General features: G+C 37.1%; 1 protein-coding gene, 2 long non-coding RNA genes and 2 pseudogenes across 4 annotated transcripts; all 5 read left to right on the forward strand.

Annotated features, from left to right (window-relative positions):
• The first annotated feature begins 23,948 nt into the window (after nt 1-23,948).
• Nucleotides 23,949-85,598, forward strand: Fs(2)Ket (Importin subunit beta Fs(2)Ket). 2 transcript variants are annotated; one of them, XM_070106640.1, is made up of 7 exons: nt 23,958-24,098; nt 36,008-36,128; nt 71,411-71,504; nt 81,933-82,174; nt 82,245-83,273; nt 84,062-84,988; nt 85,075-85,598. In XM_070106640.1, exons 2-7 carry the CDS (start codon nt 36,102-36,104, stop codon nt 85,474-85,476), a joined length of 2,721 nt encoding a protein of 906 aa, XP_069962741.1. In that variant the 5' UTR covers nt 23,958-24,098; nt 36,008-36,101; the 3' UTR covers nt 85,477-85,598. The 2 variants fall into 2 exon arrangements, with proteins under 2 accessions (XP_069962742.1, XP_069962741.1); XM_070106641.1 differs by lacking the exon at nt 36,008-36,128 and having other exon boundaries at nt 23,949-24,098.
• Nucleotides 60,770-67,174, forward strand: LOC138856427 (uncharacterized; annotated as a pseudogene).
• A 16,106-nt stretch (nt 85,599-101,704) lies between the features above and the next one.
• Nucleotides 101,705-102,910, forward strand: LOC138856079 (myosin heavy chain, striated muscle-like; annotated as a pseudogene).
• Nucleotides 102,911-121,874: 18,964 nt separating this feature from the next.
• On the forward strand, nt 121,875-123,486 carry LOC138856199 (uncharacterized). Its single transcript, XR_011395292.1, has 2 exons — nt 121,875-122,599; nt 122,681-123,486. It is a non-coding gene; the product is annotated as an uncharacterized lncRNA (long non-coding RNA).
• A 14,359-nt stretch (nt 123,487-137,845) lies between these two features.
• On the forward strand, nt 137,846-139,457 carry LOC118681890 (uncharacterized). Its single transcript, XR_011395293.1, has 2 exons — nt 137,846-138,570; nt 138,652-139,457. It is a non-coding gene; the product is annotated as an uncharacterized lncRNA (long non-coding RNA).
• The last annotated feature ends 4,722 nt before the right edge of the window (nt 139,458-144,179 follow it).

The following is a 144,179-nucleotide window of genomic DNA, read 5'->3' on the forward strand; positions in this document are numbered from 1 at the left end:
CTTCTTCCGACTGCGAGGACACTTGTGCTGATATACGTGCATATTTCACTGCGAACCACTGCTTTGATAACATCTGTCATATACGTTCGTTTTGCGCTGCGAACTGTTATTTCAACAGTGAGGACACCTGTGCTGATATACGCGCACTTTACGTTGCGAACTGCTCTTCCAACTGCGTTAACAACCGTGTTTCTAACTGCGACATTTGCGTTGACTTCGGCCTCTCTCAATCGTGATTGTTATTCAGTTTTTAATCCATTTTTCGCCAAACCACGTTGCTTCAGCTCCTTTTTCAGTTGTGGAACCTTGAAATCGTTAAACTTAGCCATTTTCAAAAAATTATCTCCGTGGGAATTTATTTGACAATCCCACTTCTGACACCAATTGTAACGGATTTCTTGATAAATCGTCTACCTTGTAAGTCACTCTTGATTGTTCAATAAAAAACCCAATAAGCTATACACTTATCTTTATTTCTAATTCCAACAACTTAACACTTAGTGCTCGTAATTCGAGCTTACAATATCTTGACTTATATAGTAAATCTTTAACAAAACATTGCTTCTAGAACATTCTGGCAACTATGAATTCGCTAAATAGTTGCTTCTGGCAATTTATCGTCGTTTCGATTCTGTTCTATCATCTGTGTTTGTCACAATATTGTAACGGATTCCTCGATAACTCGTCTACCTGTAACTCACTCTTAAGTTCGATCTCTGGATTGTTAAATAAAAGTCCCAATATAATGGCTACACACATATCTTTATTTCTAATTCCAACAACTTAACACTTATTGCTCGCTATTCGAACTTACAACTTATTGCTTATAGCTTAATTGCTCTTTACACGGTAACACTCTAATTAGAACTGTGTTTGCTGCACAATCCGGCAGCCCTTATATAGTAAATCTGTAACAAAACATTGCTTCTAGAACATTCTGGCAACTACAAATTCGCTAACTACTTTACTACTAGAACATTCTGGCAACTACGAATTCGCTGTCTAGTTGCTTCTGGCAATTTATCGTCGATTCGATTTTGTTCTATCATCCGTGTTCGTCACACTGCCCTCCACCTAAGTCTGATCGTCCCGATTAGACATATTTGTGGTACCAAACGCTGCAAGCCGTTCCAGATGAACCACCTTCATTTTATTCCCTGGTCTTCCAATGGTCTGTATGCGATACACTACATCATTGAGTCGTTTAATAACCTGGCATGGTCCTTCCCAATTACACTGTAATTTGGGAGATAACCCTTTCTTTCGTTGTGGGTTATATAACAATACCCAATCGCCTTCAATAAAACCTTCAGAGTTTATTGCCTTGTCGTATTTTGCTTTCATCTTATCGCTCATAATTTTGGTGCGCTGTCTTACCATAGCATGTATATCCCTCATCTCGTCTTCTAGAATGCTATTGAATTCCTTAGTATTCCTTCCTCCGTTGGCGTTAATTCCAAATTTTAAATCAATCGGTAGTCGAAGATCATTACCAAAAATTACCCTTGCTGGAGTCTGCCCCGTTGTTTCATTTACAGCAGACCGATAAGCCATCAGGAACAAAGATATATGAGTATCCCAATCTTTTCGATACTTGTCCACAACTTTCCTCAAATGTCCTTCCAAAGCTCGATTGAATCGTTCTACCATGCCATTGGACTGCGGATGTAGTGCAGTTGTACGCGTTTTCCGGATTCCCAGTTTCTGGCATATCTCCTGAATTAGAGCTGATTCAAAATTTCTCCCTTGATCAGAATGTAATTCTATTGGAACACCATATCTCGATACCCAATTCTTGATGAATACGTCCGCCATTGTTCCTGCCTCTTGGTTAGGAATTGCGTATACCTCTGGCCATTTGCCGAAATAGTCCATGACTACCAAAACATATTTGTTTCCTAACTTACTGATAGGAAATGGACCAGCTATATCCATGGAAATTCGCTCAAACGGCGCACCCGAATTGTACTGCTTCATCTGACCATGACTCCTGGACCGGGGCCCTTTAGCAGCAATGCACTCGACACAATTGGCGATCCATTCCGTAACTGATTGACGACAACCAACCCAATAAAATCTTTGTTTTAATTTCTCCAAGGTTTTAGTGATACCCATGTGTCCTCCACTTGGACCGTTGTGCAGCTCGTTGAGAAGTTCAGGAATTTTTACTTTTGGAATAATCATCAGAGCTCGTGAACTTTGCCCATCTTCGCTTTCCCATACGCGATGCAAGCAGCCAGACACTAATTTTAAACTATTCCATTGTGCCCAATAAGCCTTAGCGACTGGGCTTTCGGCAGCTATTTCTTCTCTCGTTGGACGTTTATTCATCTCCAATCCATGTATTACACTTTTCAAATCTGGATCCTCTTTCTGACATTTCCGTAGCTCCTCCGGATCCCAGTCTGATGTTATAGTCATTAATCGGACATCTATAATGTCTTCTTTGGCCTCAGCTTTTGAGCAATGCCTACATTCCAGATTACAGGGACGGCGGGACATGGCATCAGCATTTCCATGATTACTACCTTTGCGATGTTCTATAGAGAAGTCGTAACTTTGGAGTCTTTCAATCCAACGTGCCAACTGTCCTTCTGGATTCCTGAATTGCCATTTTAATGCTGCATGATCTGTTCTCACCCGAAATCGCTGGCCATAAAGGTACTTATTAAAATGTTTGATGCACTTCACCAACGCCAGTAATTCCCTCCGAGTAACACAATAATTTCTCTCTGGCTTACTTATTGTCTGGCTGTAATATGCAACCACTTTCTCATGCCCATCAATGACTTGTGATAGAACGCCTCCTACTGCAAATCCACTAGCATCCGTATCCAAAATAAACGTTGATCCTGGGACCGGGTATGCCAACATTGGCGCAGTACTTAATCGCTTCTTCAGAGTTTGGAGAGCCACTTCCTGTTCTTGATTTCATTCAAAAACTCTGTTCTTTTTCGTGAGTTCATGGAGGCTACTAGCTACGCTGGCAAAATTTGGAACGAATCGTCGATAATAAGTACATAGTCCAAGGAAACTCCGCAATTCATGCAAATTTTTAGGATTGGGCCAATCTCTGACTGCCTCGATCTTTTCATTAGCTGTGCAAATGCTCTCCGTTGTCACTTTATGTCCTAAGTAGCTTACTTCCCTTTTGAAAAGGGAACACTTCTTTGGACTCAGCTTCAGACCAGCGCTAGCTATCCGTTGGAAAACTTCTTCCAAGTTCTTAAGGTATTCATCGAAGCTTTTACCCAACACGATGATATCGTCGAGGTATACTAAACAGGTCTTCCAGTGTAATCCTTTTAATACCTGGTCCATAAGTCTCTCAAAAGTAGCAGGAGCGTTACATAATCCAAAGGGCATTACGGTAAATTGCCATAGACCATCTCCAACGCTGAAAGCCGTCTTTTCTTTGTCTTCTTCGTTTACCTCCACTTGCCAATAACCACTTTTCAAATCAAGTGTTGAGAACCATTTTGTGCCTGATAACGAGTCAAGTGTGTCATCGATTCTAGGTAGTGGATAACTGTCTTTCTTTGTTACATCATTCAACCTTCTATAGTCCACACAAAATCTCATGTTGCCATCTTTCTTTTTTACAAGTACTACAGGTGAGCTCCACGGACTCTCTGATGGTTCGATTACGCCGCTTTCACTCATTTCACGTATGGCCTGGCTTACAACTTCACGTTTTGCTAAAGGAACGCTTCGAGGAGCCTGTCGGATTGGTCTTGCATCACCTGTGTTAATGAAATGTTTCACAACTTTGGTTCTTCCTGGTTTGGCATCGTCTTTATCAAATATGGATGAGTATTTGAGAAGAAGTTGTTTAGCCATAATTTGATGGTTTGCCTCTAGTTCCTTGGTCCATTCGTTTATTTCGCTCGATATGTCGCTTTCGTCCATGGAATCTTCCTCAAGACGTATTTCGCAATTTATCACGGCCTCAATCTCTTGACACTGCCCTAATATAGCTCCTTTGGAGAGTTTGATTGGTAACTTGCACTCATTAAGTACTCTTACTGGAACACGTTTATCTTGTCTTGTCATAGCCAGGGTTTTGCCTATAAGTATGTTTGGTGTAGATTCTTTTGTGGGCTCAACAATCCACCACTTGTTTGGCCCATAGTCTGTTCTGCCCAAATAACTGCTTCTGATGTTGGTGGAATCTGTTGGCTCTCTGTTGTTATCACTCGTCTGACGTTGTACTTATTATCGCAACCGAACATAAGTGGCACTTCCATATTTCTATAGGACATAATCCTGTTTTCCATGTCAATTTTGATTCCTTGATTCGCTAGAAAGTCTACTCAAATTATGACTTCGTCAACGATGTCTGCCACTATAAAATTGTGTAACATGGCTGCCTTTCCAATTACGATCTCGCACGTTACCTTTCCGAGAACTAGGGTATCTTCTCCAGTTGCAGTACGCAACTTTGCCCCAGCTAATGGTCTCACTTCCTTCTCAACCAGATCAGATCGAATTATGGAATGTGATGCGCCCGTATCCACAGTCAGTATGCGCTTTTTACCGTCTACACATCCACTAACGGTAACGTTACTCGTATTCCTGCTTATTTGTGAAATGGAGATTACAGAGCATTTGCTTGCGGGAGCCAGCCCGTGCCCTTTTTGGCTGGCTCGCTTTAGTTTAACGATTGGTTTGATTTGATGTTTCCTTGATCTTCCTCAACTTTGCGTTTACGTCCAACTGGATTATTGGACTGATTACAGTTGCGTGCAATATGGCCACTTTTCCCGCAGTTGAAACATTTAAACACACAATCATTTTTCCTATGCGCTTCCTTAGATTTTTCCAGTGCTTTCTGCATGTTGTCCATTTTTTCAAGTAATTGGTTCACCCAAGTGTGTTCCTCTATTTCTACTTTGTGAGCTTTAAATGTTTGATTGCAAAGAAGAGATGCAGTTTCCTGTGTCAGAGCATACGAAACGGTTTCTGCAAACGTCAATTTTGGACATGCTAATGCAGCGAAGCGTGTAGTGTTATCTCGTATTCCATTGACGAAAGTCTGATTTTCATATCCTCGATGTATTCCACGGATTTATGTGCATAAGCTAAGTGAGCTAACCTCTCAATCTCTGTAGAAAACTCCTGCAGAGACCCATTGGCTTTCTGGCGGCGATTTCGCAACTCGATTTGAAAGATCTGCTTCCTGTGCTCACTGCCATACCGTCTTTCTAATGCACCCATCAACGTTTCATAACTACTCGCCTCGCAGTTTGGAATGGTCTGTAATATCTCCGCTGCAGATCCTTTTAATGCAACGAACAATGCAGCTACTTTGTCTTCAGCGTTCCAATTATTTGAAGATGCCGTCTTTTCGAATTGAAGCTTAAAAACGTGGAACGGAACAGTGCCATCAAAGGATGGAGGTTTTACCTTGGCAGAAGCTGACGACATAATTGGCCGATTTAATTGTAGCTCACGGAGACGATCTCTCAATTCATCCATTTCAGTTTTAATTTCATCCCGTTCTTCCGAAATCTGTGAGGACACTTCTGCTATTTGTGAGGTCACCTGCGATATCCGTGCATCCTGCTCTTTCAACTGTGAGGACACCTGCGCTGATATACGTGCATCTTGCGCTATGAACTGCTCTTCCAAATGCGTTGACAATCGCGTTTCTAACTGCGTTGACATCTGAGACATACGTGTATCCTGCTCTTTAAATTGTGTCGACATTTGCGTTGACATCTGCGTCCCCATCTGCGATATTGCAGAAAAAAGTATGTTCATGTCCACCATCTTTGACGAGCATTTAGCCTCTTCCTTTTCTTCTATCTTTGTTGTCTCTTCTTCTAATTCCATGTGAAAGACATATTCCTCAACATTAATGTTTTCCGCCTCCATGGCCTCTCTCAACCGTGATTGTAATTCAGTTTTTAATCCATTTGTCGCCAAACCACGTTGTTCCTGCTCCTTTTTCAGTTGTGGAATCTTCAGATCGTTAAACTTGGCCATGTTTAAATAATTATCTCCTTGGGAATTTATTTGACAATCCCACTTCTGACACCAATTGTAACGGATTCCTCGATAAATCGTCTACCTGTAACTCACTCTTGAGTTCGATCTCTGGATTTTTAAATAAAAGTCCCAATATAATGGCTACACACATATCTTTATTTCTAATTCCAACAACTTAACACTTATTGCTCGCTATTCGAACTTACAACTTATTGCTTATAGCTTAATTGCTCTTTACACGGTAACACTCTAATTAGAACTGTGTTTGCTGCACAATCCGGCAGCCCTTATATAGTAAATCTGTAACAAAACATTGCTTCTAGAACATTCTGGCAACTACGAATTCGCTGTCTAGTTGCTTCTGGCAATTTATCGTCGATTCGATTTTATTCTATCATCCGTGTTCGTCACACTGCCCTCCACCTAAGTCTGATCGTCCCGATTAGACATATTTGCGATACCAAACACAAAGCTTTTATGTTCCCCATCTCGTCTTCTAGGCTGGTGCTGACATCGTTAGCCGTCCTTCTCTTCTTGAAGTTAATTTCATCCGTTTTTCGGATACTCAGTTTTTGGTACATCCCTTGACTTAAAGCTGACTCGATATTCCATTCTTGATCAGAACGTAACTCCATTGGAACACCGAATCTCGTTACCCACTTTTTGATGAATGCCTCCGCCACTGGTTCAGTCTCTTGGTTAGGAATTGTGTATACTTGTGGCCATTCATTGAAATTGTCCTTGACTACCAAAACATGACTATTTCCTAATTTATTGGTGGGGAATGGACCATCTTCATACACGCCTATTTTCTCAACTGGCGCACGCGAATTGTGCTGTTTCATCTGCCCATGACTCCTGGACCTTGATCCTTTAGCTACAATGTTCTCAGCATATTTCGCAATCCTTTCTATAGCTGATTGACAACCACTCCAATAAAACCTTTGCTTCAAATGCTCCAAGGATTTCATGTCTCTCAAGTGCCCTCCTCTTGGACATTTGTACTGTACGTTAAGAACATCAGGAATTCCAACCCTTGGAACAACCATAAGTACTCGGAAGGGTTGCTTATTTTCGCTTTTGGATACTCTATGCAAGCAGCCATACACTAACTTTAAACTGCTCCGTTCTGCCCAATATGATTTTGTGACTGGCCTTCCTGTAGTTATTTCTCCAATCGTTGTACATTGGTTCAACTCCTCTTTATGTAAAGCACTTTTCAATTCAGGATCTTCTTGCACAGAGTCATCCGTTTCAGGTTCAATTTTATGCTGATCTTCCACCTGTGAGGGTATACACGCTTCCTGCTCTTCCAACTGTAAGGACACTTGTGCTGGTATCCAAGCTTCTTGCTCTTTTAACTGTGAGGAACCTTTTACTAGTTCACACGCTTCCTCCTCTTCCAACTGTGGGAACACCTGCCCTGACATACGCAGTTCCAGCTCTTTCGACTGTGAGGACCCTTGTACAGGTACACACGCTTCCTCCTCTTCCGACTGTGAGGACACCTGCGCTGACATGCGCCCGTTCAGTTCTTCCGACTGCGAAGACACTTTTGCTGGTATACAAGCTTCTTGCTCTTTATACTGTGAAGATCCTGGTTCACATGCTTCCTCCTCTTCCAACTGTGAGGATACCTGCGCTGACATATGCACGTCGAGCTCTTTCGGTGCTGACAACTGTGCTGAAAAACGTGCATCTTGCGCTGCGAACAGCTCTTCCAAATGCGTTGACAATCACGTTTCTAACTGTGTTGACATCTGAGACATACGTGTATCCTGCTCTTTAAATTGTGTCGACATTTGCGTCCCCATCTGCGATATTGCAGAAAAAAGCATGTTCATGTCCACAATCTTTGACGAGCATTGAGCCTCTTCCTTTTCTTCTATCTTTGTTGTATCTTCTTCTAATTCCATGTGAAAGACATATTCCTCAACATTAATGTTTTCCGCCTCCATGGCCTCCCTCAACTGTGATTGTAATTCAGTTTTTAATCCATTTGTCGCCAAACCACGTTGTTCCTGCTCCTTTTTCAGTTGTGGAATCTTCAGATCGTTAAACTTGGCCATTTTTAAATAATTATCTCCTTGGGAATTTATTTGACAATCCCACTTCTGACACCAATTGTAACGGATTTCTCGATAAATCGTCTACCTGTAAGTCACTCTTGAGTTCGATCACTGGATTGTTAAATAAAAGTCCCAATTTAATGGCTACACACTTATCTTTATTTCTAATTCCAACAACTTAACACTTATTGCTCATTATTCGAGCTTACAACTTCTTGCTAATACTTGATTGCTCTTATCACGACAACACTCTAACTAGAACTGTGTTTGCTGCACAATCCGGCAGCCCTTATATAGTAAATCTGTAACAAAACATTGCTTCTAGAACATTCTGGCAACTACGAATTCGCTAACTACTTTACTACTAGAACATTCTGGCAACTACGAATTCGCTGTCTAGTTGCTTCTGGCAATTTATCGTCGATTCGATTTTGTTCTATCATCCGTGTTTGTCACAATATTTTTCGACCCTAACTTACTATTAATTAGTCGAGCTCAAGAATCGATTCTTTCGATTCCAATCGATCGATATAGACAAGGAAGACTTAAGTTCGGATGTAACCGAACATTTTATACTCTCACAAAGTCAAATGGTATACTCGTTTGAGATTTCTTTATATATTTTAATAATTAGAACTAGGAGCTGTTACCTCAGTTATTTACATTCACAGTGAAATTGAAAAGATGAATTTGTAAACTAAATTTACTTAAATTATGAGAAATCACTCTTTGTTTTGTTGTATACGCTTATAATTAATTTTATATGGAATGCAACTGTATTGAGGAGTATAAAAGAAATAGATTTTTAACGATTAATAGAATTGTTTATATATTATATCGATATTATTGTACATTCTTCTTAAAATTTTCTTTAAAACTACTGTCCGAATTACAATACCATTCTAATTCGATTATATATTATTTGGAAAAATAATGAAGAACTATTGCACTAAGTCTGAAAACTTAACTTGTTAAGACTTCATGAAAATCAACAATTAAATGTCTGACAGAGAAAGCTAAATTTCTGCATAGAACCAGAATATTAATACTTTTCTAAAACCTTGCGGCCTGAATAAATTTTCTTTAGAGCCTTTGGTTCTAAAGAGCTAACAATACTATGCTTTGCACATATTATAATGCCCCGCTGGTTCCTGTTGCTTGTTTCCGTACTATTTATCCTCAACTCGTTAATTGGAGTAAATCCTGGTATATCAACATTTTCGCATGGATAACTCCAAGTTTCTACGAAACATAATATATCGGAAGACAAACAGTCGCTTTTTATATCATTAAAAATATGTTTAATTTCCTTAGTTTCTTAAATACAGGATCCGATTAAAATAATTTGTCAGGACGAATAAAATTTCCTATGATGAATCTGCAGTAGTAGCTCGGCTACAAGCGACATATATTGAAGCTCTAGGCATTCTGGGTCGAGTATGAACTACAACTTTATTATATGAATACTGCTTTACCTGTAGGTGCGCAAAGAAGAACTTTTAAGGAAATTGGACTGGACCCAGGTGTTGAATTGTAATCATGGTTAAGAGCTTGATATATTTCAGATATCAAACGACTCTTTCCTGTACCTGCACCCCCGCCAATGAACGCATAAAATGGGATTTGTTTATAGCTGGTGCATAAAATGTTTAATAAGTTTAATATTGCAATCCGATTCAGTGCCATTATCTGTTGAATCTTCACCATGCAAGTCCAGCAAATTTATATTTGGGTCTATTTCTGGAAGTGCCAATGCTCTGAACTCATTTTCTACGATTTCATTTCATTTTACGCCCCTTCCTTCAGGTCTTATTTCATTATAAAGATTTTCTAAAACATTTCCAAGCTCTCTTTGCTGAAAAACATCATATATTCTTTGATTTGATGCAAGTCTGCTCATTATCGTTTTCAATGAGATCTTGAAGTTCATTCTGCCATGGATAGTAAAGCATTACCATTTCACGGAAATACTCAACTCTGGGTTAAACTTTCTCTACCGAATTATACAAGGTTTGGAACGTTTTTTAACAAACCCGCTTCCGAGGCATGACAACCCCGCTTTATGATAAATTATCGTCTTCTCCCTCTTCTTCTTCATGATCACTGTCTTGTGCTTTTCTTCTAGATTTTAAGCATTTATACTTAGATCGGATCTTTGAACATAACGGTCTAAAATACTGGCTACGAATATTTCAGTAGAACCTGAAGGAAGGTTCTGAAGTTCGGCTCTAGGTTTTACCATTCGAACACGTTCCTCAGGTCGAGAGGTATATATAAATAACCCATATGGATATCCATCTTTGCTCTATGAAGTTCCAAAACCAGAGAATTAACCGCGTTTATAAAACGATCCTGTAATTTTCTTTTTAGAAAAACTTTGGGTTTTGACAAATTTGATCTAAGGGTTAACAAATAGTCACCAAAAGACATATTTATTCTACTATCACACAGGAAATGTTCAAAAAATTTTAAATTGTCTTCTGTAGTCATATTTGAATTTAAAACTTTTTAAAATTAGAAAAAAATCTATTGTGTCTTTCTGAATTTTGACTTGTTTCTGTAAGAGGTAACAGTATTTGCGTTTTTTCCCTAGTACAAGACCGATTGTGGTTATGCTTTTGATAACCTAAATAAGTTTCTAAGTGGCTGACCAAACCATCTGTAGAAATATAATTGTCAATAAAACTAATAACATCGGGAAATGTCTGAGGATCCTGAAGGTTGATCCTGGGAGCATTATTGAGTCAATATATGCCGTGTGAAAGCGGGGAACTTCTCTGTTGAAAATTCACTCTCCAGTAGAATTTTGTGACAAAATGCTCTTCAAAAATGCCGGCATTTTAAAAGCTTAAGCATTTGTCGATAACGGTAGTCCAAATAACTAGCACAAGTAGCCGAAATATCTTTAGAATCAACCCCTGAGAATCTGCAGCCGATAAAGTGATAAAGAAGGTTGGAAGCCCAAATTGGCGAATCATAGCGATTGCCTTTTTTTCACATCTTCCCAGAATTTCAGAGTTATTTTCCTAAATGTTTCAGAGCATGTACGTTTCTGTCAAACGTATATTGGTTCAAATGATAACTCTTTTGAATTATTATCTTGAAATATGTCAATTGGTCCTTCACCTGGCGCTATAATCGCTTATAATCCAAATTTTCTACAGCAATGTTGTCCAAAATAGTTTCTTGACCGCCTGGATTTAGCTCTGAAGGTAAAATACCCGTGAGAATAACAAACGGAGCTTCTTCTTGGATATTAAATTCTGAAATCCAGTTTTCATTAATATGTATATTGTGCTCACGATACAGAGGGATATTCACTACGAATTGCAACGCTTCCATAATCTTTGCGGTGCGTATGGTATAGATCATATAATTATGATTGTACGCCTTCTTAAGTGAATTTGTATCACATGAGTTTCATCAAAGGACCTTGGTAGAGCTGTCGCAATATTGTTAACATAAATTGCTATATTAACAACAGCACCTTTGAGCAAACTCTGAGCTTGATATTATAACGGACGGATTGTCATAAAAGGTAATCTAGGCATTATGAATCTTCTTCAATTGGGGTTAAATCTTTCAAACAATCCGGTATTTCAGGAAAGTCTAGACCATTAGCTAAACATATTTCCTACTAAGCTGTCGACGTTATGTTTCTCTATCACGCTCCTCTCTTCTTATTTCAGGATTTATTCTTATATGTTATCTTTGCATTTAATCACGAATGCACCCCAAATGCCTAATCTCATAATTTCTTGTGCGAAGTTCTCTATGATCTCTAGTGTTCCTACTTTGCTCATCATAACGTACCTCAAGATTTTCTTGACGAGATCTATGACCTCGAGTATTTCTTTTTTGCTCTTCAGAGCGAATTTGTTTATCTTGTCGCCTTGTTCTATGTTGAACAGTTTCTACAACTTGCTCAACAGATCGTACCCCGAGCTCTATGAACTCGAGTATTTCATATTTGCTCTTCAGAACGAATTTCTGGATATTGCTGCCTTGCTCTATGTTGCGCAGTATTTAAATTTTGTACAAAAGACCGTACCTCGTACCTGGGTAAATTCCAAAAAGTACTTAAATGTAATTTTCTTGTGTTCATCTCATGACCTTCATATTAAAATGTGTTGCAAAACTGAAGTAATAGACAGCAGCATTTAAACCGATGGGTTCGTAGTTTATCTTTTACCACGTAAAAAGGGTATTTAGCTCTTTTGATACTACACTACTAATATTAATTTCATGCGATTTTTTCTAGAAAGATATTTTTGCTCTATACAAAGTCCAGCACTCTAAGAAACTTTTTTAGCATTGTTGTCTTGTATATTTTATAATAAGTTCAACATGATGGCTGAGAAAATATACCTAACCACTGATTATCACCAAATATTAGAAGAGATATTTGTATATAGAAATAAATATCTATCTCGATTAGTTTTAGGTGATGCAAACAACCGTTTGGTGAACAAAACTATACTCTGTTGCAACATGTTGCGAAATAATTCAACATTAATTATTCGATTATTATTTCGGATCTTATTAACTTATGTTATTCATCATGATTTATTTAGTGTCAATACAATTTTTTTCGTCGAAATGTTAACATTAATAAAAAATAAGCTATTTAACTCAAACATTATATATTATATGTGATATAAACTGAACCAAAGGAGTTAGATTTAATATGTGGGGTATATGAGGTAGCTGTTGTACCAGAGGAGCGGAAATCATATTATTAGGGTTATAGGGTTTAAACAAAGGTCTAAACCAATTTCATTCATACGCTGAGATGAACCACATTATTTGTAAGAAAAACTTCCCATTTATTAAATTAACAAAGAAAAGTATACTATAAGTAGTACATGTGAGCTGGGAAAATTCCTGGACCGATTTCACACATTTGCGGCATTAAACTATTGTTTAAATATTATCTAATTTTTTACGTTTACATAAAGCCAAATAGAAATATGATTTTTTTACACGTATGTTGGAGCTAGGGTCAGTGTATCCCCGATAATGGGTACTAGGGCGGAACCGACAATTTTATACGCTTGCAATTCGCAATATTATTAGGCGTGGTTGTAATCCGATTTCGTCCATTTTCGCACTATAACATAGAAAAGTTTGAGGAATGTTATGTAGCGAATTTTGTTGAAATCGGTATGGGTGTTCACCTAAAAGTGGTCGGTGTTACGCCCACTGTCTTATTTTTACGCGGTTTCTGTAAAGTAATTTCATACCATCCCAGAGATTATATTTATTGTCTCTGGCGTGTTTAGTGCTTGATTTATCGCTTTTAGTATTTTTTGACAGTATCGTTATATGGGGTGTGAGCGGGGAATTTTGTTATTATAGCTATAGCGGCTTAGAAGATATGCACATTAAACCTATTAGGGGGCGTGACTAACTTTTTTAAAAAGATTTAAACTGCGGATGCCCCGCCTTAATATGATCCTGTGTACCAAATAACAGTCTTGTAGCTTATTGTGGAGCTTCGTTATGGCAATTCATTTTTTTTTTTGTATTATTGGCGTTTTGTGGAAGTGGCAGTGGTCTGATTTCGCCCATTTTCAATATCAACGTCTTACGGTACCAAGAAATATGTGTACCAAGTTTCATAACGATATTTAAATTTTTAATCAAGTTACTGCTTGCACAGACGGACAGAAAGACAGTCACCCGGATTTCAACTCGTCTCTTCATCCTGATTATTTATATATATATATATAATATATCTAACTCGATTAGATTTAGGTGATACGAGCAACCGTTAGGTGAACAAACTATTATACTCTGTAGCAACATGTTGCGAGAGTATAAATATCAATAATTTTTATAGTTAAAAAATTTATTTATAAAATCGCAATGCCATGAACGAGGAATTTAAATTTAATAAATAATAAAGCACAAAAATAATCAAGAACACTGTATTTCTCTCTCGTTCCTCTAGTGCAATTATAATTAGCAGCCGTTAAATCGATTTTGTGTGTTTTATTTAGATGTTTAATCAAACTAGTCGTAAATCCACATGGCGCTAGGCGCCATTTTAATAAATATATTGAAAAAAATAATAATATTTAGTTGTAAATATATAAATAATAAGTACTGGGTATAAATCAATATTTTATATATATGTAAGATTTCTATCACACGGTTTGTTATGATGATATAAAGGTAAAACTATGTTCGCACCGACACAAAATTCGTGTTTTCATAGACAAAAGAGGTTTTCAGGCGAAAACTTGTGTTTTCATCCATACAAAATCTGTCAAACGAAAACAGTTTTCGCTGAAAACCCCTTGAAAATTTACATTCCACTCATTATAGTCGGTGCCTGCTTTAGTTTAATCGATATTATTAAAAGACATATTTTGCCAGCCCTAAATGTCAGTTAATAATATGTTTACATTCCATAATTGGCCTAAACGTACCCTACAAGAAACTGCTGATGGGTTCACCAATACACTCACATTTGATATGTCAGTACTGTTAACTTACATTTGCATTTTTAAATTCAGGAATATCCACTGATTGGAGAAAGACGTACGCAGAGCTATTGAGAGGAGGAGATGGCATCAAGTGAAAATCTATTGTTATATTTTCATATTTTATTATATTTTTTGTTGCATTCCTTTTTATATATAAGTATATAATTATAACTAATTTTGATTAAAAGTTTGATATTTAATAAAGAAATAAAAATTATATTATCTACTGCGCAAAAAAATTTCTCACTTCTGATAGCGTTTCAGTCATAACGGACAATTTATTGCTATGGCGGATTTACGGTCAGCTTTGACTGTCATATTACCCATCAGATGACCGTCACTGTTCTTGTAGGGTACATAACAAATGTAAACAAATAGATGTGTGAACTGTCAATGAAAACTCATCGAAAACACACAATGTCGGTCAGAACGACTTTGGTTCCACAATCCACAAATTGTGTTTTCAATTCGGTGCGAACATAGTGTGACGAACACGGATGATAGAACAAAATCGAATCTACGATAAACAGCCAGAGGCAACTAGTTAGCGAATTCGTAGTTGCCAGAATGTTCTAGTAGCGAACTGCCGGATTGTGCAGCAGACACAGTTCTAATTAGTGTGTTGCCTTGTAAAGAGCAACTAAGCTATAAGCAATAAGTTGTAAGTTCGAATAGCGAGCAATAAGTGTTAAGTTGTTGGAATTGGAAATAAAGATAAATGTATAGCATTAAATTGGGACTTTAATTTAACAATCCAGTGATCGAGCTCAAGAGTGGGTTATAGTTAGACGATTTATCCGGAAAACCAGTTCAACTGCACTACATCCGCAGTCCGATGGTATGGTAGAACGATTCGATCGAACTTTGGAAGAACATTTGAGGAAAGTTGTGGACAAGTATCAAAAAGATTGAGATACCCATATATCCTTGTTCCTGATGGCTTATCGGTCTGCTGTACATGAAACAACGGGGCAGACTCCAACAAGGGTAATTTTTGGTAAGGAACTTCGAGTACCGATTGAGTTAAAATTTGGAATTAACGCCAACGGAGGAAGGAATACTAAGGAATTCAATAGCATCCTAGAAGAGGGATATACATGCTATGGTGAGACAGCGCACCAAAATTATCAGCGATAAGATGAAAGCAAAATACGACAAGGCAATAAACTCTGAGGGTTTTATTGAAGGCGATTGGGTATTGTTATATAACCCACAACGAAAGAAAGGACTGTCTCCAAAATTATAGTGTAATTGGGAAGGACCATACCAGGTTATTAAACGATTCAATGATGTAGTGTATCGCATACAGACCATTGGAAGACCAAGGAATAAAATGAAGGTGGTTCATTCGGAACGGCTTGCAGCGTTTGGTACCACAAATATGTCTAATCGGGACGATCAGACTTAGGTAGAGGGCAGTGTGGCGAACACGAGTACCAGAACAAATCAGAATTGACGATAAACTGCCAGAAGCAACTAGACAGCGAATTCGTAGTTGCCAGAATGTTCTAGTAGCGAACTGCCGGATTGTGCAGCAGACACAGTTCTAATTAGCGGTTCCATCCAAACAGATATTAATATTGTAACGGATTTCTCGATAAATCGTCTACCAATAACTCACTCTTGAATTCGATCACAAGATTGTTAAATAAAAGTCTCAATTACAGGGCTTTACACTTATCTTTATTTCTAATTCCAGCAACTTAACACTTGTGCTCGATATTCAAATTTACAACTTATTGCTTAATTGCTCTTTACACGACAACATTCTTACTAGAACTCCCCCTGCTGCACAAACCGGCAGCCCTTATATAGTAGATTGCTAACAAAACTTCGCTATTCGAACTCTAGTTGATTCTAGCTATTCTAGTTGTTGTTGTTGTAATGGTTACCTAGTCCCCGCTTGGGTGATAAGTTATAGTTTGGTTGTCGTCGAGGTAATCTAACGAGAGGACCAGGAAACGAGCTGTTTCAACGGAGTCGGAGGTTCTGCCTGGAGAGGAGTTCGTTATGTTCCTTAACCGGAAGCATACGGGCCTCACTATGGAGGTTTTCTATTGGGGACATCAAGAGGCATCCCGCAATAGTCCGGAGTGCAGTTTTTGACAAGTCTGAAGCTTCTTCATTTGCGTTGCACTACATCCAGGCGACCATATTGGCATAGTTTAAGACCAGCCGGCCGATTGCCTTGTAAGTTGCCAACAACGTTTCTTTGTCTTTTCCCTAAGAGCTGCCGGCAAGCGATTTGAGGATTTTGTTACGGCTCTGTACTTTGGCAGTTATCGCAGTCGTGTGAGGATTGAAGGAGCACAGACTGTCTAATATAACGCCTAAAATTTAGGGTTGTTGACTGTCGGAATTTTGATGCCATCGACTGAAATGCCTAGATCCAGTCTGTACTCCTTCGTCCAGTTTGTAAAAATGGTCGCTGTGGATTTAGTTGAGAGTGTCAAGCTCCTTGCAAAGAAGAAGCGAGAAAGGTCGTAGAGATAGCCGTTTACTTTCGAGCTCATGCCATCGATTCCATTGCCCGACGTCAATATCGTGCAGTCATCAGCGTACGAGGTCATGGAAATTCCTTCTGGTGGTTGGGAGAGTTTCGCGATGTAGTAATTAAACAGTAGCGTGGTGAGGATTCCTCCCTGCGGAACCCTGTTTAATTCTTCTAAGTTTTGAGCTTTGACCTCGTAATAGTTCGGTTAAATGCCGACTAAAGTCAGGTAGTTCATAGTCCACTGCTTCAGCCCTGGAGATAGTATGGATTGTTCTATGTCCTCAAGTAGCGTTGTGGGGTTGACTGCGTCAAAAGCTTTTGACAAGTCCAACGCTACGAGGATCGTCCTCTCGCAGGGTGGCTTCTGGTTTAGTCAATGAACTACCTGGGGGTTTATGACGGTAAATGCAACCCAGTTAGCATTGTTAAAGTTAGCAAAGGTGCGGTTGTCCACAGAAATAAAGTCGGGAGGTTTCTCGATCTAGATAATTATGGGCAGATGGTATTTATGAGACCACCGCTAGCGATGGTAATATCTGGCGAGCTATTACAGGCGCTGGTAATTCTGGTGGGAGCTTCGTCACTCATTGTGCAGAATTTTCAAATCGTCAATCTGTGCCGCCAGCTCCATCCTGCTAAATGCTAAAGATCGTGGTGCGCGTTAAAGTCGCCAAGTACCAAGCGGTTTTCAGCACGAAGTAGGCTAAAGGCCATAGATGTCCTGTCTTCCTCGACAGGAGCAGGCGGCGCAGTGCGTGGACATGGTGCAGGTTGTTTAGACTTCTAGGCAGGTGTCGCAGCATTGCGTTGGCGGGAGGGAGATCGCTCCCAAGATGGCAGGCTGGAATAGCCCCGTCCTCTACGCAAGGAAGGGAGACGGCCCATTCATAGGATGAAGTTGTCCCTCCCCAAGTGTGCATTGAAGCCGTATGACTTTGCTCTTCAAAAATGAGAACAAGGGTCTTAGTATATCGTCCTGGCGAGTAGTCACTAGCAAGGTCGAAGATTCTGGGGGGAGGCACAATCTCTGCATAGATGACGAATCATATAAATTCGTCAGGAGGGAGAGCTTCCGCCTGAACTATAGGTTCAATTCGGTGGTTATGAGGCCATATAGGCCTAAGAAGACCACCGAAAGCGAGAAGATACTGGTAGATGAGGTTACGACTCAACCCCGCAGAAGTAAGTCGAGGCAGGCGGCAACTGCCAAAACCACGGTGAAGGTCCCTACTGAGAAGGATGGCAAACAAGGGGGTGGTGCTACCCTCCACGGAAGAGCTTCTCGAGGGACTCAAGGACCTAGCGGGTGGCAAAGCGGAGAACGGCGAAGACAAGGTAATCTGGGATCTTTCCAGTGAGAGACCTAGAACCTGTATAGTAGTTAGGAACGATGTGGATTTCTTTTGTATTTTAAAGTTGCTAACACAAGACCTGGTCGCTGTGCAGGCTAGATGCAACGAAGGAGCGAACTTCGTCCTGGCAGCGCCCTTTCCGGGGAGATACTGACAGCACCGCCAGCGGCCGTCGGTTGGAGGTATCAGCTAGACGGCAGTGCTACTGCCTGTGGACTGGAGAACAGATTTCCTGCGCTACACCAGTCCATTATAGAGGCATACTACAGCAGCTGCCCCCTAAAGATGACCACCAAAAGCCGCAGCTGCTCCTGGTGGTCAAGTAGGCTCTTAGAACTGAGAAAAACGGTACGCAAGCTATTTCACAAGGCCAAGCGTACCGGGAACTGGGAAACTACAAAAGCAGCCTAACTGCTTACAAACAGGAGATTAGGAAAGCAAAACAGAAGAGCTTCAGGAAGTTCTGTGAAAGCGTCTCCTCAACGCCAGATGGTGCAAGGCTGCATAAGACTCTGGCTAAAGGCAAGACGGACAAAGTACTAGCAATCAAAAAATCGGATGGGACCCATACGTCCTGCGCAGAGGATAGAGTCCCGGATACAATTCAAAAAGACCAGATTCGACCAATGGTCGAACGAAAGCCATCTCGCTTGGACTGGTTAGTCGCAAAACAGCTCTTCACTGCAGACTCCATCAAATGGGCTTTGTCCTCCTTCGAAAAACATAAGGCCTCCGGTGCAGTTGGCATTCTTCCAGCAACAGGGGGAGCAGGTCCTACTGCCTCACCTTGTTCGTCTGATGAGGGATAGCCTAGCGCTGCCATATATCTCAGAACCTTGGCGCACTGCAGAGGTGATCGTCATACTCAAGGTAGGAAGAAAAAACTATTCGTTGGCGAAGTTCTTCATTCCCATAAGCCCAACTTCCTTCCTACTTAAGAGTATGGAAAAGATCATTGATCACGAAATACACGAACGTGCTAAAAGCTGCAACGCTTTATCCGAAGCAGCTAACCTCAGAAATCCGAAGTTCGTTAGATGGGGGCGAGGTTTTGTTATACGCCTTCCTAGGCTTCAAAGGTGCTTTTGATAATACGTCTCACAAATGCGTATCAAGAACACTAGAAAAAATATGTGTGGCAGCACCGGTACGCAGATGGATTGAAGCCGTACGGCGCACCCGGTTAGCTGAAACCACAGTAAGCGGTACCAGAATTCGTCTTGGCCCAACAAGAGGCTGTCCACGGGGTGGAGTGATTTTCCCGCTACTTTGGAGCCTAGTTGTGGACGATCGTCTGGAGCTGCTAACCATTAATGGAATCAGGGATACACGGACGATATTGTTATCTTAGTCAGAAGTAAGTTCATAGACACTCGCTGCGATATTGTACAAAGGTTATTGGGGCTGACAAAGGGTTGGTGAAGTGGGGTTGATTTAAGCATCAACCCTATTAAACCTACAATCATACTGTTTACCAGACGAAGGATACTGACAGGCCTCAGAAATCCATCCCTATGCGTCAGAGAGTTGGAGATGGCTAACACGGTCAATTATCTAGGCTTCACGCTGGATTCCACTCTACAAAGGAGGCAGTTACCCTTGGCAGTGAGGAGAAATGGAACGATTCCACACAAGACCTACTGCTAAAGGATAGTACTATCGAGTAGTATACCGACGGCTCGAAAAAAGCGGAGGGGATTGGTGCAGAGTCGAAGGACCACGCACCAAGCTCTCCATTCCCATTGGAATTTTTCCTACATTTTCCAGGCGGAAGTATATGCTATAAGTCGATTTGTAGAGACAAACCTCCAACGCAATTATCGCAATAAAAGTATTGCCATACTCAGCGATAGTCAGGCGACACTAAAAGCGATCTCCGCTTATGAGGTCAGATCGTTACTAGTGCAGGAGTGCATAGAACGGCTGAACAGCCTATCAAACCACAACAAAGTGCACCTCATTTGGGTGCCTGGCCACAGGGGTATAGCCGGGAATGAACTGGCTGACGAATTGGCCCGCTCTGCAACCTCCCCCATAATGGTAGGACCAGAACCATGCGTAGCGGTTGGTCTACATACCATTAAAGAACTGGTCTGTAAAGAGGAAAGAGCAGGCAGGGAGAGACACTGGCAACAACTCCAAGGCATGTGCCATCTAAGGTTGCTGATGCAGGGTTACGATCTCAAACGGTTTACAACAGTAATTTATCTCCCGAGGAACAAATTCCGGCTGCTTGTAGCGTTCTACACCTATCATTGCAGGCTGAATAAGCATCTATTCAACATGAGCTTAGTTTCTTCTTGCAGAATACCTGCTAGTGCAGTCTGCAGACGCAGAATTAAGGCCCTGGCATCCATGTTTCCAACCAGAGATCGCATAGCTTCCCTAGCACCTAGCGGTATACATATACCAGTTGATCTATGTGCTGGAGCTAGATGAGTCGTTGTGCCTTAGGGGAGGGCACAATAGACCATAGGTCGCGGTGCATACCTCTATTTATATCTATCTATTGCGCTAGCAGCATGGGCCCACGTAACTCGTGGGCCACTACCTATGGGTCTTGAGGCCTGAGCAAGTCTTAAGATGGCTCCATCCATTGCATGTGTTGCACTTAACCGAGGTGGAGTTTGGATGAAGCCTTTTTGCGCAAATTTATTTATTTATTTACTTAAACGCCAATCGGCAATATACATAGATATAATAAAGAATTAAAGTATTATACAAAAGTAGCTAGGGTATATTAGTGTAATAACTGGAAAATATTTAAATAATTGTAAGTTAATATGTGATTCAGACTTGATTTAGATGTAATTCAGACGAGCAGGTGTCTCTTGGTGTTTTCGGAGAAAGCAGCGTATGTTCCTCCATAGAAATCAATTTCACCTTGAAGTGAATTTACTAAATTAGCCAGTCTATTCTGAGGACCATGGATAACATAATTTTTCTTGGATTTCGATGTTTTTAGTAATCTATTTCGCCTCAGGGTAAGACCAGCAGGGGCGAGTTCAAAACTGTTAAAGATCTCATGAACATCAGTGATGTTATTGACTACTTTGTAGAAAAAGCAGAGGTCAGCGACCTGTCGACGAGAAGACAGTTTGTTTATACAGTAGCACTGGTAGACCTCATCAGTAGAGCAGATGTGATTTGGTGAAGATAGTTTATAGGCCAGTGACTTACAGAATTTACGCTGCACCTTTTCAACTTTATCGATTGTCGTGTTAGTGTAGGGAGACCAGATTACCGAACCATATTCCAAAATTGGTAGTACAAGTGACTTGAATAGTCTAATGAGTGTCCAAGGGTTTTTGAAATCTTTATCACTCCTCAGTATAAATCCAAGGGCTTTGAACGCCTTTGATGTAATTTTGTCTGCGTGGTGTGAGAAGGTGAGCTTATTATCAACAATGATACCTAAGTCTTTTATGTTCTCGACCTCCGCTATCTCAAGCCCATCAAGTTTGGAGCTCGTGCGGATCGGTGAGTGTGAGCGAGCGAAAGATACAACCGCACATTTGTTTACGTTGAGATCCAGCTTATTCACTCGACACCAGTCACTGAGGGTATTTATGTCTTGTTGCAAGATTATGATGTCTGTCTCAGAAGTAATCAATCTAAATATTTTGAGGTCATCAGCATACAGAAGGAAATCAGAAGCAAAGTTATTACCAATGTCGTTGACGAAGATGTTAAACAGTACAGGACCAAGGTGAGATCCTTGTGGCACACCAGAGATTACTTCATATTCACTGGATAAGTGGCCATCTACTCTGACTTGCAAGCGTCTGTCTGTGAGGTATGTACGTATCCAAGCTAATGCACGTCCAGCCACACCATATTTACTTAGCTTATCTAAAAGTATTTCGTAGTCAACACAGTCGAAAGCCTTGCTGAAGTCTGTGTAAATGCTGTGTGTGCAGTTGCCGGAATCCATGGAGTTCAGCAGTTTGTCGACGTATATGAACAAATTGGTAGTGGTAAATCTGCCACCAGTAAAGCCATGTTGTTTGGTTGTTATGATGTTTTCAAATGCCTGACGTATCTGTGGAAGCACTAACCTCTCAAATAGTTTTGCAAGTGCAGACTGAAGATGGTATGTCACCGGTGCAACGGTTTTCGTCCTTGATAAAATTAAAGAATGCTCTCCGATTGCAGTTTGTCCTCTAACTTTTGTAGCATTCGATACTTAACTTTTTGCATTCCAATCTTAACCTGCTGAATCGTAAATAATTTGGCTTAGTTTTCCGATTTTTATATCTCAGGTGTGCAGATTTCTTCTGTTTAGCTTTGTGAATGAGATCATGTGAGAACCAAGATGGATAGTTACTCGGCTTGGAACAAACTGGTTTACACCTTCAAAGATTTTTGCATAGAGAAAGTCCAACTTACTGTCAATAGTCTCGAATTTGTAGAGGTCAATCCAATTCGTTCTTAGGAGAGAAGTATTAAGGGCTGCGTAGTTAGCCTTTTTAAATACGTATGATGAGGAATTATCTGGCGTCAACCCCGGCCGAAAAATAAGCAAGATGTCGATAGCAGGATGGTACTTGTCTTCCGAGACAAGACAAATGCAGCTGAAGAATTCCTCGGGGCCTAGACTCGATGCCAGTACGAGTCAGGAGGATGCGCAGCAACTCTGCTACTTGGCGTTGCTCTAATGACGACAAACTTTAACTAAAACTTACCAATCCAAACAATGTTAGTTCGCCGAAATAACAGCCCTTGGCCGGATAAAATCTGGGTCAATCCTTGTAACTTAGAACCGGGCAGCATCTGTGAAATATTAAAATACATACGTTCTTATGGACACAGTTATTAAGACAACAGCGGGACTTTACGACATCAGGCTTATCTCACAAACCGTAAGTCAGCGGCAACTAAATGTATACATATCCTTAAGAAAGTCTCCCCTATCTGTGCATACCGATTTTAACCCCGAACTCGGGGGATGCTAACCTAAAATTTACCGGTTCTTATTTGCATGTAAAGTTTTGTTATAAATTGTTTAATTAATTAGCATTTAAAACTATTTGGGCATAAAATATGATTAAATAAATGTGTAAAACCTATTTAAAGGTGTGTTAATAGATCATATATTGAATAATATAAATGTAAAACTCATAATTCGTAGACAAATTACATACCTTAATATGTGAAATTTGGGTTTCAAATGCAAGTACCTCGAAAACTATAAGTCTCCTGCAGCTAAATGTTTATATTATATATTCTCTATCTGGAGAATATCTCCATCCGCTCATATCCATTTTTTACCCGAATTCGGGGATTCTATACCAAAGTTTTTTATTACATTTGCATCCTAAAAACAAAATTCATTAATTTATGCATTACTAAAATTAATTGTACAGCGTTCGTTATGACACACCGTATGCTTGCTTTTCTTCGAATATACAAGTATAAACATTCAAGCGAAGTCGTAAAGTAAACCAGATAAAAATCTTGCGTGTACTTCATGGTTAAGGTTTTATATAGGATTTGACCGTAGAGTGGCATCTCTACAAGAATGTTTTAACGTTGCCTGTGTTTTCTGCGAGTCGGTGCCAATTTGGGTTTAGAAGCTTTGCCATCAAATTTGCGAAGGATATAATATTTTCAGTTGTTTGTTTCTTGATTTGGATATAATAAATCATCGCTAAAAAGTTGAAAAAAATAACTTATATTTGTGTGCAATAACCACGAATTGGTAAGTTTTCTGCTGCTAATAGCAATATAAAATGTGGATTTGTATCCATTATACAAAATGTGCCGAAAATTGTCTTGAAAGTCGAATGTGTTGAATGTTTATCCGTTTTAAGTTAAAACTAAACCTGATGTATATATATGCTTTCAAGAATATAATAAGAATATTTATGTTTCCTATATTTAAGTATTAGGTTACTGTTAGAAGAAAATTCTAATTGAAATAATTGACGTAAAAAATTATTTAATTTGTAATAAGTTTCAATAATGGTTTTGTAGCGTTTCAAAAAAAAAAAAAAAAAAATTGCCGGTCAACCTTATTCGGGAAAACTTTAGTTTAGCATCCCACGATTTCAGGGTTAAGAGGGGTATGGTTGGATAGTGGAAATTCTCCAGATCACGAATATATATAATTATTGCCGCCGGAAACTTATAGTTTTCGAGATATTTGCATTTTAAGTTGAAAATTTCATTTAACAATTTCTCGATTTATGGTTATCTTTTCTTTTATATTATGCACTTATTACACACTAACACTTCACTACAATGTTTCTACCTATTTATTTTATATTAAATATTTAAGTATTTGCTTAAAATAAGAATTTTATTTCTACACAATTTTCGTAATATGAACAATAACAAATGGGTTCCATGTTGACAAAACTATATAACTATCAATGCTCTCCATTGATGTTAAGTATTATGTTATACCCTCTATGACAATATTACTTTTTCTTGTAGAACTTCTTTTGCGTTAGGGGCCTGTGGCCGCGCTTCAACAGAAAAATAAAAATTCATAATTTACATTTACAGAGGGTCGGCTTTAGAATACCGTCCTAGGATTTCGGGGATATATACTATATGATGCAAAAATAGCTTTATTTCAATATTTAAAGTATTCTTCAATTCTATTAATTTTGACAATAACAAAAGGGTTGTAAATGTCAAATAACAAGTGTTGCCTTACTAATATATTTTGCAAACGAAGAAAAATCAAATAAAAAGAGAGATTATACCCCTAATACAGGAATCAAAATCGTTGATGGACACTAATAAATCTTTTAGTTTCCTTCATTTGATTAACCCCGGTGTTGAACCGACCAGGGTTATTTTTCAGTTGAAGCGCGACCGCAGGCCCCTAACGCAAAAAGGAGTTCTACAAGAAAAAGTAACATTGTCATAGAGGGTATAGCATAATCCCTAACCTCAATGTTGAATTTCTTTGATCTGGAACTTTACAAAACCCCAATTCAACACTTAACTTATTATAATATTCCACATATTCTATAATTGCTTCAAAATAGTTTTCTAACGTTAATGCGTATATTTTTAGTGCCAATAATTTGTTTACCAGTAAACATTGTCCATAACGTTCCATTGATACCTTTAGAGTATCAATAATCTCGATCATCTTTTTATGACTATTAGCCTCGTTGCGACTTTTTATACTCTCGCAACCTGTTGCTACAGAGTATAATAGTTTTGTTCACCTAACGGTTGTTTGTATCACCTAAAACTAATCGAGTTAGATATAGGGTTATGTATATATAAATGATCAGGATGAAGAGAGGAGTTGAAATCCGGGTGACTGTCTGTCCGTCCGTCCGTGCAAGCATTAACTTGAGTAAAAATTGAGATATCTTTATGAAACTTGGTAGACATGTTTCTTGGTACCGTGAGACGGTTGGTATTGCAGATGGGCGTAATCGGACCACTGCCACGCCCACAAAACGCCATTAATCAAAAACAAATAAATTGCCATAACTAAGCTCCGCAATAAGATACAAGACTGTTATTTGGTACACAGGGAGCGCGATAAATCAAGCACTAAAAACGCCAGAGACATTAAATTTTATCTCTGGGATGGTATGAGATGACTTTATAGGAAACGCGTTCAAAATTAGACAGTGGGCGTGGCACAGCCCACTTTTAGGTGAAAACCCATATCTTGGGATCTGCTTAACCGATTTCAACCAAATTCGGTGCATAACGTTCTCTTCATATTTCTATGTTATAAATGGGCTAAATCGGACTATACCACGCCTATTTCCCAGATAACACCATATTCAATTCCTTCTGATTCTTTCACTTTCCACTATGCATATCAAGCAACAATGATTATATCGGGGTAAAACTTTGCGTGAATAATACGTTTAATGTATGCCACCTTGTGACCAAAAATTGTCTAAATCGAACCAAAACTGTTCAAGCCCCTAAGTACTAAATATGTGGACCCCAGTGCCTATAGTTGACCTTCTACCGAAAATATCAGCCAATCCACAAAGAAATCTCAAACGAGTATACCATTTGACTTTGCGAGAGTATAAAATGTTCGGTTACATCCGAACTTAGCGCTTCCTTACTTGTTTTTATATAATTTACGAATTATAAAATAAACAGTATTTTCAATTTGATTTGGTCGATAAAATGTGGCCACCGCTAAAGGTAAACAAATTTTCTACGACTGAATAAATATTACCAAATAAAATATTCATGCACGAATAAACAAAAAAAAAAAAACGAATAAACGTTAACTTTCGGTGTCCATAGTTGTATAGGCAAATTCACAAAAAATAGTAATTTGGCAGCGCAGAAAAAGAACTAAAAACTCCAAACTTAGAAGAATTAAACAGGGGGTTCCGCAAGGTGGTGTCCTCTCCCCGCTACTGTTTAATTTCTATATTTCGATACTCCCCAGCCACCAGAGGGAGTTTGATGACTGCACGATATTGACGTCGGGCAATAGAATCGATAGCATGTGCTCGAAAGTAAACGGCTATCTCTCCGACCTTTCTCGCTTTTTCTCTGCAAGGAGCTTGACACTCTCCACTAAATCCATAGCAACCATTTTCACAAACTGGACAAAGGAGTATAGACTTGATCTAGATATTTCAGTGATGGCATCAAAATTCCGACAGTCACCAACCCTAAAATTTTAGGCGTTACATTAGACAGTCTGTGCTCCTTCACTCCTCACACAACCGTGATAACTGCCAAAGTACAGAGCCGCAACAAAATCTTCAAATCGCTTGCCGGCTGCTCTTGGCGAGACAATGGGCTGGCCGGTCTAAAATTATGCTACTGCAATATGGTCGCCTGGATGTAGTGCAATGCAGACGAAGAAACCGAATCCTAGGAACATCAAGACGTTCTTCCTTGATCACGTCGACGACATTAGACAGTACGCCGGCCAGACTTTGGACGCAACGAACTTAAGACAAGCACTGACCACCATTCACAGTGAAGCCATTAACACCTTCATCAACTCCCTCTCAGTGAATGTCGTACTAGGAGTCAAACCACCACCCATCGCAGACGTAGAGATTGAGTTGCCTCCTCCTCCTTATACAGAATCGACTCCGACATACCCAATATATGTTTCCTGGGCCTCCCGTTAGATGACCTCGACGACAACCAAACTATAGCTTACCACACAAGAGGGGACTAGATAACCTTTACAACAACAAAAACAACACCGAGACCTATGGTCTATTGTGTCCTACCCTAAGTCACATCAACTCATTTAGCTCCAGCACATTGATAAATTCCAATATACTGCTAGGTGATATTCAGACAAAGTGATGCCTATTCAGAAACATGGATCCACGGGCCTTGATCCTGCGTCTGCAGACTGCTGTGCATTTTTTCAGCAGGTGTTCTGCAGTTTCCGGCCTTATGTCGCAGATCCGGCAGTTTGCAAAAGAGAATAAGCCCAAATTAAATAAGTGCTTCTTGAGCTTACAATGGCAAGTGTAGAATGCGACATTAGCTGGAATTCGTTCCTCTAGAGATTGATTACATTTTTCAACCTGCTGAGGTTGTGTCCACCCATTAGCAACGTAGCCTGGCGCAAGCCATGGCCAATTCTTCTCCCTGCCTACTCTTTCCTCCTTGCGGAGCAGCTTCTTTATGGTATGAGGACCAACCGCAATGTAAGTTTCTTATCCTACCATTCTGGTGGAAGCTGTGGGCAAGCTCATCAGCCAGTTCATTCCCGGCTATACCCTTGTGACCAGTCACCCAGATAAAGTGCGCTTGATTATAGCCTGGTAGGCTATTTAGCAGAAAACGCTTTTAAGGACCGCTTGACTTTCGCTGAGTATGGCGATACTTTCGATGCGTTAGTTGCGTTTTTGGTTTATATCTAAACAGCAAAGACTTCCTAGAGGGATGAAGAGTTTAGTACGTGGTCCTGCAACTTCTACACAAATTCCTTTGGCTTTTGAACCATTGGTGTACCATTTGATTGTGCTTATCCTTATCAGGTCGAGCGTGGAATTATTCCATTCCGCCTTACTGCCATGGGTAACTTTAAACTTCTTAGTAAATTTTACGATTTTGGTAATGCTGGTAAAAGAGCCAGTGTTATTTCATCACTTAGGGCCTTCAATTGCTGTGACGAAATTACCTTCCCTTTGCCAAACCCTTCTGCTGTCATATGAAGCAGTGTATGTATGGCAGCTTTGTTGATTACTATACGTAGCGGTGTGAGTTTCAGCATGACTTCCAGTGCTGCTGTCGGGCACGTATGCATTGAACCCGATGCGCAAATGCAGGCAAGTCGTTGCAGCTTTGATAGTTGAAGTCCCGCCTCATAAGTAATAATCGGTCTCACGATCATTATATACATCCTCTTGATAATCTTTGACTTACAGCCCCAAGACTTTCCGACAAGTCGATTGCAGACCATAAGCGGCTTTTAAGCCTTGACCATGCTCTGGTCCACATGCTGCTTCTACCATAGAGTGTAATCGTTCGTGAGGCCCAGATATTTGACCACATTATTAATCTGCAATTCTCTGCCTTCAAGGGATAGGTTCCTGAAACCGGGCATGGACCTTCGTCTCGTGAAAGGAACGGTGTTGATGTCCAATCCAACCCCTTTGCCCCATCCTTTTGCCAGGCCTAATCGCCATTGTTTGATGTCGCAGAGAGTGTCTGTAAATTTGCCCCTGGCTAAAATAACAATGTCATCCACATATCCCTGACAGCGACTACGACTAGGCTCCATTATAGGGAGGATAGAACTCCACCCTATGGTCAGCCTCTTGTTGTGCGGAAACGAATCCTAATGTCCCCTATTGTGGGTTTAACTATCTTAGTGTGCATTCCGGCTCTATTCATCGGCGTACCGGTGCTGCCACATTAATTTTCTACAGTGCTCTTGTCACGCTTGCGTGAGTCGTATTGTCAAAAGCACCTTCGATGTCTAGAAAGGCACATAGCATCACCACACCTTCATACAGCTTTTTGAGGTTTCCAGATTTTTGAGGTTAACAGGGGATATAGAGCAGTATTAGTCTATCTGTCTGCTGATTCGCATGTAGGGGTACAGCACATTTTATCTTATTTCGTAATCTATGATCTTTTCCATACTCTTTAGTAAGAAGGTAGTTAGACTAATTGGCCTTAAGGATTTCGCCAATGAATGGTCTTTACTTCCTACTTTGGGTATGAAGATCACCTTTGCAATACGCCATAGTTTCGAGATATACGCCAGCGCTGGGCTGGTGCTAGAAAGATGTTACCTGCCCCCGGAGACTTAAATTTCGCGAATAAAGCCATATCCCACTTGATCGAGTCCGCAGTAAACAGCTGTCTTGCGACAATCCAATCAGTGAGAAGGCTTATATTCGACCACAGGGTGACACTGGTCTTGCCGAATTGTTTCTGGGAAATGCGTGAGCAGAAGAGCCGTAGCTCTTTCTTCCGCACTGGTCGTATATCTCTTAATCGTTAATACTGTGTCAGTCTTGCTTCTGGCCAGAGCCCTGTGCAGCCTTGCTGCTTCCGGTGTTGAGGAGATGTTTTCACAGAAGTTCCGAAAACTTTGCTGTGTTGCGGATCTAATTTCTTTGTTATAAATAGTTAGTTTGCATATATATTCCTTCCAGTTCCCTGTATGTTTGGCCTTGTTAAAAAGCTTTCGTACCTTTTTTCTTAAGGTGTGAGAGTTTGCTTAACCACCAAGGACAGTTGGGCCTGTTAGTGATCTCTTTTAGGGGACAGCTATAGTAATATGCGTTTATAATGGACTGGTTAGGTGCAGACAATCTGCTTTCCAGTCCAGAAGCCGTAGCCGAAAGGTACCCTATTTCGTGTTCTTAGGAAAGGAGTTCTAGCACGAACCATATGATTCTGTGATGTAATATGGAGACCTCTGATGGCATCCTTCATTGTGAGATCAGTCCAATCATGAGTTCGTTGCTCAACGTGATGTCCAGCACCTCCCTCATATTTCTTGTTAAGAACGTGGGTTCAAAACCATTTTTCTCCACTTAAATTACTACTAATGATGTATTCCAAGAGGGACCCACGCCTGGTGTTGCAGTCCATACTGCCCCATTCCGTGTGATGGGCATTTGCGTCGCATCCTAGGATCAGGGGCAACTTGTTTTTCCTGCAATAGGAACTCTGAAATACAAATTAAATCAATATCGTTCCTAACTACTATACAAGTTCTAGATCCCAGATTACTTTGTTTGCATCAGTTTTGAGGCCTCGGACCCATGTTTCTGGGATCAGCAGGATGCCCAGGTTATCCGATGTGAACTTGCTCGGGATAACAGCCGAGGCTAACGCCGCGTGGTACTGGTTTACCTGAGCAGCTTCCACGTTGCCGACAATTATAGGGTCGGTTCCATGAGAAACCGGTCTTAATCGTCGCCGTCCTCCGCACTGTCATCCACTAGGTCTTTTAGCCCCTCTAGAAGCTTCTGCATAAGGAGTAGCCCTCTTGATGCGCCCGGCTTCTCCGTGGGAACTCCCACCATAGCTTCAGCAGTAGCGGCCTGCTTTGCCGTGTTGGCGCCGGTATGAGTGGCATCTTCATCAATCAGCATTCTTTCGGTAGTTCCGCTATCAGCAGTCTTGAGCTTAAAGTGCTGAACTGAACCTATAGTTCAGGCGGAAATCTTTCTTCTAGATGAGCTTGTAGGACTCATCGTCCACATATAGGTTCAGCCACCATCCCGTATCCTCGTCTTTGCTGTCGACCACTCGCCAGGTCGAGGTGATAATGCCCTCGTTCTGGTTTCTGACAAGCCCGAGAGCAAACTCATATGGTTTGCCTGCACATCTGGGGTGGAACACCGTCATGCTGTCCATGGGTCCCCTCTTTGCGCAGAGGACGGGACCCCTCTTTGTCCAGCCAACCAGCTTGGGAGCGATTTCCCTTAGTTAGTTGGCGGACCTCTCGTCCTTGCAGTTTAGCTGTAGGATACCTCTCTTGAAGTTCACCCCATGGAAGGAAAGCATCCGCATATCTGCGCTGTCCCTGCCAACTGTGCATAAATGCCCTTTTGGAGTTTGGTGGCTCCTGTGACGTTATTTGTCCGCTCATGTGTTTTGCGGTCTGGGTGGTCGAAGGCGCACCCTACCGCTACATCCCCAAATAGACTGGGTTGCGTTACCCTGACAGTGGCTCCGAGTCCCGCTACTCCGTTTGATAGCGGACACAGTATTGACCTCTTAATTGACCTCCTGGCTGCAAACCATCTAATGGGCATGGGAGTCGCATAACCCCCTGGATTAGGAGGTGGCCACACGCATGTAAGCTCAAGAAGCACTTATTTAATTTGGGCCTGGCCTCTTTTGCAAACTGCCGGTTCTGCGACGTTCCAAATTCCAATACAATAGACATTAGGTCGCGGAGGAAAACCTTTCAAAAGTTCTAAACATACTTATGAAAATTTTCGATAGATAATTCTTTCAGTATTGGTGTCTCGATTTCGAAATGGAGGTCATCCCGTCAGGGAAAATATATTAAAATCATCCTCAAGTGAGGTAAATCTGACATAAACTTAACCGAAGAGGATAAATTTAATACATATGTATGTATATTGAGTTGATGTGCAAATCGTCAACTTGAAAATCGGAATTGATGATATTAATACATTTAAAGAAAGGTGTGTTTAATTGTCAGCCGAAAACCAATACTATTGAGCGGACTTGGAATGCGATTCACGTGGAAAGATGTCAGAAACTAGTTGACTCCATGGCAGCACGATGTACCGCTGTTTTTGCCAACAAAGGATATGCAACAATGTTCAATGGCAATTCCCACAACAGCCGGTTCTACGTTACCGGCATTGACCCGGATTTTATCCGGCCAAGGGCTGCTATTTCGGCGATCTAACCCTGTTTGGATCGGTAAGTTCAAGGTTAAGTTTGTCGTCATTGGAGCAACGCCTAGCAGCAGGGGGGTTGCTCCGTATCCTTCTGACCCGTGCTGGCATCGAGTCTAACTCGGGCCCCGAGGAATTTTACTGCTGCGTTTGTACTAGAAGGCTCCATCCAAACTCCCCCTCTGTTAGGTGCAGTAGATGCAATGGATGGAGCCATCTTAAGACCTGCTCAGGCCTTAAGACACATAGAGAGTGGACCACGAGTTACGTGGTCCCATGCTGTCAACGCAATACTGCGTCATGCACTTTGTTGGCGCACTGCGCCGCCACTCCGGTCGAGTGGCCAAGATAGGACCTCCACGGCCCTGGGTAGTTCACACAGACAGCATGAAGTAAAAACAAAGTAAACAGGATTTTAAAAAAAGACATAAAAAATGGTTGTATCGGCAAAATCAATTAATTTTATTCAAAATAGTCTCCTGCTTTAATACAGCTTTTTGCACGGTCCAAAAGAATGTCGAACGAGTGTTTTAGCTCGTTGCCCGGTATGGCCGCCAGTATGCTGGTGCAAGCCCTTTAAATGGCCTCCACGTCTGCATAACGCTTTCCTTTCATCGGCAAATGCATTTTTCCGAAAAGGTCGAAGTCGCACGGTGCCATATCAGGTGTTAAAATGTGATTTTTGGTCAAATAATCTGCAACAAGCGTCGATCGATGAGACGGCGCATTACAAACGCCAACTTCCATCTTCGCGATATTCGAGCCGAACACGTTGAATACGGCGCACCAAACACTTCAAAACTCCAAGGTAGAATACCGCATTAACGTTTTGGCCGGGTGGAACAAATTCTTTGTGGAAAATACCCTTGAAATCATAAAAACAAATCAGCATTGTCTTCACTTTTGACTTCTCCAGGCCCGATTTTTCGAATGTTGAATTCTGAGCAATTTTTGGTCGTCAGTCAATTTGTGCGGAACGAACCGCAGCACAGTTCGATGGAATTTTCGGTGATCACGGATTTTGGTTGGCCCACATGTTCATCGTCATTTATGTCCTCACGACCACTTTGAAAACGTTGAAACCACTCGTGCACTCTGCTACGGGGTAGGCAATCATCGCCATAAACTTGTTTCATCAATTGAAACGTTTCAGTAAAAGTTTTACTAATTTTAAAAAAAAGTTTTAACAATTTTAAAATAAAAAAACCGAAGCTCATTTTCGCACCGATGACAAAAACATACTGACGCTTAAAACGCAATAACTTCACTTCCAATAGATGAAATGTCATGAAATTTTTACTGGAAGTCGATAAAGGATTCTAACGCACTAGTCGACATATAGATGGCGCCACTACAGTTTACTTTGTTACTTTTTTACTGTTTACTTTGGAACGCCCCTTGTATAGAGTACGTTCGATTTTATCTATTTTTGGCATTACTACATATTATTAATAAATACAGATGCTCTCTGAGTTTCATTAAGGTACCTCATATACCATCACCAATATAATAGGAGTAGAGTCAACCGGAGGTTTGAAAATCCTGATATTGGTTATATGGGGGCTAGTGCAAGTTTTTACTTGATTTTATTTATTTTCGGCAAAAAGATGCACAGTTATTAGAAAAACGCCTTCATTAAATTTTGTTTGGAAAACTCTCATATTGGCCGATTAATGCGGTCAGCCGGAATTTCGAAAATCTTTCTTTTAGATACATGGTGGCTAATGGATGTATTGACCCGATTCAACCCATTTAGGACGTACAGACATACTATTACCAGGAAATGATTCTCTCCTAATTTCAATTATATATCTCACACATTGACCGCTATTTTCGGTAAAAAGTCAACTATATGTGCTGAGTCCACATATTCGGTACCTACAGTTTTAGTTGGATAATTTTTGGTCAAAAGGTGGTATACTTTAGAGGCCTTATTCGTGCCGATAAATAAATTTTTGTTTGATTTGCATACTTGAATCAGATGAAATTTAAAATTGTGTTATATGGAAAGTAGCCGTGGTTGTAGTTCGATTTCATTTAAATTTAAGGAAAACAAAAACATTTTAAACGAAAATTATTTGGAAACTTAACGGTTGCGCAATTTATACAAAGAACAAAATATGGAAAAATACTGAAAAAATATTTAAACTAACATAAATATCGTATATGAGATACTAGTTATAATAATAATATTAAAACCTAAATTGAATAATTTGTATTCAACGATATTTTACTAAAAAGATTTGATTAAATGGAGTTAATAAAAAATCGCCAAATTGTATATATGTCAACATTTACAATGTTTTTAATTATAATTTTTGCATTTACTATAATACTCATTCTCAACAAAAAAAGAAATCACATTTAAATTACATATACATTAAGACCAGAAAGTTTTCGGAAATTGTAAATAAAACGAAAAAATTTTAATATTCTTTAATAAATATTTTGTCGCCTTCAAAGTATGCTCCTTCTAAAGGAATAGACATATGCCACCTCTTTCTCCAATTATCGAAACATGCTTTATAGGTCCAGGGCTGGGATCGCCTTCAGTTCTCTCTACGAATTTTATTTTACGCCATCAATCGAGTCGAAACGGGTTCCACAGAGTGATAACTTGAGTTTTGGAAACAAAAAAAAATCGTATCCGATGAATACGGTGGTTGATCGATGATATTGAAGGAGTTTTTGGTCTTAAAATCCGAACATTGACGCGTCTCATGATCAAGTTATCGGTCAAAATCAAACTAGCTGCTTTACGGCCGATGTTTAGCTTACATTCTATCTCTTCAACACTCGCATGACGATTTTCGAGCACGATTTCATTCACTGTTTTGATGTTATCGTCAATGGTAGACGTCGAAGGACGACCGGAACGAGGCACGTACTCGACGGTCTCTCGACCATCCTTAACCCATGTCTACCAATATTAGACTTGGGTTTTCTATAGAATAGATTCGCCATAAGCCTTTTCTAACACTCGCAACGATTCCGCACACGAAATTCGGTTCGAAATACAAAATTTGATACAAATTCTTTGTTCATTGTAAAAATCGCAAAACACTACTGAGATCGACTGGTTTCAACAGCTGCTGCAAACAAACTGGTTGACAGATAGCGTTCATTTTTGGCATAGTAATTAAGAACAGTGCTACCAACTTAACAAAAAAAAGTGCAAACTAACTAATCAGCGCCGGCATTTAAATAACAATTTCCGGAAACTTTCTGGTCATAATGTATAACGACTCAGGGCAGTCTTAAATCAAAGACGGGAGAAGTTAGTTCAAAAACTCTACAAAACCCCACTTACTTCCAATAAAATATTTAATATTGCCAAACTAATTTATTGTAGCCTAAAACCGATTTCCAAATTCTAAACACTACCGATATAAAAAACGTTGCTTAGCGCAAACAATTAATAATATACCAGATAGATAACACTGTTAAACACTGTTTTTGTTACATGAAAATTGTGATGTTTTTGTTGGTGTACACTTAATAACGATATATAATTATTTTGTTTCTATCAGTTTTTTGTGTCAGCTACATATTTATTTCTGACCTATACGTGTCTTTGTTAAATAACTTTATTTATACGACTGTATAACTAATTCGACTAATTTACATCATATATAGTTTGTTACATCGTAAATGTGCCACGAAAATGTTCTAACGACCCCGACAGTTTCTGTTATGTGTATGGAGAATTCATTTTTAAATCTCAGCGTCGTAATTTTACGTCATTAATTGAACAGTGGTATTTAGACTATTTTAAATTTCCTATTAGGAATTACGATAAATACTGGGTTCCACATAAATGTTGTGTAACGTGTGTGAGACTGCTAAAAGGTTGGGCTAAACAAAAACCCAGCCATATATATATGATTTGGACCGAACCAAAGGATCATGTAAGTGATTGTTATTTTCGTTTGACTCAAACAGAAGGCATTACAACCAACTCCAAACACACTTACCAGTATCCAAACTTGTCTTCTGCTAACTGACCCATCTTACATGGTGCCGGTTTGTAATATGCTGGACTCTCATCTGGATTTCTTTTTTCAAATTCGGGTGCTATAAGTGATGAACTAGGCGAGGTTCCCTCAAGACATATCCTAAATTCAGAAGCGCTATCAAGGGAAATAGAGCGTAGGAATGCTAGCAGATTTTTGTAGGACTTAAAGAAGACCTTCCAGAAGCCAAATATTCTCGAAAATCATAAGTATGAGTAATTAAACTATGAGTTCTATAGTAAAAAGTTGTATCGCAATGTAGTAGGTAATGAAAAGATCTATATCTTTTGTATATGGACTTTTCTCACATAACCTCAAAATGTATGTGAAAATTCAAATAACCAAGTTTTTGGGTTTTTTTTTATCTTGTACAATTTTTTTTATACAAGCAGCCACTCATTAAGTTCAAACTACTCCGTCCTGCCCAATATGCCTTTGCAATTGAACTTTCTTAAGCTATTTTCATGCATTACATCTCGCCAATCAGGATCTCCTTACAAAGGCTCATCAACTTCAGTCCTAATTTTATCCTGCTCTTCCAACTGTGAATACACCTATACTGGTATACGGTTCTTGCTCTTTCGACTGCTCGTCGTCAATATTTAAGTTGATATCTGATGATTAACAGACAAAATCGTGTTCACGTCCGCGACCTTTGATGAACACTGAGCCTTTTTCTTTTGTTCTATCTTCGCTGTCTCTTCATCTAATTCCAATTAAACACATATTCCTAACAGTAATGTTTTCTTCTAGTATAGTCAAATCCCAAATAAGTTGCTATGTATTTTTTCTAATTCAAACAACTTAACGCTTATTTATATAGTAGATCGTTTACAAAACTTCGCTATTCAAACATTCTGGCAACTACGAGCTTCGCTGTCTGGTTGATTTTAACAATTTATCGTCGATTCTTTTTTTTTTGTCGCATCAGTGTTCGTCACAATATCATATTACGATACTACTGAACTGTTATAAACAATGTAGGAAAATAAAGCAAACAACAAGTGATGAAGAGCTTAGTTCGGGTGTAACTGAACATTTCATACTCTTCCAACTGGCAAGGGTCAAAGCCGGGAAAATACCTTCAGGTGTGTCCACAACTTTATATTTAAAAAATTTAACGAAAATCAAAAGAAACTTTATTGTTCGACGAAATGGTGAATGGATTTCAATCAAATTTGGTATCGTATTAACTTATTTTGAAGGTCATATATATATTATACTTGAGAATTTATTTTAAGCTATTTTATAAATATAAAGATATGTATGGAGTAAAGTCAATCGAACGATTCAAAATCGTGAATATCAGTTATATGGGGGCTAAGGCAAGTTATCGCCCGATTTTATCCAGTTTGGGCACAAAGAAATTCATATTATTGGAAAAACACGCTCGCTTAATTTAATTGAAATAACTCCCATTTTGGACGAAATCATACGTGGTATAACTAGAAGTTCGAAAATCTTTATTATAGAGATATGGAAGCTAAGGGGGCTAAGGGAAAGTGATCCGATTCAACCCATTTTTGACACAAGGGTATATTATTATAAAATTAACATTTTCCCCGAATTTCAATTATATAATTCACAGATTATCTGTATCGATTTTATATAAATTTAATTCTCTACAAAAAAGGTCCGATAGTAAAGTTACGTAAAGTTGATAGCTTTTGAGATAATTGCGATTTTCCTCCAAAACATGAGATTTTTCAATATGGTATTAATTTTTCTAAATATAAAAACAATTTTTCTACAGTTGATTGTTACTGAAATAACGACAATTTCGCTATAAGGTAAGAAAAAAAATTTTACAAAAACTTTTAACTTTAACTGAGTTTGGCAAGCCTAAGATGTCGACCGAAAAATTTTTTTTTTCTTGAAAATATTTTTTTTTAACAAAGAAAAATATTTCGGTATTAATAATGAAAATTCTAAAAAAACGGATTTTCGGCCCACCCTATTACCTATGTGTGCTATTGCATAAGTACAATATAGTTAAACAATTTCAGAATTGTTTTCGGTTTACCAATAGAAATGCACTAACATATTAACTGCACATTCAACCTAAACTGTATAAAATTTTCATTTTGTAATTGGTACTTACAAAATCAGTAGCGATCAGCATTGGTCGGCGGTAATCCTCTTAGCTGTATCCTCCAAGCGCGCGGACTGGGCAATGGACGTTGCTACCATCACCGTCGCGGCTGGGCGATTAGGGCAGGCGGTCGTTAGTCAGGGGTATTTATTCATCCATCGCCTTCTGGGAACCATGCTTTGCATACGACACCGGGGGAGGGGGATGCATAGCTATGGTAGAGGTTAACTTCAACCTCTAGGGCGGCAGCAGCGGTCAGAACTAACCCACTGGGGTAAATCACAAAAGAGGAGTGGAGCTGACGCTGCTAGATGCGCTTATCCCGAAAATGGATGGAGACCCGGGAACGTATATGCCAAATTTTGATGAAACGGGCTGGCTAAATGGATTCAAAATCCTAAAATTAAAAAATGACTCTCTCTGCTATTGGTAAAGGAAGTAGTGGTGAACCTTCAAGGCCCTGTGGGAAGAGTTGTCCTCGAGAAAGTTGACCGAGGCTGCATCCCGACCATTCCGAAAGCGAAAGTACTTGTACTTCGCACGGTAAAACCGAGGGATGCGCTGTAACTTTTTTAAAAGCAAAATCCTGATGTGCTGACAGAAGTTTACGATCTCCGACAAGAAGGATGGCTGCCAGAACTACATCCTCCAAATAATGGCGTGGGACGTAAGTAACAAGTATTTTCGCCTCAAAAACCGGAACCCTTGAGATAAACCTTCATAAAAGCAAGCTCGCCTTTGCCGGCTGAGAAAGAGAGAAAGAACCCTGGTTATAGATGCTGACGCCAATGCGCACCATGCGGGAAGGGGTAGCAATTATCCCAACGACAATCTAGCTATTGCTAGCAGTGGAGAGGAACCAACATAAATAGGGCCTACCTCGAAGAACGTTTTAGGTGTAACACTATACACTAACACAATAATCAAGGTCGAATATTGGATAGTGAACTAGTTGCATTGAGAAATCACTTGAAGATCTTGTTAACATGCTTTTTCCAGAGTGTACGGACGCTTTAGCTTCCAACATGTAGGAAATAGTGTAGAATACGTCCCCTCCGATATCATATAAAAGGACAAAATGCTTTGGGCAATCAACGGCTTCAAACGGTTTAAATCCTCTGGTATGGACGGTATTTTTCCAGCCAAGATGTGGAATGTATCAACAACGCTGGCACCATACCTGATGATATTGTGATGAGCACTTATGATAGAAGAAAATCGAATCGACGATAAATTGCCAGGATCAACTAGACATGGAATTCGTAGTTGCCAGAATTTCCGTGTATAGCCATTAAATTGGAACTTTTATTTAACAATCAAGAGTGAGTTCAAATATAGACGCTTTATAGAAAAATCAGTCAAAATATGAAAGATGTTTAAGGCTTAACTATCTTTTGGAAAGAGGCGAGGGTCATATTCATGCCAAAGGCGTGCAAAGGAGTCCCCCCTTATTCAAAAGAATATAGACCAACAAATCTAACCTCATATCTTTTGAAGACACTCGAAAAGATTCTAAATGCTTACATTAGGCACACGATTTCCTCGACTAACCTATCGAAAGCTCAACACATCTTGCGCAAACGTTAATAAACTGGAGGCATCCGGGTAAGAGCCCGCAATCATAACATATAAAAGCTCTGCTAAGCTGCAGAAAGATTATTGCAGAATGAAACGAAGCCAGATTGCTCAGATTAAAGCAAACAAATTATGCATAGCAGTCGACATAGCTATACTAGGGACGAACAAGTTCCTGCCTTATCTAGAACTCGGTATCACAATTAGGTATCAAGTGTCAATTAAACTTCGTAAAAAGCATGTCATATTGCACGACGTGAACTTCCGCTCTTATTAATAATGAACCTCCATTTGGCATTACAAAAGATCTGTAGGTCTATGTATGACGTTACAATCAGCCAATGTAACCTAACCTAACGACCAGCATAGAGTCGAAAAGAGCTAATATTTGTCAGAAGATTGCATGTATATCACAGGCTAAACGACAAATCTATGAACTGGCACTCTAGAACCAATTCGATCGATTGCGGTCACAGAAATCAGAAAATCATAATGTTCAGTACCTTCCACGGCGGTGTATGTTTTTTGCATTAAAATCTCAAATGAATTAAATAAAATCTTAGTAATGGCGGTCGTTGTTGATGAAAAATGGTATATCTGGAAAATTTTCAGTGTCTATATATGGCCCTCTTTCTCATACATTAAGAAATTATGTTTGATGTATGTTACTACTCTTACAACAGAATTTTCCACTTAAAAACAAAAAGCTTTGAAGCTTTAAATATGTAGAGGTGAAACTTTACAAGTGTAGTAGTAAATTGGTTACCTTCGTCTTATAGGGATGTTGGCGCAAATCTTAAAGTTTTTTACTCGGGTTGCGTACAAGTCGAAAACTGATGTATAACTCTCCTGTCACTTGAAATCGAGATCGTAAATTACCTACCCGACTTTGACAGTTAACTGTAACGACCAGATTGAAATCCTACCACACATGAACGGCGAAATTTTGTTGCCGCCGTTTAAGATATATAAAATATTGAAAACTAAAAAAATGCGAAATTTTAATGTACCTGATGAAGCGTTTGGTGATGTGGAGCTTCGTAGCATTAATTCCCAATTGAAAATTATAAAAAAAAACATTTATTAATTGAGAGCAAACAAGTTTAAATCACTTTATTAAGTGTTGAAAGTTCAAAAGTCCGTCGTTTTAATATACCATAAAATCATAAAAAAAGGTTTTAATAGTTTTTCTATATATTAGGTAAAGTAAAAAGTTCGTTCGGTTTTTATCTAAGAGATGGTGTTATTGTCCATAGTACTAGTGTTACGTGTCGCAGCATGTCATACTATACGGCGCTGAAAACGTGTTTATTCAGATGACAATTTTTCGATTGATTGACTCAGTACATTGTAAGCGCTCGTCAAAGTTCAAGGCGAAAAAGCAGCCAAAGCGGCTGAAAAAATTAATTTAGTTTATGGGCCCGATACTGCAAACGAACGTGTAGCACAAAAGTGGTTTGCTAGGTCGTCGGGAGGCCTGTCGTCGAAAATTGCGATAAAATCATGGAAATAGTGGAAACAGACCGTCACGTGAGCACTTATTTAATTGCTGAGGAACTAAAGATAAGCCCGAAAACTGTTTGGAACCATTTGCATAACCTTAGATTCAAAAAGAAGCTCGATGTTTGGGGCCACACGAACTAACGCAAAAAAACATGATGGACCGAATTTCCATCTGCGAATCGCTGCTGAATCGTAACAAAATCGTCCCGTTTTTGAAGCGGATTGTGACTGGCGATGAAAAATGGGTCACATACGACAACATCGAGCGCAAACGGTCGTGGTCAATATTAAAAGGTCAACATATTGTAACGAATTTCTCCAAAAATTCGTCTACCTTGTAACTCACTCTTGAGTTCGATCACTGGATTGTTAAATAAATGTCGCAATTTAATGCCTTTACACGTATCTTTTTTATAATTCCAACAACGCAGCACTCTAACTAGAACTGTGTTTACTGCACAGTCCGGCAGCCCTTGTATAGTAGGTCTTTAGCAAAGTTTGCCACTAGAACATTCTGGCAACTACGAATTCGCATCCGTGTTCGTATAATAAATTTTTATTGTAATAAATGTTGGGTGTTCTAATTTAAATACCTAAAAAGAAGTGTTTTATCTGATCTGGCTACAATGCGAAATGTTATAAAAAAAGATTACAAAAATAAGCTTAATCGAAGGAAAAATATTATTATCTCAATGTGATCAAAAACATGAAAACGGTAGTCTAATATATTAATGTAACAATCACAAGAGGTATAGTTACTTTTTTTGCATATGTATTGTGGTGAACACGAATACCAGAACAAATCAGAATCGACGATAAACTGCTAGAACCAAAGCTGAGGAAGATCAAGCAAATGTCAAATCCAACCAATCGTTAAACTAAACTGAGCCAGTTAAAAAGAGCACGGGCTGGCTCTCGCAAACAAATGCCCGTAATCTCCATACTTACACTAATAAGCTTAACGTTACCGTTAGTGGATGTGTAGCAAAAAGCGAATACTTACTCTGGATACGGGCGCATCACATTCCATAATTCGATCGGCAAAGTTGCGTACTGCAACTGGATAAGATACCCAAGTTCTCGGAAAAGCAACGTGGGAGATCGTAATTGGAAAGGCAGCCGTGTTACACATGTTTATATAAGCAGATATCGGCGACGAAGTGATAATTGGAGTAGACTTTCTACCGAATCAAGGAATCAAAATTGACAAGGAAAACAGGATTATGACTTCTACAAATATGGAAGTGCCACTTATGTTCGGTTACGATAATATGTACAATTCAATGTTAGACAAGTGATAACAATAGAGAGCCAGCAGATTCCACCAGCATCAAAAGCAGTTATTTGGTCAGAAATATATGAAGATTATGGGCCAAACAAGTTGTGGATTGTTGAGGCCACAAAAGAACTTAGACCAAACTTACTTGTAGGCAAACCCCTGGCTATGACAAGACAAGATAAACGTGTTCCAGTAAGAGTACTTAATGAGTGCAAGTTACCAATCAAACTCTCCAAAGGAGCTTTATTAGGGCAGTGTCAAGAGATTTGGGCCGTGATAAATTGCGAAATATTTCTTGAAGAAGATTACATGGATAAAAACGAAAAAAGACAGTTACCCACTACCTAGAATCGATGATCATCAGGCATACAATGGTTCTCAATACTTGATTAGAAAAGTGGTTATTGGCAAGTGGAGGTAAATGAAGAAGACAAAGAAATGACAGCTTTCAGCGTTGGAGACATTCTATGGCAATTTAAGGTAATGCCCTTTGGATTATTTAACGCTCCTGCTAGGTCGGCAGAAATCTTCCGCTGAACCCTTCCTGAGGGTGCCGACTGGTAAAAGAAACCACAATTTCACGACGTAAGCGTGGATGAGCTGGCAACAGTCAGCCCCAGCCGTAGTCGTTAGGGACGGTCAAACTTCTTACCTGTGTGTTGGACCAAGGTGTCATGCGACTCGTGTCGAGGATCAACCTGACTGGAGGTCCTTAAATAGCACAGTCTCGAACGGATTTTACGAATATCTGACGCCCTCCGTAATAAGAAAGCCTTACTTGCGTAGCGGGGAGTATGCTCGTGGGACCTGCTATGAATATGAAGCAAACGGACAGGAGCGAAGCTTGGTCCTGATGATAAGGCAAGCACAAGGGCAAAAGCTAAAGCTGGCCCCAAAAAGCAGTAGCCCCAGAGACAGCCAGACCCAAACCCTGCAGACAAACACGGCTGGCAGGGGGAGGGGGGAGATGCCAAAGGGGCTGCTGCTGGTAAACCAACGTTCGTTACAAGAAACTGAGAAGAAGTACTAGATATCACACTTGTGTCGGAAGAACTACTTAACAGGAAACGGGAAAAACGTATCCCTATGATTCCGCCGTTTCAGCCCAAAAGTAGGAAAGATCTCGACATCCTCGTTAATCGATTCACGGCAAGCATTTGAAGTGACTTGTCCAATAACACAAAGTAGGGGTAGAATTAGGCCCCCATGGTGGTCTCCAGAAATTAAAAAAATTACAGAAAGAACGGAGAAAGCAGTTCAATTTAACTAAGCTTTCCCGAGACGAGTCTGCTTAGATCATACAAAAAGGAAGTTTAGAGAGCAAAAAGAAATTCTTGGATATCTTTTTGTAATGATATCGAGAACACGGCGGAAGCGTCTCGACTTACTATAGAGTGTACTCAAGACAGCGGAGCAGAAATATACAACACTCCTATAAACATCGTGTCAGAAAGCAACCTAAGCTGGGCAAATAATAGTTTCAAGGAAAATCCACAGAAAAAGAAGGAACTTTCAATAATATCCAGCCTAGGGCCATATTGAGTGCGCTTAAGGATCTGGACATCTCTGAACCTTTCAGAAAATTAATTGAACAGATGCTTACGAGCAGGTCAAAAATTTTAACGCTGGGAGCGTCAACAGTGTGAAAATCTGTCCAAAGGGGTCCACCTCAAGGAGGCGTCCTATCTCCACTCCTCTGGATCCTGACAATGAATAAATTGCTGGTGGATCTAAAAAAGAAGGAGGTACATGTTGTGGCCTACGCTGACGATGTAGCAGTTTCGGTTAGAGGTAAAATCCCGAATACTCTCGCAAACCGTATGCAAACAATCTTAGACAATCTAAATCGTTGGGCCATATCGTGCGTACTAAAGTTAAATGCTAGTAAGACGGAGCTAGTATTGTTCACCAGAAAACATAATACTCCAGTAGTTACGCTCCCAGTATTAAATGGTCGCAGACTAATAATTGGAGATAAGGAAAGCTCCTTAGGACTAATCTTAAATAGGAAGCTTTCATGGAAACAAAACTTGGATACTAGGGTGAGGAACGGATCTACGGCACTCTACACCTGTAAATAGATGATGGGGGCTAACGCCTCGGATAGCTTATTAGCTCTACACAACGGTTGTCAGACCAATCATGTCATACGGTATATTGGTATGGTGGCCAATAATGGAAAAGAAATACGCGTTGAGGCGTATGGAAAGTATACAAAGAGCAGCAGGTATATACATTAGTGTAGCTCTCAGAACAACGCTAGGCCAGGCACTAAACGTAATTTTACACTTACTACCAACAGATCTGTTTTGCAAGAAAAAGGGAGGGAATGCTCCCTACTAGACGCCGGTAACAAGGGGCATTCTATGATACTTAGGAAGTTCCCATTTCTTCCCATAACTACGGATTTTCGTAATTCGAAAAATTTAAACTGAATTCGGTTCGCAATATTGCCTTTCCTACCAGTGAAGAGTTGAAAAGGGACGAGGTGGACAGGAATGCAGGGATTAGGATCTACAGATGGGTCCAAACTAGATAATCGAGTGGAAGGTGGTGCCTTTTCTGCAAAATTAGATACCAAAATCGCCTTCCGTTTACCAGACCACCGCAGTGTCTTCCAGGCGGAGATCACACCTATCAAAGTAAGCCTTGTTGTACTGGCGAAAAGTGTACTCACAAGAAGGAGCATATAGCAAGTCTCATCAAAGATAGTGAATGAATGTCTTGCTCTATTAGGGGATCTAACATCCTACTTCACGGTAAACCTGCAATTCGTTCCAATGTATATTGATATTCTTAATAACTGTGAATCAGATGAACTAGCCAGAACAGGGACCACTTAACAATTAACCTCTGAAAAAGAGGGAATTTTTATGCCTCTGGCAACTTGTAAACACTTAATTAGCAAACTTGTTATAAATCTTGCTAAGTCTCGGTGGAGACAATCACTAACTTTCTCAACTAATATGAGCATGAGCCGCACAAACTGACTATTAAATTCAAAAGGAATGACATAAGAACTCTGATAGGAGTACTTACAGGTCACTGTCTAATTGGTAAACATGCCAGCAGGCTAGGTGTACCTTACAACGACTATTGTACAAGCTGTCAGAAGGTAGAAGAAGAGGAGACGATAAAACATCTTCTATACGATTGTAATGCTCTACACAGGAAAAGAATCGCAACTATCGGTCGAGGGTTCCTTGACGACGTATCGGAAGTTGCTCATATAAAATTATTTATACTTATGAACTTCATCAAAAGCACAGGTTGGTTCAGAGAGGAGACAATAGAGTGAGGGAATATTAGTCCCGCTGGCCTCCTATAGGCCTAGGTGCGTCGTCAGACAGCCACTCTACCTACCTACCTACCTATTCGTCGAATAAATAATGTTGAATTCTTTCGCAATATTTTTTATATACCATACACTTGTTAGTACATATTTCTCCGGCTTTGCTACTGGCAAGTTGTAAGTGTAGGAAATATTCGGTTATACCCGAATTTAACCCTTTGTTTACCTGTTGACCATTATTTTGACTATAGATAGGTGAGAATGAACTTATGGAGAAAACTTGATGTAACTATTCTATGTAGTTATTAAGTCTATCATAGGTGACTTATTTATTAATTTATGTATACACATAGGTGTTAATGAATTGTTTGAAAAACATTTCTTTTTTATAGAAAATTTATTCAAATATGATTAATTTCGGCACTTTCAACTACATTTTCACAAATTTTTCGGACCAAATTCGGCACAAATAAAAATTGTCAAATTACATTCCTGATATGAATTGACAATTATACAGATCTAGTATTACTCATAAATGAACCCACAGTAAGAGTTATATCATTGCAAAAGACACAGCTTACATTTAACACCGCACCTAAACAATATGCTACCTATTTCTCCAACTTGTCGCAAAGTCGCACAAGACTTGTCTGCGCTGTTTTTTTTATTTTGATACTTAAAAAAAGATATTCCACACAAACTTCGATCTACACGTTTTAGTATTGAGCAGTAGAAATTTTTATTGGATTTAAATTAACCATCCTAACAGTATATATTCCACCTCAATAAAACTTCGATAAGAAAACCGACGCGATATAATCGGACCTATCCAAACACCCGTAATTATAGTGGGCGATTTCAGCCCCTCTTTAGGGCTTTAGAAGACTTTATATTAGCGAAAAACTTTAAAACGACGGCTTTCCTACGCATCACAATTTCTACAACTCTGCATTCTGCATCACACCCTCCTGTCGATAATATAAATAAAGCTACGATTAAAAAATCAGTTTGGATAGTATACAAAAGAACTTGCTCTAACCACAATCTGCCAAAGCAGTTTTCGAAAAAATCTTAAAAAAGCTGAGAGGGCTTGTCTACATAAACTCACCGAGTATATCGCCTCGTCAACAAATCCCAGAAACTATGGGCTGACATTAAACGCTTTTTGGCTCCTATTTGAAAGTAACCTTATACTCGTATGTTAAATAGCCCCAATAGCCCAATTATATACTCAAATGACATAGGCAATTATTACGCCTCTTTATGGTCCAATTACTCGAGCGACTCAAATTTCGACGCCTCGTTTGTATCAAATAAAAACGAACTTCTCAGAAGAAGGTATAGTAATGACAAATCACCTGTATATTGGAAATGGTACACAGTAACTACTTTTTTTTTTTTGCTTAGTACTCTAAAAAATTGGTTGATAGACACCTCTAAGAAAGTCTATCGTAGTACGAGCTCTTAATTTTTACGGAAAGGTCCTCTGCTTTACAGTTTTTTTTTACTTATTGTCAGATAGAAGAATTCATATCTCGCTTCCAACTACTTAAAAAAATATTTCGTTTAAAAAATTTTGAAGGAAATTTATAACTCAATGGAAAAAAATGTTTTAAATTGTAAAGCTCAAAGTCTTGTAGGAAATTTACTGCTCTACACCTAAACCTAAAAGCAAGCCGTTCACTGCTGCATACGTGACTTCACTTCGGGTGTCCGATTTCCTTCCGTTGTATGGTATTAACATTCGCACGAAGCGATACGCGAAGAATTTTCGGTCAGCGTAAGAACGCAAATTCGCTGACTCAAGCCACGCGCTCAGGCCACACGCCCGTTCTAAATGAAGGTTGTTGTAGGACTTCCTCAAGCTGCCGATATCAATCTTTAGGGAAGTCTTACGTCTGGTTTCTTTAAAATTTTAATGGATCTTCAAAATAGAGCCATATCTATGATAAGGAGCATAGTCATACTGAACTTTGTGGGTCTTGTTGTCAGCTTACTTTCTCTGACATCAATGTATTCTAAATTATTGATATATGATAGATGATTTTTACAATAAAAATATTAACGAATTGTCGGTTGAACAGCAGGATTTTACTGAGGAATTATTGTAGTTAGAGTTATTAAATTATTTTTATTAAATATGATATTAAATTTTATTAAAAATTATGAAATTTTTTTATATCAATACAAACTTTTTACTATTTTATTCTTTAAAAAAATACATATTTTGGTTAAACAATTTGTAGGCTGACGAACCGTATCTAGATAAATCAAAGATTAATTAATATTTCCCAAATAACATAGTAATAAATCATAAGCACAAGAAGGTTATTTTGTAACCTAGTGGACCTGACAGAAAACCCGAAACAAACAAACCTTTCACACTACTCATGTGTTCAGGTCTAGCAACATGCTTAGAAATAGTAAATTTTCCTCCACCACACTTCAAATCACAATTACATGCGGTACAAAAGAAACATTTATTTCCTTCTTAGGCTTTATCGAAATTGCAAACTCTGGGATTTCTTTCCACGATTTACAATATTTTTGCTCGTAGTGAATTTTTTTTAATTTTAGGGGGGTAGTTTTCTCATTTGATTCACTTTCACCCATTATTGCTATTTTTTTAAATATTTAAATTACTTTATAGCAGTCACAAAACTTTTTGTCACTAGTAAACTATATTTTTACTAACAATTATCGAATTACTATCGGGTATCGAGTAATAATTTGTTGCCTTAAGCGATAACTGATGCCTAATTCGTGAAGATACCTCGTCAAATAAACGAATTTTCCATGCCAGCATTTTACTCCGATCGTTCAGTTAATATGACAGCTATACGCTATTGGCATCCGATCTATCTAATTTCTTTGGTGATTAGATTATTGCCTTAAATAATAATCCAGTTTCATGAAGATACCTCGTCAAATAAATGAGTTTTCCATACAAGCACTTCATTCCGATTGTTCAGTTTAGGCAGCTATATGCTATAGTCATCCGATCTGAATAAGTTCTTTGAATATTACATTGTTACCTTAAATAATAATCCGTGCCGAATTTCGTGGAGATACCTCGTCAAATGAAAGAGTTTCCCATACAAGCACTTGATTCCGATTGTTCAGTTTGTATGGCAGCTGTATGCTATAGTCATCCGATCTATACAATTTCTGCAGAGATTCGATAAATGCCTCAAATAATAATACAAGCCAAATTTCGGGAAGATATCTCGTCAAATGAAAGAGTTTTCCATACGAGCACTTCATTGCGATTGTTCAGTATGTGTGGCAGCTATATGCTATAGTGGTCCGATATCGGCCATTCCGACAAATGAGCAGCTTCTTTGTAGGAAAAGGACAGGTGCAAGTTTTTATTTCGATAGCTTAAAAGCTATGGGACAAGTTTGTATATATACAGACAGACGAACATGGCTAAATCAACTCAGCTCATCATACTGATAATTTTTGTATATATTTTATAGGGTCTCCGACGTTTTCTTCTCGGTGTTACAAACTTCATGGCAAACTTAATATACCCTGTTCAGGGTATAATAAAACCGCACGCAGCGCGCCATTCAAATTCCTATCAAAAATAAATATTTTAATTGGTGATAAAAAGTAAAGGTCTTAACATATTATTTTTACAAAAACCAAGTAAAATTTTTATAAAATTAAAGAAGTTTGTAGATATTTTATCCAAATATCTTGAAAAAATATCAAAAATTGGTAGATATCTGATCAGTTTTCATACAAATCAGAATCAATATCTACATTATCCGGCATAACAAAACACCAAACTTTATTCTCTGGCAGAACTTTTAGACCCCACAGGATGGCTTTCGGCTATTATGGTTCAAGCGAAAATCCTAATAGACGGAACCGACTGAAACGATCAAGTGAAACCACTTCGTTTAGAAAAGTGGTCCCAGATCGCGTGTAATCTGAATGATATCTCACAGATACAAATCTCACGATGGGTAAATTATGTCCCAGAGCATAAAGTCGAACTGCAATGTGACCACAAGCCACTTACTAATAGCAAAAGCAAAAGTGGCTCCTTTAAAAACAATAAGTCTACCACGACATGAACTATGTGGAGCGCTACTACTAGCCAAACTAGAATCCATGGTGCGAATGCACTTAAACATATAAAAATACAAATTATATGTAGTCCGATTACGAAATTGTGCTAGCATGGTTAGAAAAACCATCATTTGCATGGAATACGTATATTTTCAATCGAACGTCTTGAATAATTGACCTAGTAGGATCAGCCACTGTGCGACACGTAACTTTTGCTGACAATCCTGCTGATCTAGGTACAAGATTGTGCTAACCTCTGCGCCTTGCCACCACCTGGTGGAATGGCCCCCGATGGTTAACAAAATCTCTCGATTCTTGGCCACAATCGCCCATGCGCAATTAATTGCCTACGAAAGGCGAAAAATCGACTATTTTTATACAACATTGGATGATACTGACTTGAGGGATTTTCACTGTACCTCCAAGTCCTCAGAATAATCTCTTACATGTTTAAGTTCATAGAGCGACACAAAATTAAAGTTAAGGGAGTAACCTCAGTATACTCCTAATGCGATACAGTGACGCACCTAGATTTTCAAAAAGCATACCCATTTGCAGTTTAATTATTGTACTTTACATGTTGTCGATTAATGACATTTTGTAAGTGCGGCCACATTATTGCATCGACAAGCGAAAGAGGCAAACAGTCACCTGGATTTCTAATCCTCCCGTCATACTGATCATTTTAAATATACATAACTCTATCCCGACTTATTTTAGGTGTTAACAAGAACTGTTAGGTGAACAAAACTATTATAATCAGTAGCAAAATGTTGCGAGAGTATAAAAATCTGTTTGAAGCACCTTTCATTATTTGAGGTATATATAAGGTTGGAAGGTATCTCCCTTCCGATTTTTTGCTCTTCATTCAATGCTTTATAGAATAGAAAGTGATATTAGATATAGACTTTTATAGAAAGTGTTACAGTGATCGAATTTAGTTAAAATATGCGCCGTTTTGTTCGCTGATCTGTTTCCATCTAGACGGCAACTTCATAATACCTTCCTCCTTATTTGCGAAGAATTCGGACAGCCACTTTTCACAAGCCTCTTTTGAGTTCAACTTTACACCACCAAGGGCATTCGCCATGGACAGGAACAGTTGGTAATCACTTGGCGCTACGTCCGGGCTATATGGTGGATGCGATAAAACCTCCCATCCGAGCTCCCGTAGCTTCTGACGAGTCATCAACGAAGTGTGTGGTCTGACGTTGTTCTGGTGGAACACTACACCCTTCCTGTTGGCCAATTCTGGACACTTCTGGTCGATCGCCTGCTTCAAGCGGTCCAGTTGTTCGCAGTAGATGGTAGAATTAAGCGTCTGGCCATATGGGAGCAGCTCATAGTGGATGATTCCCTTCCAATCCCACCAAACACACAGCAAAACCTTCCTGGCCGTCAATCCCGGCTTGGCCACTGTTTGGGACGATTCACCGGCCTTCGACCACGACCGTTTTCGCTTGATATTGTCGTATGTGATCCATTTTTCGTCGCCAGTCACCATCCGCTTCAAGAATGGGACGAGTTCGTTCCGTTTCAGCAGCATATCGCAGGCGTTGATTCGGTCCAGAAGGTTTTTTTGCGTCAAATTATGCGGCACCCAAACATCAAACTTTTTTTTGTATCCAGCCTTCTGCAGATGGTTCAAAATGGTTTGGTGACTAACTCCCATCACCTGGGCGATGTCACGAGATGCCATATGCCGGTCTAACTCGATGTATTCCATGATTTGATCGGTATTTGTCGTCACAGGTCTTACGCCGGCTGGCTTATCCATGGTGTCGTTTTCACCGGCTCTGAATCGTCGAAACCATTCCTCCGCGGTTCGAAGTGATAGAGTACCATCCCCCAAAACACTATTAATCTCACGGAACGTTTCTCTAGCGGATTTGCCTTTAACGAAGGAAAACTTTAAAATAGCGCGAATTTCGGCGTTAGTGAACTCCTCGTTTACACGTCTATAACTGTTGAACGCAATATCCAAACTAATCATGTATAGCGTTGTTTTGTAGGTTATGTCAAGACCTTTCAAATTATGTATAGTGTTGCCAGATACGAGCTCTGTAGCGCTTTGTACATAGCCGCGAAATTCAAAAGACAAAAAAGCGGAAGGGAGATACCTTCCAACCTTATATAATGTAATGTAATAATTGCTCCGATATCTTAGGTGTAGCGGACATACATATAATAGTATAACGAATTTCTCGATAAATTCTCTACCTATAACTCACTCTTGAGTTAATTAAAAGTCCCAACTTAATGGCTACACACTTATTATTTGTAATTCCAACCACTTAACACTTATTGTTCGTTATTCGAGCTTACAATTTATTGCTTATAGCTAATTTCCTCTTTACACGGCAAAACTCCAATTAGGACTGTGTCTGCTGCACAATCCGGCAGCCCTTATATAGTAGGTCTTTAACAAAACTTCGCTACTCAAACATTCTGGCAACCAAGAATTCGCTTTCTAGTTTCTTCTGGCAGTTTATCGTCGATTCTGATTTGTTCAGGTATTCGTGTTCGCCACAATGCCCACCACCTAAGTCTGATCATTCCAATTAAGACATATTTGCGGTACCAAATGCAACAAGTCGTTCCAGATGAACTAACTTCATTTTATTTCTTAGTCTTTCAATGGTCTGTATGCGATACCCTACATCGTTGAGTCGTTTAATAACCTGGCATGGTCCTTCCCAATTTCACTGTAATTTGGGAGACACCCCTGTCTTTCGTTGTGGGTTATATAACAATACCCAATTGCCTTCAATAAAACGCTCAGAGTTCATTGCCTTGTCGTATTTTGCTTTCATTTTATCGCTCATAATTTTGGTGTGCTGTCTCACCATAGCATGCATATCCTTCGTCTCATCTTCTAGGATACTGTTGAATTCCTTAGCATTCCTTCCTCCGTTGGCGTTAATTCCAAATTTTAAATCAATTGGTAGCCGAAGATCATTACCAAAAATTACCCTTGCTGGAGTCTGCCCCTTTGTTTCATGTACAGCAGATAAGCCATCAGGAACAAGGATATATGGGTATTCCAATCTTTTTGATACTTGTCCCTAACTTTTCTCAAATATTCTTCCAAAGTTCGATTGAATCGTTCCACCATGTCATCGGACTGTGGATGTAGTGCAGTTGTACCGGTTTTCCGGATACCCAGTTTCAGGCATATATCCCGTATTAGAGCTGATTCAAAATTTCTCCCTTGGTCAGAATGTAATTCTATTGGAACACCATATCTCGATATCCAATTGTTGATGAATACATCTGCTACTGTTCCTGCCTCTTGGTTAGGAATTGCGTTTAACTCTGGCCATTTGCTGAAATAGTCCATGACTATCAAAACCAGCTACATCCATGGCTACTCGCTTAAACGGCGCACCTGAATTGTACTACTTCATCTGACCATGACTTCTGGACCGCGGCCCTTTAGCAGCAATACACTCGACACAATTGGCGATCCACTCCGTAACTGATTGACGACAACCAACCCAATAAAATCTTTGTTTTAATTTCTCCAAGGTTTTATTGATATCCATGTGTTCTCCACTTGAACCGTTGTGCAGCTCGTTGAGAACTTCGGAAATTCTTACTTTTGGAACAATCAGTTCTCGCCCGATTTCAGTCATTTTAGGCACAAAGATATTAATATTATTAGATAAACATGCTCTCTCAATTTTATTAAATTAACTCCCGCATTGGTCGATATATGAAGTATAACTGGGAGTTCGAAAATCTTAATATTACAGTAGCTGACAATGAAATCCGGAAAATTAAAAAATCAAAGTTTTTCGTTATTATATTAGTCAAATGTTTAATTTTGTGTTTATTTTGACGTGATTTTATAGTTTCAGTTATAGTAAACACTAATCGATAAAAAAAAAACAATCTCATTAGTATTTTGTCGAACCTCCTCTGCTTTTAATAACGGTTTTACACGCTCGCACATTGAATTAATGCTATTTTTTAAAGTTCCTTCTGGGATACCTGGCCACTCCAAAGTCGATACCCCGATTGTCGATGAATAATTCTTCACCTGAAATAAAGAAGAAATACAATTTGCAATTAAAATTATAGCAATAAACTCTAGTTGTACAAAAAAGTGATACTTACTATTTTAGCACGATGGCAGGGCGTAGAATCATCCTGAAAAAAGGGACATCTGCTCGTGAAAAGTGGTTATCTATTGAGGGTATACAATTAGTCTTAAGTATCTCCTGACACACAAGTCCCGTTAACGGTTCCATATATTAGGGCAAGTTGCCCAAGGCCATGGAAAGAAAAGCAACACAAGACCATTCGGCTGCCTCCCTGCTTAACTGTTCTTTGAACGCATTCGTCCTTTAACCGCTCCCCAGTTCTCCTTCTTAAATAGGACATACCGTCGCTGCAAAATAGGTTGCATTTGGGCTTATCTGAGAAGATAACATTTCGCGAATCAAGATGAGCCCAGTTTTGATGTTATTTTCCCATCGTAAACGGTTTTGACGCATTTTTGAAGGTAAGAGAGTTTTTTTTTTGGCGGCTGCACGAGTGTTCCAAGCAACCTCTTGAAGCCTTCGACGAACGGCTCGGGCGCTACCGACATCTTTAAATAACTCCACCTTAATGTCCTCAGCAGTTTTGAAGCGGTCCCTCAAGCTGATACGTTCTATCACCCGATCTTCCCTTGAGCTTGTCTTCTTTTCATTATTTCGAAAATTTTTTAGAAATTCTCCGATGGAGGACTTACGAAGGCAACTGTATAATTTACTAATTTCCCAAATGGTCATCTTTTCTTATCGCAAAATCAAAATATTACTCTTTTGCATTTCAGAAAATTTTTTTAATTCCGCATATTTAAGCTTTAATGAAGCACGAGCACAAAATAAACAATAAAAAGGAACTGAAAGTTGCTATTGAACGTGTACAGATCACATATTAATAAGAAATAATAACCCTTTCCCAGTAAAATACACTAGTCGGTTACAATCGCTCTTTAAATACTGTGTGTTACAAATAACCGTAAGGTGACCAAAACTATTGTACTCTTATTGGTTTGTTATTGACTTGAGTAGCTTCCTAAGGGATTGATTTAGAGTTTTTACAAATTAATCGTTCCATGACGAGCATCGTTCAATGTCCTTGGTCGATCACCAGAGTTGTCCGAAGATGGCAAATTATTTCTTTTCTGAACTCAAATGACTGTTGACTAAGAACGGAAATTTTTGCTATTTTCCCGCCCCTTTTTTTGTTTAGTTAGCATCTCATATTTACTTAGGCCTCTATGTCCTAAACTTAAATGGACATAGGTGCTTATAATAAAATTAAAATCATCAAGTAAGTGAATTATGTCGTTTTACAGAACATCTTAAGTATACTTAGAATGATCAGCTAAATTTTCGTTCGCCGATAATGATGTTTAAATCAACAAAATTTTTTTTTTGTGTGATGTTTTTTATTTCATCGCTCTTTCTACTTCAGCTTGTTCAGTTGCTGAACAACTGTCAAGTTGTTTAGAATATTTCCTTATTCAAATGGAAAATGAAAATTTACTGAGTCCATTAGACATTAGCAATATGAGTAATGTTGATGTTTCTAGTTATGATTCGGTTGTTGATCCATATTTTAACATAAGCAATTGCACTGCGTCCGAGTCCTCAGAATAATCTCTTACATGTTTAAGTTCATAGAATGACACAAAATTAAAATTAAGGGAGTAACCTCAGTATGCTCCTAATGCGATACAGTGACGCACCTAGATTTTCAAAAAGCATACTCATTTGCAGTTTAATATTGTACTTTACATGTTGTCGATTAATGACATTTTGTAAATGCGGCCACATTATTGCATCGACAGGCGAAAAAGTCAAACAGTCACCTGGATTTCTAATCTTCCCGTCATACTGATCATTTTAAATATACATAACTCTATCCCGACTTATTTTAGGTGTTAACAAGAACTGTTAGGTGAACAAAACTATTATAATCAGTAGCAAAATGTTGCGAGAGTATAAAAATCTGTTTGAAGCACCTTTCATTATTTGAGGTATATATAAGGTTGGACGGTATCTCCCTTCCGATTTTTTGCTCTTCATTCAATGCTTTATAGAATAGAAAGTGATATTAGATATAGACTTTTATAGAAAGTGTTACAGTGATCGAATTTAGTTAAAATATGCGCCGTTTTGTTCGCTGATCTGTTTCCATCTAGACGGCAACTTCATAATACCTTCCTCCTTATTTGCGAAGAATTCGGACAGCCACTTTTCACAAGCCTCTTTTGAGTTCAACTTTACACCACCAAGGGCATTCGCCATGGACAGGAACAGTTGGTAATCACTTGGCGCTACGTCCGGGCTATATGGTGGATGCGATAAAACCTCCCATCCGAGCTCCCGTAGCTTCTGACGAGTCATCAACGAAGTGTGTGGTCTGACGTTGTCCTGGTGGAACACTACACCCTTCCTGTTGGCCAATTCTGGACACTTCTGGTCGATCGCCTGCTTCAAGCGGTCCAGTTGTTCGCAGTAGATGGTAGAATTAAGCGTCTGGCCATATGGGAGCAGCTCATAGTGGATGATTCCCTTCCAATCCCACCAAACACACAGCAAAACCTTCCTGGCCGTCAATCCCGGCTTGGCCACTGTTTGGGACGATTCACCGGCCTTCGACCACGACCGTTTTCGCTTGATATTGTCGTATGTGATCCATTTTTCGTCGCCAGTCACCATCCGCTTCAAGAATGGGACGAGTTCGTTCCGTTTCAGCAGCATATCGCAGGCGTTGATTCGGTCCAGAAGGTTTTTTTGCGTCAAATTATGCGGCACCCAAACATCAAACTTTTTTTTGTATCCAGCCTTCTGCAGATGGTTCAAAATGGTTTGGTGACTAACTCCCATCACCTGGGCGATGTCACGAGATGCCATATGCCGGTCTAACTCGATGTATTCCATGATTTGATCGGTATTTGTCGTCACAGGTCTTCCGCCGGCTGGCTTATCCATGGTGTCGTTTTCACCGGCTCTGAATCGTCGAAACCATTCCTCCGCGGTTCGAAGTGATAGAGTACCATCCCCCAAAACACTATTAATCTCACGGAACGTTTCTCTAGCGGATTTGCCTTTAACGAAGGAAAACTTTAAAATAGCGCGAATTTCGGCGTTAGTGAACTCCATGTTTACACGTCTATAACTGTTGAACGCAATATCCAAACTAATCATGTATAGCGTTGTTTTGTAGGTTATGTCAAGACCTTTCAAATTATGTATAGTGTTGCCAGATACGAGCTCTGTAGCGCTTTGTACATGGCCGCGAAATTCAAAAGACAAAAAAGCGGAAGGGAGATACCTTCCAACCTTATATAATGTAATGTAATAATTGCTCCGATAGCTTAGGTGTAGCGGACATACATATAATAGTATAACGAATTTCTCGATAAATTCTCTACCTATAACTCACTCTTGAGTTAATTAAAAGTCCCAACTTAATGGCTACACACTTATTATTTGTAATTCCAACCACTTAACACTTATTGTTCGTTATTCGAGCTTACAATTTATTGCTTATAGCTAATTTCCTCTTTACACGGCAAAACTCCAATTAGGACTGTGTCTGCTGCACAATCCGGCAGCCCTTATATAGTAGGTCTTTAACAAAACTTCGCTACTCAAACATTCTGGCAACCAAGAATTCGCTTTCTAGTTTCTTCTGGCAGTTTATCGTCGATTCTGATTTGTTCAGGTATTCGTGTTCGCCACAATGCCCACCACCTAAGTCTGATCATTCCAATTAAGACATATTTGCGGTACCAAATGCAACAAGTCATTCCAGATGAACTAACTTCATTTTATTTCTTAGTCTTTCAATGGTCTGTATGCGATACCCTACATCGTTGAGTCGTTTAATAACCTGGCATGGTCCTTCCCAATTTCACTGTAATTTGGGAGACACCCCTGTCTTTCGTTGTGGGTTATATAACAATACCCAATTGCCTTCAATAAAACGCTCAGAGTTCATTGCCTTGTCGTATTTTGCTTTCATTTTATCGCTCATAATTTTGGTGTGCTGTCTCACCATAGCATGCATATCCCTCGTCTCATCTTCTAGGATACTGTTGAATTCCTTAGCATTCCTTCCTCCGTTGGCGTTAATTCCAAATTTTAAATCAATTGGTAGCCGAAGATCATTACCAAAAATTACCCTTGCTGGAGTCTGCCCCGTTGTTTCATGTACAGCAGATAAGCCATCAGGAACAAGGATATATGGGTATTCCAATCTTTTTGATACTTGTCCCTAACTTTTCTCAAATATTCTTCCAAAGTTCGATTGAATCGTTCCACCATGTCATCGGACTGTGGATGTAGTGCAGTTGTACCGGTTTTCCGGATACCCAGTTTCAGGCATATATCCCGTATTAGAGCTGATTCAAAATTTCTCCCTTGGTCAGAATGTAATTCTATTGGAACACCATATCTCGATATCCAATTGTTGATGAATACATCTGCTACTGTTCCTGCCTCTTGGTTAGGAATTGCGTTTAACTCTGGCCATTTGCTGAAATAGTCCATGACTATCAAAACCAGCTACATCCATGGCTACTCGCTTAAACGGCGCACCTGAATTTTACTACTTCATCTGACCATGACTTCTGGACCGCGGCCCTTTAGCAGCAATGCACTCGACACAATTGGCGATCCACTCCGTAACTGATTGACGACAACCAACCCAATAAAATCTTTGTTTTAATTTCTCCAAGGTTTTATTGATATCCATGTGTTCTCCACTTGAACCGTTGTGCAGCTCGTTGAGAACTTCGGAAATTCTTACTTTTGGAACAATCAGTTCTCGCCCGATTTCAGCCATTTTAGGCACAAAGATATTAATATTATTAGATAAACATGCTCTCTCAATTTTATTAAATTAACTCCCGCATTGGTCGATATATGAAGTATAACTGGGAGTTCGAAAATCTTAATATTACAGTAGCTGACAATGAAATCCGGAAAAATAAAAAATCAAAGTTTTTCGTTATTATATTAGTCAAATGTTTAATTTTGTGTTTATTTTGACGTGATTTTATAGTTTCAGTTATAGTAAACACTAATCGATAAAAAAAAAACAATCTCATTAGTATTTTGTCGAACCTCCTCTGCTTTTAATAACGGTTTTACACGCTCGCACATTGAATTAATGCTATTTTTTAAAGTTCCTTCTGGGATACCTGGCCACTCCAAAGTCGATACCCCGATTGTCGATGAATAATTCTTCACCTGAAATAAAGAAGAAATACAATTTGCAATTAAAATTATAGCAATAAACTCTAGTTGTACAAAAAAGTGATACTTACTATTTTAGCACGATGGCAGGGCGTAGAATCATCCTGAAAAAAAGGGACATCTGCTCGTGAAAAGTGGTTATCTATTGAGGGTATACAATTAGTCTTAAGTATCTCCTGACACACAAGTCCCGTTAACGGTTCCATATATTAGGGCAAGTTGCCCAAGGCCATGGAAAGAAAAGCAACACAAGACCATTCGGCTGCCTCCCTGCTTAACTGTTCTTTGAACGCATTCGTCCTTTAACCGCTCCCCAGTTCTCCTTCTTAAATAGGACATACCGTCGCTGCAAAATAGGTTGCATTTGGGCTTATCTGAGAAGATAACATTTCGCGAATCAAGATGAGCCCAGTTTTGATGTTATTTTCCCATCGTAAACGGTTTTGACGCATTTTTGAAGGTAAGAGAGTTTTTTTTTTGGCGGCTGCACGAGTGTTCCAAGCAACCTCTTGAAGCCTTCGACGAACGGCTCGGGCGCTACCGACATCTTTAAATAACTCCACCTTAATGTCCTCAGCAGTTTTGAAGCGGTCCCTCAAGCTGATACGTTCTATCACCCGATCTTCCTTTGAGCTTGTCTTCTTTTCATTATTTCGAAAATTTTTTAGAAATTCTCCGATGGAGGACTTACGAAGGCAACTGTATAATTTACTAATTTCCCAAATGGTCATCTTTTCTTATCGCAAAATTAAAATATTACTCTTTTGCATTTCAGAAAATTTTTTTAATTCCGCATATTTAAGCTTTAATGAAGCACGAGCACAAAATAAACAATAAAAAGGAACTGAAAGTTGCTATTGAACGTGTACAGATCACATATTAATAAGAAATAATAACCCTTTCCCAGTAAAATACACTAGTCGGTTACAATCGCTCTTTAAATACTGTGTGTTACAAATAACCGTAAGGTGACCAAAACTATTGTACTCTTATTGGTTTGTTATTGACTTGAGTAGCTTCCTAAGGGATTGATTTAGAGTTTTTACAAATTAATCGTTCCATGACGAGCATCGTTCAATGTCCTTGGTCGATCACCAGAGTTGTCCGAAGATGGCAAATTATTTCTTTTCTGAACTCAAATGACTGTTGACTAAGAACGGAAATTTTTGCTATTTTCCCGCCCCTTTTTTTGTTTAGTTAGCATCTCATATTTACTTAGGCCTCTATGTCCTAAACTTAAATGGACATAGGTGCTTATAATAAAATTAAAATCATCAAGTAAGTGAATTATGTCGTTTTACAGAACATCTTAAGTATACTTAGAATGATCAGCTAAATTTTCGTTCGCCGATAATGATGTTTAAATCAACAAAATTTTTTTTTTGTGTGATGTTTTTTATTTCATCGCTCTTTCTACTTCAGCTTGTTCAGTTGCTGAACAACTGTCAAGTTGTTTAGAATATTTCCTTATTCAAATGGAAAATGAAAATTTACTGAGTCCATTAGACATTAGCAATATGAGTAATGTTGATGTTTCTAGTTATGATTCGGTTGTTGATCCATATTTTAACATAAGCAATTGCACTGCGTCCGAGTCCTCAGAATAATCTCTTACATGTTTAAGTTCATAGAATGACACAAAATTAAAATTAAGGGAGTAACCTCAGTATGCTCCTAATGCGATACAGTGACGCACCTAGATTTTCAAAAAGCATACTCATTTGCAGTTTAATATTGTACTTTACATGTTGTCGATTAATGACATTTTGTAAATGCGGCCACATTATTGCATCGACAGGCGAAAAAGTCAAACAGTCACCTGGATTTCTAATCTTCCCGTCATACTGATCATTTTAAATATACATAACTCTATCCCGACTTATTTTAGGTGTTAACAAGAACTGTTAGGTGAACAAAACTATTATAATCAGTAGCAAAATGTTGCGAGAGTATAAAAATCTGTTTGAAGCACCTTTCATTATTTGAGGTATATATAAGGTTGGACGGTATCTCCCTTCCGATTTTTTGCTCTTCATTCAATGCTTTATAGAATAGAAAGTGATATTAGATATAGACTTTTATAGAAAGTGTTACAGTGATCGAATTTAGTTAAAATATGCGCCGTTTTGTTCGCTGATCTGTTTCCATCTAGACGGCAACTTCATAATACCTTCCTCCTTATTTGCGAAGAATTCGGACAGCCACTTTTCACAAGCCTCTTTTGAGTTCAACTTTACACCACCAAGGGCATTCGCCATGGACAGGAACAGTTGGTAATCACTTGGCGCTACGTCCGGGCTATATGGTGGATGCGATAAAACCTCCCATCCGAGCTCCCGTAGCTTCTGACGAGTCATCAACGAAGTGTGTGGTCTGACGTTGTCCTGGTGGAACACTACACCCTTCCTGTTGGCCAATTCTGGACACTTCTGGTCGATCGCCTGCTTCAAGCGGTCCAGTTGTTCGCAGTAGATGGTAGAATTAAGCGTGTGGCCATATGGGAGCAGCTCATAGTGGATGATTCCCTTCCAATCCCACCAAACACACAGCAAAACCTTCCTGGCCGTCAATCCCGGCTTGGCCACTGTTTGGGACGATTCACCGGCCTTCGACCACGACCGTTTTCGCTTGATATTGTCGTATGTGATCCATTTTTCGTCGCCAGTCACCATCCGCTTCAAGAATGGGACGAGTTCGTTCCGTTTCAGCAGCATATCGCAGGCGTTGATTCGGTCCAGAAGGTTTTTTTGCGTCAAATTATGCGGCACCCAAACATCAAACTTTTTTTTGTATCCAGCCTTCTGCAGATGGTTCAAAATGGTTTGGTGACTAACTCCCATCACCTGGGCGATGTCACGAGATGCCATATGCCGGTCTAACTCGATGTATTCCATGATTTGATCGGTATTTGTCGTCACAGGTCTTCCGCCGGCTGGCTTATCCATGGTGTCGTTTTCACCGGCTCTGAATCGTCGAAACCATTCCTCCGCGGTTCGAAGTGATAGAGTACCATCCCCCAAAACACTATTAATCTCACGGAACGTTTCTCTAGCGGATTTGCCTTTAACGAAGGAAAACTTTAAAATAGCGCGAATTTCGGCGTTAGTGAACTCCATGTTTACACGTCTATAACTGTTGAACGCAATATCCAAACTAATCATGTATAGCGTTGTTTTGTAGGTTATGTCAAGACCTTTCAAATTATGTATAGTGTTGCCAGATACGAGCTCTGTAGCGCTTTGTACATGGCCGCGAAATTCAAAAGACAAAAAAGCGGAAGGGAGATACCTTCCAACCTTATATAATGTAATGTAATAATTGCTCCGATAGCTTAGGTGTAGCGGACATACATATAATAGTATAACGAATTTCTCGATAAATTCTCTACCTATAACTCACTCTTGAGTTAATTAAAAGTCCCAACTTAATGGCTACACACTTATTATTTGTAATTCCAACCACTTAACACTTATTGTTCGTTATTCGAGCTTACAATTTATTGCTTATAGCTAATTTCCTCTTTACACGGCAAAACTCCAATTAGGACTGTGTCTGCTGCACAATCCGGCAGCCCTTATATAGTAGGTCTTTAACAAAACTTCGCTACTCAAACATTCTGGCAACCAAGAATTCGCTTTCTAGTTTCTTCTGGCAGTTTATCGTCGATTCTGATTTGTTCAGGTATTCGTGTTCGCCACAATGCCCACCACCTAAGTCTGATCATTCCAATTAAGACATATTTGCGGTACCAAATGCAACAAGTCATTCCAGATGAACTAACTTCATTTTATTTCTTAGTCTTTCAATGGTCTGTATGCGATACCCTACATCGTTGAGTCGTTTAATAACCTGGCATGGTCCTTCCCAATTTCACTGTAATTTGGGAGACACCCCTGTCTTTCGTTGTGGGTTATATAACAATACCCAATTGCCTTCAATAAAACGCTCAGAGTTCATTGCCTTGTCGTATTTTGCTTTCATTTTATCGCTCATAATTTTGGTGTGCTGTCTCACCATAGCATGCATATCCCTCGTCTCATCTTCTAGGATACTGTTGAATTCCTTAGCATTCCTTCCTCCGTTGGCGTTAATTCCAAATTTTAAATCAATTGGTAGCCGAAGATCATTACCAAAAATTACCCTTGCTGGAGTCTGCCCCGTTGTTTCATGTACAGCAGATAAGCCATCAGGAACAAGGATATATGGGTATTCCAATCTTTTTGATACTTGTCCCTAACTTTTCTCAAATATTCTTCCAAAGTTCGATTGAATCGTTCCACCATGTCATCGGACTGTGGATGTAGTGCAGTTGTACCGGTTTTCCGGATACCCAGTTTCAGGCATATATCCCGTATTAGGGCTGATTCAAAATTTCTCCCTTGGTCAGAATGTAATTCTATTGGAACACCATATCTCGATATCCAATTGTTGATGAATACATCTGCTACTGTTCCTGCCTCTTGGTTAGGAATTGCGTTTAACTCTGGCCATTTGCTGAAATAGTCCATGACTATCAAAACCAGCTACATCCATGGCTACTCGCTTAAACGGCGCACCTGAATTGTACTACTTCATCTGACCATGACTTCTGGACCGCGGCCCTTTAGCAGCAATGCACTCGACACAATTGGCGATCCACTCCGTAACTGATTGACGACAACCAACCCAATAAAATCTTTGTTTTAATTTCTCCAAGGTTTTATTGATATCCATGTGTTCTCCACTTGAACCGTTGTGCAGCTCGTTGAGAACTTCGGAAATTCTTACTTTTGGAACAATCAGTTCTCGCCCGATTTCAGCCATTTTAGGCACAAAGATATTAATATTATTAGATAAACATGCTCTCTCAATTTTATTAAATTAACTCCCGCATTGGTCGATATATGAAGTATAACTGGGAGTTCGAAAATCTTAATATTACAGTAGCTGACAATGAAATCCGGAAAATTAAAAAATCAAAGTTTTTCGTTATTATATTAGTCAAATGTTTAATTTTGTGTTTATTTTGACGTGATTTTATAGTTTCAGTTATAGTAAACACTAATCGATAAAAAAAAAACAATCTCATTAGTATTTTGTCGAACCTCCTCTGCTTTTAATAACGGTTTTACACGCTCGCACATTGAATTAATGCTATTTTTTAAAGTTCCTTCTGGGATATCTGGCCACTCCAAAGTCGATACCCCGATTGTCGATGAATAATTCTTCACCTGAAATAAAGAAGAAATACAATTTGCAATTAAAATTATAGCAATAAACTCTAGTTGTACAAAAAAGTGATACTTACTATTTTAGCACGATGGCAGGGCGTAGAATCATCCTGAAAAAAAGGGACATCTGCTCGTGAAAAGTGGTTATCTATTGAGGGTATACAATTAGTCTTAAGTATCTCCTGACACACAAGTCCCGTTAACGGTTCCATATATTAGGGCAAGTTGCCCAAGGCCATGGAAAGAAAAGCAACACAAGACCATTCGGCTGCCTCCCTGCTTAACTGTTCTTTGAACGCATTCGTCCTTTAACCGCTCCCCAGTTCTCCTTCTTAAATAGGACATACCGTCGCTGCAAAATAGGTTGCATTTGGGCTTATCTGAGAAGATAACATTTCGCGAATCAAGATGAGCCCAGTTTTGATGTTATTTTCCCATCGTAAACGGTTTTGACGCATTTTTGAAGGTAAGAGAGTTTTTTTTTGGCGGCTGCACGAGTGTTCCAAGCAACCTCTTGAAGCCTTCGACGAACGGCTCGGGCGCTACCGACATCTTTAAATAACTCCACCTTAATGTCCTCAGCAGTTTTGAAGCGGTCCCTCAAGCTGATACGTTCTATCACCCGATCTTCCCTTGAGCTTGTCTTCTTTTCATTATTTCGAAAATTTTTTAGAAATTCTCCGATGGAGGACTTACGAAGGCAACTGTATAATTTACTAATTTCCCAAATGGTCATCTTTTCTTATCGCAAAATCAAAATATTACTCTTTTGCATTTCAGAAAATTTTTTTAATTCCGCATATTTAAGCTTTAATGAAGCACGAGCACAAAATAAACAATAAAAAGGAACTGAAAGTTGCTATTGAACGTGTACAGATCACATATTAATAAGAAATAATAACCCTTTCCCAGTAAAATACACTAGTCGGTTACAATCGCTCTTTAAATACTGTGTGTTACAAATAACCGTAAGGTGACCAAAACTATTGTACTCTTATTGGTTTGTTATTGACTTGAGTAGCTTCCTAAGGGATTGATTTAGAGTTTTTACAAATTAATCGTTCCATGACGAGCATCGTTCAATGTCCTTGGTCGATCACCAGAGTTGTCCGAAGATGGCAAATTATTTCTTTTCTGAACTCAAATGACTGTTGACTAAGAACGGAAATTTTTGCTATTTTCCCGCCCCTTTTTTTGTTTAGTTAGCATCTCATATTTACTTAGGCCTCTATGTCCTAAACTTAAATGGACATAGGTGCTTATAATAAAATTAAAATCATCAAGTAAGTGAATTATGTCGTTTTACAGAACATCTTAAGTATACTTAGAATGATCAGCTAAATTTTCGTTCGCCGATAATGATGTTTAAATCAACAAAATTTTTTTTTTTTGTGATGTTTTTTATTTCATCGGTCTTTCTACTTCAGCTTGTTCAGTTGCTGAACAACTGTCAAGTTGTTTAGAATATTTCCTTATTCAAATGGAAAATGAAAATTTACTGAGTCCATTAGACATTAGCAAGTAATGTTGATGTTTCTAGTTATGATTCGGTTGTTGATCCATATTTTAACATAAGCAATTGCACTGCGTCTAGCTCAGATTCGGAAAGTGAAGTTGCACGTACTAAACTTATTTATTGGCTAATAATAAGTAATAAAAATTGAAATTAAAAAAAATCGGATAGTATTGCAAACAAAGTGGTCGCACTGGAATCTGGCAGGACATCATGTGCTGCTGGAATAACATACGAGGAACAACAATTCACTCACACGCAGTACTGCAGACAAGATTCCTTTAATTTACATAAGGCATATTTTACTGGCTTAATTGAAATTCAAGAAACGAATACTATAAAAGAGTAAAAGACGAAAAAAAACCTCGGAAGTAAACCACATTCCTACTTGTATTATTTTTGAGCGGTTGATAGTAACTGAATTTCAGATTCTCGTTGTCCGAAACCGAAAAGTTCATAAAAACGGTTGCAAGTTAAAACTTGAAGGATGTCTTCTCAGTGGAGATTTGCGTGGAAAACATACGTGCACTAGAACTAGAAAACTTTTCAAGGCAAGAGAGCAATAAATTTTAGATTTCATAAAAAGTTTTCCATCCTATGAGTCGTACTATGCTCGTCGCGATACTTGTAAGCGTGATTGTCTGTATCCGAGTGATTGTCTGTATCTGCATTGCATCGCCTCTGTAGAGATAAATACAACCATTCCTTGTTGCTTTCAAAATTTTACTCAACTCTTTAGTACACTCGATTTAAAATTTAAACAATCAAAGATTGACACTTGCCACACACTTGATTATAAATTTATGGTTCCTGGTTACACGCACAGGAGTGCGATAGGGAAAAAACAAATATTCAATAAAAATCCATCATCCTCGTGATTGGTAATAATTTATAAGAACAGTTAGAGTAATGAAAAAAATGTTTGTTAACGAAATGGCTCAATCAGATATTGTAGTTTTCGCACTCGCATCGAAAAATGTATTTACTTGGAGAAAAGTAGATAATAAAGGTGATAAATTCAGTTGACATGACATTGAATGGCTTTCATTTACTAAGGAATATGGTATCATTATACCCTGAACAGGGTATATTAAGTTTGCCACGAAGTTTGTAACACCCAGAAGGAAACGTCGGAGACCCTATAAAATATATACATACTGATCAGCTGAGTTGATTTAACCATGTCCTCTATGCAACAATGTAATCTCCGAAGAAATTATTCAGATCGGATGACTATAGCATAAAGCTGCCATACAAACTGAACAATCGGAATGAAGTGCTTGTATGGAAAACTCTTTCATTTGACGAGGTATCTTCACGAAATTTGGCATGTATTATTATTTAAAGAATTAATCTAATCTCCGAAGAAATTGTATAGAGCGGATGACTATAGCATATAGCTGCCATATTAACTGAACGATCGGAGTAAAGTGCTTGCACGGAAAATTTTTTTATTTGACGAGGTATCTTCACGAAATTAGGCACGAGTTATTGCTTAAGGCAACAAATTATTCTCTACAGAAATTGGTCAGATCAGATCACTATATCATATAGCTGCCATACAAATTGAACGTACGGAATCAAGTTCTTGTAAGGGGCCTTTGCATTTGTGAAGGGTATTATAGCCTCGGCGCAACCGAAGTTAACTTTTTTTCTTGTTTTTAAGTACAGACGATCCTTTCAAATACATTAATAATGCATTCATTAATCGAAGTATCGTATCAATAATGCTTAAATAAAAAATTATCTCACCAATAAAAATTAGCACTAAAAACAAAAATGATCGCATAGATATGCTGCCGCTAGTGGATGAAATTTTTAGAGAATTCTATAATAATAATAAATTAACTTCGGAAGATATGTTAGATTGTCATTTAGATCTACTTGTATATTAAACAAAAACTACGAAAGTAACGGATAATAATTGCATTATATTGGAACCATATTGAATTGGCAAGTTTGAGTGAAATATAACTTTTTACGTGTTTTTTATGTTTTAAATAAATAAATAAGAATTGAATATTATAAATTAATTAATTTAAGTTTTTTTTCTTTTTCTTTTGTTTGGTTTTTAAGAATAAACTTACTTGTTTCAATTTTAACAGAAGGTCTTATTGATGTCCACTTATCTAAGTGTAATAAGGCAATCTTCGTTTTTCAAAACATTTTAAGTACAAAATAACCAAAAAACAATTTCTTTTATTAGGTTGAACATATTTTCTAAAACTGCAACACAAAACATTTTACACAAAAGTCTTTGGACTTTTCTTTTGGAAAACATTTTCCTTTGCAGTTGGTTTTTGAAGACCAAAATTTGTACCATCAATCCATCCGATAACCAAATATGTGTATTGTTATTTGTTAAATGCCCTTTAAATTTTAATTGCGATAGGGTGAGATTAAATGCGTCTTTGGTTAGTTTAAACCTCTTCCAGATTTTGTAAATGATTTAAATTCCTAATTTAAACTTTGCTCCTAATAAAGCCTGTGATTACTTTTATCGTGAATCCTGCAGCTATGGCCATTTTTTTCTGTTCCTCATCTGAATCATCATCGGCATTCTAAGCTAAGACATCGGCATTCTAAGCTAAGACATCTTTCTTAATGACCGATATATGTACATATATTCTATAAATTAAATACGATTACGACACAATATTCTTGGGGTTTGGAATGGTTTTTGCCCAATTTTATAAATTTTAGGCATAAGGACAAACTATTATTAGAGAGAGACCAGTCTTGACCAGTATATATAGTATAAAGTCAGCCGGAATTCCGAAAATCTTTCTATTAGGTAGATATATGGAGCTAAGGGAAGTATTGAAATGATGTTATCAAATTTTGACATAACGATATATAATTTGGAGAAAATCACAAAAAAACCTCAAAGATGGACCAATATTTTCGGTATCGGCCTTAAATGGTATACTGTTAAGTGAAAGAATGAGATGGAATATATCTTTATGTTATATGGGAAGTAGGCGTGATTCTACTCCGATTTCGCCCATTTCTATTATTGTAGCATTGTGCCACGCCCATTGTCCAATTGTGATACCGGCTTCTAAGAGGCATTTACTTATTTCGTTATTATTCATTGGTGGTAAATTATAAATACAAACATTTTATATTGTGAGGCTCAAAGGGAACAGCATTTTCAGATGTTGGTAAAATGTTATTTTAAAAAAGTATGCAAATGAATTCAATATTCCTTATTCGATGAATGCGTAAATGGATTCAAATCATACTTGCTATTATTATAACTTATTATTTCTTTGTACTCATTAATTTCCCTATGGGAACGTACAATAGCCACAATTTTTACTACCGATTGACATAAAGCTAATCGAATATTTATATTACGACATGGAGTCTAAATATATATCCAGCTCTAAACCACATTATGATGCTGATTGTATCAAATGAGAAGACGGTAATCGCAAATTACCGATCCGAATAGAGTTAGATAACTAACGCCTTGCAACCTAAACAGGGTTGTTGTTGTAACGGTTATCTAGTCCCCGCTTGGATAATAAGTGATAGTTTGGTTGTCGTCGAGGTCATCTAGGGTGTTAGATGAGTTGGGTTTGTTGGGCATGCAAAGAGGTGGTTAGTGTCATGCGGAGCCTCATTGCACGCAGGACATGTATTAGAAATATCGGGGTTTATTATGGATAAGTAGGAGTTTAACCTGATACAATATCCAGAACGAAGTTGCGCGAGGGTCACTCTGGTTTCGCGAGGCAGCTCTACGTCTGCTATGGGTGGTGGTTTGACTCCTAGTACGCCATTCACTGAGAGGGAGTCGATGAAAGTGTTAATGGCTCCACTGTGAATGGCGGTCAGTGCTTGTCTGTAGACCTAAACAGGGTCTAGATAACCGCTACAACAATAACAAAGGTAATCACAATATTGGGCATGTCTGAACTGCACGTATTTACTATTCGTATTAACTTAACGTATTTATATTAAGATAAGACAAATTTTGATCTTTATATTCATGAATCACATGAATTAAATGAAGACCAAAAAAGTGAATGAGTTTTTGATGAAGAAACTGGAGGTGGTAAGAACACTCTTCTTTCATGATGGTAGAATTTTTTGCCGTGTCTTAAAACGCTTCAGTGACCCCATAATTTGTTTTCTATAAACTTTCGTAATTGATTTTAATTAATTAAGATTTTCATTTTTTATTTCAGCCATTCACAGTAGTAAAACTGGTCTAAAATATGTAAAACAAAATTTGGTAGCATTGAAAATAGTCACTTTTATGGGGTATCCGCATACTCTCTTGTACAATTCAGCTCGATACTTTAGTTTTTACTTTTAAATGTAATTTTTACATACAAAGATAGCGAAAAAAAGACGTTCTCTGATACCCCTACTATGGTTAGGAACTTGACTCAGTTGAATTTAAATCAGAGCCAAAATTGATGTGCTTCGCATACGAAAATGTCTTCATGATCACTCAAATTCAACTTTTCATATTTTTCACCACGTTTATTTGTACTGCTCACAATTTTTGGCTTACTTCGATGAGTTTCGAGATTTTTCTTCACGAGTTCATCAAGGTAATGTTTTAACCATGTTATACTTTGAAAAGGGTATATTAAGTTTGCCACGATCTTTGTAACCCCCAGAAGGAAACGTCAGAGATCGTCGGAGGTAAAATGTATATCTAAATAATCAGCTTGACGAGCTGAGCCGATTCAGCCATGTCAGTCTGTCTGTATGTACGCGAATCGAGTTTTTGAAGTATCGATCTGAAATTTTGCACTCTGCTGAGTTGACAGTCCTTGGCCGGATAAAAATCCAAGTCCGTTCCGGTTTCGTAGACCCGACTGTTGTGGGAACGGAGGAACCTTTTGTATTTGTGAAGCTTCGGTGCAACCGAAGTTAACGATTTTCTTGTATTTGTACAAAATAACTGATCAAAAAAGTTCATTAAAAGTGTATTCAATCTGACATCTGACAGACTCACCGATAAATACGATATAAATTAAACCAGAAGTTAGAATATGTTCATGTTAGATGTGCGAAACTAGGGAAAGTATTAGCCCGATTGAATTTATTTTGGAACAAGAACACATTATTATCTATATTTACTAAAGTTATCGTTTGAATGGACGGACGGGCGGACTGACACATATCCGGAATTCAATTCATCTGCGTCATCCTGATCATGTAGCTAAATATACTTGTAACTATATCTATTAGAATTAATTATTATTCTCTGTGCAACATGTTGAGAGAATACTCGTACAAATATTACAAGACTGCACTGTATACTCGTATTAGAACTTCTTGTTTAAAGAAACATTAATAAAAATAAACAAAATTGTTGATAATTTATATATTGTTTAATTTTTCTAGATTGAGAGGAGCGAAATTCATAATCAGCCGTTCAAAATGAATGCTCAAGTTACTCTTCATTTGATTAGAGTCTTGGAGAAAACGGTTTCGCCAGGTATGTAAAATCCAAGGTTAATGTAATACGTCTCCTACTTCAACATTCAATGCCAAAGGTTTTGAAACTTCTGAGGGCTTACTTCTTTGTATATATATTTTTGGTTAGTACGGAAATTCAAAATCATTCGATTAATAGAGTTTTATTTTCTCCATAACGCTTTTTATGTTGAATTTTTTTCATGGCAAAAGATCAAAAAAATTTCAACCAAATCCATAGTAATTTTCATTATTTAGCTTAACAAAATTGACCGATTCATTTTAATTAGTAGAACAACTTGATTAAAAAAGCGATAAATAAACTTCCGCTGGTCAACTCTCATCCTTACATTTAGAGAAGGCCAGAATCGTTGCATTTTTTTCTGGTTAGAAGACATTTTGAGAAAAGAACAAACGAACCTGAAACAAGTAAGAACAAGCTTAGTTCGTGCGTAACCAAACATTTCTTACTCTTGCAATAAGCAAAGAAAAAAGGCAGAGGAACATCTTCAGGTTTTGGCAAAACTTTATATCAATCGAAGGAAAGTATCGCCGTTATTTCATCCACATAAGCAAAGAGGATACACTGTTATTAGAACTCTTTTTGAACTCATTAAGATTTCGTATATATTGCTCGATAGATGCGCTTCAAAGTGAACCGGAGGCTCGAATATATTTGTGTTAGGTATATGGGGACTAAGAAAAAGGTTGACCCGATTTTACCCATTATTGGCACAAGTTATAGTTCGATTTCGACAATTTTTGGACGTAAATTAAACACCTCATTTGGTTGAAATTGGTCAAGTAGCTCCTGAGGTATAGGATTTCACCTAAAAGGGGGCCCTGTCACGCCCATTGCTCAATTTTCTCACCAGAACCTATAAAACCTTTCCCTAACATCCAGGTTGTGAAATTTAATGATTGTGGCTCAGTTATTCAGTGAGTTATCGTACTTTTGGTAGTTTTCAATATAACCGTTATATAGGGAGTGGGCGTGGTGATTATCAGATTTTACCCACGGAGCTACGTACCCAAATACAGTTTTTGTATCTTAATTTGCCTCAGTTTGGTACTTTAAATATTTTCGTTTGATGACGTTTTCTGGGCGTGCCAATGGACCGATTCTGCCCATCTGCAATATCTACATCCGTTGAGTGCCAATGAAGATGTCATCAAGATATTTCCATTTTTACTCAAATCAACGGACAGATATACGGACGGACTGACCGTCACTTAGAATTCACCTCGTCCCGTTAGGGGAACAAAACTATTACACTCTGTAGCAACATGTTTCAAGAGTATAAAAATGTTATGAAAAGAACACGCAAATTTGACAGGCCGAGTATAGGACAGAATAAATGCAATATTTTTTTGCGCAAAGAAAACGCTATTAATTTCGTAAAAATGAAATAACGTCACCGCATAATAATGTGATGGGTCAGAAAACAGTGAAAGTGAAAGACGATGAACATGAAAACAGAATAAGTTACTCAGTACAAAGCTGCAATATCTGAAAAATTGTAATCTTGTAATAAAAATATTGGTAATAGTACTTTAAATCGGCAAGTAAAATTCAAAACCACTTGTATTATTATAACGTTTTTATATAGCTCGAATGGACCGAATCTAAATAAACTTACACATAAAACATATATTGTGAATCACCGTATAGACGTTTGCCATATGCTAACGCAACTTCAATTTTACAAACAAGGTTACAATAATATGAAAATTAGATTTAATAAAAAAAAAAATATTTTGATGTAATTCTTTAGGAAAAAGGATCTGCAGGCAGATCAATATCGCAAATATAATTATATATAATAACGCAAAATACGGAATTCAGCTGCATAGCATTAAATTTGACACGTGGCAGTCTCATATACGTTTGACATCTTCTACAACTCACTTTCAATTATTGTATGCGTACGAGAGTTGAACAACTTTCGTTGTAGATTTACGTGAGTACCTGCCGGCGACGGCCTTACCTCACGGTGTTCAAAACACAACGGATCAATACAATGCGTTGATCAGCGCCCCAAACAATACGAGCTTATGCAAGTATTTATTTGGATACCAGTGGCAGTGTGTCTGGGTCCACACTACCATCTTGGTATGATTCGAGGCCGACCTAAAACCTCTTCCGTTTTCGGGTACGGCACCCAGTTACTTGTGTAACTTCTTTTTTCGAACTGAAAATTCAGTTCTTCCAGCATTTAGGTTTAAACCACAGCCACCACGATACTCCCCAAAGGGCCGAACCCAATGAGCAGATTGAACAGAAGTCCAAGGGCTTTCTGCTCCCCGTGGTACCGGAAAGTCTCCGGTCAGACTGCGTAGCCTAAACTACTGCCAGTTGAGCTACCCATTACTCAAATGACTGGTGACATTTGTCGCTTGAACTTCAAATGTCTTTTTATTCGCTTTTTCATTTAAAGTGTTTCTAATATCAGTTCAAGCTGAGTATTATAGCACTATCACTCCATATACTATGCTGATATTACTGGGCAAAGAATATAATAACAGTCATAGTGCATATTGGCTTTTAGTCGCCTTTTACGACAGGCATGCCTTGCCGCGGGCATATTCTATCCCCTGCCCGCAGGGGTACGAGAGTTGAACAGAGAGAATTGGTCATAAACCATTTTAGAACTGAAAATCCGCTGATTTAGTAAATGCGTCCGTGAAAATCGAATACAAAATAAAGTGCCCCAAACAATCAATGTTCAATGTAGGGTTTGATTGTGCGGAAAGTTTAAAATTATCTCTTATATTAATAATTTTTATTAACCCTCTCATGATCGAATTAAAATTGGAACCGATAAAACATATTTGACGACTGATTTGTGTTAATCGTGAAGCGAATATGAACTGATATAAATGTCATGGTAATTGGTGTCCTGGTTCGCTAGATACAGGATGTATTATTGCAGCACAAATAAACATTGCATTTGCTGCGTTTAGAGCACAGGTAACCAGTGTGGCATAACCTGCATCTGCCTTTTGCTATTTATTCTACCCAGATTATATCATGTAGATTTTGCAAGTTCTTCAAAATACGGTTTCTTATAACCTGTTGTATAATAGTTTTGTTCACCTAACGGTTGTTTGTATCACCTAAAACTAATCGAGTTAGATATAGGGTTATATATATATAAATGAACAGGATGAAGAGACGAGTTAAAATCCGGGTGACTATCTGTCCGTCCGTCCGTCCGTGCAAGCTCTAACTTGAGTAAAAAAAATTGAGATATCTTTATGAAACTTGGTAGACATGTTTCTTGGTACCGTGAGACGGTTGGTATTGCAGATGGGCGTAATCGGACCACTGCCACGCCCACAAAACGCTATTAATCAAAAACAAATAACTTGCCATAACTAAGCTCCGCAATAAGATAAAAGACTGTTATTTAGTACACAGGATCACATTAGGGAGGGGCATCTGCAGTTAAAACTTTTTTTTTAAAGTGGGCGTGGTCCGGCCTCTAATAGGTTTAATGTGCATATCTCCTAAACCGCTAATGCTATAATAACTAAATTCACTAGAAGCAAATGTTTTTAGCACTTCTATTGACGGTGTGAAAATAGTTGAAATCGGGTGGCAACTCCGCCCACTCCCCATATAACGGTACTGTTAAAAACTTCTAAAAGCGCGATAAATCAAGCACTAAACACGCCAGAGACAGACATTAAATTTTATCTCTGAGATGGTATAAATTGGCTTTATAGGAACCGCGTTCAAAATCAGTCAGTGGGCGTGGCACAGCCCACTTTTAGGTGAAAACCCATATCTTGAGATCTGCTTAACCGATTTCAACCAAATTCGGTGCGTAACGTTCTTTTCATGTTTCTATGCCATAGTGCGAAAATCGGACTACAACCCCGCTTACTTCCCATGTAACACCATTTTCAATTCCATCTGATTCTTTCACTTTCCACTATGCAAATCAGATAACAATGATTATATCGGGGTAAAACTTTGCGTGAATAATGCAATTAAAGTATGCCACCTTGCGGCCAAAAATTGTCTAAATCGAACCAAAACTGTTCAAACCCCTAAGTACTAAATATGTGGACCCCAATGCCTATAGTTAACCTTCTACCGAAAATATCAGTCACTACAACCACGCTTACTTCCCATGTAACACCATTTTCAATTCCATCTGATTCTTTCACTTTCCACTATGCAAATCAGGTAACAATGATTATATCGGGGTAAAACTTTGCGTGAATAATGCAATTAAAGTATGCCACCTTGCGGCCAAAAATTGTCTAAATCAAACCAAAACTGTTTAAACCCCTAAGTACTAAATATGTGGACCCCAGTGCCTATAGTTGACCTTCTACCGAAAATATCAGTCAATCCACAAAGAAATCTCAAACGAGTATACCATTTGACTTTGCGAGAGTATAAAATGTTCGGTTACATCCGAACTTAGCCCTTCCTTACTTGTTTTTATAGGAGTTTGATTCAGAAGCCGTCGAAAGATTAGGGAATGTTGGTAAAGAATCTTTTAAACCGTTCGTCCACCCCTGATGGGTGACCTCTTTTTCTTGGTAAAACTGCTGTTGGGTTCATAATCACAATCTTATTAGAGGGATATACTTCGCCGTCTCTTTATTTTAGGTCTCTGCCATACAACAGGCAACTATAGACTACAGAGGAATTTATACATCAGTATATGTATTTACTATCAGTATATACCATTTATTCGAGTGGTACTTGATTTTGTTCAATTCTAGTAGGCTCTCAGCAAGATCATATGGGAGAAATGTTTGTTGTAGCACTCAATATTACCGGGACGAGGTACATTTATAAACATTTTCTCTTTTCTATACCATATCTTGCATTCGCTCATGGGACTTTGACATATAACATAGTGTGAGAAACCCGTTGAAAACTTATATGGTCATACCAACGACAAGTAGTCAAGTTTTGTGTTGTTTCAAATTTAAAATCGCTTGACCTGCGGTCTCGTTGTTAAAGATCTTTCTCACTGCTTTGATCACAATTCTCCAACCGCTTACTTCGAATTGTACCTACGGATAATACACTTATTGACTTTAACCAATTGTCAAAAAATAATTTGAAAATTTGGTTCATGGGAATATTACAAGCTAAATCCTAAACAATATCTGATGATATTCCCAAACCAAATGTTTGATGCTTTCCTTCTCCAATGTAGAGTGTAAAATCGTAAACAGTGCCAGATATACCAGCTCTAATGAAAATTTTAAGCCCCGTTTGTGAGGCTTATTTGTATGATACTGTTTCAAACTATGTTAGCCTAATAAAAAGATATAAGTATATATTGGCATTAGGTAGAAATCTGTTGCATATCTTTTAATTTCTGTCACATTAAATTTTAACTCGGTTCTATTATACCGCATACAAGTTTGTTGCGTCACAAATCTTCTGCCAGATGTTGTCTGTAACACCTCCTGTACAACATATTAATTTTTGCATGCAAAAACCGCGCGTCAAAAAAAATTAAATAACGGGACTTAGAAGCAGATATGTACAATATTGCCTAAAGGCTATTCAAACAAACAGAACAGAAATCAAGAAGCCAAAAAATTCATCCGTAGTGTTTCCGCTTACAGAGTAACCAGCATTAATTCAACAAATCGGGTATTCCGATTATTTCTGATGTTCACTAGATAATGCATAATAACTTTTTTTGTGTAGAACTGATGTTGTTGTTGAAGGAGCGTTATTAAATAGTTTTTCCACCTCTATTCTTTTTGTTCCATTATCAATGCCTGAAATAATGGTTTGTTTATTCGCGATTGATTAGTTATTGAATGCGCGTTTAATAATGCCTTATATATACTTACTAGAAAAACTATGTGTACAAGCATGATGTTAAAAAGTGTTGAAGAAGAGATAGAGATTTCATTTTTTTTTTTGGAAAAATTGTGCATTTCCTAACCTTTATTTTTATGTTACTTACTTTTTTCATTATACATACTACATCAAAATAGGTATAAAAAGTCCGATATTCTATCAGAATCAGAAAAAGTATGCGTACAAAAGCTTAGGACCGTAAGTCCACGGTATTCAATAGGCTTAGATAACGGGCATATTGGGCATAATATCAACAAGTAGTTCATATGAGAAATTTTGAAGAAATAAGTCTTGTAGAACCGTACTGCACGGAGGAATACCAAACGTAGGAATTTATCAGAAAATTCATTAATAAGCCAACTGGGTTTTGGGAAAAAGTATTTTTAAGCGATAAAAGCAAGTTGTGTATATTTCTGATTAAGGGCCGTAAGATTACTAAAAAAAGATAAAACGCTTGATACGTACAACACGTTATTAAGTATTTAGTCGTAGAAGTGAATTTGTTCATTGAATTTGTTTAAGAAAACTGTTTGTATTTTTTACAAACAATGTTTTATGTAAAAGTTAGTAATATCAAATGAAAGAACACATTTTTACTTATAATCGTACTGAATATAAGCGAAACCGATTGGGTCGATTCCGAGATCGTCTAAAAAAATATTAATATACTATAGTTTGTGGTCAGAGCGGGAGAAAATGCTCTGTCGGATACCCCACATAAATTTGGAGAGTCTCAAAAAAATCTTTGGTTCGAGAAACGTGATCCATACTAAAAGAAACTGCGCGTGCTGTTATTGCTCAATGGTCGAATATTTTCATGGCTTGTGGGAAATCAAAATGTGATCATTTCTAACAAAACGTTGTACATTTAAATAAAATTTACTCTTAAACAAGTAAGGAATGCCTAAATTCGGGTGTAACCGAACATTTTATACTCTCGCAAGGTAAAGTAATATACGGGATTTTCGCATATACATATTTTAATTAAAAGTAGGAAGTATTGGAAGCAGGTGTTCCTCATTACTGCGTTCCCCTGTACCAAACTACAGTTATGTATTTTAATTAAATGCTTAGTTATGGCACTTTATAAGTTTTCGATTAATGGGATTTTGTGCGCGTGGCAATGGTCCGATAACGCCGATTTGCAATACCAACCTCCCTTGGGTGCCAAGGAGTACGTGTACCAGATCAAGATATCTTGATCAAGTTATCGCTTGCTCGGACAGACGGACTGGCTGACAGTAACCCGGATTTAAACTCCACTCGTCATCCTGATGCATGTACATATACAATCCTGTATGTTTATCTAGATTAGTTTTGGGTGATACAAATAACCGTTAGGTGAACAAAATTATTATACTCTATAAAACATGTTGCGAGAGCATAAAAGTGTATTATATCATAGTTGAATTTTTACAACGGTTAAGTTGTAACAGGACTTATGGCAGGACTTAGTTATATAGAAATACACCAATTAACTACTTACACTTAAAAATTAACCCAAAAAATTGGAGTGTGTAATTCACAACAAAATAAAACTATATACTATTATAGTACTATAGGTATATGAATAGCTGCGAGCAATGAAATAGTAGTGGGTACCAACACTCTTAATCTTGTTAACAATTTTAAATGGTGTTGGTTCTGGTTGCATTGCAAATGTAAAACTCCCTTTCCGTAGTACTTTTTATAAATAAGAAGAATTTAGTTTTATTACATAAAACGTTATTCTCGATGCATAACCTCAATTTCATTGACCCGGAACCCTTCCTGTGCAGGCCTAGCATAGGTAGCATAACATTTTGGACTATTTCGTGCTGATCCATGATACCTTCAATTCGATGGATCAGACGAACGCCTCTGTACGAAATATAACATACCATTATATTTGCCCACTATGTTTTAAAGTTTTCGTGGTGTATCGTGGGTCATACTCTGTATAAGAGCGAAGTCACACATACGCTCGAGGCCCTTTTCTACCATAAATAATGTGTTTTCGACACTTTAGTCCAGGTCAGATGTTCATGAGCAAATTTAAGACGTCGTGCTTCGTGATTTTTTTTAAAGAACCCTTATGAGGTCTGCGAGCATACAAGTAATAATCTCGTAGCCTTCTCGCAATATGAACACCGCACGCTAAATTTAATTGGTTCCGGATCTCTACAGCAGACATTATTGGTCGAGTTTTGGCATACCTGACAATATTTCGCTCGACAACCTTTGGAAGAATCCGTCTGTGACCTCTGTTGTCTGGTGGTTTTTCATACTTGCATTGCATTGTATTCCCCCAACCCGACCAATTTTTACCGCTCTGTATAAGGTTTCTAATCAATTTTCGCTTTTCCTCACTGCAATGTTTCGCGTGCCCCGTTAAAGGATACAAACGCAATATTTTTTTATTCTCCGTTTAAAAAATAAAGAAAACCCTGTAAAATTTACTATTTATGCGTATTAAAAACTATTACTTTGACGTGAAATCAATATCCCTATTACGGTTTTCAACTCCTATCGGTTGAATTAAAGTTGAAGCAATTCAACTTCAGATCAACCCAACTATTTATGGTATTACGATTTTTAACTATTTTCAGTCGAAGTTTGATTGGTGTTGCCAACCTAAAAAATGAAAAATTGACAGATAATTAACAGTTTGCAATTTTTAAACGAAAAATCAAAACAATTTAATTTGGTTATTGCTCACGAAAAGGTGAATAATTATTAAAATGTTAATTAATTTTGAATGATTTTAACTTTGGAATGAAGCAACCTATGATATCTCTGGTGATTTAAATATCATGAACATCATATTTGTGCTGTATATAAAGCACCAATGACTGAAGAGGAGCAAAACGCTAAAAAATTTAATTTTACTCAAAAAATATATTCCTAACAGTATCGACTCTTTTTGTTCGAAACATTTCCCACGGTCCCTTAATGTTTCCAAATTGTAGCTTGTCTCGTCCAGTTTCGAGATTTTTTTCTCGTCCACTAGCTCAACAAAATTTTTCCCCTTTCGATGGGTGTACATTATAACTGATTTAAATAGTTTGAAATTATGAATACAAAAGTTCTTTTTCAGAATCCTATCTGTTCTACGGAGTAACGGTATTCACTTAACATTTTAAAATTGAGTGGAATAGGAACGTTACATATTACAGAATGTTATTTTAGAAGTAATTGGTATCAATATATTAGTGCGAAATATGTATACAAATTTATTTAACGAATGCCCACAACTACTTCATTGCTCGCAGCTGTTGTTGTTTTTATACTCTCGCAACCTGTTGCTACAGAGTATAATAGTTTTGTTCACCTAACGGTTGTTTGTATCACCTAAAACTAATAGAGTTAGATATAGGGTTATATATATATAAATGATCAGGATGAAGAGATGAGTTGAAATCCGGGTGACTGTCTGTCCGTCCGTCCGTCTGTCCGACCGTGCAAGCTCTAACTTGAGTAAAAATTGAGATATCTTTATGAAACTTGGTAGACATGTTTCTTGGTACCGTGAGACGGTTGGTAGTGTAATCGGACCACTGCCACGCCCACAAAACGCCATTAATCAAAAACAAATAACTTGCCATAACTAAGCTCCGCAATAAGATACAAGACTGTTATTTGGTACACAGGATCACATTAGGGAGGGGCATCTGCAGTTAAAACTTTTTTAAAAAGTGGGCGTGGTCCCGCCTCTAATAGGTTTAATGTGCATATCTCCTAAACCGTTAATGCTATAATAACAAAATTCACTAGAAGCAAATGTTTTTAGCGGTGTGAAAATAGTTGAAATCGGGTGGCAACTTCGCCCACTCCCCATATAACGGTACTGTTAAAAACTACTAAAAGCGCGATAAATCAAGCACTAAACACGCCAGAGACAAATTTTATCTCTGGGATGGTATGAGATGACTTTATAGGAACCGCGTACAAAATTAGACAGTGGGCGTGGCACAACCCACTTTTAGTTGAAAACCCATATCTTGAGATCTGTTTAACCGATTTCAACCAAATTCGGTACATAATATTCTTCTCATATCTCTATTTTATAGTGCGAAAATGGGCGAAATCGGACTACACAGAAATCTCAAACGAGTATACCATTTGACTTTGCGAAATAAAATGTTCGGTTACATCCGAATTTAGCCTTTCCTTACTTGTTTATTTTTCAAAAAGGGCTGCAATCGTAATAATATATTAACTAAATTAAGTGGACATAGTGAGTTTGCAGCCATTGAAAGTGATATATGAAAGAAATCGGTTCAATATATCTGTGTATCCCGTATTTATAAGAGTGATTAATATATTAAGTGATTTGTACAATGTTGGATTATAATAAGTAGTTTTAGAAGAAATTTTCAAATTAAGCTAGAAAATTTAGAATGAACAGTATAATGCAAATACCATATACTTGTATACCAGTTATTTAAAATGTTACTTTACTTTTTAAAAGCCATAATGTAACACATTAAATGACTAATGTACTATTTGAATTAAATATATAATGAATGAATATGTATATTGTGAATATATATTTTTACATCTTGACAATGTTATTAAGTACTATTAACGAAATATTTTTATTTTTAACATTTTAATTCTAAGACAAAAATGAGCTTCTATCAGCCAAAAATTTCTTGGAACAAGCGGCCGAAGAAAATTTACCCGAATTCTTAAAAGCATTGTCTGACATATTGGTCAGTATTAGCAACAGCCCAGTAGCACGTATGGCTGCAGGATTACAACTTAAGAATCATTTAACAAGTAAAGATGAAACTGTCAATCAACAATACCAGCAACGATGGCATCAGTTTCCGGAAGATACGCGCGAGTACATAAAAAAAAATGTATATGTTTTTTTTTATATATATTTATTAATATTCATAAATACATAAATCATGTTATTTGTTTTTCTAGATTCTCGCTGCTTTAGGAACGGAAAATACTAGACCTTCTAGTGCTGCGCAATGTGTTGCCTATGTTGCAGTAACAGAATTACCATCAAAAGGGTGGCCAGTTCTAATTCAAACGTTAGTCAACAAAGTGGTTGCTGATAATTCCAGTGAAATAAATCGCGAAGCTGCTCTTGAAGCTATTGGATACATATGTCAAGATATACGTTATGGCGTTTTAGAACATCAGTCGAATCAAATTTTAACTGCTATTATTCATGGCATGAGAAAACAGGAGCCTAGTAATCATGTTCGGCTCGCTGCAACAACGGCTCTACATAATTCGTTAGAATTTACCAAAGCCAACTTTGAAAAAGATCTGGAAAGAAATTTTATTATGGAAGTAGTATGCGAAGCAACACAATCTCAAGACACCCAGGTGTGCGTTGCCGCTCTACAATGTCTCGTTAAAATTCTTACTCTGTACTATCAATATATGGAACCATATATGGCTCAAGCTTTGTTCCCCATAACTTTAGAAGCAATGAAATCTGAGAACGATCAAGTTGCTCTGCAAGGTATTGAATTTTGGTCTAATGTCTGCGATGAAGAAATTGACTTAGCAATAGAAACTCAAGAAGCGAATGATGCAGGTCGTGCTCCTACTCGAGTTTCAAAACATTACGCAAGAGGAGCTTTGCAATATTTAACACCTGTCTTAGTCGAAAAATTAACCAAGCAGGATGAATGTGACGATGAGGATAACTGGAGTCCAGCTAAAGCTGCATCTGTTTGCCTGATGCTATTAGCAACTTGTTGTGAAGATGAAATTGTTCCATATGTTTTCCCCTTCATCAAAGACAACATAGAGTCCCCTAATTGGCGTTTCCGTGATGCAGCTGTTATGACTTTCGGATCTATCTTGAGTGGCTTGGAAACTAATACACTTAAACCTCTAATAGAACAAGCAATGCCCACACTTATACATTTAATGTACGATGAGTGTGTAATAGTTCGAGATACCACCGCGTGGACATTTGGACGTATATGTGACGTAGGTTTTTAAATTCATACATTATTTAATTAGAATTGCACTGCAGACATAACACATTTTTTGTTGTAATTTAAAATTTTTATTGGTTTAACTTTATTTAAGAATTTTACTATGCTGATTTTCTTTTCGAAAAGAAAAACACCCAGCAAAGTAAAAGAGAGTGTCGGTTTTGATCACAGGTGGTAGAGTAAGCAAATAGATGTCTTCACTTTCAAAAGACGATCTTAGTTCTTATTATGTATGGCGACTTGCGAAGGTATATATTACACTGTAATATTGTACAATCAATGTATTACACTGTACAACGCCAAACCAATTTTTTCGATCGAGATTGAGCCCTAAGTAAAAATGTAATTTATCTGTCTTTCGAAGTTTGCTTTCTAAACGAAATTCGAAAATGAGCTTATTGAAAAAATCATTATTAATTATAGTATTTTAGTTCCTAAAAATGTAAAAGTATGGGCACTATCTACGTCAACCTTATATGACGGATGCTATAAGAGGTCAAAATCAGATCTTTGAAAAAATAAATAAAAATGTTATATGTTAAAAATATGAGCCCGAGTAGTAGTACTTTCTCTTTGACAGAGTTTTTTCAGAGAATTTCTGATGCACTATTATTACAATAGAGAATAACTCTTAACTCCTTAAATGATTGAAAATGACACAAGAAGCTATCTAGTTATAATAGCTATCAAAGCTAGAAAAATATTATTCGTTAGTAAAATTATGTCAAAGGCTTGATATTTTGCAAAAATATTTCTTAATGTATTCTTTTTACTTTATAGATTGTTCCAGAGGCAGCAATTAACAAAACATATTTGAATACCCTTCTAGAATGTTTTATTAAAGGCCTTAAAGCCGAACCACGTGTTTCTGCTAATGTCTGCTGGGCATTTATAGGTTTATCAGACGCCGCTTATGACGCAGCTGAAATTAATGAAGGCGAAACTCCAGAAACATATTGCCTATCACCATATTTCGAGTATATTATTACTCAGTTGCTGGAGACAACAGATAGGCAAGACGGCACCCAGGCGAATCTGAGAGCTGCTGCTTATGAAGCACTAATGGATATGATAAAGAATTCTCCTCTCGACTGCTACTTAGTTGTCCAGAGAACTACTATAGTTATTTTAGAACGATTGAATCAAGTATTACAAATGGAATCCCACATTGCAAGTCACAATGACCGCCACCAGTTTAATGACTTACAATCTTTACTTTGTGCTACCTTACAAAGTGTTCTTCGTAAAGTTCGTGAAGAAGATGCTCCTCAAATATCTGATGCTATAATGACTGCACTTTTAACAATGTTCAATTCAAGTTCTGGTAAAACAGGAGGTGTTCAGGAAGACGCATTCCTAGCTGTTTCAACTCTGGTAGAATTACTTGGTTACAAGTTTGTTAAGTATATGGACGCGTTTAAACCATTTTTATTTATGGGACTAAAAGCTCATCAAGAATATCAAGTATGTTGTGCTGCCGTTGGTTTAACTGGAGATATATGTCGGGCTCTAAAGCAACTTATAATTCCATACTGTGATGAAATAATGACTTTGCTTCTTGCAAACTTATCGGAACCAACACTTCACCGCAGTGTTAAGCCGCAAATTTTATCAGCGTTTGGAGATATGGCTTTAAGCATTGGCAGCGAGTTCGTGAAATATTTAAATGTTGTGTTAGATATGCTCAATGCAGCCTCGCAACTCCAGGTGAATAGAGTTCAAATAAATTTTTTTATTTATTAATATTTTGTATAATAATGTCTATATCTCATATCTTTTATTCTAATTTTTAGGTTGATTCAAACAGTTATGACATGATCGAATATTTAAATGAATTACGAGAGAGTGTGCTGGAAGCGTATACAGGAATAATTCAAGGATTAAAAGGAGTAGAACCGCAGCCTCACCCTGATGTATTCCATTTAGAGTCTCATTTAGTAAATATAATTGCATTTATAAAGCGAATAGCTATAGATGGAGATAACTCAGACTCTATGATCGCTAGTGCAGCAGGATTTATTGGAGATTTATGCACCGCGTTTGGCCCAAGGTTATATCCAATGTTAGAAGATGTCACGATAACTCAGTTCTTAGCCGACGGTAAAAGATCGAAGGCAACTCGTACGAAATCATTATGTAACTGGGCAACAAAAGAGATTAAAAAATTACGTGACGGACAAGGAATTTCTCAGTAGAATGGAACTAGGTTAGATAAAGTAAGATTATTTAATTGTTAGAATAAAATATTCCATGATATGTAAGAATTTCTTATTGTGCTTTCGACTAAATAATATTTTGTGGATGCAACTTAGAGCTAGATCATGTGTTGACAGTATTAATAATTTTATTTAGGTAGCTACTTGATTATAATTTGTGAATTCTACAAGCAATTTACTATGCAACTAAATTCAATTAAGTGAATTCATGTAATCAATAATATAAAAACGGAAAACGTGAGTTACATATGTATAGGTAGGTAGATAAATATATCCAATTAGTCACATAGTTTTCCGGTTGGTTAAATATTTTACAACGCAGATATAAAACTCCATCTCCATTTGTCTGGAATTTTTTTTCGTACATTTCTATTTTGTTATGTATGTGTTTGTTATATCAAACAAATGCAGCTAATAATTTAATAACACTTGGTATCGTGGTTTGACAATGTGGCTTATTAATGCTCAAGGAATATTGACGCACTTTAGCGTCGCAGGTGACGCACTTTAGCGTCGGCATTTCTACTGTTGTTTGGGTCAGACCATTGTGCAGTACACAAGAACAACAAGAATCGTCATTATCAGGTGATGCGTTTTAGTTTTGTTTAGGCAGGCCATTGCCGTATGCAATAACAACTTTGCTACTTTCGTCGGGTCGCTTACGTACAATTTTTCTATATAAGCACAACAGAAGTGATTTACAGCCCACCTATAAACTGGGAAAATTGCGACAATATACGATGGCGGAAAATGGCGCTTGAAATGATGAATGTGCCAGTAAAACAATGGGATGCTATGCCGTGTCATAGCTATTACCGAAACTACCGGTTGTTACCCGAACCGAGTGGGAAATGAGCTTAAAATCCAACAACATCCCGAATATGGAAGACGTTATAATGTTCGTGGAACGGCGGACGCACACCAAGTCGTGTCGTGAAGACGCCTCCGGCCATGAAATCTGGGAAAATTATTCATTCGATAGCAGCACCGTCAGCAACTAGTTGCCCATTTTGTAATGAATTTCATGGCATTACGAAATACCAAAAGCTCGTAATCATTAACTTGACGAACGCTGGGATCTGGTGAAGCAAGCATTATTATGTTTCGATTGCCCCAAGGCCGGTCGTAATCGCGACTGTCCATCTAGGTTGTGTCTCAACTGCCAGCGGAAACACAACACTCTCCTATGTAGAAGGCCCCAGCAGAGAAGCGTTGAAGGCACTTCCACCAGATATATTGCTGTCTATGACAAGGGAGCGACGTTTAGTCATTTCTCTTGCAGAGTGACCGGACTATACTCTTTAACAACGGCAAACGTGCTTCTAGCTGATTGTAAAAGTAATTTAAAGGAACTTCGCGCACTTTACAATATTGGTTCTCATATGAGCTAAATTTTCGCATCATTAGTAACTGTTTTGAATCTTCTTAGAAGCTCGTACGTGTTTCAAGTCAAAGGTATTGATAAAAGTCCTGTACCGAAGGCATTGTGAGAGTTAGTATACACTCCCATTCGGTTGAGTAGTTCAAGATTAGTTTTAATGCGTACATCATTGATTCAATCACGTCTCTGACTCCTGCTGCTACTATAGACATAATAACCAGTCATCATTTAAAAAGTCTTCGTTTGGCAGATTCGGAGTTCTGTATACCAGGTCCCGTAGAACTACTGATTGGCGCAGATATTTGACCAGTCCTTGTATTAAACGAGGTTGTTGTTGGGAAATAGAAAAACCTCCTGACGAATGCGAAGAGATTTTCGCAAGTACAGTTACGCTACATCCGAATAGTCATGATATTGTACAGATCCCGTTTCGATCTGGGGCCCTACTCTGCAACTCTATTCGAAAATTTATTCTTTTTGTTTCAGCATGCTATACAAATTTCGGAGCAAGCTTAAAATTATGCGTAATTTGTACCACCCTGTGACAGAATTTTCAAATGCTAAAAATAAAATAGCGTACGTTTATTTCCAAAAAATGGATTCCGTTGCATTGAGGGTGGAGGACAAGGAAATTATTGAAGAAAGGATTGCGGAAAGATCTTTAAGACATTAATTTAATATTATGGATTTATCACAAAAAACGTTATTTGTTATGTGAATATGTATTATGTTCGGTTATAAATTGTTTTTGCATTTGGGACTAAAGCTTCTTACAAAACTTTACACTTTCCAAGGAAGCCTTTGATTAAAGCATAACTCAGGAACTAACCATGTCTATACGATCCACGGCAGTAAATACAGCTGTAAAACTTGCTGCTACTCTTAAGTTTTTTGGCCAAAGAGGCTATCAGCATCAAATAGGGCAATACCGGTTTGCAGGGTTAGCACAATCCACTACATCTAAATGTATTGCAAAAGCATTGAGTGCGATTGAAAGAACATTGTATCCGAAACACATAAAATTTTAAATGAACAAAAAAATCATGACGCTAAAAATTATTTTTACTCAAAATTTGGATTACCAGGAATTAGGTGCTCGTGATGGAACTCACATACAGATAATTAGACCAGTATGTCTATGCGATGGTAGTAATTTTATATTACGAGTTTACGAGAACATGTGTATAAGAGCTGCAAATGGTTGGGTGCTGGAGTGGCGCATAATTCCCGCGTATGGAGCCTTACAAACGAACGACAATATATGCTGTCCAACTACCAAAATATAAAGATCTTCATGGATAATTGGTCTGGGGTTTTATGCTCACAACTTGAACTTGTATTTATATATAACCTTCTACTTACTGGTATACTCTACGTATAATATTCACAAACATATGGGTTATCACGAATATTCATATGTTCATTATTTTCTCTTTTTAAGATGATTCTAGATATCCGTTGGAGCCATGGCTTCATACACCTTACCGTAATGCAGACGAAAATTCACTGGAAAGTTTGTATAATGGAAAGTTTACAAAAGCAAGATCAATAATCGAGCGTGTGTTTGGAAAGTCGGCTATACACCAAAAAAAATAATAATTTTGTATTTAAACTTATTATATAAAGTATAATATGTAATATAAATTGTTAAAATAGTTACATTTTTCAAAACGTTTTCTTTCTACAAATCAAAAGTAAACAATTATTTTGGGCGAAGCTCAAATAAATTTGACAATTAAATTCGAAATTAGGATTGAAAATGCGAAAATAAAGCTACCAAATTCAAAAAATTGGAATGCGAGAAAATTTATTTTCCAATCGATTTACATAATAGGACCCTTCCACGGGTCCTCGGTAATTTTTGAAACTAGAGCGGACATTGGTAAACGACTACGCAATGAGGGAGAAATACGTCGAATTCATGAGGGAATACATCAAATTGGGACATATGGAAGCGATAGATGGTTCTCCAGCTGGCATTGAAAGCTGTTATTACTAACAGGGTAGTGTTTAACGCATCGTCTAAAACAACCAACGGTGTATCTCTTAACGATACGCCACTAAGTGGACCACAGTTTGGGAAAACCTGGTTGACACACTTCGATTTCGGCGGTATTCAGTCTCACAGTTGATATCACAAAGATGTTCCGACAAGTAATGGTTGATTCCACGCATCGAAAATGGCAACAGATCCTTTGTAGGGAGTGCCCTAATGAACTCTTGCGTATCTATCAACTTAAGGCAGTGACGTACGGTATGGCAAGTAATCCTTTTAATGCTATTAGGACTCTGAGTCGGTGTGCTTATGATAACTGGGAAGTGATCGCTGACGTCAGCCGGGCAGCCTAAGCACGGAATAGCATCCTTCACAGCATACGCCTCTACCGTCTAATCTTCGCTAGAGTTGGATGAAATACCGAAACAGTCTATAGGGTCTCGAAAGTAGAAAAATACCACGATGTCGAGGAATCAAAGAAAAATCTGTATCGACGATGAAAGGTTGTGCAGTGCGAGAACCAAAGGTTACGCAGTAGTTATTTAACAACTATGAACAACATACGTCGGGCTTTGCAGTTTGAGGCCACTGCTTACACGTTATAAAGCGACTCAACAATTGTTCTCCTTTGGATTCGCCGGCAACCCTCTTCATTGAAACAGTATGTGGCGAATGGGATAGCTTTGATGCAATTCGATCATAATACATTCCCGTCGCATCAGCAACAGATGTCGTCACAACCAAAATCCCCGGTTATGGTTGCCCCACCATTTTCCATTACACCGGGTAGGACTACTGCGGTCAATTCAATGACTAAAAACTTACGGCGCCATTTTCATGTGTATGGCTACAAAGACCGGACATATCGAACTTGCAAAAATTTTCCAACTCAAGCGTTTATCGATATGTTTAATCACTCCATAAGTCGACTCAGCATATGTTCGGTTCTTTATAGCGACAACGGAACACAATTTGTAGGTGCTACTTGGGTTATGAATCAAGACCTACAAAGTAGGAGAAATATATACGTAAATCAGCATAAAGCATTTTCCGGCATGCAATGGAAATTCATCACTTCAGCCGCACTCCATCATAGAGGTCTTTGGGAGGCAGCTTTACGTTTAGCAAAGAAACATCTCTATCGCACAATTTTTCGCCAAATCATACGCTTCAACCAACTGAGTACTCTACTAGTTTGGAGTGAAGCCTGTTTGAATTCCAGGCTTCTCTTTCCTCTTCACTATGATCCAAGTGGTAGTTTCACTTACACACCTGGCGACTTTCTCAGTGGTCGACCGCTCAATTCAAGACCAGAACAACCTGTTGTCGATATGCCAATAATTCGTCCTTTATATTCTCAACAATTACAAAAAGCACTTTTGGAAGCGTTGGAAACGTGAATATATATCCAGCCTTCAGGTGCGCCGCAAGTGGGAAAGTCGACATCAGAATCTACAGGAAGCCGATGTACTACTGATTTTAAACCTCACGGAAGTTCAACCGGGGAGTAATAGATTGGTACGAATAGTAACTGTTGATTATAACATATATGATATATATGATAAACGTATACCTGAAGGACTTTTTGTAAAATACCTCTGCCACGTCCAGTGCAAAAGATTTGATTGATCCAAATCAAAAGGTTCTGAATCCAGAAGGTTCAATCGGGAACAAATGTTAACGAGTAATAATAAGTTTTATATATCTGATGGATTTATGCTGTACAGGTACACGCTGTCTAATCTGGCATTATCATTATCAGGTGACGCACTTTAGCTTCGGCATTTCTATCGTTGTTTGGGTCAGACTATTAGTAGTACAGTACACAAGAACAACAAGAGTCACCATTATCAGGTGATGCATTTTAACTATTATATATAATATTGTTGTTTAGCCATTATGCTGTATGCAATAATAACTTTATTACTTTCGTCGGTTCGCCTACGTACTATTTTTTCTATATAAGCATAAAAAACTTTAGTATACCGTCCCAGGCTTTCGGGAATAAAATGAGTACGGGCGGATAGAGGATATTCTCCAGATCAAGAATATATACAGATATAGTCGCGGGAAACTTAAAGTTTTCGAGATATTTAAGTTTAAAGTTGAAATTTCGACTATTTAAATATGTATTTTTTTGTTTTATAATGAATTATACACTTAAATTTTTCATTTTAATATCCACTAACACTTCACTAATTCGTTTAACACATTTTTTTTTATTATATCATCCAAAAATAGCTTTATTTCTACATTTAAATTATTCTTAAATTTTAGTAATTTTAATAATAACAAAAGGGTTGCAAAATGTCAAATAACCAGTGTTACCTTATCGACATCTTTTGTAAATGAACTGAAGGAAATGAAAACAGATTATACCCCAATTACAGGAATCCAAAACCTAGAAAAATGAAAAGTGAAGAAATTATTTCAATCAAATAAAACGAATTTTTTGATGGCTTGTATGTGTGTATTATTGCCTCAATTAAAAGTTAAAAGGCTATGAATTTTTAACTTTCTTGATCGAGATATATTTATTTATATATTATATATAAAAAGATCAAAAATAAGTGTTTTTTAAAGAAACGTTTTTATCAGGATGACGATGTTTTATGATGATTGCTGGATGCATCATCGAGTTGCCACAGGGTGGTCATTCATTTACAGTCAGCCTTTCCTGACCAACTTGAGCGACCTCGCTCAATTCGTTATTGTCGATATCTTCTTCTTCTTGATCGTCGTCTTCTGGTAACTGACACCAGCGGTTTTACTTATGGTTTGAATAAATAGAAGAATAATGCTTTTTAGTTCGTCTAGTTTGGGGAAGATCTTCGACTACATACATAACAGTCGTGATTAAGAACTTTGGTAACTACAAATGGTCCTTTGAATCGTGGATCGAGTTTTCTTGACGTCCCTGTGCTCGGTGGTTCATTTTCAGCTAAGACTAAATCGCTTTCTTGGAAAATACTCGGAGATCGATGCTTCGCGTCAAAACGAGATTCCGCAGCTGCTCGTCTTTCATTAATTCGTTTGGCTGCCATTTCACGAAGATTTGTTAATTGTATTTCATCTAATGCTTCATCGTTTACTTGTAAACTAAGAATAATTCTTTTGCGTAACATGTGATCCGTGGCTTATACCCATATAACAACTCATGAGGAGTGCAACCCGTGGTGCTTTTCTTCATCGTGTTTATGCACTACTGTACACAGTGTATGTTTTCGTCCTATTTTTTATCGGTAGAGTTCGTCGGTAACAGCATTGACAATATTGCACGATTTTTTCTTTCTGCATGACCGTTTGCTCTCGGTGTCCGCACTGCCGTAAGAATGTGTTTTATGTCATTTTCGAAACAGTACTTTTCGAACTCGCGGGACGTAAAAGCGGAACCTCTGTCCGTCACGATACGTAATGACATACCAACATAACTACTTGCTTGATTTAATGCTTCGATGAAAATTTCATTGAAAATTTTGTGAACGAATCGACGATAACCAGGAGGTGTTCCTTTGCTTTTGAGCTTTTTGGAAACGGGCCCAATTGATCCATATGAATAGTTCTGAACGGAATCGGTTCTATTTCGTCGTAATGATATGACAATACTTTTGTATGACAATCTTGAACCACTTTATAGCGTAGTGCTCGCGGTACAACCCATAGAAGTGCATCGTCAACTTTTCGCAAAAGTCTTCCGTTCTGCAATATATACTCTTTATCTTCAACTTTACTAATTGTTTTAAGATTGTGTACAATTTTACATATGCGCTAATCTTGTAATTCTATACTAAAAAGCCAGTCCTCCTCATCGATATCGAGTTTGGCTCAGAGCATCCACATGTTCCATGCGACTTCCCGGTCGATGTTCTATTTCGATTTCAAAATCCTGGATTCGTAGCCACCATCTGGCAATCCGTGGTATAAGCACTTTCTTTTGCATAGTCGTTCTTAATGCGCTGCAGTCTGTCTTGACTGTAATTTTTTCACTATAGATATGATATCGGAAACGTTCTAAAGACTCTACAACAGCCAGGGTCTCGAGTTCATAACTGTGAAACTTTTGTTCGTCAACGCTAGTGGCTCTACTATAATACGCTACCGGTTTAAACTCATCTTTTTCGCGCTGTAATAATATGCCTGCCAAACCTACTATACTTGCATCTGTGTGAACTTCATGTTCTGTGTCGATACGATATGCTGCTAGTACTGGTCGTGACACTAATTTGGATTTTAATTGTTCAAAAGCGGCTTCTTGTGTCCACTCAAACTTTTCGTCTTTGCGAAGTAGTTTGCATAGGGGTTCCGAAATTATAGCGTATCCGGGGACAAATTTTCTAATATAACCACTTAAACCTAAAAATATTCGTATATCAGCCACATTAGATGGTGTAGAAAATTTCGATACGGCCTGCGTTTTGATTTTAACAGGTAAAATACCGTCTGGCGTCAACTCATGACCCAGAAATGTAATCGAACTTTTCATAAATTCACATTTTCTGATATTTAGGGTTAAGCCCGCATTTCGTAAAGCTGTTAAAACTCTGCTTAACTTTTCTAACATTTTCTCGAACGTTTGGCTACCTATTAAAATGTCATCCATGTAAATTCTAAGGTCATCTTCGTGTACTTGTTCTTTAATTTTTAGCATTAAGCGGTGAAAAACATTAGGCGAGTTTTTTAACCCAAAAGGCATGCGCTTAAATTCATACAAGCCATCCGGAGTTATGAAAGCTGTGTATTTTTGACTGCCAGGTGCGACTGTGATCTGATAATATCCACTATTCAAATCTAATATCATTAAAAAATTTTATTGTTTAGCTTGGTGCCATTGTTCCTCTATATTTGGAATATTAAAATTTTCTTTTTCAGTTATTGAATTCAACCGACGATAATCTATGCAAAGTCTATCGCTTCCATTTTTCTTTTTCACTAATACAATAGGGCTTGTGAATTCGGATAAGGATTTTGTTATAATATTGCTTTTTTCGAGGTCTTTGATCATTTGCGTTATTATTATTCGCTTTGGAGCTGGCACTCGATAAGGCGCTTGCGCAATAACCTTTAGATTCACCATTTTTCACCGTGAACAATAAACCTTTACGCCCTATCACATTCTGACCCAGTAGGAAATCAGTATTTAACATGTTATTAGCAACAATACATACCAACTTACTAACTTTTATTTCTCCAATCACTACATCGAGCACACACCTCTCTTTCATCGTGTATCTTCCACCACCTATACTGTTTAAATGTATACTACACTCTTCATACTTCAGTTCCAATATATCAGCTGTTGACTTTCGAACTAAACTGCACTCACTACCGGTATCGATTAATGCTTCAAACATTATGCCATTTACGTTAATCTTCTTAAGAAAACATTTTTCATTTTGCTTCATTTCAGCTTTCCGAACGCTATGCGTAGACTGCTTAAGACCACAATTGACCGGTTTCCCTCGTTTGTATACTTTACCGCAATCAGGGCATCTCGAACGCTTCTGCTCTTTTGTACATTTACTTGATATGTGGCCTAACTCACCACAATTGTAGCATATAATTTTCTTGTTTTCATCAATCGTTACTCTCTGAAGCGGTGCATTCTTCAACTATTTCGCGCATTTGTTTAGCATTTTCAAATCTTTGCGCCGCTATAGCAATTTGCAAATCACGATGATTTAACCCCTGTCGTGTATATTGAATAATAACAGGCTCACTCAGCTGTTAACGTTTTCCTAATGTATAAACTCTAAAACAGTAGTCAGATATACGTTCGACTCATTCATAATTCGATGCACTTGCACTTCATCGTAATTTACGTAAAATTCTTTTATCAATTCCGCAACGAAATCATTCCATGTCGTGTGTACAATTGGTAATGCATCTAACCATATGCGAGCTACTCCTTTTAATCGACCATAAACTGCTAATAAAACGCATTTTTCGTCTAACTGGTAAGCGCTCATAACCCTACTGACTCGATCAATAAACTGTTGTACTGTTAACGACTGTGTATTTGTTGGATCAAACTCCGGAATCATGTCTGATATTTCTTTAACCGACTGAAAACCCCTAACATACGTTTGTAGGGCTTGACGGCGTTACAACTTGTCTAACATTTTCGTTTTGGTATTGATTATTTACGCTCGGCTGTATTACAATTGGGTCACTTATCTGCTGCCTGTTTTGCTGTAAAATGCCTACAATAGTTTCTAGCATACCACGTAAGTCATTGATCTGCTCCTGCAACCCAGAATTCATAACTATTGGCGCTTCTATTTCATCGTTCCCATATAGTTCCATTTAACGTAGTTCCAATTCCGCTCTAGTACCAGACGTGGATAACCCTTTTTCCCGCAGTAAAACTTTTATTTGATCAGTTTTTAATTCACTTATTTCCGGCATCTTTGATTTTTATTGATATTACATACACAATACATGTATCGTAGATTTATATCAGTTTCGTTTTTAATGTCCGTTCGCTCGTTCTTATGTTTTAGTTTTGTTTTGACTACAAATCACAACTCGTTGATACTTGTTTATTTTAAAATTCGTTCGTTATATAACGTTGCTCGTTCGCTGTTATCGTTTAACATTGCTTCCTCTCTCCGTTATTCGTTTACTGATTCGTTGTCGCTGTAGATCGTACATACATATTTACATAAATCTGATAGCTTTCCGTTTCACCTCGATACTTCGGTTTAGTTGACGTTGATTGGTTTTGCCTAATTACTCGACTGATTCCTTCGCCCTCATTGTCAATTTAGCCTTTGAAATGTAACTGCTGAATCGCCGCTTGCTTGCACGTAATGCGAATGTCGGAGCGCCAGGGCTCACTTTAAGCATTCAGATTCATCCCACTTCTGAACTGAAAGTTAAATGGCTATGAATTTTTAACTTTCTTGATTGAGATATATTTATTTATATTTATAAAAAGAACAAAAATAAGTGGTGCTTGTTAAAGAAACGTTTTTATCGGGATGTCGATGTTTTATGATGATTGCTGAATGCTGACTGCTGGATGGATCATCGATTTGCCACAGGGTTGTCATTCATTTACACAATTAATTTAACAAATGGATCCTCATGCTTATTTGCTATATTTTTTCGCCAAACATATTCAATAATCAGATCAGCAAAGTTTTCTGGATTATTATAATTATCCCTGGCGAAAAATCTTTTTATTACCCGCCACTGGGATTCTGTCCGTTGTGTATGTGTCCCGTCTACCGCAACGAACGGATTGTCAGGATCGCTATGGCTTACGCGACGATGCTCATACCCGTGATTTGTTAAACAATCATACGCCTTTCAACAATCGGTACAAATAATTGTGACAGGTGCAACATGTTTCTCAATCAGGGATATGAGCACCTCAGCAGACCTGATATTGTCGGGACATGCCTCCAACCGCAAGTCCTCACTGCCATCTTCCACCATTCCCAACACCCAGTGACCTTCCACTCTCCTGCCTCAAATAAGAAAAATAGAAAAGTAATTATGTATTATTGCTTATTTTTAATATTACCTTTACTATATTTCCTCTTTCAAAATCTGCTTCCATCAATGTGGACTTTTTTCCCAGGGCCACCAATTTTACCCAACTTCCCTGGTGGTCCTCATGGTATAATACTACAGCTTCGCGGCAGTAATTATACCAGTCGCATGTGGTAGCGCTGGATAAAATCGGTTATATCGGTAATAATTTACCTGTTGAAATTGTACTCATTTTTTAAATTAAAACTTGAATAACTCTTTTAAGACAAATAATAAATCTTTTTACATAATTCTCACTAAATTCGTTTGAATTTTATTTGCCAAATATGAAGTTAATAGCAAATGCTTTTCGCGTGGAACTCCTTTTTGCTTTGGCGGCCTTCGGCCGCGCTTCAAAAAAAATAAGCCTGGTCGATCCAACACCGGGGTGTACCAAGGTCTTTTCGCGTGGAACTCCTTTTTTCGTTTCCGGCTTTCGGCCAGGCTTCAAAAAAAATAACCCTGGTCGATCCAACACCGAGGTGTACCAAGATCTTTTCGCGTGGAACTCCTTTTTGCGTTGGCGGCCTTTAGCCGCGCTTCAAAAAAAATAACTCTGGTCGGTCCAACACCGGGGTTTATCAAGAGAAGGAAGCTAAAAGATTTATTAGTGTGCATCAATAAACCCCTGCGGCCAGGGGATAGAATATGCCCGCGGTGGGTTCCGTACCCGAAAACGGAAGAGGTTTTAGGTCGGCCTCGAATCATACGAAGATGGTAGTGTGGACCCAGACACACTGCCACTGGTATCCAAATAATACTTGCAAATAGTTCGTATTGTTTGGGGCGCTTATCAAATGCAGGATTTGATACGCCGTGCTCTTGAAAACCGTGAGGAAAGGACGTCGCCGGCAGGTACTCACGTAAATCTACAACAAAAGTTGTCCATCAATAATTATGGTTCCTGTATTTAAGGTATACTCTTTCGTTTATTTTATTTTTCTTCGTTTGCAAAATAAATTAGTATGGCAACATTGGTTATTTGACATTTACAACCCTTTGTTATTGTGAAAATTACGAAAATTGAAGAATAATTAGAATATTGAAATAAAGCTATTTTTGGATGATATAATATAAAAAAAAATGTGTAAAAACGAATTAGTGTAGTGTTAGTGGATATAAAAGTGAAAAATATAAGTCGAAATTTTCAAATTTAATCCTAAATATTTCGAAAACTATAAGTTTCCCGCGGCTATATCTATAAATATTCTTGATCTGGAGGATGTCCTCTATCCGCCCATACCCATTTTATCCCCGAAATCCTGGGACGGTATATTAAAGCCGACAAAAAGTTATGGTTAGTTGTCTGTTATAGGAATTAGATGGTTCCAAGGAATTAGTTGAAATAAATTATAACACAATTGTGTTTGTATGGTATATTAACGCGAGTGTGCTACAGTGGCTCAAAGTAAACCGTTAGAAAACCTAAATATCTAGTATTCTAAAAACTTATTAATCATTAAGGTATTAATTTAAAAATGTGGAATATGTGCACATTAATAATCAAGGAAAAAAACTTTAACAATATAAACTTCAGTTCAGAAGAAACCAACGAATTCAATAACAAATTAATCAGGGGTGTTGTGAAATCCAAGCCAGATTTGCGTAGTTATCAGAGTTGCAATACTGAAGAAAGTCTATTAGAGTTAACAATGAATTCCGCTATTTTAGTTCTTATTTTATCTTAAGAAACAGAGCAACGTAAAAATTAAAAGGAAGACATTTAGAGATCACCGTAATCCACTTGATGCACTGGGAGAATTGTATGTGAAATTTGGCTTACATTTACTTGTATGCTGGTACACATGCTTACTATACAGATTTATATCACATTATCGACTAAATAAAGACGCATTTGGGTGTTAAATAACGTTCTGTAAATCCTCTTCAAATATCTGGGTTTTTCCACAAATTCAGTAATTATCACATTTGTGTTTTCCCCTATAGAAATAGAAATAAATTAAATCGTAACAATAATATAAATTAATTTCTTGACTTACATTTCAAATCTGTTAGCGAATATTCTCTTGCTTTGTTTCTGATAATAAAACCGATAAAATAAATTTCCGAGACATCCATAACCGTTATAATTTTTTTTTCGAACGTCAAATCATTAATATCTGAATTTCTGACACCTACTACATTTCTTTTATCGATTTCAATTCTGATTCCGATAATTATCAGATTTTTCAACACAATAATGGAAGACAAAAGGAATTCAAAGTAATATTTCAAGTCAGAAAAAGTATTTTAGTATTTTATTTGCAGTCTTCTTATTGTAAATCTGCTCTCAAACGATTTGACATCAATTCCACCAACTCTCAGCAGAAATATATTGGTATATTGTACCACTCTACTTATAAACTCGGATTTGTTGATTATGTAGGGATTTTATAATTTTTGCTGTAAATAATTCCATACGTGCTCAATAACTTAAAAGCCGGGTAACTGCGGGGAAGTTTCAAGCACTCGGGGACAGTTGTAAAGGAGCCAACAGCGGACGACGTTAGCCTTGTGCTTAGCGTCGTCGTTATCCTAATAAAAAATAAGTTCGTCTTCTATTTAAATAATAAATTTTATCCATATTTCCTTCGATAATATGGAGACTTCCCGGTCCAGTAGCAGATATGGCAACCCATACCATCACAGCACCAAGGCCATACTTTATCGTAGGACGAAGGTTCGATTTTTTAAGCTCTTCATTAGCTTTGCACCTAATATAAGGTTGTCAATCTGAACGAAATACCGTAAATTTACTGTCACTACGCATCGACTGCCGGTTTAATGTGTTTTAAAACATTATGCAATATCCAAAATACTTCGGGTGCATTACAGAACATTATACTTGTTCATATACATAGAAATTGCTGTATTCGAAGCCATAGTGAAGTAGAAAAAAAAATTTTTTTTTGCTTAAAAACGTGTTTTTATTTTTAATTATATACTTATCTCTTTTGATCTAAGACCTATTAAGTACAGAGTGGCTCACGAATCGTGCTACATAAACAAACCGAAGTAACTTTTTTGCTGTGTAAGTAGTCGACATACTTTTGGCAAGTTATTATTTAAATTTTTTAGAAGTGAAGCTTAGGATGCCCCAAAGAGGGTTTGGCTAGATCAGCGGTACTATGCTTTGCTTTCCGTCATGTATTTCCGTCCAAAGAGAATTCAAACGGGATTTTGGCAATCGCGGCTGTTGCATCGTCAATTCAGGAAATACAAGAGTTTCGACTCGCAACTTGGAGTTAGCAGACGGTCATTACAACGGATAGTTCATGATGACTTAAACATGTTTCCGTAGAAGGTTCAAATAACAAGCCGGTTAAACCCTCTAGCTTTGCCTATTCGCCTGGAATTTTGTCAAAAAATGTTTGAATTGACCGAAGAAGCCAACAACTCAAGAAATTGCATGTTTATGTCTGATGAGGCCAATTTTGATCTTAACGGAAATGTAAACAAGACAAATTGCCGTATATAGTGTGAATAAAATCCAGAAATAATCCACGAGACGGAACTTCACCCAGAACCAGTCACTGTGTGGTGCGCAGTTTCATCAATTTGTATTGTCGGGCCATACTTCTTTAAAGAAAATGGTATAACAATAACTGTCAATGGTAATTTAAAGATATTGAGTGAGTTTTTTTTTTACTCAGAACCGCGCCGAGGACGTATCCCTTTCAATAGCGTTTGGTTCCAGCAAGATGAGCAACTGTACACAAAGCCAGACCAGGTTATTGAGGAGATCCAAAGAAAATTCGAAAACAAATTAATATTAAGAAACTCCACTTTCCGTTGGCCCTTAAGGTCACTTGACCTGACTGCACCAGACTTTTTTTATGGGGATATGTCAAGCAAAAGGTGTACAAAATAAAATCAGGAAACCTGACTAAATTGAATCAGTCCATAAAATCGATAATTGAGGCAATCCCGACTTCTACTTTTCAGGCTGCAATGAATAATTTTCTAATTAGGTGTCGCATATGCGTGGCTGAGCATGGAGGTCATTTACGGTCCATAATTTTCAAACATAATTAACTACCACCCTGTATAAGCTGCACAAAATAGTTGCGTTCTCCGCCACAGAAAAAAGATGTAATAGTATATTTGTTTTAGCAACTTGAAAATCGATTTCAATGGTAGCCATTTGCTATTGGAAGAATCATATAACTTCACCTAAAATACAAGTTTTTTTCGAAAACCCTCATATAGGAGAATTTTCGGCCTTAGTGTGGAACAAAAACGTCAACTGTGCCATTTTTATGCTTCACTTCTATTAGGTTATATTCTACACGAGTAAGTTGAATCAACATGCATAAACACTTTTTCACCACGAGTTAAATTGTCTACTCGGATAGAATAAATATTTTCTTTACATAGGTAGAGTTAAGTTGAATGCCAAATCAGCTTCTTTTACCGGTGTATATTGTTGTGATAAATTGCCTGTAAAACTTTGCTTTTTGTTTATTGATTTGATACATTTTTTGTGAAATTATATATAAACTTTTCTGCATCAGCATTTCCTATCTATTTTGCACGTATTTAAAGAATATTGTAAATAATTCCACGTAAATTTATCAAATTTTCCTCCATGCATTAAATTTTCAGCTAAACAAAAATCCATGTCATAGATAAAATTATCCAAAACTCCTCTCTTTGCCTTCTGAGAGAGCTCATGAACTTTCAGTGCTGCCAAAAAAATCACGAGTTCATGAGCTACTGAACAGATGACAAGCAAATCAATGAACTACCACTAAGAATCTCACAGAAATAAATTGCGAAATCAATGGGTAATATGTGAGATCAGATTTTTTGGTGACTTTAACGTATATTTGTAATATTTATTTAAAGAGATTTAATATAGTTTTGTTTTTAAGAAAGTGCGGGTATTTTGTCGCAGAGTATTGTTTTGCTTAGCAGTACCAATTGTCAACGTATTGTGGCAAACACGAGTACCAGAACAAATCAGAATTGACGATAAACTGCCAGAAGAAACTAGACAGCGAATTCGTAGTTGCCAGAATGTTCTAGTAGCAAACTTTTGTTAAAAATTTACTATTTAAGGGCTGCCGGATTGTGTAGCAGAGACAGTTCTAATTAGAGTGTTGCCGTGTAAAGAGCAATTAAGCTATCAGCAATGCAACTTGTTCGAATAGCGAGCAATAAGTGTTAAGTTATTGGAATTGGAATTAAAGATAAGTGTATAGCTTATTGGGACTTTTATTGAACAATCCAGTGATCGAACTCAAGAGTGAGTTATAGTTAGACGATTTATCGAGAAATCCATTACAATTGGTGTCAGAAGTGGGATTGTCAAATAAATTCCCAAGGAGATAATTATTTGAAAATGGCCAAGTTTAACGATATAAGGATTCCACAACTGAAAAAGGAGCTGGAGGAACGTGGTTTGGTGAAATGGATTAAAAACTAAATTACAATCACGGTTGAGAGAGACCAAGGAGGCGGGAAACATTAATGTTGAGGAATATGTCTTCCACATGGAATTAGAGAATGAGACAACAAAGATAGAAGAAAAGGAAGAGGCTCAATGCTCGTCAAAGATTGTGGACATTAAGATGATTTTTTCCGCAATATCGCAGATGGGGAAAGAGATGTCAACGCAAATGTCTCAAATGTCAACGCAGATGTCAACGCAAATGTCGACACAATTTAAAGGGCAGGATACACGTATGTTTCAAATGGAAACGCGATTGTCAACGCATATGGAAGAGCAGTTCGCAGCGCAAGATGCACGAATATCAGCACAGGTGTCCTCCCAGTTGAAAGAGCAGGATGCACGGATATCGCAGGTGGCCTCCCAAATAGAAGAAGTATCCTCATAGCTTTCGGAAGAGCGGGATAAAATTAAAACTGAAATGGATGAATTAAAAGGTCGATTTCGCGAGCTACAATTAAATCGGCCAATTGTGTCAACAGCTTCTGCCAAGGTAAAACCTTCATCCTTTGTTGGCACTGTTCCGTTCCACGTTTTTAAGCTTCAATTCGAAAAGACGGCATCTTCAAATAATTGGAACTCTGAAGATAAAGTAGCTGCATTGTTCGTTACATTAAAAGGATCTGCAGCGGAGATACTACAGACCATTCCAAACTGCGAGGCGAGTAGTTATGAAGCGTTGATGGGTGCATTAGAAAGACGGTATGGTAGTGAGCACAGGAAGCAGATCTTCCAAATCGAGTTGAGAAATCGCCGCCAGAAAGCCAATGAGTCTCTCCAGGAGTTTTCTACAGAGATTGAAAGGTTAGCTCACTTAGCTTATGCACATAAATCCATGGAATACATCGAGGACACGAAAATTCAGACTTTCGTCAATGGAATTCGAAATAACACTACACGCTTCGCTGCATTAGCATGTCCAAAATTGACGTTTGCAGAAACCGTTTCGTATGCTTTGACACAGGACACTGCATCTTTGCTTTGCAATCAAACATTTAAAGCTCACAAAGTAGAAATAGAGGAACACACTTGGGTGAACCCATTATGAAACAAAAAATATAATAACATATGAAAATATATAAATAAATTTTCACTTGATGCCTCCTGAAAAAACCTGACCTGACCTGAACCAAACCTGATATATATGTATAATTGACGAAACAGTTAAGCTTTTGGTTTGCTTTACAATAGATATCGTTTAATTCTACTTTACAATTTTTTACGTTGTGATAAGTATTGTTGCACAGTATTATTCCTTTTGGAATGATAATTTTCCCATCAGGTTGAGCTAATCGGCCCTATTCTCGTTTTAAAACAAAATAAGAACGGCTATGTGGCATTCCTGTTGGCGTTGTCGAAAATAAATTGGCATTCCCCAATTTGAACGACTAACTGCCTTATCTAAATAAAAGCGGCACATAGCTCAATAAACGCTTCGATAACGCTAAGCGTTGAAAAATACGATTTTGACAGCGCGTTAAGAAGTGAATTTGGCTTAAAAAAAAGAAGAAAGTTGATTTGACAACGAGTAAGAAGTAAAGTTGGCTGCAGAAAACGAAGAAATTGTAACTTTTCTGAAAAATTGCTTGGCGCGCGATGTTTAATGCTTGTACATACGGACGTAAGTATTTTTAATAAATTAATTCGTTATATATTCTTAGCTCAATATAGTTCTTTATTTTACCCTACCAGCAGTAATAGTATAAGATTATTTATTGAGTTTAAACAAAATATCTTTAATTTCATCCATGTGAAATATTGCGGGTTTTAATACTTTGACTTTGGCTAATGATATTGTTTGTATAGTATTCTGGAGTTCATTTAGTATGAAATCAAGCCTTCGACTTCTTTCTGTACTTTCTAGTGTTTGCTTGGTATTTGTATTATTTTAAATATTTCTGAATTTGTACTGAAGGGATTATTATTGCTTTCTATTTAGGCTGTGTGCCAAAGGGTAGAAAAACGAAACTTCTGACTGATGAAAGTGAAATTTTTCGTAGCGAATCCGATGTCAGAATTTTACCCAGCTCATGAGCAAAGTAAAATTTTGACAACCTATAAATATGATTACGATATTTTGAAAATAAAAATATATCTATCTATCTATCTATATATATAAAAGACAAAGTTTGTATGTATGTTCCTTATGAACTCATAATATCATAACATTATGCCAATTTGTATGAATGCATGCAAAAGTGATAAGACTCTATTAAATTATGTAATTTTCAAAATAATATTTATAGTCAGTTTGGGCATTTAATAAGATTATATAGTTTTTACGTAATATGCATTTATATATTCTGTATGATAATTGTTACTTATAGTGATTAAATTTATTAAAACGTACACATACATCTTTCATCATATTAATTTATATAGTCATATATCTGAACATGCGCATTTGAATGTACGTACTCAGAAAGTCAAATCATAATTTTATCACTTATTAATACATTATATGTGAGCGCCTTGTAATATGTATATATATATATGTATATGTAACATTGCCGAACAAATAATGCATACACAAACCAACCTACATACATATGAATATCCGTACACATGTAAATACGTCAACCGAACATGGGTTTGCCTACAAGCGTCTTTTCGCGACGATGGCAAAAGCTAGAAATCATAAATTGAACAACTTTTTTATGGACCCTCTAGAAGGGAAAAGTGACAAGCCCACAAAACCCAGAAAAAAGTAACAAAAGTGGCAACAAAGCTTTTATCGATTTAAAATATTTTTCCGTAGCTCACAAAAATCTGCGTCAATATGTATGCATGCTCATATATAAACATACATATTTACGATGATTTGTGAGCAAAGCTGTTAGAACGGCATGTTAAGAAATGTACGCTTACAGATTCGTATATTTACAATGCGCAAACGACTTTGCATATAATTTTAAGATATTCTGCATATACAGGGCGGCTCACGAATCGTGCTACAAAAATTAACCGTAATAAGTTTCTTTTTAGTCAATGCATTACATAAATTTTTTTTTTATTGTATAGAAAATTTTATTTTATTTAAACAATTAATTATTTCTCCATGCTCAACCACGCATATGCGACACCTAATTCGGGATTGCATCATCTATCTATTTAATGGACTGCTTCAGTTCAGTCAGATTTCTGGGTTTGATTTTGTACATCTCTTGCTTGACATAACCCGATAAGAAAAGACGAAGCGGTCCCAAATATTTTTATTCAAATATATATGTATAATTATGTTTGCATGTAAACAAATATGAAAGTACCCATTATAATTGTTAATTTGTCTATATGCAACGTATGTATGTAAATATGTACACTCATTGTTTCATGTGAAATTTCCGTTGCCACGGACAACCAATGGCCGAAGCTCACGTTTTTTGTTTTCTTGTCAAAGAGTCACTGTGTCGAAGGACTGACGCGACGACAAAGTCTCACAACATTGTGTTGTTGGTAGAAAATCCGAGCTGTGCCGAAAAAATATTAACGAACGGCCACCGATTGTCACCGCTTCCCTTGCCGCTCTAACAGCTTTGCCCACAAATCATCGTAAATATGTATGTTTATATATGAGCATGCATACATATTGACGCAGATTTTTGTGAGACACGGAAAAATATTTTAAAATTGTAAATTTAAATTGTAAAATATTTTAAATCGACAAAAGCTTTGTTGCCAGTTTTGTCAATTTTTTCTGTGTTTTGTGGGCTTGCGTGGTTGCAACTTTTCCCTTCCAGAGGGAATATCAGAAATTTGTTCAATTTATGATTTTTAGCTTTTGCCATCGTCGTCAAAAGACGCTTGTTGGCAAAAGCATGCTCGGGGGGATGTGAGGGTATCTGTTTTTATGAATGAAGCGAGGTTGCTTGTTAAAAGCACGCCTGCGTTCAAGAATGAAAATGTTGTTGTTGTGTAATTTACTATAAATTTGGGCTTCGCCTATTTGGCTAACATATTGACTTGTGACGATTGTTGTGTTTGTAGAACAATGTTTGTAGTTTTTGCGGGTGACATATTAACATGTGTACGCATATACATATGTATGTATGTTGGTTTGTGTATGCATTATTTGTTCGGCAATTTTATGTAGATATATGCGTGTACATATAAATCAATGCGCCCACATATAGTGTATTGATAAGTGATAAAATCATGATTTGACTTTCTGAATGCGTACATTCAAATACATACGTACATACATATGACTATATAAGATTAATATGATAAAAGATGTACATACATACATATATTGTAATAAATTTAATGTCTATTATTATAATATTAAATATTTATTTGGAATGTACATTAGGTAAAAACTAAATAAAATTATTAAATGCCCAAATTGACTATAAATATTATTTCGAAATTTCATAATTTAAAAGATCTTATCAGTTTTGCATGCATTCATAAAAATTCGCAAAATGATATTCATATCAATAAATATGATTGCATATAAAGCCAAAAGGCTAACATGCAGCTGTAATATCAAAGCAAGTCTCTGAGCATAATTTTCATACAATGCTCAGCTCTGTTTACGCGCCACTGTTAAAATTTCTCCTTCCGAGCCAGATGTGGGGAAATCCACTATTAAAATCTTGTTAGGTTTTGACAATTCACACGCTGGCGCTTGAACCTTCTCTATAATCTACGTTCTTTGATTCCAACAACTTAACACTTATTGCTCGCTATTCGAACTTACAACTTATTGCTTCTAGCTTAATTGCTCTTTACACGGCAACACTCTAATTAGAACTGTGTCTGCTGCACAATCCGGCAGCCCCTATATAATAAATTTTTAACAAAAGCTCGCTACTAGAACATTCTGGCATCTACAAATTCGCTGTCTAGTTGCTTCTGGCAGTTTATCGTCAATTCTGATTTGTTCTGGTACTCGTGTTCGCCACACTGCCCTCTACCTAAGTCTGATCGTCCCGATTAGACATATTTGTGGTACCAAACGCTGCAAGCCGTTCCAGGTGAACCACCTTCATTTTAATTCTTGGTCTTCCAATGGTCTGTATGCGATACACTACATTATTGAATCGTTTAATAACCTGGTATGGTCTTTCTCAATTACACTGTAATTTGAGAGACAGCCCTTTCTTTCGTTGTGGGTTATATAACAGTTTATTGCCTTGTCGTATTTTGCTTTCATCTTATCGCTTATAATTTTGATGCGCTGTCTCACCATAGCATGTATATCCCTCATCTCGTCCTCTAGGATGCTATTGAATTCCTTAATATTCCTTTCTCCGTTGGCGTTAATTCCAACTTTTAAATCAATCGGTAGTCGAAGATTATTACCAAAAGTTACCCTTGCTGGAGTCTGCCCCGTTGTTTCATGTACAGCAGATCGATAAGCTATCAGGAACAAGGATATATGGGTATCCCAATCTTTTTGATACTTGTCCATAACTTTCCTCAAATATTCTTCCAAAGTTCGATTGAATCGTTCTACCATGCCATCAGACTGCGGATGAAGTGCAGTTGTACGGGTTTTCCGGATACCCAGCTTCTGGCATATCTCCCGTATTAGAGCGGATTCAAAATTTCTCCCTTGGTCAGAATGTAATTCTATTGGAACACCATATCTCGATACCCAATTGTTGATGAATACATCCGCTACTGTTCCTGCCTCTTGGTTAGGAATTGCGTATAACTCTGGCCATTTGCAGAAATAGTCCATGACTACCAAAACATATTTGTTTCTTAATTTACTGATAAGAAAAGGACCAGCTACATCCATAGTAATTCGCTCAAACGGCGCACCCGATTTGTACTGCTTTAATTTTCCATGACTTCTGGACCTCGGCCCATTACCAGAAATGCACTTGACAGAATTGGCGATCCACTCCGTAACTGATTGACGACAACCAATCCAATAAAATCTTTGTTTTAATTTCTCCAAGAAAATTTAGTGATACCCATGTGTCCTCGGCTTGGACCGTTGTGCAGCTCGCTGAGAACTTCAGGAATTCTTTCTTTTGGAACAATCATCAGAGCTCGTGAACTTTGCCCATTTGCGCTTTTCCATACGCGATACAAGCAGCCAGGCACTAACTTCAAACTATTCCATTGTGCCCAATAAGCCTTTGCGACTGGGCTTTTTGCAACTATTTCTTCTTTCGTTGGACGTTTATTCATCTTCAATCCGTGTATTACACTTTTCAAATCTGGATCCTCTTGCTGAAATTTCCGTAGCTTCTCCGGATCCCAGTCTGATGTTATAGTCATTAATCGGACATCTATAATGTCTTCTTTGGCCTCAGATTTTGAGCAATGTCTGCATTCCAGATTACAGGGACGGCGGGACATGGCATCAGCATTGCCATGACTACCACCTGTTCGATGTTCTATAGAGAAGTCGTAACTTTCCACCGTGCCAACTGTCCTTCTGGGTTCCTGAATTGTAGAAGCCATTTTAATGCTGCATGATCTGTCCTCACCCGAAATCGCTGGCCATAAACGTACTTATGAAAATTTTTGATGCACTTCACCAACGCCAGTAATTTCCTACCAGTAACACAATAATTTCTCTCTGGCTTACTTATTGTCTGGCTGTAATATGCAACCACTTTCTCATGCCCATCAATGACTTGTGATAGAACGACTCCTACTGTAAATCCACTAGCATCCGTATCCAAAATAAACGTTGATCCTGGGACCGGGTATGCTAACATTGGCGCAGTACTTAATCGCTTCTTCAGAGTTTGGAAAGCCACTTCCTGTTCTTGATTCCATTCAAAAACTCTGTTCTTTCTCGTGAGTTCATGGAGGCTACTAGCTACGCCTGCAAAATTTGGAACGAATCGTCTATAATAAGTACATAGTCCAAGGAAACTCCGCAATTCATGTAAATTTTTAGGAGTGGGCCAATTTCTTACTGCCTCGATCTCTTCATAGCTGTGCAAATGCCCTCCGTTGCCACTTTGTGTCCTAAGTAGCTTACTTCCTTTTTGAAAAGGGAACACTTCTTTGGACTCAGCTTCAGACCAGCACTAGCTATCCGTTGGAAAACCTCTTCCAAGTTCTTAAGGTGTTCATCGAAGCTTTTACCCAACACGATGATATCGTCGAGGTATACCAAACAGGTCTTCCAGTGTAATCCTTTTAATACCTGTTCCATAAGTCTCTCAAAAGTAGCAGGAGGAGTGGAGGAAGTCAAATTTTAAAGAAAAGATTTAATTTCTTTGCGTTCATCGTGGAAAACGGTAGAATTCTTCCTTCAAAAGAAAATGCTAGGGCAGTCAGTGAGTTTCCAGTACCAAACAGCAAGAAGGAATTATAGCGGTTCTTAGGCTTGACTTCATATTTCAGACGGTACAAAACTATGCAGTTATCGCTAAATCGCTAACAGATATGCTTCGTCAGGAAGAAAAATTTAGGCCGGGGGAGGAACAACTCTTAGCCATTCAAGAACTAAAGCGGGCGTTGGTAAACGCGCCCACTTTGAAACTTTTTGATCCAAATGCAGAAACAGAAGTACATTCGGATGCGTCAAAATTCGGGTATGGCGCAGTTTTATTGCAAAGGGACCCAGAAGACAATCTATTGCATCCTATTGAATATATGAGTCGTAAAACTTCGAGGACAGAAGAAAAAAGTACAGTGCGTGTGAACTTGAGGTTCTGGCAGCTATGAAAGCCCTTAAAAAATGGCGGATATACTTAAAAGATATTAGGTTCAAAATAGTAAGCGATTGTAACGCTTTCACTATGATGGTCAAGAAACAAGACGTACCTGACAAAATTATGAGGTGGGCAATGTACCTGCAAGAATACAATTAGGTAGTTGAACATAGATCAGGAACTCGCATGAGGCACGTAGATGCTCTTAGTCGCGCATACCGTTTGTTAGTAGAAAACTCGTTAAAGTATAGGATAAGGGATGCGCAAATGCAGGATAACTAAATAAGTGCGGTAAGGAAAGTTATGGAAGTAAGACCATACGAGAAGTTTTTTTTGAGGAATGAGTTACTTTACAGTGACCCCGTTAAGGAATTGTTAGGAGTACCGTCCAGTATGGAAGACGAAATTATTAAGCTAGCACATAGCAAAAGACACAGGAACTGTTGAAAAGAAATTATTACATACCAAACTTGAACAAAAAGGTGCAAAAGGTAGTAAGTTCATGTGTGGAGTGCATAATTGTAGATTCGAAGAGGGGTAAGAAAGAAGGCTTGCTGACGCCGATCGACAAAACCTGTGAACCACTAGGGACTTACGATATCGACTATGTGGGTCCTTTAACTGAAACATGTAAAAGGTATAACCATATTTTAGTTATTATAGACGCCTTTTGAAAGTTCGTTTGGTTGTACCAAACGAAATCAACCGGGGTGGGAGAAGTAATTGATAAATTAGAGAAACAATCGACAGTTTTCGGCATTCCGAAAAGAATCGTAACGGATAAGGGGCGGCTTTCACATCAAACGTTTTCAACGAGTACTGCACTAAAGAGGGAATACATTACCTGTTGATTGCAACCGGTGTCCCACAAAGCAATGGACAGGTGGAACGCGTTCACAGTTGGTGTTGGAGTAGTTGGCGTATCCACATCCATGTTAATCTGTATGAAAGAGTGGTTTAATAGGTCATCGTATTGATCGACCTTTTTTTATTACTTATTTGTTATTGCGGTAGTATCGGCTGATTGTTTGCGATTTGCTGTGTCGCTATTATCGGCGGTTGGGAGAAAGCATAGCTTCACGAGCGGTCTGGTTAGCATTCCGCTTTGCGTACGAAGATCAACCACTCGTATGTGACCGTCGGAGCCGTAATGTAGCTTTTCTATGCGCCCAAGCCGCCATTCGGTAGGAGGTAGACAATCATCATGGAGGATGACACAATCTCCAAGTTTTGGTGCTTGTTCAGGAGTTTTCCAACGGTATCGTTTATGGAGATCCTTTATGTATTCTTCTTTCCATCGGCGGCTCAAATCGTGATGGCGAATTTTAATTCTTTCAAAGCGATTTAATAAGGATAGCGACTCCACGTCTGGCTCAGGTATGGCCAGAATGGGTGTTCCTTTGAGAAAGTGCCCTGGAGTTAAGGCTGTGAAATCGGAGGGATCTTGCGAGAGGATTGTAAGAGGCCGTGAATTGAGAACGGCTTCAATTCGAATTAATAATGTCGTGAAGTCTTCGTAATTGAATTTGTAATTTCCAGCTACTTTTTTGAAGTGGGATGTGAAGCTTTTTATAGCTGATTCCCATAAACCACCCATATAAGGAGCGCTTGGGGGGATGAATTGCCAATTAATGCCTTTGGGCGCGTACTTTTGTACAATCTCAGTTGAGACTTGTTAGAGAAAGTCCACAAATTGTTTTTCGGTGGCTCTTTGAGCGCCGATAAATGTTTTACCATTATCGCTTAATATCTTCAATGGAAAGCCGCGTCGACCGACGAAGCGGGCAAATGCTGCTAGGAAAGCCTCCTTCGTCAGATTAGTACAAAGCTCAAGGTGCACTGCTTTTGTCGTAAAACAGACAAAAACAGCCACATAGCCTTTTATCAGAGTGGGAGACCTTAACATGGACGCCTTAATTTGAAAAGGCCCAGCAAAATCGACCTCTGTGATGGAGAAAGGCAGAGCAAAGAAGAAGACCTTTCGTGTCGAGGAATGGGTTTAGAGCTAAGAGGGGACTTCTCCTGTCAGTAGGTTCTGATTCTCTCAATAGTGATATATCGCGGCTGAAGTGGCGCGCTTGAGTATATGCATATCGCATTGGAAATCTAACGAGGTTACTCTCTTAAGTTTAATTTTGAGTCGCTCTATGAACTTGAGCATATAAGCGATTACCCTAAGTGCTCGGGGGTACGTGGAAAATCGCTCGAGGATGTCATTATCCTGCAATGTTGTGTGAAAGTGGTTGTGTCTATCAACCATCGGGGGCCATTCCAACATAGGGTGGTGGTGGCAAGGTTCAGGGGTTTACACCCTCTTGTACCTAGATCAGCAGGATTGTCAGCAAAAGTTACGAGTCGCACAGTGGCTGATCCTACTAGGTCAAGTATTCAAGACGTTCGATTGAAAATATACGTCTTCCATGCATATGGTGGTTTTTCAAGCCAGGCTAGTACAATTTCCGGTCGATTTCTGAAAAGTTTTGCCACAGAGGATAAAATTTGGCGTTTTGTTATGGCGGATAATGCTGATATTGACTCTGTAGTGTATGAAAACTGGTCAGATATCGCATTCCATTGTCCAAGACTGTGACTTCCAGACAGGATATCGTCTACATACGTTGGTGTTTTTAACACCTGGGTTGCCAGAGGAAATTCTGACGTGGTATTTTCTCCCAATTCGTGCAATGTTCGAATGGCGAAATAGGGAGCACAGTTGGCGCCAAAGGTAACTGTTTTCAATTTATAGTCGCGGAGTGGACTATTGGGAGATTTGCGGAAAATAATTCGCTGAAAATCTTGATCATCTTTATGTACTACTATTTGTCTATACATTTTTTCGACGTCTCCGTTAAATACGTATTTAAATAAACGCCAATTTAAAATAAGTAGCATTAAATCTGGTTGGAGCGTGGGTCCCGTAAATAGGACATCATTTAGGAAATTCCCCGAGCTGGTGGATCTTGATGCATTAAAGACAACTCTTACTTGCTGTTTTTTGTCTGGCTTTACTACTGCATGATGCGGCAAGTAAAATTAGTAGCATTGTGACGTACCGACCATTATCTGAACTAGTATAATATTTGTGGCTTTGTCAAAGTTTTTCCAATACTGATTAGCTGGGCTTTTAATTGAAATGGGGGAGTTCTTCTAACTCATAAACTTTTCTCAATTGTGAATTGAGATATTCGTTTGAGATTTCTCCAACTTTAATTGTCATTTTGGTAACTGGTTGCGTAACTAGCCCACTCAGGATCCAATCAAAAATTGTATTTTGTGCCAGAAGTGTGTTTGAAAATTGAAAAATACCTTCGAGTATTATCTGTGGTATGAGATCGCCGCCTAATAGTATGCCTATTTGAGCGGGGGTGTTGCAGTTGGGATCTGCTAATATGTGGTGTGAAACTTTTTCCTTGCAATTGATATGATAGCATATTTGTTAGTTGCGGTAAGACAATAGCTTCTGCTTGAAGCACATTCAAGCTTTGGCGGAAGTTAGGGTAATGGAGCAGGTTTTGTTTGAATTTTGGACTACTCTTCCGCCCATTCCCGTGATTTCATAATTGGCTAGTTTTGTTGGAAGTTGTAGCCTATTTTGAGCAATAGACGCTATGAAAGATCGTTGTGATCCTTGGTCTATTAAGGCCTTAAGTTTAAACAGTTCTCCTGGGTGTTCGATAGAGACGACTGTTGTGGGTAGTAGTACCCTACTTTGGTTTTCGCTTTGTAGCGTTTGAGTTTTTAATGGCTTTGAGCACCATTGTGATTTTTGGCAAATTTGAGGAGTTGGCACTTCGGGATTCGCTGTTGCAACTAAACCTGTGGCTCTTTTCATATTTGCTCTGTTTGGGGGAGAACTGGAAAAATTATTTTTATGAACAATAGAATGATATCGTTTATGACATTAAACGCAATTGACCTTGTTTTCATACTCTTTTAGAGTATGCGAACGTGACAAGCAGTTTGTGCAAAGTTGTTTTGTTCTCACAAAATTGTTCAGCTCTCTTCCTATGTTTTGGCTGCTATATATATTTTGTTTTTAGTCTCGCGCCCGTTTTTGATTAAAATTTTTTGGTTTCGCGCCGCGTTTAGATTTGTGTTTTTTTTGGTTTCGCGCCCGTTTGTTTTCGTGTTAAAGTATTTTTTGATTTTATGTGTTTGTTTTTTTGGCACATTTAATATGTTTTGACACTTTCCCACTTTTATGTTATATTTGTATGTGTATGTGATCGAAAATTAATTAAATATTAATTTAAATTTCACTCACCGTTCGTACAAGTAAAGCGAAGTGAAGAGGCGGATGCTCGAAATAAAGAGATATGGTCGTAACCGAATCGAAATGCTAAAAAGCGAGCGATATCCTTCTTTTCGTCCCTTATATTATATATTGATGTCTTCACGGGGAACTTTAATCCGCTAAATCTAACTTACTCCCATCTCATCTCTCCCACGGAACCACCGGATTAAGTATTACTTCATGGTTTAAGTCTCCTCTACCGTACGGACTGACTGACTCCTAATCTGTTGTAAGTATCTCAGTTTTGTCATAATTAAAGCTGACGCTTCGCTGACAGCTTTTCATATATCAGAGGACTGACACATATGTGCTGTCAAGGTTTCCACCGTTAGACTACCGAGCGTAGATTTTAACTTTCCCCCTTATAATTAAAAAAACGGGGGCACTGAAAAAATACGTGTTCAGAGTCTTCTATGCACTCTGTTCACGTCGGACAAAACGGACTAACATCATGATGAAATTGGAATAGATACTTTCTAAATCATCCATGCCCACTCAGTATTTGGGTTAGGTGGAAATTTAGGTCCCCGTGTCGTCTGTCTATCCACGAATGAATGTCCGGAATTAGTCTGTGGGTCCATCGTCCTTTAGATGAGGTTTGCCACCGTTGCTGCCACATTGTTATGCTCTTGGTTCTCTCCTCTTTTTTTACTCCTGAAGACGGCACTGAGAGCTGGCACAGTCGCGCGAATTCGTCCCCTGGATGTCAATAGGCGGCATGCTGGCTAATACCTCAGCAGCATCACTTGATATCGTTCGGAAAGCACTTATTATTCGGATTGGTGAAAGCCTATGCACTGCGTTTATTTGTCTAGCATATGATTTTATGTCTAGCGCTTGTATCCATATTGGTGCTGCATATAATATCACCGAACTCATTGCTTTTGCTATTAAAAACCGCCGGCTGGAGCTCACGCAGCCTCTATTGACCATCATTCTTGATAGAGCATTATAGATTTTATTCGCTATACCGGAAGTATGCGCCAGGTTTTCTTTAAATTTTAATTTGGAGACAAGTATAATATTACTCCCAGATACTTCATCAGCGGCTGTGAAGTAATCTCGCACTCCCCTATGGTGAGGGACAGCCTTTCTTCCACCTTCCTTGTGCTTATGAGCAAAACTTCCGTTTTCTGCTCGGCCAGCTCTAAGCTCATGGTCTTCACGGTGGTGTGATCGTGGTGATGTTGTATTTACGTGCGTGTTGGTGCATGGTGTAGTGATGTGGAATGTATGATAAGTAGGTGTGGTGATGTGGATGTGAATTGGTGTGGTGTGACAGTGTCTTATGGTGAGGGGGGATTGAGTGGTAATTTAGCCACATAGTAACGGTCAATATACTTATAGTTTTTAGCATATAAGCGAGAAGTATTGTAACCATCGAGGCGAACGGACGTGTAAATTTTATCGGAGTTATTATAAAATAAACTGTGAACAATACTTGTGTTGTGTATTTTAATATTTACATTGGATTTTAAATAAAAACCCTAAATGTGTGTCGTTTCAGCAAGATATATCAATTTTTACCCAAGTTATCGCTTGCATCACTAGACATACATCCGGAATTCAACTCAGGGAAGTTAGAGCAAGCATATTAGTGCACTAATATTGCAACCCTGTTATTCTTCTGCAGATACTCAGCTGATAATGAACTTAATCAATGCAAATACTTTGCACGGCTAACATTTTGGAAGTCTTTACCAAATTCATTTTGGTAAGGTTTTTATTAGCAAAAGGTATACATTTATTTATTTTTGATTTCGTTTTCATTTTCCTTTGTTTCGGCCAGTAATGCTAAGTATAATGAAAATGTGCCAACGCAAAAACCGAAAAACACTGTTTACAAGGCGAATGTGTTACTGAGGACCGATTACCCTTTGCAACGTCTTACAGAGTAACACCCCTGCACTATTTTTTGTGGGACTATGTGCAATCGCTTGTCTATTTGAATTGCTCGTACGCGTGACATTTTCAAATGTTGCCAAATTTTTACGACAGATACGATGCTTTGGTATGTTGTCACAGTGATTGATCACATTGATGTATGCAAAGTCATATCCAAAAAACAACAGTTAGGTGAACAGAAACAAGTATAAATATACATTAAGAATGGCTTTCGATTATCAATCACTATCTACTGAGAAACCAATTGTTTAAGTTTTTGTTTATTCGTGCACTATGTTACGATATATATTATTAGTAATTAAATTAACAAATGCATTTAATTGCCAGTTTGCTAGTTTGTCCGAGTAGAGTGATGAGGCTTAGCTCATTTATACATCCTCGGCCTCCTAGGCGAATATTTTGCCTAGTAAATATATGATATCGCATGTGTTTCGGCATACTGATGGTGGGAGTAACCGAAGGCGCGGTATATGTAGTGAGGGAGTCGTAGGATATCCATGTTTATTTGTATGTCTAAGAACCAATCATTGTTTTAAGTTGATGTTATGTACCTTGTTGTGAGAGTTCCTACTTGAAAAAAACTTAATTTTGTGGGTTTATGGAGTTTGTAGTTGTTTTTTCTACTTATTGTATTTGCGGATTTTTTCTATTGTTTTTTTTTATTATTTTAATTGCTTATTTACAATTTCTTTACCATCGGCTTATTAAGGTTAGAGACTCCACGCCTGGCTCAGATATGGCCAGAATGGGTACTCCTTTGAAACCTTTGAAGAGGATCTTGAGAGAGAAAGATTTGTGATTTCTCTCACTTTTTTGAATTGAGATTTGCAACTTTTACAAGTGTTTCCCATAAACTACCCATTTGATGAGCGCTTAGATAAATGCGATAAGTGCCTTTGCTTTTTGTAAGTCTGGGTGCATCACTGTATCACATTGGAAGTATGGTGATCTCTAAGCTTTAATTTTGAATTGTACCATAGTTATGAAATTTTAGGCAACTATAAGGCACTATAGTAAGAGAAGTGTCGATTTTTCAACTTTCTGGGATATCGCTTAGATTGTTTGAGAATTGTGACCATTTTTCTAAGTGAAGAAGAATTAAGATTTTCGCTTGTATCATAATGGTCGAAAGTGTTATTGCGGATAATGCGGATATTGGCTCAGTAAGATACGAAAACTGGTCAGATGTCGCATTCCATTGGATCCTTGTGTTTTTGCTGTACTGCCCTTTTCGAATTTAAAGTACTTACTGTACAACAAATTTCTTTTGAAATATTTAGTACTATATTTGGGGTCTGGGGTTGTCAAGAGAAGTTTTGGCTTGGTTTTTTGTGCCAATTTGTGGAGTGCAACTAAAGGTGACAAATAGGGTGGCGAGGATCCAAGTATGTATACCGAAATCACTTGTGGAGCTGCCGATTGAGTAGACATGGAAAAAATCGATGTTTCTTCGCATGTATATAACGAATGAAGGTAGCGCGCTAAATCGCGCTCGTATTGAATGAGGCGTATCTCCTGCGGAGACCATCCTTTTTATTTGCTGAGGTGGTGTACAGTTTCGATGTTGTGGTGTGCTGTTGTTTGTTGTCCTGTGTGGGGATGTATGAGTGTGGCGTATTGTGGTGGGTTATACTAGGATGTGCCAGTTTTTCAGAGTAGAGTGATGTCTATAGGTATGGGATTAGCTCATTTATACAATTATAGTAAAAATAATTGTCAAAAAAAATTGTTTTAAAGTTTTTTAATGAAAATATTTTTATTTTTTTTTGTTGTATTTTCCGAAATTTATCTACAAAAAATTGCTCTCTAAATAGTTTATGACATTTTTAATAATATATATACTTTTCTTGTGAATAAGTGTCTATCGAATTCGTGCACATATTTGAGTAATACTGCCAAATACTGTACATAGTGCTTCCCGAATAAATGACACCTCTATTACGTATCTATTATAATGCGATAGTAATTGCCGTTCAGCAAGATTATGCCAAAATTTTCGTTACGAGTAGACACCGACTTTCGTATCCCTGCAAGACGGAGGTAACAGATTTCACATACACACAGGGCCCGATCTAAGTAGGGGCACGCCGATAATTTGCCTAGAGCGGCAAAAATTGAGGGACGGCAAAATTTACTTATTCCTATCTTTCAACCTTATGTTCGATATTTTTGAGGTATCGATACTCATAACAAAATTTAAGTCTCATCATTAAATTTGGGTCATAGGGCATTACCCTTCTATATAGACAATAACTTATGTTTAGGGCATGTGTTGCCAGTTTTCGGTGATTGATACCTATTTTTCTATTAAGTAGATTTATTTTTATCAATTAACTAAAAAATGATTTACTAGGATTTAATCCTGATTTACTTTTTTACTGTTGCGCTAATTTATTTTTGTAACGACAATTTAATACGTCGAAATTTAAATCTAGTGAGTTTAATACCATTATTAAGAAGTGTCGCATTAGTGATAAGTTCTGAACTCTAAGCTCCGAAATTTCTCGGATAATATTTTATATTACGGATATTACTCAATCGCAAGTTTTAAAAATATATTAAAAAATACTTGATACTTATCAAAGTCGATAGTTTAGTTTCGATCCTTTTCCCGGTACCTATAAATCTGATACGATACTGGTATCGAGTAAAGATACTTTTGAAATTTTGTGGAACACTAAGAAGAAGAAATACCTAAATAGGAAATAAGGAACCAACTAGACTAGAACTTAGAAACTAGGATACAAAAAAATCATCAGAATTTTCTGCCGATTTCACATTTCTGAACTGGCAACTTTTAGTCCATTTTATGTTTGCGTTGGATTTCCTTCAAACTTTCGGAGGAATAACCTTAAGCTAGATTCGCACAGCAAGACATTTTAGAGAAATTCCTTAAACATAATATATAAGCAAAAAATTAAACTAATTTTCCATTACTTATTTAACAGACTCCTAGTAAAAATGTTCTGCCCTAGAGACAAATTTTCGTCATATTCGAGAACAATGTAGCCGTAAATAAGTGATACAGAATTAAAATTATATATGCTAAGCCTACAAGTTGGTTCTATTCTTAAATTTAAAAGTGACGTGCTTTTATGCGGAAAATTAACCATAAAAATATTGAAGTGCGCATGTGAATTTACTACGTAAGTACCTATCTATTTTATAAATTAGATTGTAATACGCAAAAAAACGTAATATTGCACCCACCTAATTTGATATTGACCGCAAGATATGTTAAAAATGTTTTAAGTGGTATGTAAATTTATTTCATATAATTTTTTTACCGTACAGAAAGGCTGACGGTAGATCACGCTTGTCGAGACACCAATATAAAAAACGAAGACTTGAAAAAGACGCAGAGCGACAAAAGCAAGCAGGGGCATTAGAGTCCAGTTTGAAGAAAGGTGATCTAAACAGACCATCATCACCCATACCAGAAACCGGAGCTATAGCTCAAATTCCACTTAAACCTCGAGAAGAACATAAGTCCGACTCCAATATAATCTGTGAACCTGGTGCTTCTACTTCTGGGTCAAGCGGTGAAAAGTGTTATTACAGGGGAGGAGGCTATGACAGGTAAAACTGCTATTGTAGGTGAAGGTGCTATTGCAAGTCCAAGTGTTTCTACAGAGTTAACATCTATTGTAGATGTCGACCCAGCTACGTGGCCCAATAGATTAACATACACAGAAATAATATATTTGGTAAATAGGTTCTCCAGACCCACTGTATGAATTTCAATTTCCACAAGATATCCATGGTCGAAGATTTACTTCGAGATACTATAAGAGAAACCTTAATAACGGTGAAGAAACTTTATGAGATTGACTTGCATATTCTGTGGCAAAAAATTGTATTTTATATTGTATTGCTTTTGTTGTAAAATCTTCAATACAACTATAACTTCCGGTCTATCTGAAGATGGCTACAAAAATTGAAGTCATGTAGGTGATATGCTTAAATCTCCTGAGACATCACGAGACCATGTAAAAGCAGTAAAATCTTGGGTAGAACTTTCACGTGGGCTCAAAACGTGTCGTACGCCTTGTCCCAGAGGATAATTAAATCAGAAATAGAACACTGGAATAGAATATTGTTACGAATTGCCTCAATCATCAAAATGTTGGCAAAAATAGCTTGGCTTTTCAAGGTATTTATGATAGTCTGTATCAACATAACAATGGTAATTTTTTAATACTAGTAGTTGTTAGCCGAATTTGATCCCGTTATGCAGGAACATATACGCAGAGTTTTGAAAAAAGAGGAGAAACAAGCAACCTACTTAAGTTAAACAATTCAAAATGAGTTTATTAATATAATTTCAGACGGCATAAAAAAACATTATATTATGGAAGCTATCATTACGTCGAAATATTATTCTATTATTTTACATCGTACTCCAGACGCTAGTAAAACTGAGCAGATGACCGTGATAATTAGGTACCTTTTATATTATTCAATCACAAGACCATTCAAGAACATTCAGAAATTGTAATAAATGAAAGTTTTTTAGGATTTATACCAATCGAGAAATCAACAGGTCTGGCCCTAACAAAAATTATCGTAGAACAATGACCAGCACTTGGATAAGAGGGCAAGGGTACGATAATGGATCTAATATGAAGTCCTCAATGGATCTAATATGAAGTCCTCACTGGAAACTACAATTGTTTTTAATACTGTGCAAAAAATAATTGTTATTTTCACTTTAAGATAAAGGTGGTAAATTCTTTTGAAGAATGCAAAAGGTATTACTATAATACTATGTTCGCACCGACACAAAATTCGTGTTTTCATAGACAAAAGAGGTTTTCACGCGAAAACTTGTGTTTTCATCCATACAAAATCTGTCAAACGAAAACACAGTTTTCGCTGAAAACCCTTTGAAAACTTACATTCCACTCATTATAATCGGCGCCTGCTCTAGTTTAATCGATATTATTAAAAGACATATTTTGCAAGCCCTAAATGTCAGTTGACAATTTGATTACATTCCATAATTGGTACCCTACATGAAACTGCTGATGGGTTCGCCAATACACTCACATATGATATGTCAGTACTGTTAATTTACATTTGCATTTTTAAATTCAGAACTATTCGCTGATTGGAGAAAGACGTACGCAGAGCTATTGAGAGGAGGAGATGGCATCAAGTGAATATTAATTTTTGTATTTTCATATTTTATTATATTTTTTCTTGCATTCCTTTTTATATTTAAGTATATTATTATAACTAATTTTGATTAAAAGTTTGAAATTTATTAAAGAAATAAAAATTATATTGTCTACTGCGCAAAAGAATTTTTCACTCTGATAGCATTTCAGTCATTACTGACAATTTTCAGCTATGACGGATTTATGGTCAGCAATGGCTCAGAAAGAGACATGAGAGTGAGCAGTATAGATATATAGTGAATCAATTCCGATCACCCATCTGTTAAAGAGAGATGCAAACTCACACACATACGTTTGTTTACATCAGTTTTTGCACAAAGCTCTTAACAAAATGATAGAAACTTTGTTCTGCGCGCTGACAAAATTTTTTCAGCTATGACTGTCATATTACCCATCAGATGACCGTCACAGTTCTTGTAGGGTACATAACAAATGTAAACAAATAAATGTGTGAACTGTCAATGAAAACTCATCGAAAACACACAATGCCGGTCAGAACGACTTTGGTTCCACAATCCACAAATTATGTTTTCAAAAGGATTTCAATTCGGTGCGAACATAGTATTAGTAAATTAATGCAAAGTAAAGATTCTAACTTAGTTTCCGTCATTAAATTACATAAAAATACAAAAGATTGCTTTGAAAACTCATGTTCAGATAAGTATTTTACTCAAGTTCTTGAAGACGCCAAAGCTTTAGCTTCTGAAATTGATTGCGAGGTGTTAGACTTTGAAAATGTGGCTAGACCTGTAAAATTGAAGTATTTTTTCACATTATAGATACAGTAATAAATTCTTTATAATTAAGATTTTCCCTGATATTGACCATAATAAACAATTAAACAGTTTGGTCCTAATCTTTTTAACTTCTGAAACTATTTTGATGAAAAATGTTTATTGTTCCTTTAGTTTAAGGGCAACTTTAGTAATACATAGGCTTTTCTGTAATTTCCAATTGAATGGGAGAAACCTTATGTGAGAGAGAGAAAAACTACCGACATTCTAAACATATTGTAATATAAACATGCCAAAATAAGAAAAACCAATATACTGTGGCGAACACGGATGATAGAACTAAATCGACTCAACGAAAAACTGCCAGAAGCAACTAGTTAGCGAATTCGTAGTTGCCAAAATGTTCTAGAAGCAATGTTTTGTTACAGATTTACTATAGCATACACAGTTCTAGTTAGAGTGTTGTCGTGTTAAGAGCAATCAAGCTATAAGCAAGAAGTTGTAAGCTCGAATAACGAGCAATATGTGTTAAGTTTTTGGAATAAGAAATAAAGATAAGTGTGTATCCAATTGGGACTTTTATTTAACAATCCAGTGATCGAACTCAAGAGTGAGTTACAGGTAGACGATTTATCGAGAAATCCGTTACAATACAATTTACTACTCAAGAAGAATAAAAAAAGTGTAATTTCACTAAAAACAGGGATAAAGGGACGCTTATTCCAGTGTGAGAGCGCTTCAAAATTAGCGTCTTTTATAACATTTTGCATTGTAGCCAGATCAGTCAAAATAAAAATTGTTGGACATTTAAACTAAAACACCCAACATTTATTAAGATTAAAATTATTATATATATATCCGATTAACACATGGAGGAACTATTCAAATCCTTTTTTGTGATTTTGTGATATTTTAAAACAACTGGTTTTTGAACTTTCAATAGTTGAGAAAGTTGAGCATCCCTTCATCTCTGCTAAAAATTTGGCTTTTAGAGAGGTGAGTTCTTCTTTTTATAAATATGTTGTAAAGCTAATTTTATTTATATTGTAAGAATAATTTGTTTAACTTTATACATAGAAAAACGCGACACAAAACCGATCAGTAAGGTACGCATTGTGGTATGTGTTTTGCTTTTATAACCAAAACTTTTAGTGTTACAGAAAATTTGCAGCATTGCGGAAAAATTGCATTCCTAGAATAAAACCAATTCAGGTGAGTAAATTATTAATTAGTAACTTTAAAAAGTGAACAAATATAGTTAGTTAACTAATATTTAATATAAGAAATTATGTTTTAGATAGATAAAAATGCAATTTAAACATAATTATGCTGGAGGTTCAAGACGATACATGGATTTTGATTGGTATTGGTATACCATCGTTTGTTGGAGAGATTTTGCCTCATTTTCACTCATAATTTGTAAACGTTACAAAGAACGATTTGTGGAGCATCGACAGATTCTATCATATTGGGCAGAACGGAGCAGTTTAAAGTTAGTGTATGGCTGCTTGCATCGAGTATGGAAAAGCGAAAATAGGCAACCCTTCCGAGTACTTATGGTTGTTCCAAGGGTTGGAATTCCTGATGTTCTTAACGTGCAGTACAAATGTCCAAGAGGAGGGCACTTGAGGGACATGAAATCCTTGGAGCATTTGAAGCAAAGGTTTTATTGGAGTGGTTGTCAATCAGCTATAGAAAGGATTGCGAAATATGCTGAGAACATTGTAGCTAAAGGATCAAAATCCAGGAGTTATGGGCAGATGAAACAGCACAATTCGCGTGCGCCAGTTGAGAAAATAGGCGTGTATGAAGATGGTCCATTCCCCACCAATAAATTAGGAAATAGTCATGTTTTGGTAGTCAAGGACCATTTCAATGAATGGCCACAAGTATACACAATTCCTAATTAAGAGACTGAACCAGTGGCGGATTCATTTAACAAGTGGGTAACGAGATTCGGTGTTCCAATGGAGTTACGTTCTGATGAAGAATGGAATCTCGAGTCAGCTTTAAGTCAAGGGATGTACCAGAAACTGAGTATCCGGAAAACGGACGGAATCAACTCCAAGAAGAGAAGGACGGCTAACGATGTCAGCACCAGCCTAGAAGACGAGATGGGGAACATAAAAGCTTTGTGTTTGGTATCGCAAATATGTCTAATCGGGACGATCAGACTTAGGTGGAGGGCCGTGTGACGAATATAGATGATAGAACAAAATCGAATGAACGATAAACTGCCAGAAGCAACTAGTTACCGAATTCGTAGTTGCCAGAATGTTCTAGAAGCAATGTTTTGTTACATTTTTACTATATAAGGGCTACCGGATTGTGCAGCAAACACAGTTCTAGTTAGAGTGTTGTCGTGATAAGAGCAATCAAGCTATAAGCAAGAAGTTGTAAGCTCGAATAACGAGCAATAAGTGTTAAGTTGTTGGAATTAGAAACAAAGATAAGTGTGTGGCCATTAAATTGGGACTTTTATTTAACAATCCAGTGATCGAACTCAAGAGTGAGTTACAGGTAGACCATTTATCGAGAAATCTGTTACAATATTGTTTAAATAGATACACAATTTATGGAGGATCACAGACCACTGATTTATAATTAAAGTTGTTTGATTTTTAAGAAAAACTCAGTATCGCGATATATTTTATACAAGTAATAAGTTTTGATTTATTCCGTCATATAAGAACAGTGTTTTATAATAATTCTTCCGGATAGAGTGGTGTGTACATGTAGAGGGAGGCTAAACTCATTGAACCAGATATTTTGTATGCATGTAGCTTTATAATTGTAGAATATATAAATATATTGTTAAATGTACTTCTTTAAGTATACAATTTAAGTGTTAATACTTATATTTAACCTATATACATATGTGTAACATAGTATATATCAATATGTACACATTTAAGATATTCATTAATTTGAATTATTAGTTAGTAATAAGATAGTAAGTAAATACGTTTTTCAATAAAATAAAGACAAATAATATAAAAAAATAGTGAATTTTATTTAACAAAATTGGAATTGGTTATGTCAACAAGAAGGTAATCGATAAGCTAAAATACGAATTTGTTAAAAGAAACAGACAGGTAATAAATTATGTAATAAATCGAGGCAACAGTTATGCTTGTTAAAGCCAACAAATAGATAACAAATACGCTAACAAGTTTATATGTTAAAGGTAACAAACTGCTAATCAAAACGATATCACTAACCGAAATTTTGGGAACAAATACTTCTGTTATGGATAACACATAGGTAACATATTCTCTAACAAAAGAATATATTACCTTCAGCAGACTGTAAACAGATTTAATAACCAATGTATGTCATTCTGTTACCCAAAAAATAACAAACGCATATAAAAGTTAACTTAAAACGAAACTACATGACATAATAACGATTGGATAGAGCAAGAGAATTATTGAACATCAAATGGCGATGTGTTACTTTTTTCCCACTCTCTGTAAACAATAACAAGTCGCGAACACGTTTGCTAGTAGATATCCGCTTGTAGGGATGCAATTGAAGACGACTTCATTATATTTAAACGAGATCCAGGATCGCCATATCATAAAATATTTTGAAATGCGGATCGCGGATCGTGGATCGCGCGTTAAACATTAAATATTGATCGCGACATCAACGACATTTTTTATGTAAATTCACGATACGACGGAACAAATTATTATTTATAATAATAAGACATGCTAATGTTCTCAAAATTTTTTTTAAATTTATATTTGCACATATAAAATTTTTTTAGTATTTTCTAAGATCCGTGGAATTCTTTACAATGGTTGCAACATTTTTTTTTTAATCGAGCGCTGTCTTTGAATGTTTTTCTTCAAAACCTTAAAAACTTTTCTTCAGTTTTCTTTCGACATTTCATCAAAAACCCGGATAAAATTAAACAAATACTAAGCAAAAATATTTTTAACACACTGGTTTTAACAACTGGATTTATTTCGAATAAATACTGACGAGATATTTATTAAACGTGTAGCATTCACTCGTGATCCATCAATCATCAATTATAATCACGATCCAAATACAACATTAAATATTGAACGTGTGATAGGGCCAATCAGTCGGCTTTGGTAATAATTTGTGACGAACCCGGATGATAGAACAAAATCGAATCAACGATAAAATGCCAGAAGCAACTAGTTAGCGAATTCGTAGTTGCCAGAATGTTCTAGAAGCAATGTTTTGTTACAGATTTACTATATAAGGGCTGCCGGACTGTGCAGCAAAGACAGTTCTAGTTAGAATGTTGTCGTGATAAGAAGAATTGAGACATAAGCAAGAAGTTGTAAGCTCAAATAACGAGCAATAAGTGTTAAGTTGTTGGAATTAGAAAAAAGATAAATGTATAGCATTAAATTGGGACTTTTATTTAACAATCTAGTGATCGAACTCAAGAGTGAGTTACAAGTAGACAATTTATCGAGAAATCAGTTACAATATGTATATCTATGACTATATATTGTGACGAACATGAATGATATAACAAAATCGAATCAACGATAAATTGCCAGAAGCAACTAGACAGTTAATTCCTAGTTGCCAGAATGCTCTTGAGGCAAAGTTTTGTTAAAGATCTACTATATAAGGGCTGCCGTATTGTGCAGCAAAGACAGTTCTAGTTAGAGTGTTGTCGTGATAAGAAGAATTGAGACATAAGCAAGAAGTTGTAAGCTCAAATAACGAGCAATAAGTGTTAAGTTGTTGGTATTAGAAAAAAAGATAAATGTATAGCATTAAATTGGGACTTTTATTTAACAATCTAGTGATCGAACTCAAGAGTGAGTTACAAGTAGAAAATTTATCGAGAAATCCGTTACAATATGTATATCTATGACTATATATTGTGACGAACATGAATGATATAACAAAATCGAATCAACGATAAATTGCCAGAAGCAACTAGACAGTTAATTCCTAGTTGCCAGAATGCTCTTGAGGCAAAGTTTTGTTAAAGATCTACTATATAAGGGCTGTCGGATTATGCAGCAAACACAGTTTTAGAAGTTGTAAGATCGAATAAATTTATTGGAATAAGAAAAAAAAAATAAATGTATAGCATTAATTTGGGACTTGAATTTAACAATCCAATTATCGAACTCAAGAGTGAGTTACAAGGTAAACGATTTATCGAGAAATCCCAAAGAGGGAATTGTTTTAAAATGGCAGAGTTTGACGATTTGAAGATTCCACAACTGAAAAAGGAGTAGGAAAAACGTGGTTCGGTGACAAATAGAGTAAAGTCGGAATTACAATTACGTTTGCGGGAGGCCATGGAAGCGGAAAACATTGGTGTTGACGATTATGTGTTTCAGTTGGAGTTGGAGGAAGAGACTACGAAGATAGAAGCAAAAGAAGAGGCTTAATGCTCGTCAAAGGTTGTGGACATGAACATGGTTTTTGCTGCAATATCGCGGATGTCAACGCAAATGTCGACAAAATTTTAAGAGTTCGCAGCGCAAGATGCACGTATATCAGCACATGTACATAGTGCTTCCCGAATATATGACACCTCTATTACGTATCTATTATAACGCGATAGTAATTGCCGTTTAGCAGGATTATGCCAAATTTTCGTTACGAGTAGACACCGACTTTCGTATCCCCGCAAGACGGAGGTGTTGTGATGGTGTAGTGATAAGTTCTGAACTCTAAGCTCCGAAATTTCTCGGATAATATTTTATATTACAGATATTACTCAATCGCAAGTTTTAAAAATATATTGAAAAGTACTTGATACCTATCAATGTCGATAGATTAGTATCGATCCTTTTCCCAGTACCTATAAATCTGATACGATACTGGTATCGAGTAAAGTGTCGATACTTTTGAAATTTTGTGGAACACTGAGAAGAGGAAATACCTAAAGGGGAAATAAGGAACTAACTAGACTAGAACTTAGAAACTAGGATACAAAAAAATCATCCTAATTTTCTGCCGATTTCACATTTCTGAACTGGCAACTCTCAGTCTATATTATGTTTCAGGGGATTTCCCCACACACAACACAACAAGACATTTTAGAAAAATTCCTTAAACATAATATATAAGCAAACAATTAAACTAATTTTTCATTACTTATTTAACAGACACCTAGTAAAAATGTTCTGCCCTAGAGACAAATTTTCGTCATATTCGAGAACAATGTAGCCGTTAATAACTGATACAGAATTAAAAGGTTTAATACATTTAAGTGATATATATGCTAAGCCTACAAGTTGGTTCTATTCTTAAATTTAAAAGTGACGTGCTTTTATGCGGAAAATTAATCATATAAATATTGAAGCGCGCATGTGAATTTACTACGTAAGTACCTATCTATTTTATAAATTAAATTGTAATACGTAAGAAAAAACGTAATATTGAACACACCTAATTTGATATTGACCGCAAGATATGTTAAAAATGTTTTAAGAGGTATGTAAATTTATTTCATATAACTTTTTTACCGTAAAGAAAGGCTGACGGTAGATCACGCTTGTCGAGACACCAATATAAAAAACGAAGACTTGAAAAAGACGCAGGGCGACAAAAGCAAGCAGGGGCATTAGAGTCCATTTTGAAGAAAGGTGATCTAAACAGACCATCATCACCCATACCAGAAACCGGAGCTATAGCTGAAATTCCACTTAAATCTCGAGAAGAACATACGTCCGACTCCAATATAATCTGTGAACCTGGTGCTTCTACTTCTGGGTCAAGCGCTATTACAGGTGAAAGTGTTATTACAGGGGAGGAGGCTATGACAGGTGAAACTTCTATTGTAGGTGAAGGTGCTATTGCAAGTCCAAGTGTTTCTACAGAGTTAACATCTATTGTAGATGTCGACCCAGCTACGTGGCCCAATAGATTAACATACACAGAAATAATATATTTGGTAAATAGGTTCTCCAGACCCACTGTATGAATTTCAATTTCCACGAGATACCAATGGTCGGAGATTTACTTCGAGATACTATAAGAGAAAGCTTAATAACGGTGAAGAATTTTAAGAGATTGGCTTGCATATTCTGTGGCAAAAAATTTATTGTATTGCTTTTGTTGTAAAATCTTCAATACAACTATAACTTCCGGTCTATCTGAAGATGGCTACAAAAATTGAAGTCATGTAGGTGATATGCTTAAATCTCCTGAGACATCACGAGACCATGTAAAAGCAGTAAAATCTTGGGTAGAACTTTCACGTAGGCTCAAATCGTGTCGTACGCCGTGTCCCAGAGGATAATTAAATCTGAAATAGAACACTGGAATAGAATATTGTTACGAATTGGTTCAATCATCAAAATGTTGGCTAAAAATAGCTTGGCTTTTCAAGGTATTTATGATAGTCTGTATCAACATAACAATGGTAATTTTTTAATACTAGTAGAGTTGTTAGCCGAATTTGATCCCGTTATGCAGGAACATGTACGCAGAGTTTTAAAAAAAGAGGAGAAACAAGCAACCTACTTAAGTAAAACAATTCAAAATGAGTTTATTAACACAATTTCAGACGGCATAAAAAAACATTATATTATGGAAGCTATCATTACGTCGAAATATTATTCTATTATTTTAGATCGTACTTCAGACGCTAGTAAAACTGAGCAGATGACCATGATAATTAGGTACCTTTTATATTATTCAATCACAAGACCATTCAAGAACATTCAGAAATTGTAATAAATGAAAGTTTTTTAGGATTTATACCAATCGAGAAATCAACAGGTCTGGCCCTAACAAAAATTATCGTAGAACAATTATCAGCACTTGGATAAGAAGGAAAGGGTACGATAATGGATCTAATATGAAAGGTATTGAAAGTGGAGTTAAAGCCAGGATTAAAAGAACCAATCCACGGGCATCGGTGGTTCTTTGCAGTAGTCATTCTTTAAATTTAGTGGTAAACGACATGGCAAAGTCCTCACTGGAAACTACAATTGTTTTTAATACTGTGCAAAAAATAATTGTTTTTTTTCACTTTAAGATAAAGGTGGTCAATTATTTTGAAGAATGCAAAAGGTATTACTATAATACTATGTTCGCACCGACACAAAATTCGTGTTTTCATAGACAAAAGAGGTTTTCACGCGAAAACTTGTGTTTTCATCCATACAAAATCTGTCAAACGAAAACACAGTTTTCGCTGAAAACCCTTTGAAAACTTACATTCCACTCATTATAATCGGCGCCTGCTCTAGTTTAATCGATATTATTAAAAGACATATTTTGCGAGCCCTAAATGTCAGTTGACAATTTGATTACATTCCATAATTGGTACCCTACAAGAAACTGCTGATGGGTTCGCCAATACACTCACATATGATATGTCAGTACTGTTAATTTACATTTGCATTTTTAAATTCAGAACTATTCGCTGATTGGAGAAAGACGTAGGCAGAGCTATTGAGAGGAGGAGATGGCATCAAGTGAATATTAATTTTTGTATTTTCATATTTTATTATATTTTTTCTTGCATTCCTTTTTATATTTAAGTATATTATTATAACTAATTTTGATTAAAAGTTTGAAATTTATTAAAGAAATAAAAATTATATTGTCTACTGCGCAAAAGAATTTTTCACTCTGATAGCATTTCAGTCATTACTGACAATTTTCAGCTATGACGGATTTATGGTCAGCAATGGCTCAGAAAAAGACATGAGAGTGAGCAGTATAGATATATAGTGAATCAATTCCGATCACCCATCTGTTAAAGAGAGATGCAAACTCACACACATACGTTTGTTTACATCAGTTTTTGCACAAAGCTCTTAAGAAAATGATAGAAACTTTGTTCTGCGCGCTGACAAAATTTTTTCAGCTATGACTGTCATATTACCCATCAAATGACCGTCACAGTTCTTGTAGGGTACATAACAAATGTAAACAAATAAATGTGTGAACTGTCAATGGAAACTCATCGAAAACACACAATGCCGGTCAGAACGACTTTGGTTCCACAATCTACAAATTATGTTTTCAAGAGGATTTCAATTCGGTGCGAACATAGTATTAGTAAATTAATGCAAAGTAAAGATTCTAACTTAGTCTCCGTCATTAAATTACTTAAAAATACAAAAGATTGCTTTGAAAACTCATGTTCAGATAAGTATTTTACTCAAGTTCTTGAAGACGCCAAAGCCTTAGCTTCTGAAATTGATTGCGAGGTGTTAGACTTTGAAAATGTGGCTAGACCTGGTGCACGATCCAAGAAAAAGCATTTAACTTATGAGTGTGTTGAACCAATCATTGAGCACCGTCAAAAATATAAAATTGAAGTATTTTTTCACATTATAGATACAGCCATAAATTCTTTATAATTAAGATTTTCCCTGATATTGCCCATAATAAACAATTAAACAGTTTGGTCCTAATCTTTTTAACTTCTGAAACGATTTTGATGAAAAATGTTTATTGTTCCTTTAGTTAAAGGGCAACATTAGTAATACATAGGCTTTTCTGTAATTTCCAATTGAATGGGAGAAACCTTAGGTGAGAGAGAGAAAAACTACCGACATTCTAAACATATTGTAATATAAACATGCGAAAATAAGAAAAACCGATATACTGTGACGAACACGGATGATAGAACAAAATCGAATCAACGATAAACTGCCAGAAGCAACTAGTTAGCGAATTCGTAGTTGCCAAAATGTTCTAGAAGCAATGTTTTGTTATAGATTTACTATATAAGGGCTGCCAGATTGTGCAGCAAACACAGTTCTAGTTAGAGTGTTGTCGTGATAAGAGCAATCACGCTATAAGCAAGAAGTTGTAAGCTCGAATAACGAGCAATAAGTGTTAAGTTGTTGGAATTAGAAACAAAGATAAGTGTGTGGCCATTAAATTGGGACTTTTATTTAACAATCCAGTGATCGAACTCAAGAGTGAGTTACAGGTAGACCATTTATCGAGAAATCTGTTACAATATTGTTTAAATAGATACACAATTTATGGAGGATCACACACCACTGATTTATAATTAAAGTTGTTTGATTTTTAAGAAAAACTCAGTATCGCGATATATTTTATACAAGTAATAAGTTTTGATTTATTCCGTCATATAAGAACAGTGTTTTATAATAATTCTTCCGGATAGAGTGGTGTGTACATGTAGAGGGAGGCTAAACTCATTGAACCAGATATTTTGTATGCATGTAGCTTTATAATTGTAGAATATATAAATATATTGTTAAATGTACTTCTTTAAGTATACAATTTAAGTGTTAATACTTATATTTAACCTATATACATATGTGTAACATAGTATATATCAATATGTACACATTTAAGATATTCATTAATTTGAATTATTAGTTAGTAATAAGATAGTAAGTAAATACGTTTTTCAATAAAATAAAGACAAATAATATAAAAAAATAGTGAATTTTATTTAACAAAATTGGAATTGGTTATGTCAACAAGAAGGTAACCGATAAGCTAAAATACGAATTTGTTAAAAGAAACAGACAGGTAATAAATTATGTAATAAATCGAGGCAACAGTTATGCTTGTTAAAGCCAACAAATAGATAACAAATACGCTAACAAGTTTATATGTTAAAGGTAACAAACTGCTAATCAAAACGATATCACTAACCGAAATTTTGGGAACAAATACTTCTGTTATGGATAACACATAGGTAACATATTCTCTAACAAAAGAATATATTACCTTCAGCAGACTGTAAACAGATTTGATAACCAATGTATGTCATTCTGTTACCCAAAAAATAACAAACGCATATAAAAGGTAACTTAGAAGGAAACTACATGACATAATAACGATTGGATAGAGCGAGAGAATTATTGAACATCAAATGGCGATGTGTTACTTTTTTCCCACTCTCTGTAAACAATAACAAGTCGCGAACACGTTTGCTAGTAGATATCCGCTTGTAGGGATGCAATTGAAGACGACTTCATTATATTTAAACGAGATCCAGGATCGCCATATCATAAAATATTTTGAAATGCGGATCGCGGATCGTGGATCGCGCGTTAAACATTAAATATTGATCGCGACATCAACGATATTTTTTATGTAAATTCACGATACGACGGAACAAATTATTATTTATAATAATAAGACATGCTAATGTTCTCAAAATTTTTTTTAAATTTATATTTACACATATAAAATTTTTTTAGTATTTTCTAAGATCCGTGGAATTCTTTACAATGGTTGCAACATTTTTTTTTTAATCGAGCGCTGTCTTTGAATGTTTTTCTTCAAAACCTTAAAAACTTTTCTTCAGTTTTCTTTCGACATTTCATCAAAAACCCGGATAAAATTAAACAAATACTAAGCAAAAATATTTTTAACACACTGGTTTTAACAACTGGATTTATTTCGAATAAATACTGACGAGATATTTATTAAACGTGTAGCATTCACTCGTGATCCATCAATCATCAATTATAATCACGATCCAAATACAACATTAAATATTGAACGTGTGATAGGGCCAATCAGTCGGCTTTGGTAATAATTTGTGACGAACCCGGATGATAGAACAAAATCGAATCAACGATAAAATGCCAGAAGCAACTAGTTAGCGAATTCGTAGTTGCCAGAATGTTCTAGAAGCAATGTTTTGTTACAGATTTACTATATAAGGGCTGCCGGACTGTGCAGCAAAGACAGTTCTAGTTACAATGTTGTCGTGATAAGAAGAATTGAGACATAAGCAAGAAGTTGTAAGCTCAAATAACGAGCAATAAGTGTTAAGTTGTTGGAATTAGAAAAAAAGATAAATGTATAGCATTAAATTGGGACTTTTATTTAACAATCTAGTGATCGAACTCAAGAGTGAGTTACAAGTAGAAAATTTATCGAGAAATCCGTCACAATATGTATATCTATGACTATATATTGTGACGAACATGAATGATATAACAAAATCGAATCAACGATAAATTGCCAGAAGCAACTAGACATTTAATTCCTAGTTGCCAGAATGCTCTTGAGGCAAAGTTTTGTTAAAGATCTACTATATAAGGGCTGTCGGATTATGCAGCAAACACAGTTCTAGAAGTTGTAGGATCGAATAAATTTATTGGAATAAGAAAAAATAAATAAATGTATAGCATTAATTTGGGACTTGAATTTAACAATCCAATTATCGAACTCAAGAGTGAGTTACAAGGTAAACGATTTATCGAGAAATCCCAAAGAGGGAATTGTTTTAAAATGGCAGAGTTTGACGATTTGAAGATTCCACAACTGAAAAAGGAGTAGGAAAAACGTGGTTCGGTGACAAATAGAGTAAAGTCGGAATTACAATCACGTTTGCGGGAGGCCATGGAAGCGGAAAACATTGGTGTTGACGATTATGTGTTTCAGTTGGAGTTGGAGGAAGAGACTACGAAGATAGAAGCAAAAGAAGAGGCTTAATGCTCGTCAAAGGTTGTGGACATGAACATGGTTTTTGCTGCAATATCGCGGATGTCAACGCAAATGTCGACAAAATTTTAAGAGTTCGCAGCGCAAGATGCACGTATATCAGCACATGTACATAGTGCTTCCCGAATATATGACACCTCTATTACGTATCTATTATAACACGATAGTAATTGCCGTTTAGCAGGATTATGCCAAATTTTCGTTACGAGTAGACACCGACTTTCGTATCCCCGCAAGACGGAGGTGTTGTGATGGTGTAGTGATAAGTTCTGAACTCTAAGCTCCGAAATTTCTCGGATAATATTTTATATTACGGATATTACTCAATCACAAGTTTTAAAAATAAATTGAAAAGTACTTGATACCTATCAATGTCGATAGATTAGTATCGATCCTTTTCCCAGTACCTATAAATCTGATACGATACTGGTATCGAGTAAAGTGTCGATACTTTTGAAATTTTGTGGAACACTGAGAAGAGGAAATACCTAAAGGGGAAATAAGGAACTAACTAGACTAGAACTTAGAAACTAGGATACAAAAAAATCATCCGAATTTTGTGCCGATTTCACATTTCTGAACTGGCAACTCTCAGTCTATTTTATGTTTCAGGGGATTTCCCCACACACAACACAACAAGACATTTTAGAAAAATTCCTTAAACATAAAATATAAGCAAACAATTAAACTAATTTTCCATTACTTATTTAACAGACTCCTAGTAAAAATGTTCTGCCCATAAAAATATTGAAGTGCGCATGTGAATTTACTACGTAAGTACCTATCTATTTTATAAATTAGATTGTAATACGTAAAAAAACGTAATATTGCACGCACCTAATTTGATATTGACCGCAAGATATGTTAAAAATGTTTTAAGTGGTATGTAAATTTATTGCATATAATTTTTTTACCGTACAGAAAGGCTGACGGTATATCACGCTTGTCGAGACACCAATATAAAAAACGAAGACTTGAAAAAGACGCAGAGCGACAAAAGCAAGCAGGGGCATTAGAGTCCATTTTGAAGAAAGGTGATCTAAACAGACCATCATCACCCATACCAGAAACCGGAGCTATAGCTCAAATTCCACTTAAACCTCGAGAAGAACATACGTCCGACTCCAATATAATCTGTGAACCTGGTGCTTCTACTTCTGGGTCAAGCGCTATTACAGGTGAAAGTGTTATTACAGGGGAGGAGGCTATGACAGGTAAAACTGCTATTGTAGGTGAAGGTGCTATTGCAAGTCCAAGTGTTTCTACAGAGTTAACATCTATTGTAGATGTCGACCCAGCTACGTGGCCCAATAGATTAACATACACAGAAATAATATATTTGGTAAATAGGTTCTCCAGACCCACTGTATGAATTTCAATTTCCACAAGATATCCATGGTCGAAGATTTACTTCGAGATACTATAAGAGAAAGCTTAATAACGGTGAAGAAATTTTAAGAGATTGGCTTGCATATTCTGTGGCAAAAAATTTATTGTATTGCTTTTGTTGTAAAATCTTCAATACAACTATAACTTCCGGTCTATCTGAAGATGGCTACAAAAATTGAAGTCATGTAGGTGATATGCTTAAATCTCCTGAGACATTACGAGACCATGTAAAAGCAGTAAAATCTTGGGTAGAACTTTCACGTAGGCTCAAATCGTGTCGTACGCCGTGTCCCAGAGAAAATGTTGGCTAAAAATAGCTTGGCTTTTCAAGGTATTTATGATAGTCTGTATCAACATAACAATGGTAATTTTTTAATACTAGTAGAGTTGTTAGCCGAATTTGATCCCGTTATGCAGGAACATGTACGCAGAGTTTTAAAAAAAGAGGAGAAACAAGCAACCTACTTAAGTAAAACAATTCAAAATGAGTTTATTAACACAATTTCAGACGGCATAAAAAAACATTATATTATGGAAGCTATCATTACGTCGAAATATTATTCTATTATTTTAGATCGTACTCCAGACGCTAGTAAAACTGAGCAGATGACCATGATAATTAGGTACCTTTTATATTATTCAATCACAAGACCATTCAAGAACATTCAGAAATTGTAATAAATGAAAGTTTTTTAGGATTTATACCAATCGAGAAATCAACAGGTCTGGCCCTAACAAAAATTATCGTAGAACAATTATCAGCACTTGGATAAGAAGGAAAGGGTACGATAATGGATCTAATATGAAAGGTATTGAAAGTGGAGTTAAAGCCAGGATTAAAAGAACCAATCCACGGGCATTGGTGGTTCTTTGCAGTAGTCATTCTTTAAATTTAGTGGTAAACGACATGGCAAAGTCCTCACTGGAAACAACAATTGTTTTTAATACTATGCAAAAAATAATTGTTTTTTTTCACTTTAAGATAAAGGTGGTCAATTATTTTGAAGAATGCAAAAGGTATTACTCTAATACTATGTTCGCACCGACACAAAATTCGTGTTTTCATAGACAAAAGAGGTTTTCAGGCGAAAACTTGTGTTTTCATCCATACAAAATCTGTCAAACGAAAACACAGTTTTCGCTGAAAACCCTTTGAAAACTTACATTCCACTCATTATAATCGGCGCCGGCTCTAGTTTAATCGATATTATTAGAAGACATATTTTGCGAGCCCTAAATGTCAGTTGACAATTTGATTACATTCCATAATTGGTACCCTACAAGAAACTGCTGATGGATTCGCCAATACACTCACATTTGATATGTCAGTACTTTTTAAATTCAGAACTATTCACTGATTGGAGAAAGACGTACGCAGAGCTGTTGAGAGGAGGAGATGGCATCAAGTGAATATTAATTTTTGTATTTTCATATTTTATTATATTTTTTCTTGCATTCCTTTTTATATTTAAGTATATTATTATAACTAATTTTGATTAAAAGTTTGAAATTTATTAAAGAAATAAAAATTATATTGTCTACTGCGCAAAAGAATTTTTCACTCTGATAGCATTTCAGTCATTACTGACAATTTTCAGCTATGACGGATTTATGGTCAGCAATGGCTCAGAAAAAGACATGAGAGTGAGCAGTATAGATATATAGTGAATCAATTCCGATCACCCATCTGTTAAAGAGAGATGCAAACTCACACACATACGTTTGTTTACATCAGTTTTTGCACAAAGCTCTTAAGAAAATGATAGAAACTTTGTTCTGCGCGCTGACAAAATTTTTTCAGCTATGACTGTCATATTACCCATCAGATGACCGTCACAGTTCTTGTAGGGTACATAACAAATGTAAACAAATAAATGTGTGAACTGTCAATGAAAACTCATCGAAAACACACAATGCCGGTCAGAACCACTTTGGTTCCACAATCCACAAATTATGTTTTCAAAAGGATTTCAATTCGGTGCGAACATAGTATTAGTAAATTAATGCAAAGTAAAGATTCTAACTTAGTTTCCGTCATTAAATTACATAAAAATACAAAAGATTGCTTTGAAAACTCATGTTCAGATAAGTATTTTACTCAAGTTCTTGAAGACGCCAAAGCTTTAGCTTCTGAAATTGATTGCGAGGTGTTAGACTTTGAAAATGTGGCTAGACCTGTAAAATTGAAGTATTTTTTCACATTATAGATACAGTAATAAATTCTTTATAATTAAGATTTTCCCTGATATTGACCATAATAAACAATCAAACAGTTTGGTCCTAATCTTTTTAACTTCTGAAACGATTTTGATGAAAAATGTTTATTGTTCCTTTAGTTTAAGGGCAACATTAGTAATACATAGGCTTTTCTGTAATTTCCAGTTGAATGGGAGAAACCTTAGGTGAGAGAGAGAAAAACTACCGACATTCTAAACATATTGTAATATAAACATGCCAAAATAAGAAAAACCAATATACTGTGGCGAACACGGATGATAGAACTAAATCGACTCAACGAAAAACTGCCAGAAGCAACTAGTTAGCGAATTCGTAGTTGCCAAAATGTTCTAGAAGCAATGTTTTGTTACAGATTTACTATAGCATACACAGTTCTAGTTAGAGTGTTGTCGTGTTAAGAGCAATCAAGCTATAAGCAAGAAGTTGTAAGCTCGAATAACGAGCAATATGTGTTAAGTTGTTGGAATAAGAAATAAAGATAAGTGTGTATCCAATTGGGACTTTTATTTAACAATCCAGTGATCGAACTCAAGAGTGAGTTACAGGTAGACGATTTATCGAGAAATCCGTTACAATACAATTTACTACTCAAGAAGAATAAAAAAAGTGTAATTTCACTAAAAACAGGGATAAAGGGACGCTTATTCCAGTGTGAGAGCGCTTCAAAATTAGCGTCTTTTATAACATTTTGCATTGTAGCCAGATCAGTCAAAATAAAAATTGTTGGACATTTAAACTAAAACACCCAACATTTATTAAGATTAAAATTATTATATATATATCCGATTAACACATGGAGGAACTATTCAAATCCTTTTTTGTGATTTTGTGATATTTTAAAACAACTGGTTTTTGAACTTTCAATAGTTGAGAAAGTTGAGCATCCCTTCATCTCTGCTAAAAATTTGGCTTTTAGAGAGGTGAGTTCTTCTTTTTATAAATATGTTGTAAAGCTAATTTTATTTATATTGTAAGAATAATTTGTTTAACTTTATACATAGAAAAACGCGACACAAAACCGATCAGTAAGGTACGCATTGTGGTATGTGTTTTGCTTTTATAACCAAAACTTTTAGTGTTACAGAAAATTTGCAGCATTGCGGAAAAATTGCATTCCTAGAATAAAACCAATTCAGGTGAGTAAATTATTAATTAGTAACTTTAAAAAGTGAACAAATATAGTTAGTTAACTAATATTTAATATAAGAAATTATGTTTTAGATAGATAAAAATGCAATTTAAACATAATTATGCTGGAGGTTCAAGACGATACATGGATTTTGATTGGTATTGGTATACCATCGTTTGTTGGAGAGATTTTGCCTCATTTTCACTCATAATTTGTAAACGTTACAAAGAACGATTTGTGGAGCATCGACAGATTCTATCATATTGGGCAGAACGGAGCAGTTTAAAGTTAGTGTATGGCTGCTTGCATCGAGTATGGAAAAGCGAAAATAGGCAACCCTTCCGAGTACTTATGGTTGTTCCAAGGGTTGGAATTCCTGATGTTCTTAACGTGCAGTACAAATGTCCAAGAGGAGGGCACTTGAGGGACATGAAATCCTTGGAGCATTTGAAGCAAAGGTTTTATTGGAGTGGTTGTCAATCAGCTATAGAAAGGATTGCAAAATATGCTGAGAACATTGTAGCTAAAGGATCAAGGTCCAGGAGTTATGGGCAGATGAAACAGCACAATTCGCGTGCGCCAGTTGAGAAAATAGGCGTGTATGAAGATGGTCCATTCCCCACCAATAAATTAGGAAATAGTCATGTTTTGGTAGTCAAGGACCATTTCAATGAATGGCCACAAGTATACACAATTCCTAATTAAGAGACTGAACCAGTGGCGGATTCATTTAACAAGTGGGTAACGAGATTCGGTGTTCCAATGGAGTTACGTTCTGATGAAGAATGGAATCTCGAGTCAGCTTTAAGTCAAGGGATGTACCAGAAACTGAGTATCCGGAAAACGGACGGAATCAACTCCAAGAAGAGAAGGACGGCTAACGATGTCAGCACCAGCCAAGAAGACGAGATGGGGAACATAAAAGCTTTGTGTTTGGTATCGCAAATATGTCTAATCGGGACGATCAGACTTAGGTGGAGGGCCGTGTGACGAATATAGATGATAGAACAAAATCGAATGAACGATAAACTGCCAGAAGCAACTAGTTACCGAATTCGTAGTTGCCAGAATGTTCTAGAAGCAATGTTTTGTTACATTTTTACTATATAAGGGCTACCGGATTGTGCAGCAAACACAGTTCTAGTTAGAGTGTTGTCGTGATAAGAGCAATCAAGCTATAAGCAAGAAGTTGTAAGCTCGAATAACGAGCAATAAGTGTTAAGTTGTTGGAATTAGAAACAAAGATAAGTGTGTGGCCATTAAATTGGGACTTTTATTTAACAATCCAGTGATCGAACTCAAGAGTGAGTTACAGGTAGACCATTTATCGAGAAATCTGTTACAATATTGTTTAATAAGATACACAATTTATGGAGGATCACAGACCACTGATTTATAATTAAAGTTGTTTGATTTTTAAGAAAAACTCAGTATCGCGATATATTTTATACAAGTAATAAGTTTTGATTTATTCCGTCATATAAGAACAGTGTTTTATAATAATTCTTCCGGATAGAGTGGTGTGTACATGTAGAGGGAGGCTAAACTCATTGAACCAGATATTTTGTATGCATGTGGCTTTATAATTGTAGAATATATAAATATATTGTTAAATGTACTTCTTTAGGTATACAATTTAAGTGTTAATACTTATATTTAACCTATATACATATGTGTAACATAGTATATATCAATATGTACACATTTAAGATATTCATTAATTTGAATATTTAGTTAGTAGTAAGATAGTAAGTAAATACGTTTTTCAATAAAATAAAGACAAATAATATAAAAAAAATAGTGAATTTTATTTAACAAAATTGGAATTGGTTATGTCAACAAGAAGGTAACCGATAAGCTAAAATACGAATTTGTTAAAAGAAACAGACAGGTAATAAATTATGTAATAAATCGAGGCAACAGTTATGCTTGTTAAAGCCAACAAATAGATAACAAATACGCTAACAAGTTTATATGTTAAAGGTAACAAACTGCTAATCAAAACGATATCACTAACCGAAATTTTGGGAACAAATACTTCTGTTATGGATAACACATAGGTAACATATTCTCTAACAAAAGAATATATTACCTTCAGCAGACTGTAAACAGATTTGATAACCAATGTATGTCATTCTGTTACCCAAAAAATAACAAACGCATATAAAAGGTAACTTAAAACGAAACTACATGACATAATAACGATTGGATAGAGCGAGAGAATTATTGAACATCAAATGGCGATGTGTTACTTTTTTCCCACTCTCTGTAAACAATAACAAGTCGCGAACACGTTTGCTAGTAGATATCCGCTTGTAGGGATGCAATTGAATTCGACTTCATTATATTTAAACGAGATCCAGGATCGCCATATCATAAAATATTTTGAAATGCGGATCGCGGATCGTGGATCGCGCATTAAACATTAAATATTGATCGCGACATCAACGACATTTTTTATGTAAATTCACGATACGACGGAACAAATTATTATTTATAATAATAAGACATGCTAATGTTCTCAAAATTTTTTTTAAATTTATATTTGCACATATAAAATTTTTTTAGTATTTTCTAAGATCCGTGGAATTCTTTACAATGGTTGCAACATTTTTTTTTTAATCGAGCGCTGTCTTTGAATGTTTTTCTTCAAAACCTTAAAAACTTTTCTTCAGTTTTCTTTCGACATTTCATCAAAAACCCGGATAAAATTAAACAAATACTAAGCAAAAATATTTTTAACACACTGGTTTTAACAACTGGATTTATTTCGTATAAATACTGACGAGATATTTATTAAACGTGTAGCATTCACTCGTGATCCATCAATCATCAATTATAATCACGATCCAAATACAACATTAAATATTGAACGTGTGATAGGGCCAATCAGTCGGCTTTGGTAATAATTTGTGACGAACCCGGATGATAGAACAAAATCGAACAACGATAAAATGCCAGAAGCAACTAGTTAGCGAATTCGTAGTTGCCAGAATGTTCTAGAAGCAATGTTTTGTTACAGATTTACTATATAAGGGCTGCCGGACTGTGCAGCAAAGACAGTTCTAGTTAGAATGTTGTCGTGATAAGAAGAATTGAGACATAAGCAAGAAGTTGTAAGCTCAAATAACGAGCAATAAGTGCTAAGTTGTTGGAATTAGAAAAAAGATAAATGTATAGCATTAAATTGGGACTTTTATTTAACAATCTAGTGATCGAACTCAAGAGTGAGTTACAAGTAGACAATTTATCGAGAAATCCGTTACAATATGTATATCTATGACTATATATTGTGACGAACATGAATGATATAACAAAATCGAATCAACGATAAATTGCCAGAAGCAACTAGACAGTTAATTCCTAGTTGCCAGAATGCTCTTGAGACAAAGTTTTGTTAAAGATCTACTATATAAGGGCTGCCGTATTGTGCAGCAAAGACAGTTCTAGAAGTTGTAAGATCGAATAAATTTATTGGAATAAGAAAAAAAAAATAAATGTATAGCATTAATTTGGGACTTGAATTTAACAATCCAATTATCGAACTCAAGAGTGAGTTACAAAGTAAACGATTTATCGAGAAATCCCAAAGAGGGAATTGTTTTAAAATGGCAGAGTTTGACGATTTGAAGATTCCACAACTGAAAAAGGAGTAGGAAAAACGTGGTTCGGTGACAAATAGAGTAAAGTCGGAATTACAATTACGTTTGCGGGAGGCCATGGAAGCGGAAAACATTGGTGTTGACGATTATGTGTTTCAGTTGGAGTTGGAGGAAGAGACTACGAAGATAGAAGCAAAAGAAGAGGCTTAATGCTCGTCAAAGGTTGTGGACATGAACATGGTTTTTGCTGCAATATCGCGTATGTCAACGCAAATGTCGACAAAATTTTAAGAGTTCGCAGCGCAAGATGCACGTATATCAGCACATGTACATAGTGCTTCCCGAATATATGACACCTCTATTACGTATCTATTATATCGCGATAGTAATTGCCGTTTAGCAGGATTATGCCAAATTTTCGTTACGAGTAGACACCGACTTTCGTATCCCCGCAAGACGGAGGTGTTGTGATGGTGTAGTGATAAGTTCTGAACTCTAAGCTCCGAAATTTCCCGGATAATATTTTATATTACGGATATTACTCAATCGCAAGTTTTAAAAATATATTGAAAAGTACTTGATACCTATCAATGTCGATAGATTAGTATCGATCCTTTTCCCAGTACCTATAAATCTGATACGATACTGGTATCGAGTAAAGTGTCGATACTTTTGAAATTTTGTGGAACACTGAGAAGAGGAAATACCTAAAGGGGAAATAAGGAACTAACTAGACTAGAACTTAGAAACTAGGAAACAAAAAAATCATCCGAATTTTCTGCCGATTTCACATTTCTGAACTGGCAACTCTCAGTCTATTTTATGTTTCAGGGGATTTCCCCACACACAACACAACAAGACATTTAAGAAAAATTCCTTAAACATAATATATAAGCAAACAATTAAACTAATTTTTCATTACTTATTTAACAGACACCTAGTAAAAATGTTCTGCCCTAGAGACAAATTTTCGTCATATTCGAGAACAATGTAGCAGTTAATAACTGATACAGAATTAAAAGGTTTAATACATTTAAGTGATATATATGCTAAGCCTACAAGTTGGTTCTATTCTTAAATTTAAAAGTGACGTGCTTTTATGCGGAAAATTAATCATATAAATATTGAAGCGCGCATGTGAATTTACTACGTAAGTACCTATCTATTTTATAAATTAAATTGTAATACGTAAGAAAAAACGTAATATTGAACACACCTAATTTGATATTGACCGCAAGATATGTTAAAAATGTTTTAAGAGGTATGTAAATTTATTTCATATAACTTTTTTACCGTACAGAAAGGCTGACGGTAGATCACGCTTGTCGAGACACCAATATAAAAAACGAAGACTTGAAAAAGACGCAGAGCGACAAAAGCAAGCAGGGGCATTAGAGTCCATTTTGAAGAAAGGTGATCTAAACAGACCATCATCACCCATACCAGAAACCGGAGCTATAGCTGAAATTCCACTTAAACCTCGAGAAGAACATACGTCCGACTCCAATATAATCTGTGAACCTGGTGCTTCTACTTCTGGGTCAAGCGCTATTACAGGTGAAAGTGTTATTACAGGGGAGGAGGCTATGACAGGTGAAACTTCTATTGTAGGTGAAGGTGCTATTGCAAGTCCAAGTGTTTCTACAGAGTTAACATCTATTGTAGATGTCGACCCAGCTACGTGGCCCAATAGATTAACATACACAGAAATAATATATTTGGTAAATAGGTTCTCCAGACCCACTGTATGAATTTCAATTTCCACAAGATACCAATGGTCGGAGATTTACTTCGAGAT

The sequence above is a fragment of the Bactrocera oleae genome, chromosome 3 (assembly GCF_042242935.1).
Source record: "Bactrocera oleae isolate idBacOlea1 chromosome 3, idBacOlea1, whole genome shotgun sequence".
Lineage (NCBI taxonomy): Eukaryota > Metazoa > Arthropoda > Insecta > Diptera > Tephritidae > Bactrocera > Bactrocera oleae.